The sequence below is a fragment of the Strix uralensis genome, chromosome 5, assembly GCF_047716275.1.
Source record: "Strix uralensis isolate ZFMK-TIS-50842 chromosome 5, bStrUra1, whole genome shotgun sequence".
Classification (NCBI taxonomy): domain Eukaryota; kingdom Metazoa; phylum Chordata; class Aves; order Strigiformes; family Strigidae; genus Strix; species Strix uralensis.
In genome coordinates, this window is record NC_133976.1 from 77,192,733 (window position 1) to 77,308,071 (window position 115,339).

The window sequence follows — 115,339 nt, forward strand, 5'->3', positions numbered from 1 at the left end:
CCGGAGATCTACATCCTCATTCTTTTTCCTGTTTGTCAGGTGGGACCAGTTTCTAGAAACTCACTCATCTGCTCTGGGGTGCATGGCAGAGAAAAGCAACATTGGGCTGACAAAAACTGGTGTTTGCCTGCAGCGAGTGCCAAAGATGACAAAGCAATTGGGTAGTAGCTGACTGTGCTATTCAGCCGGAAGGATAGGAGTATCCGAGAGACAGTTTCATTGGGACTGGCTCCACTATCCATTCACCTCTTCTTCAGCCTCCTTGCCCTCTGCTGTAACTCTTGCATCCTTCTGGGAATATTAATGTCTCATTCCTTCCAGTCAGAAGCAGGTTCATCCCAGGACTGCTTATCAAGGCACGGCACCGAGTAGGACAGACTGCAACAGGCGGCTGCGGTTCCTGCTGCTGAATGCAAAGGAGCTGTTACGCGAGGAGAGACGCAAAGGTGGGAGCCCTGCCTGCAATAGCGGGCATGCGCCGGCGTTGCGCCAGCACAAGTGATTTCTGAATTAGTGCACACCTCTGAAACGTCAGGGGAGCACGTGTGCAGGGCTCGTAGGGTCTATCCAGGAGGTGGCTTTTCGCTGCTTAGCGTTGTTTCTGTGTGCATCTGCGATGCTCTTCAGGGCTACTGGAGCTCACAGGTCTGTTTTGAAACACTGTCTTGGCCCGGTGTGCTCGGTGGCATCAGTGCTGATTTCCCTGAGGGAAGGAGGAAGGTGCTGGGGGGACATGGAGCCATGGGCCCAGCAGCTGGGTGCCTGCCGCTTGGTTCTGCTGCACCTTGCCACTTGCTGTGGCTGCTGCTTTGCTATCAGTTGGACAAGGATCTCTGACTGCCTTTTGTGACTTTGTTGACTGCAGTTTTCTGAAGTGCCTTCACTTCTTATACAGGAAGGGAGCAGGGAGTTCTTTTGGAGGGGTTGTCATAAGACAAGGACTCAGTTTGCCTGACTTGCTCTTTTCTTCCAACTTCCACTGTTTCACCTCAGTTTACCTGTTCAGCCTCAAATGTGCAGGGCCAGATTCCTCCCTCTTCTGTTCCCAGTCCATTTTCTTCGCTCCAGCCTTTGTGGTAGCTTGTCTCCAGGACTAGAAAAGGAGCCAGTATTTTCTGTGCTAACAAAGTGAACATTGTAATGCAGTTGCAGAGTGGGTGGATGTGATTGCCGACAGACGTATTCCTTCTGCTAGGGTGTGGATTAAAGCTCAAGGTGACTTTGTTCCTGCATAAATTCACTAACTTTCCCCAGGGAACTGAAGGGGCAGGGTTGGGAGGGGAGAACTATGATAAATGAAAGTGTCAGAAGGAAATGCACTTACATAGCACGCACTACCAAACCATAAATGTGTGCTCTGTGAGGAGCTTTCAACATAGCTTAAGGTAGCACTCCATGGATTAAAAAAACCCCAGACGATGTTTAGCTGAGAAGTTGAGGGTAGCTCTCTGCAGGCTGCGATCCCAGTGTAATTGCCTGGGTAAGTGGATTAGCGAGCAGCAGCGTGGCTTGTTTGGGGTTAGGCAGGCTCTGAGGGGAGCGAGGAGGGCACTGTTCCTCAGAAGAGGATGAGACACAGGCAGCATTTGCTACCGGGAAACAGCGTTGCTCTCTACCAGTCAGACCTGTTTGACACCGAAAGCTGTGGCTGACGGTTGGGTTGTCATTGCGTGGGCTCGCTGGGAAGGGTCCCATGGAAACAGTTCCTTTCAGAGCTATCACTTGTCCTTATCTGCCGCGAGGTGGGTATGGTGACAGCAAATCACATCTTGGGACACTTCTTCTCTGCCTTTGTTGCCATGGGAATCAGTGCCTTCCACAGCTTTGTCTTCTGTGAAAAAGGAGAAGTATTGTTACCTCCCCTGGCTCGCCCACCAAAACGTGCTGAGGATGAGGGGGTTTGTGGTCAGCCACGTAGCACCTGGAGCAATCGTTTGTGTTGGGGACAGGGCTGTGAGGTCTTTCATCTTAAAACCTCATCTGGCTGTGCACACCCCTCTGCAGCGGCTGCCAGGTCTATGTTAGGGGGTGGTGATGCAGAGCACAACACGGTGGGGCACGCTGGCCCAGGTAGCCCAGCTCCACCTGCTGTGGGTGTCAGGCATGGAGCTCTCTGAACTCGCCAGAGTAACAGGGCTGGGACCTGCCCTCGCACCCACTTCACAGTTAGGTGGAAGAATCCGGGTCATGCAGATGTCTGATGTGCCAAAACATGATGTCATTTCGAAAGTCTGACATGGCCCAGGGGTTCAAACACCTGTCCAGTGGGGACTCAGGTGGGGTGTCCTGCCTTTGGGGGGCTGCAGGGGAGGCAGAGGTGCACCAGATTCGTGAGGAGAGGTGCTGTGTTTCGGTTCCCTCCCCGGGTGACTGAGCAGGGATGTGGGAGCTGCACGGCAGGTCCTTCACAACCAGGAGGCAAAGGCACTGTGGAGCCTCTGAGGGGACCCAGGGAGTTCCCAGGGAGCGGGAGCCCAGTCGGGATCCTAACCCAGGATCTGCATCTCTCCTGTGCTTCAGCTCATGGCCGAGCCCTGCTGAGTGTGGCAGGGAGAGAAGGGAAACTGCGTTTACAAAGTGAGCCTTAACTCTTAGGGGAAACCATGAAGTCCCTGGAATTTTCCATTCTGAATGGGGAGCTAAGGCTCTCGCTCTGAACTATCCTGAGGTGATACGAGAAATCAGCTCGGTTTGGAGAGCTCCCCGCCTTTGTACTGTACGTCTCGTTCCTTCCTCCCAGCCCTCGCTGGTGTCATTTCTTTAGATTGTCACTGATCTCTATTTTAGTTATGCTTCTCAAGCAGGTTCTGATACCAAATTAAAAGATACTTATCTGCCCAAAACTCCTATGAAATAAAGAAGTGGTGTTATTTCCACAGCACGAATGAGGAACTGAGTCAGCGGGAGGTTAAATGACACATCTGAGGTTACGCAAGAGCGCCGAGTGCTGCTGGGAACTGAATCTGTCAGTTCCTCTCCCCGCTGCCAGAGCCCAAGCCCTCCGTGGTGCTGGATGTGGGGCATCGCCCTGCTCTGCCCCCGACCTTTCATCTCGGCCTGGACCCTTGGACGCTGAAATGAGCCATAAATGCGGTCAGCATCCTTCAAGAGGAAGAGTGATTTATCTTGAGCCCTAAACTTTTGGCACTGGAATTAAAAGTAGAATTTGAATTGGTCTGTGTAAATAACCTCACAATTACGGTCCAGCACTTTTACCTAGACCTTGGTGTTTGTGGTGCCACCTTCTCCTGGGGAAGTGGCTCTTATGCCTCCAGTTGACAAAAGGTTCATATTTGTGCTGAAGTTGATGTGGGTTTTGCAACTAAAAATACTGCACGCTTTCAAACTGTGCTGCTTCATGCTATGCAAAGAGTCTTCTTATGATCTGTCAGTCAAGTTAGAAGCGGTTAAATGTAGAAATATAGATGAGAAATGTGGAATTCTGGAGCAGCGGGAGAAAAAGGGTCGTAGCAGTTTAACCTGAGATGGAAATAAAACATACGATTCCGTCTCAAAAATGTGTGCAAGTGCTGTATTTCTAAATATAAAAAATATGTTTGGAATAAGCTGTTTTAAATGAGCCATTCAAAAATGCAGGAAGTTTCACTTTCTTGTCTAATAGATGCATGTTTCTGTGTTTACCCTTTTGCATATGTATGAGTGTGTACACATGTATAAATACATGAAACGCTCACACTGTTGTAGCTAGAACAGTTTTTCCATATTTCTCCCTCTTCAAGAGGCATTGTTTAGTCTTCAAGGATATTCATCACAAAATCCACTTTAACTCGTGCACTGCTAATATAACAGAAAAGGGCTTCAGTTACAGCTTGAAGCTGGTTTTGTTGCCCTTGACCTCTGTCTGTGAAAGGGCCTTCTTGGAAGTTGTGAAGAATATTGAAATAAAGTGACGGGATAAAAACAATGAGTAATAGAGGGCGTGCAACTAATGAGTCACCACGAAATACCATCGATGGAATATGCTGAGCTCCAGCTCCGCTCGGTCTGGCTACCTGTGCATTGTTGCTGAGTTCTTCGAAATGCGCCGCTACAAACGGCTGATGCAGTCAGCTAACCGCAGTGAAATGGTACAACTTCAAAGCTCGGGGAATAGCAAAAGTCATGTCTGCCACTGTCTGCTTACTCACCCTTGAAACAAGCCGGTATGAAAGCAGCAGAGAGCAATTTAGGCTCACAAAATGACTCGCAGGCTGTGATGTGTTAGAAATTAGTCATGTTTCGGTCTGTGCTTCTGATTTTGCTCAGCAGCCGTCTGCAGCGCATCGGCCGCTGCCTGCCGTCCTGGAAGTCGGGCAAAACAGGGGAAGCAGGGACTGATGGGGACAGAGGAGCTCCTCCAGAAGGGAAAACTGAGCCCTCCGAGCTGCCCCACCACGCGTGGGAAGCACATGGTCCGGTGCTGGCAGGCAGCCCTCCGCGCCGGGATGGCCGTGCCGCTGCCTCTGGTTGGGGATTTGCCTGGTGACCTGCTGCTGTGAGGGCTGAGATTCGCCAGTGCTGCCATCAGGCAGGAGCAATGGAGGCTGGGGAGCGATGGAGGTTGGGAAGTGCCTCGGACATGGCGTTTGAAGGCACAAAGGGATGCTTTATTGGCCTGGGGCTTCTCATTCAGCAGCTTCCCAGGCGCGGACACCTCCGCAGGGAGGGCTTTTACCTTTGCCAGAAGAAAGGAGGGAAAGGTCACCCCATTGTTCTCAGGCTTCAAAACTGCTTCCCCTCCCCAAAACTGTGGGGCCGGTGGGGGGCTGCTTTGGTGGTGTTTTTCTTTCATGAGTCTGGGGGTGGGTTAGCCTGATTTTCAAACACCTTCCTCCAGCCGTTCCCTTATTGTACAGCCCTATACTTCTGCCAGCAGGCAGTAAACTAGCAGTTAAAACCAAATCCCTTTCTGGTGGGCTCTGTGAGCCCCCTGTCCCTCCTCCTCACTGCTGCGGGGCTCAGTCCTGCCATGCTGCTTTTGAGGACGGGCTTACAGAGGTGTCCACAGGGTTTGCTGGAGGTGGGCTCTCGCTGGCTGCCCTGTCCGCAGCCCTGCCCGCGGGGTGCATCTTCCTTACCCCAGCGAGCCACAGACACCATGGGCCAAAGCCAGGCCCTTTCCTCCGCTTGTTCTGTCCTGGGAGCCCATGAGGGCTGCTGGCATTTCCACTTGTTGCCCATGAGAGTGGAGCCCTCATCTATGGCAGTGTGGGCATCTGTCCATCATGTGAGGGATACCAACGCTGGGGTGAGCTGCAGTAGGAAACAGATGAGAGAAATGAGCCTGGGGGTGCAACGCCATGCAAAGGTGGCATCTCGCTGTCCTTGCCCTCTAAAACAAGGTGCCCAGGGCACAGGGACGCAATGACAATGCACTGGTGCCACACTGGGAATGTAAAGGGCCCGAGCAGCGGGTGGGTTGATTTGTGGGATGTGCAGCGATATGCTTTCCCTTACGCTGTGGGTGTCCTGGGTTGTAAAGTGTACTGAGACTGCCAAGTGCTCTGCTGGAGCCCGGTTCTTATCAATCGCTTTTTCTTTCTGCCCAGTACCGGGTCACAGGGGACACAACCCGAGTGGTGGCATGTCAGAGCACAGGGGATGCCGGGGATGCCCACCCACCTGGCGCGTGCCCCCCGGCACAGGCACGGCACTGCACGGATCCCACCTACAGCTCACAGCTGTCAGGGCACGGAAACCTGTGCTGGCTGCCGTCTTTCAAATAAGAGCTAGGCCAGGTTGATAAATCTGAGCAGAAGGGCTGCTTTTAATCAATGAGAGGACATCTCGCAGGTGAGGCCAGCTCCCTGCCGTGGGGGCCTGCAAAGGGACCCCCCTCCGAGGGGGTTACCCAGTGCTGCTGGCAAAGCCCCAGACACCCATGTTGAGTTTGGGCTGCTTTAATGTTTAACAGGTGCAGGTGCTCCTCCGCAACGCAGGCAGTGGAGCAGGAGGCTGGTGGCAGTCAAAAGGAAGGGGTTTTACAGCGCGTGCTGCAGGCGCTTTTTGAAATGTTAATATCACATCAGCTTGCTTCTACTTTTCTGAAGCAGTAAAGCCCAACTCGAGCAAAAATCTTCCGTTGGAGCTAATGAGAATCATACATATCAGTCTTTTCAGCAGCTAGGAATTAATACAGAATATTTTATTCTTTAAAATGCTGGGCAAACATTAACTAATCCTCTCAACACCCTTCTGGGGTAGGTAAATATTACTCTCTCCCAGGTGCAGAAACTAAAGAGGAAAAGTTATGTGATTTGCTTAAAGCCACAGAGGGAATCGGGTGGGGGGAGGTTTTTTATAGCTTGTGCCTGTGCTTGGGCTGATTCCAGGTGCTGCCTCTCAGCCAGTGTTGTTTTATAAAGTCAACTGTGGTGGTGGGGAAACAGGCTGGTGTCTGCTTAGTGCAAGGAGCAGAGCAGCCGATGCACGAGCACGCCTGCTGCTGTACGAACCAGCGATGCTCCGGGGTCTGCCCGCAGCGTGGACAAGAGGAAGGGCTTTTGGGGACAGGGTTTTCAGGGAGCACACGGCTCTGCCAAAGCACTCTCGCTTTGAAGTCAGTAAAGTTTCGACAGGTCGGTTTCAAGGCAGGACTTAATGCTTTGAAAAGATTGTCACTTCCAGGCTGAGCTTGCACTGGGTGGGGGGTGCTTCTCAGGGGGCTTAGTCCCAAACCGTCTGCCTTTAAAGCGGGTGATAAATGTTGTCTGCAGAGCTGGACTTGTTTATCTTCGGGATTTAGATCACAGATACAGTGGCGGGACAGCCCTGTGTTTGCAGACCTGGAGGGAAAGCTGAGCGCCAGTGCAGCCCGAGGAGGGGGCTGCTGCTGTGGGTGTCGGGGTGCTGCCCCTGCCCAGACTCAGCCTTCCCGCAGCGCCCGCCGGGCTGGGGTGAGGGTGGCTCTTGGGAAGCCAGCGCCCGATGCTCCTCGGGACGCTTGCCCCCTCTTCTTCATGGCTGGGGTTTTAAATGCCTTCGTAGTGAGGGGTTTCTTTCGTTGTGCTTAATTGCACCACACTAACCTCTCCCTGCTCCCGTTCCCACAGCGTGTTGGCTCATCTCCTTGCTTGCTTTCTTATCTCTGACCTGGCCAGGGCTTCAGTTCACAGACGATCAGATAAAATTCAATGGAAACGTTTGTGTGTGAAGCTGCTCTTGCCTGTGAAGATAAAGGTCACCTCTGTACCTCCAAGGTAGCACTGGGGTTTACCAAGTGTTTACACAGTAGGCTGCAACCATGGCCACTTCAGGGCGGTCATCATCCATTGGAAAGCCTTTGTTTGTCATCTCCTGATCTTGTTTCATATCAGGTCCGAGGTAGGGCCATGTACTTGGGGTCTGTTCCCATGTGACGGGCTGCTGGGGAAGGTTCCTGTCTCTGCTGCTTAGTGCCTGGGCTCTTTTAATTAGAGACACATGGTTTATTATTTAAAAGAATATGCTTTCCTGGTCATTTGTTAGGATCTTGTATCTAGAGTGCTGCAGCTTGTAAGCCTTAAATTAAGCCATATGAAGGACATTGAGCACCTCAGGAAGGGGTTGCTGCAGAACCAGAGCCTATTGTTCTCACCCTGAATTGTGGGGAAGCTCTTTTCCCCACGCTGGCTCTTTTACTTGGTAGCCAACTAATACACATGGCGGTTTGTTTCTGTCTCCATCTGTTCCAACTTCAGTTTATTCACGGCTCTGTAGGTATTGTACACTCTGCTGGGTTTTGGTTTTTTTTTTGGATGGGAGAGCCTCCCCTTTTCATGGTTCACTTATTCATTTTGTAGGTCTCTGGCTTCCTTGTCAAGTTTTCTCTTTTGTTGTATTAATTGGTCTTAAATCTATAGTCAGGTGCTGCGTGCGTGCTTCCCGTGTACACCTTAACCATCTGCTGTGTTTCATCTCCATGGCACCCAGGCCAAATTCCAGCTCTGGTAATGACATCCTGCTTCCCTGCATTTTCCCTGGGATTTTAATTGGCTTTAGTTCACTTTTTTTTTTTTTTTCCCCTGTCCTAATGTGCCCCTCCACTCAGTGGCAGGGAGAGGTGGACTTGGGTGGTGAGGGGATCCAAGCTGCTGGCACCCACCTGGTGGCAAGACATCTGGCAGCAGACAGCTCTCCTGCCTGTGAGGAGCAGCCACTGCACAACTTGATGACTGGAGAGCAAAGTGGGGAAAGCATTGGAAACAAGATGCATATTTTCAGCATTGAAAGCAGTTGCATGACTTAAAGGTCAATCACATCCTGGGCTGCATTAAAAGAAGCGTGACCAGCAGGCTGAGGGAGGTGATTGCCCCCCTCTACTCTTTTCTGGTGAGAGGCCACCTGCAGTGCTGTGTCCAGCTCTGGGGCCCCCAACATAAGAAAAACATGGACCTGTTGAAGTGGGTCCAGAGGAGGCCATGAAGATGATCAGGGGGTTGGAGCACCTCCCCTGTGAGGACAGGCTGAGAGAGTTGGCGTTGTTCAACCTGGAGAAGAGAAGGCTCTGGGGAGACCTTAGAGTGGCCTTGCAGTACTTAAAGGGGGCTACAGGAAAGATGGAGACGGACTCTTGATCAGGGAGTGCAGGGATAGGAGGAGGAGTAACAGTTTTAAACTAAAAGCGGGTAGATTTAGATTAGAACTAAGTGAGAAATTCTTTACTGCGAGGGTGGTGAGGCCCTGGCACAGGTGGCCCAGAGAAGCTGTGGCTGCCCCCTCCCTGGAAGGGTTCAAGGCCAGGTTGGACGGGGCTTTGAGCAACCTGGGCTAGTGGAAGGTGTCCCTGCCCATGGCAGGGGTGTTGGAGCTAGATGATTTTTAAGGTCTCTTCCAACACAAACTGTTCTATGATTCTGTGACTTTCGGAGGCATGCAGTGAATTTGCATTTCCCCAAAGTCTTTTGCAGGAGAGAGTAAGTGGCTTTCTGAAACAGGTGCCACTGCCTCCTGCCTGTCCTTCTGTTCAAACAGATCAGCTGCAGTTCCTGGAGGAGGGCAGAGCAACTCCTGATACCTCTGGCCTTAACACTCCTCGATCTTGATATCTTCAGAGTAAAACCTGATGTGTCCAAGTGATCCCAGAGTGTATTGAAGCTCCAGGAATCTTTCTTTTGCCTGGCTTATCTGACACTTTAATAGTGCAGCAGTTGTTAACTTTACAGCTGGGTTTTGGGGGGACGAGACTGGTGTCTGTGTTTGGGAATTGCTCTGGGCAGCACACATTTTCCTGGGGGAGAGAGCAGGTTCTTGTTACTCTTTTTTTCTCTCTTTTTTTTTGGTGTTTTTTTAATGCTGGATTCTCATTATTGTTGAAGAGGTTCTCTAATGGTCAAAATCACTTAAAAACACGGCCTGAACTTCTTATACACTTTGTCTATTCCTTGCCAGCCTGGAAGCTTTCTCTTCTCCCTGCTAATCCTGTTACTTCCAGTGATAGCCCCAGCCAGGGGGGTGAGCCACTGGCAGGCCTCCATGTCGCCTGTGCTCTCCGACTGGGAGTCCTAAATGTCACAGCTTGGCTAAATGTCACGACTTGTCATGCCGATTCCTGTACCGATGACTGGTGGGCACCCAGACTATGGATGGATGGATGCCTGCCTGCCTGCTGCTTATCACCTTATCTCAGTTTTATTGGAACAACTTGTGTGGTTTAATGTCAACAGTCAGACCTCTGCTACCTTGGTGTGGTTAGCTGCTTGTTTATATTGTTTTACATGGGGCAACCTGTCAGAGGGTTTCTCCCTGGCTATTGCCAGGGTGGTAGTTCAGGACAGGAACCTGGTCCCAGGACCCCACTGCTGCTTGTGGAGGGCCCTCTGCATTGTGTTTCCCAAGGGCATCTGCATGTCCTGCTTTCAAACATTGCCATGCAGGAGAAACAGCGACCATGTCCTTCCTGAAGGCACTGGCCAAGAGCCCCAGGAAGGAGCTGTGGTCTTTGAGACAACCCTCACCCCCAAGCCTGCCTCCCCTCCTTCCCTTTCCCAATTGGAAGCCCAACGTGCTCTGCAGATCACTCTGAACTCTTGGAAGGGACCGAAATCGCTGTTTTCCCCGTCCTCCCCAAATCCAGTGTGCTCTTTGTGTGGATCAGAGGTTCCCAGGCGCTTTCTGAGGCTGTGCACAAGGGCTGCGCTTGGTCCATATTCCCCTCCATCTCCTTGGCGTCAGGTGGAAGCTGGATCATTTCCCTCATCGCAGTGGGACTAAATTGGATGGCAGGGCCAGGAGCCCAATGGGGGGCTGGGGCCAAGGCGCATGCCTCAGACTCTGGCCAGGGTGACCACCAGGCTCTTGACAGCTCCATTATTAGGTGAATTTATCCACACTCCATTTACTTCATCCTTTTACCTTTCATACAGTCCTGTGTTCAGGTTAACGGATGGGCTGGGACTCCCACATGCATTTAAGTGTTGGTAAAATGTGTACAAAACAAAATACGCCCATGCTTTTGTGCTTCTTGGCACTTGGCTATCCAGTCAGTAGCACTCTTACAGCTTCACAGCAGTCTGAGTGCATAGCCCAGAGCTGTCGGTGCTCATCAAGAAAGTGGGTGCCTGCTGAGGATGGCAGCAACACCTGCCTCTTATACAGCTTTTCGTAGCAGGTAAAATCTTCCTGGACAAATGCAGGACAAGTGGTGGAGGCTGGGCTGCAGGCAGCCACTCAAAATCAGGGCAACAATTGGCACCATTTTTTGCCTCGGTAGACAAAATGTCTGTGGGACTTCAAATGCCTAATGGTGGTTTCAACTGCTTTGGAAATGCCAAAGGAAAGATTGGAACTGTGGGAGTATTCAAGAGAGGGTTGCCACATGAAGTTATGTCACCTCCTGGGCTTATCTGAACCAGCGGAAGGAATGTCAGGCCTTGTCCTTGCAGAGGTCCTCTTGCCCTGTTCTGCACAGACCTTCCCTTGAAACAGCAGTAAGCCACCTGTGCTCCCGTCCTCCTAGCAGTGGAGGATAAAGTACTTGTACTTGTGTCCCCTAGCAAACCAGCACTGAATGCACAGGGAGAAAGACCAGTTCTTATCAATGAACAAAGCAATACAGCTAGCAATAAAACCACCGTCAGTGAATAACCCTGCAAGCCCAGATCCAACAAAGTCAATGCAATATTATATATTACTTGTCTTTTGAGCCTTAAGGTCTCTGTGAAGATAGTGGCCTGCTCAGAAAAGTGTTAAGCATGCACACATGTGCACGTAGGAAAGTGTCTGCCCTGAAGTATTTGGAGTCCAGGTGGCAAGGGTCAGGGGAAAGGAAGGGTTGTGGATCCCATTTCCCTGACAGGGGGTAGGCTGACTACAGGACAGATTTTTTTAATAGTATTTGGAAGCACAGAGATGTAGGGAGGAGGTTTCCCTGATGAGTCGCTTGCTGGGATGCTTCACAGCATGCCTTTGGTGCATCTTTGAGTGATTAAATGTCCTTGAAAATGTAGTCTTTGCTTGCAAGACTTGGGAGTTCAGCACCAAGTTAAGTTTCTGGCTCTGAAGTAGTCTTAACCATGGCAGCGTCCTTCATCTGCTACAAGATAAGACTTCTGAATCAGCAATATGTTGGGTCAGATTTGATTGTTTCAAGTGCATGGGTTGGTTTACCAGTGTAGTGGGTCAGTACTTTGCTTGTGTCAATCCTCCCCTGTAGCTCTAACTTCTGCACGGATGGAACAGTTTGTGAATGTTAATGGATTTATCACTGCTCTTGCTCCTGTGAGAGAAGTGATTTTTCACATTTTACAAGTAAATGGTGTGGCGTGGAAGAAATAAGTTTTTTTAACTCAGTGTCAGAGAAGAAAATGTTGGCATGGCGTTAGCATTGCCTCAGGTGGGCACCATACCCATGGGGATGCTTTCAGCAGGGAGCAGAGGTTCCCGGGTTAAGGACTCAGTCGATGCTCCCTTCTTCTGCCCCTTTCCTTGTTCCTACAGATCAGATCAGCCCTCTGTGCCACAGCCTGTCACCTGATTTATGGGAGCCATAAACGGCAAAGCAGAAAGAAATAAAAATACTAAACACTTAGTTTTTTAAAAGGCCAACAGCGCATTGAAGTCTCAGTGATAATTTGCTCATAAAGAAATATTATGCTTCAGATCATAATCCCAGGCTGCAGATGGAGGCTGAGATCTGGCCTGAGTCTCTCCCACTTAGGCTGTAAAAAGGAGAGAATGGGTTGAAAACAACTCCACATAGCATGTGGGGATTAGGCTTGGTTATCTTGCTGTCCATCACCTCCAGTGTCTGGGAGGTCTTGTGCAGAAGTGCTGATATTCTCCAGAAAAAAACCTTGTCCTCTACTGGACAAGGGCTCATGGAGGGATGGGAGGTGAGAAGAGTGGGGAGGATAAAAATCCATGAGCAGCAGTCAAACGACTGAGATTTGTAGGCTGTGTGGAAGTGCCCAAATGGTTGAATTGAGGGGTATTCCCCTTGGACAAAGCAGGGGGTCTTGCCTACTTTAACTGTAATATTGTCAGCCTGGCCAGGTCAAAACCTTGTTGGTGCTGCTTGGGCTGCAGCTGCCTTTAATAATTGTTGCTGAACACTGATTTTTGATCAATGCAGATGGGTCTCTTTCTCCAGTGGTGAAAACCAGCCCCCAGCCAGCACAGCACCTGTAAGAGCAGAGAAGCAGTAGGTATGTGAGCAGGTTAGACCGTAAGTGGTGTTAGTGTTTGGTTGCTGGAGAGGTTGCCCGGCTGCCCCAGGCAGGGGCCTGCTCTGGGTGGATAAAATTCCTTTCTGGTTAAGCTTCCTGCTGCAAACACTGCCTGTGCCTATTTACCTACTGGGCTTGCACTGGTGGCTGGCACCTGGTGGCTAAAAGCAAGGCATTTAGCCAAAGGAGATCAAGGATCTCATGGCCAGTTCAGTGCAGCTGTATTTTCTCCTATCTGATCTTCACCTTACCCTGTCAAAACCACCTATTAATCCACTGCCATCTCAAATGAATCTTGCTGTGACACTCTAGGGTTGCAGGAGGGCAGGAAGGTTGTCAGCAATTTGTTTGATTTCTTTTTTCCTTCTGTCCTTTCCTTACATCCCGCTGGCAGGGAGGCTTGCCAGCAGCACTGCCTTGCACCCTCAGCAGCACAGAGCCTGGTTCTCTTTTTCAAGTCTTCTTCCTACACGAAACTTTTATTTAAAAGAGAACCTTGCTTTATCAGATAGATACAGATCTTAAATGTAGTGATGTAGGGCCATTTATAAAGACATGGGAACGGGGAGGAAATTGCCACTTCTGGGTTTTTTGGATTTTTTCCTTTTTTTTCCTCTCCTCTAATAATCACAATGAACAGATTTTCTGGAAAGCCCTAACTCTGCTCTGGGACTCATAATATTCATGAAGTGCACTATTCCAGCTCTGCTCTAGGAGCAGCCTTAGCAGTGTTGAATTATCACCTCCCCTTGGCCTTCTGGCCACGCTGCCCCTGACATTGCCCACTGTGCAGTTCTTGGTGTTTGCGAAGACAGCACACTGCTAACTCACACACAGCTTGCCATGCCTGTAACTCCCAGCTCCTTTTCAGTCGCGCAACTACTTGGCCAGTCTGTTCTCAGCCTGTGCTGATGCCTGGTGTTATTCTTCCCTGGGGCAGAGCTTTGCACTTCCCTTCCTGTGCTTCATGAGGTTGCTGTTGGCCCCAAACTTGAGTTTCTCAGGGTTGTTTTGGATCCTCAATTTGCTGAGAGTAACATCTTTCTTCCATGGTACATTTAAAGGGGTTTTATCACTCCTTGAGAACTGCCGAGTTCAGCCTTGCTGCATCTTGAAGGCTCGCTGGCGATCTCAGCAGACACGTGTTAATGGTAACTGAAAGGGCAGGGTACTGCATTTCAGCAAGGACTTTCTTAATTAAAATAAGAAGGCTTTAACAAAAACAGATTCAAAGCTTAAGTAGCCTAGTTGAAAAGGAAATCTGAAGTATTTTAACTTCTCCAGCAAAGACACCACTTGGGCAATTCCCCAGTTGCTGGGGTGGTCCTGGGCTCAGCAGTGCCTGTGCTCCTGGGGCAGGAGATGCTCCTGCCCTCCTCATGCAAACAGGAGAGTTTCAAACACACTTTATCAACCCCAGAGAAGAAAGGGCATGAGTTTAGTTTAACTCCCTCTAGGAAAAAAAATCACTTCTACCTTGTAAATTAATCCAGTCGAGAGAGTTCTCTCCTCTACAGCCCTTCAGAGTGTTGAACGCTGTAGGAGAAACCTCTCCAGGAGAGAGGGCTCACAAGCTATTTCTCCTCTGGTTAGAACAGGCAGTTCATTATCTTGGAGAAATCAAAACTTTCAAAGCTTCTAGCTGCCCCATCTTTCCCTTAGTGTTTCCTGAAATGTTTAACAGCATCCTCTTTGACTGTTTCCCAAAGACTGCATTCCTCTTTGTGGTCAAGGTTTCTCTTTCCCTTCTCCTCAGTCACTGAGAAGCAAGGACCTTGTTAGTATGTCTTTGCAGTGAAAACAAAATTATCATGATGGCCAAAATGCACCATTTCTTCTGGGAAGTGGCTGCAGAAGTGGAAATTTTTTCCTCTCTCCAATTGTATTTGCTTCTGCAAATGTGAGGGAGAAGGGTTTCTTTCTCCCACCAAAGTACACTTGGAAGTGTGGTGAATTTTTAGTGATGGCTTTTAATAATACCCAGAAGGAAATCACCTCTGAACTTCATTCTCCCCAGACCCAGCCTTTGATTAAAAGGCTGCAGGTGATGTGTCCTTGAAGGTTTGGCAATAGGCACTGGCATCATCTGAATAGCAATGAACATCTTGCTTCTAACAGGGCTAAAATAGTGTCCCTTTGTGGGTCAGGGTAAGCAATAGTTGCATGTTCACAACTGGTGCCAGAAGTGGTTGATAAATCACTGATCGCTTCAATAAAATGCTCAGAAATGAGGAACACTTCCAGTAACCTTACTTGGATGTTCTTAACTCTGACCTTCAGGGAGCGCAGATACTTACAAAGAATAATACACAGATACCGTTTGTTATAAAGTATGGAAATAAAAACACTTTAAACAACAGAACTGTACACTCTCTGGACAGCTGCAGGTTTGGATAAGCAAGCAAGCACGCCTGTGCATCGTCCTCCAAGTTGGTGTAGGCTTGTCTCTGGGGTATCAGGTCCAACACTGTTTTCTACACTGGTTTGGGCAGTAGCTGCAAAGTGAATGAAATCTGTTTGGCTCTTTTCCTTGTGAGCCTGCAGGGAATCTGTGGGTAGCAGAGGATGTTCGGCTGCTCCACTGGTGGGGAGTTAGTTATAATTGCTGTGAAACCCCTTCTAGCCGGGTAACTTGATCTCTGCAACAGGTGTACACTGGGGTAAGCAGTGCTGATCTCAGGCCAGCCAGGATTCAAAGCATGTCACCTGCTCAGTGACTCTTTCGCTTTGATTTTCTTTCTGGTGTTGTCCTGCCCAGTGATACCTTTGAAAGACTATATTCATAGTTCCATCCATCAGTGTTTCTCTCCCAGGTTTGATCAGTGATGGGCTCTTGCCTTCCTCTGCTTTGGTTCACAAGAACCTCCTTTCCTCTGTGCCTTTCCTGCAGCTCCTCTGCCTGTACCCTCGCTGCCTCCAGTGCAGGGGGTTTTCTGCCCACCAGTGGGGTGACCACACTCCATGTCTGCCAGGGCCACTCTCCCTCCCTCTGCCTCCAAAGGAATGGCTCCTTGGGAGCAGCGGTCAGCACAGCAGGCAGCGGATAGAAAATCACCCCTGGGATCTCGGAGTCTCTCCTGGAGGTGACCTGGCTTGTGTGGGCTTAATGGCCCGACAAGAGACTGGCTGTGGGACCTGCAGCAGTCCCCTTGCACGTGGCTCCCACTCCAGGGAGAAACAGCCCTGCTTCTCTCATCTGATGCTGAGGTGCAACGCTGACTCCGTTACCCATCCCCACTTGTCCAGCGGCAAAGCGATTAATTTTCCAAGTGACATAGTCTATTGAACACTTTTAAATTAGAGCACTGGAGGCATAATTTAGATCAGGGTTAAGTTCCAGCTGCAGGGGAGACCCTTAAAACATGCAGTGCATGTGCCAACAGACCCACTCATCTCAGCAGAAAGCAAATAAATCTGCCTTCTCAACCCGGGGACCCTTTCAAGCTTCACTGGGGTGTAAAGCTGTTTTGTCGCAAGAGGAAGAAGGAGCGTGGCCTGATGGAGACGGGTGCAGTAGCTGAGCGGAGCTGGCTCCTCGGACACCGGGTGGTGAATGAACACTGTCTCACGACCCAAATACACAGCGGTACAGTGGAGGTCTCTGGGCAGATGGGGTAGGGGATGCTTTCTCTGGACATCCCTTTTATTCCTAGGAAACCTGCGCAATGTGCTTTTCAAGTCCACTGTTCCAGAAGAGCAACTAAACACGTGCTGAACTTTGATCGTGTGAGTGTTGGCGTTAATAAGTTACAAACTGACCCGAGTGCTCTGCAGGAGCTGAAGGCAGCCTGGGGGAAGTTCTCTGCTTTTCAGTAAGAGGCACCTCGTTACACCCCACGTTCCCATCAGCTTCATTAACACAGGCAGCCTCTCCAGCTTGGATGCCAAAACAGCTCTTGTAGTCACGTTAGTTCAGCTCTGGCTGATGCAACGGCCCTCCAGCTGCTGAAATGCCGCTGTGCCGGAACGCCAGCTTGGTGCAGGCCTGGGAGCCCAGGGAGCAGAGCTGCCATGTCCCCATTTTCCCAGGGAAGCAGGGAGCTCTCATAGGAGGGGCACGGAGAAGAGAGGCTAGGAGCTCTGCTCAACTCCGGTCTTTCCCCTTTCTCTGACTTTTTACACTCTTTACCTGCCTCACAAAATCTCCTCTTAGTTGGAGGCTTTGGGAATGACTGCCTTGCTTCTGCAACTTAAATGTTATTGGGAATCTTCTGTCTGCTGAACTCAGTGCGATTCCTGCTTATAAAGCATGAGTATACTTCACAAGAGCTGCCGAAGCTTCACTGTGAAGTGCAAAACTTCAGAAGTAATTCTGTTTGGATATCATGGTTTCTAGTCCTTGTCTTTTTTAAAGTAGGAATTTACAGTTTTCTCTAGCAAAAACTTATTTCTGAACAAAGCTTGTTTGGAGACCTCCTTGTTGATGGCCATAGGAGCTTTTTTGCAACAACTACTTCAAATTTATTTTAAATACACCAAATATAATAAAAAATAGGAAGAGAAACTGAACTTTGGAGAGAGTCTTCCTCTTTAATGTGCACTCCTTAGTACCAGAAAATGTCAGAAACTGTTTTCCCAGCATAAAACTGAGAAATGGGCTCTTTAGTTGTATGTATACAGCTGTCTCCTTACCATCCCTGTTCCCTATAGACACCCTTCAGGCTCCATCAGCAGCCTTGGTACCTGGTGCTCGTTCCCAGACCCTGTTGTTCTCTGCACTGGAGTGCCCAGCCCTGCTGTCCCAGCAGAGGAGCAGGCACGTGCTGGGGCTCCTTCATGTTCCCAGGTGCCATCCCTCAGGAGCAAGCTTTTCCCTTGGGTTTGGACCTTATCTTTCTTTCTTTGCTTACATCTCCTTGGCTGTATTGTCCAAACAAGAGCCACCTTGCAGTTGTTTCCATGTGTGGCTAAGGTTGCTTGTGCAAGCAGTGCTGGCAGGGACATGCGAGACAGCTGAGGGCGGCCAGGGCAGGGACTGCACAAGCCAGCGTGCCACGTCTGGATGAATGGTACCGCTCCGTGGGTCGCTTGCCGGAGCTGGCCCAGTGCTGCGGCTGCTGTGGGGCCAGCAGCGCTGTAGTCCCTTGGGCAGTGGCACAGGCATTGTAGGGTCACCCTGCTCCCCACACTGGAGGGACCTGGCTTTCCCCTTGTCTTTGTCCTGGTCCCTCCGGTGCCAGTGTGCAGTGGCAGTGGGAGGAGAGCCCAGCAGCGTGCTGCAGCTGGGGACTGACCCCTCGGGAGGGCTTGGCAATTAGAGCTCTGCCCTGAGACAAGTGAATCTAGGTCCTGGCACCAGCCCTGCAGGACCTGGAGGGCTGTAATGCTGCAGCCGCAGATGTGGCTCGCACAGAGGGGGCCATGGCCACCCTTGAGGAAGCAGCAGAGGTTTGGCAGAGGCGTCTGTGCCACTGTGGAGGCCAGGAGGGAGGTGGGGGGCTTGGTGGGTGCACACTGAAGTCTGTGCTGCCAGATCTGCTCCCTAACGTAGCCTAGCAGGGCTTGCTGGCCCTACATCAGCGGCATGGGGCGAGGGCAGCCCTTCCTGTCCCCTCCACAGGACCAGGTGACCATTCCCCGCCTCCCAAAGGTGTCGCAGGGTCAACTCCCTGGAGGGAGCAGGAGGCGCTCAGGAGGGGGCTGCTGGCTTCCCTGTGGGTGTGGAGAAGCAAACCCGCCCGAGTCTGTCTGTCCTCATTGCTCTGCAGCCCCCTGCTCCCTACCTGCCCTCTGGGGCAGAAGGAGTGTGGCCCGTGAGCCAGACGGGCATGTATGGCGGGGCGAGAGAAGGAAGCTTTTCGCACACGAGGGCTTCCTTCAACAAAGCTGTTTCTGTCCTGCTCCCAATATTTCTGCCTGTGTGGTTGGGGACTGGGGGGGTGGAGGAGCACAAAGGACCCCAGACAATAGGGCGAGCGGGAGCATTCCTCACACCCATGGCGGCTGGCGAATGAGCTTTGTCTCCAGCCGCTGCCTCCCTCCGTTTTCGGGGGCAGTCGCTGCGTCCTCCCCTGCTCCTTTGTTCCGGCGCTGCCTGCCAGGGGTGAGACAGGCAGGTGAGCGGCGTGCGAGGCAGGGGGCTGGCGACGTGCTGCGGCGGGCGCATATTAATAGATTTCTCTAGCCTGTCGCTGGGTGTTTGACTTGATTCATGAGACTCCTCCGTCTTGGAGACGACGGATGCGACGGTAAGGGAGAGAGAGAGCAGGGAGGGAGCTATTGTCTGCCAGGCCTGTGGCCCTGCTGGTGCCGCTCTGGCGGCTGCCACCATCGCCCCAAGCCACAAAAGCACTTTGCACCTTTGCCCCGATGTCCTTCCCACCCCGGGTGTCCGTCTGTCCAGGGCGATGCAAGGTGGGACTGGCTGATACCTGCACACCACGCGTGTCCCTGCGGCGTGAAGCTGCGCAGGGGAGAAGGCAGGCAGGCAGGCAGGCAGGCAGGCAGGCAGGCAGGCAGCTTCCCAAACACACCACCTAGAAGTGCAAGAGCAATCGTGCCCCAGTCACAACGGGCTGCAGCCAAGCTTGTGCAACTGAAAACGCTTCCACCCAGTGCCTTAGTGGCATCAGACATCAAACACGGAAAAGCCTCTTGGAGCGCTTTTTTTTTTTTTTTTAAATGGCAGCTGTAGATTTTACACTAGATTTTATGATTGGCTATAATTTTTGAATAAAATAAATATGCAGCTGGTAGACAGATATTAGCCAGGCAGCAGTCAGCTTCTGTCTTGAAAAGGCCAATTCAGGTACAGCGTTTGATAATGCTCATATGGAAAGGGTGTGTATGGTAATACCGGGGAAGGAAAACAAACAGGACGGAGCGTACTCCATCATGCTGACAAAGACCCGGATTGTACATGCTGGGGTGCAAATGGGATTGTTTGCATATTCAGCCGACTCTATCTTCCCTTTTCCCCATCCTCGAGTACCGGCGGTGCCTGAGCTCCTTGGGGAGCTGTTTGAGTTGGGGGGACAAATGTGCATGGGGGAGGGGGCGAAGGAGCACATGGAAGAGGTCTGCGAGCAGAGAGGGTGCTGCTTTTGGGGGCTACAGTGGAAAGGGGCTAGCTGGTGGGATAAAGCTCGGGGGTAGGGTTTATTGGACTGAATGTAGGAAGTTACAAATGAGCTTGTCTGACAGCTTTCCTTTTATATCCCTCACATGCAGCTCATCCCATCCCAAACTAGACAGCGAACAACACATCTGAATCATGCTCCAGTGCAAAGTAAAGGTCCTGGATTTGATTTTTTTTTTTTTCTTTTTTTTCTCTTTCCTTTTCTCAGCTGTCAAGGAATAAAGCTGAACTGAGGAGGAAAGGAGCCTTTATCCCCAGTGGGTAAATAGAGGAAGGCTGAAATGAAGGATTTTCTCCAGCGATAGCGCTCCCCAGGCGACAAACCCCACCTCTGAGTTTCCAATAAACGTATTGGGACTACAAAGCAAACAAATCAAGAAACGTCAAGGTGTATTTACTTTCCTGTTAACCTGCTGCTCTGCACCCTCTCTGGCACACGTTGGCAGCACGCAAGGGTGCACCCCGATGCTGTGTCCCGGGGAGGGGGCACAGCTGTGAGCCCGGCTGGGGAGCGGTGACCGAATGAGGACGTGGCTCACATCCCCCACTCTCCAGCCATCGCAGCATGGAAAAGGGGTGATGGAGGGGATCCCACGTTGGGAATAGTGGTACTTGGGGGCTGTGCCAGCCCTTTGCACTGTCTGCTCTCAGTGAGGCAGAAAATTGGTTGTAAAGGGGAACTCACACACACCTGTTTGCTGCTGAAGCCAGAAGAGCTTGTTAGAGGTCACTGGGACTCGATGGCTGTTCAATATTGACTACGAGTGAGATGAGTTTCCTGAATGCCATGTTTTACTTGGTGACATATCCAGAACCTCTGGGAAAAGCTTTTTCAAATAAGCTTGTGCTCAAGCTTTTCGCAGGTCTTTTTTTCTTTTTTTTTCCTTCTTCCTTCTTATAAAGAGAATTAGGCAATCACAGCATTTTGATGAAGTTGCCTCTTTTAGCCTCTTGCTTCATAGCACTTGGCCTTCCTGAAGAATCAAGGAACACTGATAAATTGGGCGTAGGAGACTTGCCTGCTGTTCCTTTCCCTGTCTAGTGTTCCTCCATGTGCTGCCCCTGGAGTGTGTCCTGCCCCTAGTTGCTCTGTTAACTTGTCTCTACTTATAACACTGTATAGAAAACACAACCAGGCGCTTTTTGCTCTGGTTAAAATCATGCTGTGTAAAAGAAAATATGAATTAGCTCTGGCCTTTGGGCTCCTGACAAGTTTCCAGGGCCACTTTCAGCACCACAGAGATTGTGTAACTCTCTGTCCTCCGTGCTGTGACGTCCCCCCTCTGTCATGAGCTGGGCTGGCTGCCGCACATCCAGGTTCAGCTGTTAATACTTCAAGCAGCTTTTAGCACTGAAGGAGGAAGAGAGGTTGCCAGCAGCCGGGTGAAATGCAGGAACTTGATTTTTCTTGCTAGAGGACAATGATGTGGGAAGGGATAAAAGGAGGAGGATTTCCTGGGTAATTCCCCAAATCCTGATGCTTGTGCCAATACCTCTGGGTGAGCCCAGCACAGAGAGAACTAATGTTTCAGTACAGGATTAACCCTTGAAGGAAAGGAAGAGTACGGTAACATCTTACATAAACTATGGCTTAAGTTTGCCAGATCTTTAATGCAATGAAGCACAGGGCACTTCCCTGCCTCCTCCAGGGATTCAAGCCGGGTACGCTACGTTACACCATTTCGGAGTTGCTAACAGAAGGGCTGAGGCTGCAGCTATTGCGTCGAGTTTTCAGCAGAAACCTTTAAGTCTCAGCAACTTCCTCCAAGGACTCTGAATCAAACACTGTCCAGACCCGCAAGTGAACAAGTTGCAAATGACATCGCTGGTTCGAAACGGTGCGTGGGCATGACGTGGGCGACTGTTCCCTGCACTGGGTGTTTTCTAAAGGTCTCTGAAGCATGAGGCATGACTGAATGACTTGTGTTTTCTTTAAATGACGAGTGGGTGAATCCTGAATCGTTGGGCTGCTTTTATTTTTGTTAGATGCGTGTGGGCTGACAACATGACTCAGTATTTTCTCCGCAGATGCAAAGATCATATTGCCAATTCTGGGTATGCTTTGGGCAGTTTCATGCAGAGAACTGGAATGCTTTTTTAGTCTGGAGCTTTGCTTTTTGGCAGCCTTAAGTCTCTAGATGTGAAAATAAATAAGTAATTTTAAAAATGAGTGCTTTTCCAAAATGTACAAAAATACACTGAAGAAATGACCAAACATGGGGAAATTACCTCTACCCCCATGCTTTCCACACAATTTATCTGATTATTTTCATGTTATTCTGGAAATGTCCAATAATGTCTGATTGTTTTTTTCTGATTCTCCCTAGTCTCGATTGCTCCTGGGCCATCTCTTTGTCTGCTGAGTATCATCTCTGATATTTCTTTAACCAGCTGTGCCCTGCCAGGTGAGAGCCACTGTCCTCTGACTGATGGGTGTGAGTTCTCCCCCTGTTCCCAAGAGACAAGTAGACATATTTGTGTGTACACGTATGTGGTTCCACCAGTACCCAGAAGTGACAAAAGTCCCAGAAAATTTCCCTTTCTTCCTTCTGGCAACCTCCCTGCCCTCCTCCCCCTTCTTTATTCTCCCTGAATGCCGCCTACAGTGTATGGCATGTGCTTTGGGAGATGCACGAAGCCAGGCGTGGACGGTGGATGCTTTTATTATGCAACGATGAGTGCTCTCTTCTCCCATCCCCTCCTCCCTGCTGCTGAGCAGAGTGCTGCTAGTCATGTCCTTGATAAGAACAGGATGCTTGCCAAGGCCCTTACCTCTAGGGTAAGCCCAGCATCCTAGAGCCACCAATAAACCGTTTTTCTCTGCGGATACCAGCCCTCAGCCCACCATGAACCTTGCTGAAGATCTAGGAATGGCTAGAAAATACTAGACTTCTGGGTACAGGATGTTGTATGGCAAAGGTTATCTTTTGGGAGATCAAAAGATGATGTGCCTATAGATGTATTCTGTAGAGCGTGCAGGGTGAAATTAATTCCATAGACCCTGCTTTTTTGATCTCTAACAGTAACTTTAACCACAGAAAAATTCCCACACTCAACCCCTGGCAATGGCCTTGGCTAATGTGACCTGTACTTAGCACCATGACCCAAATCCCACTACGATCCTGACTCTATACTGGCCCGTACAACAGTGAGCCATACCTGACCGATAGCTGATTATAAGCCATATGCACAAGCATGTACTGTAGTCCTAGCGGACTGCATCATCTTCCTATCATTCTAGTTCTTCATTTCTAAGGCCTAGTCCCCATTCCTGACATTCTCTCTAGCCTCCACTGCCAGTAATTCACCCCAAACTTTAGGTTGAGGGCATCCATCATCCCCCCAGACCTAGTGGGAAGCTACTTCATTTGGTTAGCTCTAGTGCCTTTGTAGCCCTATACCAAAAAGACAAGAACTGGGTACCAGTCCTTATCATATCTCTTCAATCCTCATGTTATTCATGAATAAGCCTAGACTTTCAGCCCTTGCTACCCCAAAGCCTGATTCCAGCCTTAACCATAAACTATCAGCCAACACTCCTCCAAACATAACCCGAAGCCTTCTGCCTTGCTGGGTACCAGCACTTGGGCTTGCCCAGAGGGGGAAAGAAGGAGGTGGTGCTCTTTAGTCCTGGGTGTCCCACTCCCAAACACCGACTTTAGTGTCTACAGACCTGATGCTCTTTACATACTGGTCCGTACTTTTGAGCACCAGAACCATTCACCACGCTAGCCTCAGCCCTCATGACTGTGTTTCTAAGGCCTTTGCTGGAGTCCGGGCTGGGGACAGCCAGTGGGGCTTGTGCAGGCCATGTTCTGGTGGAGTATACGGTTGAAAGATTTTGGGGGGGGGCATGGCTTGAGGTATAAACTGGCTTGCTCCAGCTGCTGAGGGGATGGTAGGCTGGGTGCAACCTAGACCGTGGGGCAAGGTCAAGTGTGGCAGTGTCTGTACATCAGTGAGGGAGCAGGGAGGCACACTGCCACAGAGGAGAAGCAGGGGGTTAGGGATGATTAGAAAAGCCTGAGAATAGCTGATGTGTTACAGCAACGCCACTCCTTTCTTAAAACAAGCCTTGTTGCTCCTGCCTGCTTACTTTGCACTGCCCTTCCACTGGCTCTTTGTCACCAACCCCACCCCTTGTCCTCTGGATCTCCAGAGCTACTTGCTCCTCTAGAGCTGGTTCTTCAGCCCTCCCCAGCCCTGTGGCACTGTTGCTTTGCTTGCTTTTGGCAGTCATCTCTCACCCGGGGCCCAAGCAAATAAACCTTATGCTGCTTATTACAAGGCGCTCTGGACCCTGTATTTCATTTGGCATGTCTTGCAGGTTGGGAGCCGAGGACGGGGAGGGCTATGGCCTGGGTCTCCTCAGGTGTAATGTGTTGCTGTGAATAGTGAGCTTGCTTCTGAAGTTTTGGGGGGATTGGGCACTAAACTGGCTTAATTTATTTGCTTACATTCAAGGTTGGTATTGCAATTTTAATTTCTAAACTGCATTTAATAAGATGGTCATATAAAAGCTCTCCAAGTTTCAGGGAAGAATACTTATTAAAAGTGGTTTTGTAATTCTCTTACAGTGTGTGGTCTTTGGCTTTTCTGAATGTCTGCTGTGTTACATTCAAGTATAGTTTAGTGTAGCTGGGAAGAAAGCTGGGGAAGAGAAAAGCTGACAGGGAGCAGATCAGACTGAGAGGGAGATGGAGCTGCTTTATGCTTCTTTTTTTGCCACAGATGAAGTCGGTATTCCCCACTTGCTCAAGGAATGCCCACAGCAGCCTGAATCACCAACACACCTTGTTCTAAAATAAATCACAACAGTAAAAGGTTGTTGTTTGTGGCAGTAGAGAAAGTGCTTATTCAATGGCAAGCTTTGCTTTGCATGCTTATGGTCACAACTTCTTTTTTTTCCCCAAAAAACCTGCATTTGTTGCAGTAATCAAGGGAAGGTCCCTGCAGCATGCCGAGACCAGTCTGCTTTCTCATTCTTTGCACTCGCATCGTTGGGCAACTTTCTTCTATGTGAAATGAAAACTTCCTCATCCAGTCCAGTAACACTGGACTCACCCTGAACAAAACAAGGTCTCCTCCCCACGTAACGCAGGGTAGGCAGCGTTACTCACCCCCATCTCTTACAGGAATACCCAACGGTGTGCTTTACCGTGGTGATTAAGGGCTTTGTCGTTTGCAGACACCTCCTGAAATGCAACATATGTGTATTTTTATGGCCACTTTGGATAAAGTTACAACTGCAGCTGGTAACTGTAACTTCAAGATAAAACTCCCTATGTGACAACCTGAGAAACGGCAAACTAAGGAGCAAGGAATTGTTCATTTTCAGACTCCAGCATGGCTACACATACTGACGCTTTGTTGCGCAAACACAGAGTAACAACTTTAACTTGAACAGTTTCTCTTAGCCGTTGCAATATTACCTGTAACTGTTTCTGCAAGAGCTTGCAGGCCCTACCATTAATATGCATCTCCCCGGGTGTGCTGTTGAATCAGACTGATAAAGGGAAACAATATTTTTCATGAGAAAGCCTCTTGGTATGTATTATTTCCAGAAACCCTGAAACCATCATTTGTTACCTCACTGGTGGTTTTTACCCCTCTTAAGCATAACATCAACTTTTTAGAGGACTGATGTGTCTGTGGCCCCATGCTGAGCTGCTGAAATACCGGGATGTGTTGGAAAACAAGGGTACCAAAACACCCACGAACAACATCCTGCAGGCCAGAACTGCATGCACTTTCCAAATAGGTCAGGCTTTGCTCTGGTATTTCTTGAAGATGTCCTTTGGATTTCCTATATTTCTCTATTTCATTCTTCATTCAGTCACATAGCCTGCATGCTGGATTTATTTGTTTTACGTTTCTTTTCTGTCCAATTTACTGCCAAATCATCATCTCGTGTTGCTGTGTTATATAAATGTTAACATTAGCTGGCTTCACAATAACAGCCTGGAAAGGAAACATTTACTTCTGAGCTTCCCCCTGCCAAACAAACGTACAGTGTATGCTTTTTTTGTGGCTACTGGTAGTTAAGGACATGGGATGTAAAATAGTAATGCTGTATGCACGGCTAGTCTATTACAGTTATGATCACCATAACATGTACTTCAACGTATTTATTGTTTCACTTTTAAATTGGTACATTTGGCGCATAAGACACAACTCCCCATTCCAACATAATCTCCATAGGTCCTTGAGACTCTGCCTGCCAGCAGGAAAAAACCCTCCATTTTAAACTTTTTTGTCCTTGATGACATATAACGAATGCATCAGTGTTACTTTTGTGTCCTGAAAGAAAGGGTGATGGCATGGAACGAACAGTGATGCAAACATATGCAGAGAGCTTGACAAGAAATAAGCCGATTGCAAACCCCAGTTCAACAGCACGGGAACACTGGCCTGCCTAGACTTCATAAAATCAGATGTGCCTCAGCCCTGAGGTCTCTCCACGGCAAAGTGCCACTGCATGTCCACTGTGGCATTCCAGGTATGGAACTGAGTTTGGGCACTGGTGAGTTGGGAAAAACGTTCTTCAAAAAACGCGGTAAACAAGTGCTATTTCATCGACTTTCTGTGACCCTTGGTTGGGTCTTCAGCTGCCTGCATTGAATCCACATGGTAAGAATTAAGTTAAAACCACAGCAGACCTCCCTGAGCAGGCCTGCGCGGGTCCCAAGGTCAGAACTGCAGGGCCCGGCGGCTCCCGCCACGCTCAGGACGGAGCTGGCAGCCCAGGCCCAGGGGGGCCGGAGGCGGCGGCACCGGCGCTCCACACCTGCTCCAGCCAACCTCTGCGGCTCCTCCGCGGTGCCAGCCGCGGCGGGGTCTCTGCCCGACATCGGAGCTGGGCTCCCCGGCAGGACGAGCCCTCCCGCTCCCTGACAGCGGCCCCCCGCTGCGGCTGGCGCTGCCCGCGGGAGCTGCCCCCTCAGGAGGGGCCAGGCCAGACTAACCGCCGCCGCACGCAGGGCCGAGGCCGGGCCGGGCCCCTGCCCCGTCCCCCGGGCGCGGCCGCCCATGTCCCCAGCGCCCCGGCGGGGGAAGCGGGGGCCGCGCCTGCGTCTGCGCGGGCGGCCGCGGCCTGACAACACCGTCCGTCCTTCGGGCGCTCCGGCGCTGTTCGGCCGCTTCCGCCGCCGCCGCCGCGGTTGCATAAGGGGGAGCCGCGCGCGCCGCGGCCCGCCCCCGCCCTGCCCGTGTCCTCGCGGCACCCTGCCCCTCCCCCTCCCCGCGTGACACGGCAGGGGGAGGGGGGGAGGGGGGGGGGGGGGGCAGGGCCAGCGCGTGCCTCCCCGCGCCCCGCCTCCCGCACGTGCGCTCCCCTCCCCGCGCCCAATGGCGGCCCCGCTCCCCCCGCGCACGCTCCGTTCCAGCCGCTCGGCGAGACGGCCCGGGGCGGGGGGGGCGGTGCGGGGGTTCCGCGGGGCGCAGGCGCGGGGAGACGGCCGGGGGGGGGGGGGAGTGGGGGGGTGGGGGCGGTGCCCCCCTACTCCTCCTCCCGCCTCCGCGGGGGCCGGGTGACGCACGTGCGCGCGCCCCCGCGCGCTGTTGTCCGCTCGCTCCCGCGCCGCCCGCCCGTGCCTGGCTGCCTGGCCGGCGGCGGGGCGCGCGCGGCGTGCGGGGCTGGCACGCGCGCTGTTGTTATTGGTGCCGCCGGCCGCGGCGGAGGGAGGCGGAGGGAGGGGGAGGCGGAGCGGGCGGGCGCCTCAGTCAGGGAGTTCTTTAAAGATGGCCGGAGCGGCGGCGGCCGCCGCGACCCCCGTGTACTGCGTGTGCCGGGAGCCCTACGACGTGAGCCGCTTCATGATCGAGTGCGACATCTGCAAGGACTGGTTCCACGGCAGGTAGGCGGCAGGGACCGCGCGGCGCGGCGGGGGGAACCGCGGGGTCGGGCTGGCCACCGGGTACAGGCGGTGGCAGTCACCCGCCCCCCCCATCCCCACCCCCCCGCCACCTCCGGTAACGGCTGGGGGGGACAATGGCTACGCGGCGGCAGCACGGGGGCCGGGGGGGGGGGGGGGGGAACGGAGGACGGGCTCCTGTCCGCTCCGGCTCCCCCCCGCGGCGGTGGCAGTGGCCGGTGCCGGCGAGGGCTGCCGTCCTTGGGCACATGGGTCCTCGCTTGCGAGGGGGCGGCCGGGCCGGGCGAGGCGAGGCCGGTTATGAAAGAGCAACAGATGCGGGGCTCCCGGGCCGGCGGCTTCGCTGGCGGGGCCGGCCCCCCCCTAAAGTTGAGCCGGCTTTGGGGAGGCGTCGTGTGTCGTCTTCACCCCCCCACCCCCCGCCGCCCTCCCTCGCCCCGTTCCCCCGGGGGGTCTCTCCCGGGACAGGGCGGTCTCTTCGCGGAGAAGTGCGGAGGGGGCACCGCGCCGGGTGCCGGGGCTCTCCCCCGGCCGGGCCGGGGCTCCTGCCTCGCCGCGCGTTTTGTTTGGGGCGGGCGGGGGGCGGAGGAGGGTCCTCGCCTGGCTTTGACGTTTCCAGCCCGGTCCCGAGCGGCCGCCGCCGATTCGCGTGTGTTTTGCGAGACGCGCGTGTGAATAATAAAGGCCCGGCGGCAGCCTGCCGGCTGCGAGCAGGAGGAGGAGGAGGAGGAGGTGGCGGTGGGGATTCACGGGCAGTTAAACAAAGGAGCAAGTTGGGGCCCGCGGCTCAAGCGGCTCGGCCGGGCGTGGGGCTGCGGGGCTCCGAGTTGCCGCCCCCATTATGTGGGGAGCCCCGGCGCCGGCGTGCGGGCCGGGACCGGCGGCGGTGTAGGAAGTGCCTGGTGATTGACAGCAGGACATTTAAATACCCCCCGTAACAAAAACAGGCTCCCGGCGCGGCGACCGCCTCGCCCTCTGCCGGCGCGGGGCGGCAGAGACCCGCCGGGCCCGGCCGGGCCGCCCCGCGCAGCCGGGCAGAGCCGAGCGGCCGCTGCCCGGGCCCCGCGCTCCGGCGGGACCCGAAGTTGCCGGGAAAGCCGTGGCCGCCCCGGGGCTGTGCCCCTCGGCGGCGCAACCGGCCGCGGAACAAAGCGGAGCGCCGCGCCGGGCTGCCCGTCGGGGAGAGGGGCCGGGCGGCAGCGCGCCGGCCGCCTTCGCCTTTCATCTCTTGCCCTCGGCGCTGGCGAGCGGAGAAGCGATGTCTGTGTGGGGTTTTGGTTTGGTTTTGTTCTTTATTTTTTCTTTCTTCCCCTCAACGGCAAAAGAAAAACGCCGCCTAAAAGTAGGTTGCGTATCTAGGTGTTACTTAACAGCAATTATTACACATGGGTGTTTCCTTGCCACCTTTTAGGATGAAAGGAAGGCTTTCAGTGTTTCAGATGTTGACTTGTACACATGTTGAGTTGATTTGTTCTTTGTGTATGGGTTTACCTCGACTCAAACCACAGTATAATAGAAACTATGAAAAGGGCTTTGTAAACTGTAAAAACGGGCAAAGCATAACTGTCATACATTTAAAAGCAACCCCTCATTAATATTTTTAACTAGACTGCTACTATTCTTGCCCGTACTGTTTGAAGCTAGATGCACCGCAGCTTTTCTGATTACAGTAGCTTAATAGAAGTTCATCAAAACTTGGTCACTGCTTGCAGTAAAGGTGCAGACATCGTCTGAAGCTTTGGTCTAAGAGTATCTGAAGACTGTTACATAGCTTGTGAAAGAAAACATGCACTCTCAAATCTTGAAGTTTTTGGTGAAATTCTTGGTTTCCTGCTATCTTGATTTTCTTTTTTTTTTTTTTATTCCTCCAGCCTGTGAAATGGGATTGATGTAACTTCATGTTAAGAAACGTATAAACCCATGCTTACTTAAGGCTGTGGTGCACTAGTGTGATACCTAGCACATATTATTGGATTACGGACTCTTTGCTGCCTTCCTGTGTATAGTCAAGAGAGTGCCTTAGCAATATGCTGGAGGCAGTACAAAATCTGTTCTGACAGATTGGTACTAGTCCCTTTAAATTTAGTGTGATATTTTTTCTGGGTGTTCTTCTTGCACTATCTGTCTTCCAATGACTGTATATTGGTTTACTGTTATCAATATATGAATATTCTCAAATATGCATTTTATCGCTTCTGGTAAATATTTGTGTCAAAACAAGTATTTTGACGTGTCTTACAAAGTCGTGAACCTACATTCTGGGTTTTAGTTACCCTATGACTGGGCCTAACATCCGGCCACAGTCTTGTGTAATTACCTCTTGCTGAACAAAAGAGCGTAACGTGTGTCTCTGTGGTGTTCTAGGCTTCATCCCTTGAATGGCTTGCAGGAGTGGAGAGACTAGAGACTTAGATGTGACAAACTGTCAGATCTTTCAGATGGGCAAATCTATTTGTATTTCAGACAATTTTTGTGTTTTCCCGGTCTTTTTATCTTCTTTAAATGAAAACGTCACATTAAGCTGCTTCCTCCTTTCTGGCTTTGTCTAAGACACACTCCAGCTAGGATGCAGCAGAAAAACTCCTTTATGCTGCTCTAAACGTTCAACTTCTTCTTGAATCTGTTCAGTAGCTCTTGACACCTATTTAAGTTCTTGGTTTCATCTTCAAATGATGTGTATTGTAGCATGATACTTCTCACTCCGTCTCCCTGCACGTTTTGATGCTCTACCTCAGTTATTAGGGTAACTAACTGTCATCTTTTCTCGCTTGTGTTTTTTACCGTGGTATGTGTAACCTATGCACAGAATATCTGTTTTTAAACCAATCTTGCAGTCAGCTCTGTTCTTGGAATATGTTTGTGGAGTTTGCAGAAATCCGGTCTATTGTCAGCTTTGAAATTTTTGTCCCTTTATCTGTCCGTGAAACCTGTACTCGACTAGATTTATGTGCATTGCACAGATGTCACTTAGTCTTGTGGGCTAGATTTCAGACAGGTCGGAACAAACTTAAGTTTAAGCACATAATTCAGTTTTTGTCTGCACAACGTAATGTCTGTAATGCTTCGGAAGTAAATGATTGTAGAGTTAGCTTTTTAAGGCTGTTTGCTTTGTAAAGCTGCACTGGTACTGTACTGGTTGTAAAGGAGCATGGAGAAATCAGTCAGGCAAACTGAGAATTAAAAATGCAGGTCCCCCTATAAAGTTTTCTCTGTAGCACTTTTCCAAGGGATGTTTTATTTGTCAACAAACATGCAGTGAACTTCTAGTGTGTCTCAATGACAAATAGGGTAAGAAGTTACCAAATGTGTGAATGTCAATTACAGTAATGGTCCCTGCCTTTTAAAATGCCTGTAACACTTCTAATGTGGTTCTTTTACATTAAAAAAATATTTTTTTGAAGCAAAAGTAATGTTTTATTCTTCAGAGCCAGAGCAGTGGGGAATAGGAAGGGAAAACATCCTTTCTTGGTTCAAAACTGCTAATTTTTCCTCGAATTTCATAATGGTGTCAACTTTGGCATCTCCCCCTAAAGACTAAGAAAGAAAAATGGCCAATCCAGCTTTGCTCAGCTCGCATCTTTGGTGTTTTGTGTAAATGAAACTTAAATTTAGAAGCCATAAATCCTTTTTCTTTTATGAACTTTTAAGTTTACGGAAATCAGCATTTCATTTGAGCAGGTTAGAGGACAATAAAGGAAATACAGCACTAATCTGTATGTAGCATATGTATGTATGTACTTCTGTGCAAATCAAAATCAAATGGATTAAATTTATATGGAATTGTTTTTAAATTGATAGCTGCTGCTCTCAGGATTAATTCTGTATTCTGTTTAGCCTTGAAAGAATTAACTTGTTTTTTTCTTTTCCTAGAGCAACTCATTGATGGTATGTAGAACTTTGCCATTAAGTGTTTCATGTTTTTAACAGCTTTGTCATTATTGAAAAACATTTACTAACATCATTTGAAAATAAAGGTGATTCATGTACCTTTGGAGGATGATTATTTAAATTGCAGATGCCTTGAGGCTTTTTTTCAAATGGAAAAAAAATTCAGGGCCAAAATTACATCTGAGCTAAGTTCATGCAGAACATAGTTTTTCTGATACTGTGTGTATTTGAGCATGTCTTCATTTGGTCTCTGAAGAAAAGTAAAATTTCTCCACCACTCCTCAATCTGATCTCAATTTCAAAATCAAGGTTCCCTCTTGCAGCTGTTAGGTTACATGGTACAGGTCCCTCTTAATGAATTCGTTTGTACTCTGAAGGCAGGCTTTCTCCTTAAGAAAAGAAGGAAATGCACATGCTAGAGTGACTACTTTTCCTGAATTGGTTCTTTGTTTTGGAGCTTTATACATGAGGTTCTGCACGATGGACTTAGCCAACTCTTTGCTGCTGAAAGAGGCTGTCCCACTCCTGGCTGCATGCTACTATAATTTCTCTTTTGCTGGGTCGGTGCTTGTCTGATTGTTTGGTAAATCAACTCTGCTCAGAAAACTGACAAAACCCATTCTTTTGTTTGGTTAGCTTTTCGTTGGGTTACTGAGCTGAACAGGCTCATCAAGGGCTAGGATGAGCCCCAGACTGTTGCAAAACACTGGTGAGGACTGTGTTGTAGAAGATGTTAGTGGGTGGGAAGAGACAGGGGGTTTGCTCATTTTTCTTCCTCTCTGCCCACTTTGGGATCAGTGGCTCAGCCAGTTTTGTGGAACCTTGTTTTTGTCTCAGTCACCGTATGTGATTCTGCTTTGAATCTGGTGGCCTCGGCCCAGACCAATCTGCCTGTCTAGTGGGGTCTGTAGCTAGCAGGGCATTTCCAGGGCAGCTGCAGTAGTGCCACCCCAGAGCATCATCTGTTTGCAGAGGTGGGTGAAGCTCCTGCGTCTGTCTTAATGGGTCTTAGAGGACAGGGTATAGTGATGCTCATGTCAAGAAAAGTGCAGACTGCAAAGAGAAACTGTTAAATGCCTTCTGGTGCAGACCTCCTGTTTACAGAAAATTAAGGCCTTGTAATTATAAACGTTCAGGGGCCTGAACTGAATCAACAGATCCTTGTCTGGTCACTAGAGCTTTGGACTGGCACCAGAGACTCTTGAGCTGACTTCATGGCTTTTATAATGTATAAGCCTTAAATTCTTACTGTGGCAACTGGATGTATGTCAGGGAATTGTTTTAGACCTCAAGGGAAAGTTAATGTGTTCGTTAACCTTACTTTTCTTTGGTTTAGCCTTGTTTCCTCAGAGGTAAGGTGGAAGCCTCAGCTTAAGTCCAATGAGCTGTGTGTCCTCTGTGGAAGAATCAAGTGATTTGAAGTGGCTTCAGCTTTTCTAACAGTACAAAAGCTGAAACAGTTTTGGTTAAACTAAGAAGAAACTAATAATAATAAAGATGCCAGACTAGCACTTGTGTAATTGTGTGTCTGTTTCCAATCCTTTTATATTCTTCATTTGGGAAAGCCTTTTTTCCCCCCCTCTCGGTTCCCATCTGTGAAGTGGGAAGACTTGTTAATACATATTAAAGTAGATGTATTCTACCATAATAAGCACTACAGAGTAGTAAGTATTCAAATTTCTTCACTTTTTGAAACTGTGTAATAGCATGTAGAACTACATGTACAAGGTTTGTTCTTTACAGTTTTCTTGAAAAACTGGCTTTATTTGAAGTATGTGTACTTTGAAAGTTAACACTTCTTTCCTTTAGATCTGTAATTTGGTAAATTTTTTCATTTGATGTTCTGGAATAAAACATAGTAGATGTTTTAGAGTATGCATTCTGACATAATAACTAGGACAAGGGGGGGAAAAAAAAAGTATTGTCCAGCAGAGATCTGTAAGAGCACCGAAGGGTACATAATTCAGTTTGTTTAATTAGAAGTGCAACAAGATTCTAGTGAGTTTCTAAACATTTGTTAAATGCTAATAGTTCTAATTTCTAAAGTACAAATTAATTATTGCCTATTCAGTGTTACTTAAGAGACAAAGGTTCAGAATTAGTGAATTTTTTTTTAATGTTACAGTTGATCTATATCAACATTTTCGGTATCATTGGGGTTTTTTGGCCATTCTTGACTGTGCAAATGAAGGTGCTGTAAGTACTTACATGTAGTTTAACTGACTAATAATTAATTTTTTATTAGCTAGTTAATTTATGATGATTTTGTATTCCAAAATATGATTTGTTGATGCTTACGTAGCACTTCAGTGTCTTATTTTCCTTTTGTTGTATTTAATACATGCTTGATTTGACTGAAGAATTAAATGTTTTCAGAAGGCTCTGTTTTGTGACTTTTATAGCTACAAACTTCAGAGGTAAGAGAAGTCGGGGCGGGGGCTGCTGCTTGGTGCACTTAATTTCTGTATATATCTGCTAGGTGCTACAGTGTAGAGGGTGAAATATATTCCTTTTACTTTAAACTTATCTTGATCTGTTTATAATTCTGAGTTCTCTTATGGCAACACAATGGCAATAAAATGATTAAGCCTTACAGTGGAATATCACTGTTAACTGCCAGTGGATAAAATCACTTTAATTTTGTTTTCATTCTTCATTTGTGGTTTCTATCTTCTTTTTGTGGACAGTTTTCATATTCATTAGCAGATTTCTTATGCTCTCTGTGCTTTCTGTATCCTCTTTTGAAAGATCCTGTGATACAGTGTCTCCATTCTGTTTACATGACAGTTTGCATGAGTTGAAGATGAACTCATACTCTCCATGTAAATATTTGTACTTTCCCTACATCATCTTAAAATAAAATACCATTGTCTCAAAACAACTCTTGAGTAATCAGTGGAGACTTTCATAGGTACAGTGTGCGTGCTTAAAAACAGACGCATCCTCAAGTTTTACATTTGTCTCGTTGCTGAAGTATGAAAATTCAATTAAGAACATTGCTATTGCTTTATTAGCAATGTAGGAGAGATATTTTAATGAAATATACAGCTTTTAAAATAGCTAAGCTATTTTTCATTTGTCAGTCCTTTCTAATGTATTATAACATTAGCTCATGAATACACAGAACTAACAATGTATGGAGTATGAATAGTCTTGAGATGTCTGCTGTATGGTGGTAATGTGGATTTATGTGGCTAGTTACATCTCCTCAGGTCAATTCTGCTTTTGAATGGAATTAATATTTAATACTGTTTTCTCCATTACTTCAGCATTAACTAAAGCAGACTTTAAAACTGGTCTTTCTTTTTGGAAATACTGAGTTCATTGTTGCTCAGGCAGGCATAAATGCTGATGTTTGCCACAAAAGCAAGAAAGCTTTTTTTAAAAACCCTCCCACATCATTCCGTCTTAAAAGCCAACTGGAGTGAGGATGACTGTTCTAAATTTTTAATATATTGTGGTATGAAGTCTATTTATTTTCATTTGAAACTGTCAGCTGACATTGCAGCTAGCCTGGGAAATTTGTTTCATAAATTTAATTGTGTTTGTTCCATTTACATTAATGCTTTATTCACTTAAAGGCTCTTAAAGCACTATTCATGAAAATGAGTGCAAGGAAAGGTGGCTTTCTGAAAAATGAACTCTTTGTTATTGTGGATATAGGATTGATCTGTCATTCTTACCACTTATCAGGCAGTATTTTCTGAACAGACTGACATTTTCCTTTTGGGATACTGATGTTTGAGGGCCAGTTATCACAGACCAAATTGGGTAAATGAAGAGCAACCAAAGAAATTGCTATGTCTCACTACCCATTAGTACTTATAAAACTTCTAGCTGGCTTGCTCGAGATACCGATTTTTAGTTTTGTTTCAATAACAGAAGTATTTGTATCTTTTTGCTAAAGGATTAAATCATGCTGTTGACTTACAAAACCCAGTGTCAAGAACAAGCGGAAGTGAAATGAGGCACTGCAACTTAACTTACTGCTTTCAGGGGTACTGATGGGCAGATCTGTGAGCTGCAAAGTGCCGTATGGAGCAGGTTTGGAACAGTACCAAAAGCAAGATAGCTGTGCTAATGTGATGTTGTGCCCAGGCAAATGTTGCCAGTCTGTCTATCAGGATAGTGTGTTTTCCCTTTTTATTTCATGATGGTGTGCTTTGTTGATATACCACAGCCTCAAGCCTAAACATGCTGTCTAGGTATTTCTCAGTGCCCTGTTGCTTATCTAAGATAGGACCAAGAAGCATGTTATCAGAAATGGTGTTCACACATAGTCTCTTAAATCTCAAGTTAAGTTCTGACCACAGTGTTTGTCTGCCAGGAGGACACATCAATGTGATGCAAAGGTGAGCAGCAACTTGTTGCCTCTGATACTGTGCCCTCCTGTGTGAATTGCTAGGACCTCCGGGGGCATCACTTTGAATCTCTTAATGCTGCAGTAAAATGTGCTGCTCTGATGTAATGACGTATATGGGAGAAGTAGTTCAGAATGCTGTTTTTATTCTTGTGAAGAATGAACGGGGCAGCTGTAGTATTGAGTGCTTGGACTAGCATCCTTGCTGAAAAGTGTCTTAACTGAGTGAAAGCAGGCTGTAGCTTATACTTCCAGACTGGTCAGCTATCTTGTGCTTGAAGCATCATGAAACTCCAGTAAGAAGCGTTTAGGTAGGAACCAGAGTTGGGAGTATCGTTTGAGTAGATCAGAATTTTCTGAAGTGAAGCTGTAACTCTTTAGTGCTTCTGCCAGTGTTACCTCTTGGCTTTTATATTTTACCAGTAAGGGCAAATTCTAATTTTGTTTTTGGAATTGGTGTCTCGGCTGTCACTGCCAATAAGAACGTACTGTGCATTCTATTTCCTGGCCCTTATTTGAGGGTGGAAATAGCTTTATTGGCTAATGAAAAAAAACCACAAACCCTGCACTTTATAGAAGAATAAAACTTTTTACTCCTAGTTAGTTCTGTTACTGGATGCTGAATAGACTTATTACTATAAGAGAGATCAAAGTCTTGTATATTGGTGAAAGGAAGGTATCCCTGTTGGTGCCAGTGCTTGACCTGTTAATGTGAGGTGCTGTTAACTCTTTCTTACAAAGATGCCTCACATAGAAGTGGTCTTTTCCCAAAAGTGGATTCCCTACATTAAGGGATAGGTTTGAGATATCTCTACAATCCTGTTTGTTTATTGCATATTAGTGCTCTTGTGCTTTTTTTCTTTCCCCCCAGCATGTGAATGCCAATGCACATCTCTACCTTAATTGGCTGAATCTTTGTCTTTCATAGAGAAGCACTGCATCTAATTCTCTTTTTTTTTCTTTGATGCTACACACAGTCTTAAACAGTGATGTTATGTGGGGAGGGGGACAAGGAAATGAGACAAAATCATGAAAAAGTAATAAACCATGGGAAAATAAAGCTTTAGCCTTCAAGTATGGTTGGATGACCAGTGAAATTATTTTGAGCAAACATCTTGTTTGTCTGGACTAAATTTACATGAAACAGGCACTGGTTCATTTACATCATGTAATTAAGAGTGAATTGCAGTGCGTTCCTTACTGCTCTTGGCACATGTGTGCTGAGAATGGAAGTGAATGCATCCCTGCAGGATGTGATGTCAGTTCCCACTGCAAACTCCGTGGAAAATTCCCAGGCAGTTGCTTGTGGACCGTATAGCAGCTTGAAGCAGTTTTCCCTACACCATCCCAGAGCAACACTAGTAAAATGTAATATGCTTTTTATAACGTGTTAGTAAATGTTTTGAATAGTCTGTTTTTCTGTTGTATTATTTTTTGTACAGCTAATGGGGAATTTGGAGACAGAAGTAACAGGTAAATGTGTTTTATGTACTTGATTGTTGGTTAACACAGTATAGTAAAATTGTCTTTCTTATAATTCCAACCTGAGGAAGCTGGATAAGTCTCTTTCCAGGGCGAATGAATGCATTGCTCTGAGCCTCTGAGAGGTTCATCAGCTTTCTATGAATTTTGTGCACCATGATACTTTGGAACAACGCAGCTGTTAGGAAATATTCTCTATCCCTTAATATGCTTGCTAGCATCATGTATACCCTCATACGTGTTTGGAAGAAAACTGTAAATCTCTTAAATGATCATTATTGAAAAACTTACTGACTATATTGGAAACTTACTGACTGTATGCTAAGAGGCTGGGAGTGAAGCAGATAGTTCCTTTTCAAAACTCTGTACCAGACACAAAGTAACTGAATGGGACTCCTAGTTTTCAAGTGTGTGAAAAATCAGAACTGAGATTAGGAGGTTTTTGTGTTTTCATGGGGTCTCTACAAAGGGAGTAAGCAGCATAGTGAAGAAGAGACAGTCCTCTAGGTGAAAAGCTGGATGGAGAGAGGACAGGAAGACAACGCAGAAGGAAACGGCTATCAGAACAAAGAATACTTGGAGAATATTAGCTTGTACTGCAAGAGTCTGGAGTTTTAAATTTGAACATTAATTTGTGAGTGAAAAAAGCCTCTGTGCTAAAATATCCGCTGCAATGACCAATCAGTCTGAAGTGTGGAAGATCCAAGTTCTAATGCAGCCAGTAGGCTTGCTGGTGCTGATACAGATGTATGGTTGAGTGTTTGATTTGATGGAACCTACTTTATGGTGTGCAGAAAGTAAGGAGTGATGATCAACATTAATTTAAATTTAAAATGTAACTTTCTGTATCTTTCTCTGAATGGAATCTAACCTAAATCAGCTGCATCAAGTCCAATGTTAATTCTTGAATTTTCTGAAGATAAATACGCAGTTTGAATTCTATGGTTTGAATTGCTAAAACTGCCTTTTTAAAGAAAGCTGACTCTGGGTGTATTTAAATTGATGTACTACAAATTATATTGTAAGGTACGGGAATTCTAACTCTTCAGATAGCTTGATTATTTTATCTTAGTATTTTTAGTTAGTTTCATAGCCAGTGCTATGTAATACAAACAAACTGATAAATAAACTTTTCTTCTGTAAGTGAATTGTAAGAAAATGGCTTAATACTTCTCATTCAGTGAATTATTGAACTCATTAAAGACTCTTTAGAGATCATTGACCTCTAAATCTTTATCTAGGAAACATTTGTGGAGAACAGTCCTTTATGTGTGAAGTATTTATAACTTTTTGCTAATTATTAAAGAAAAACCTTTCTGGCACTTTTGAATTATGTTAGTAGAGGTTGTAAGGAAAAGCAAAACATTGCTATTGCTTTCAAACCAGAAAAGCAACAACTGTTAAGTGTTACTTGTACTCTGAAAGACTGGCAGGTATGAGTCAGTTTTTAGGCAAATTTAAAGTCCTCACCAGTTCCTGAAATATTAGAGAAATGGACAGTTCTGCCTTTTTTTTTTTTTAAAGAGAAACAGGTGCATTCATAGTCAGGTGATAGACTGTTGTGTTCTGGTAGGAAGCACTATTAAATCAGAAGACTAAAAAAAAAAAAAAGGTATTAGTATGTATTAAGACCTGCAAAAGGTTGTGCTGTTATGCATGCTTACTGTATGTATTTATTCACTAATGTCAGGAGCAGGGACCAGAACTCAAGATAATCTTGTTGATGTGTGAGTGCCCTACCAGAAGATTATGTTTGGGTCATGTTACATTCTGTTCTGGGCCTGTAGTTCTTGGATTCTTTTCTGCAGAGTAAGAGGCCGTAAGTGGGGGAGATAAAGATTATCTTTACATAAAAAGTAATCTGGAGGTGAATGTTCCCTTGAGATGTGTGGGCTTGAACTCCCACAACCTGAATAAGCACTGCTGCCATCTCACTTGGAAAAACAAAATAACTTCTCCCTTCATGACTGTTTTTTAGTGCTGGTACTTTGAAAATATAGCAGCTGTGCTTGCCTTCTGGCTTAGATGCCAGGGAGTGTGGTGCATGCTGTCCGGGTGCACAGGATGAGCAGATTAGATGGTGCTTTTGGAATTTTCAGGTCAAGTGATGAGGTGCCAGAGGAGTGTAGGTACCTCTATGGTTAGCTGTCTGTCTCCTGAGTTTTAGGTAGGCTTTAGGGGCCAGCAGTCTTCTTTGGATATTGTCCTAATACCCTTATATAGATGTATCATTTTTTTTCTCTTGTGTTCTTGCAGTTTCTCCCTCATTCTTCTCTACTCTGGATTTGAAAGGAGTCGTTCCTTACAACTGTTCATTCCAAGGCTGCATCCTGTTGTACTTGCTATTTTAACTAATCCACTTAGTATCAACTGATGTGGAACAAAAAGTCCTCTGGTAGTCTTTTGGTTTAAACTAGATTTATAACAGTGTAGTGGTAGACCCAAATTAATCTAGAAAATTTTGATTTAATAAATAAATTTCACAGAACCAGAGAACTACTGAGGTTGGAAGGGATCTCTTAAGATCATCTGATCCACCCTTCCTGCTCAAGCACGGTCAGGTAGAGCAGGCTGCTCAGAACTGTGTCCAGTTGGGTTCTGAATATCTCCACAGCTGGAGACCCTCTAACCTTTCTGGGCAGCCTCTTCCAATGTTTGACCACTGTAGCAGCTAAAAAATAAATATGTGCTTTTTTTCCCCCGTTGTATTCAGATAGATTTCATATGCTGTGGCTACTGCTTTTTGTTCTGTCACTGGGCACTACTGAGCAAAGTCTGTCACCTTTCCCCTCCCATCAGGGGAATATATGCACATTGATAATTACACACACTGATAAGATCCCCCTTATCTCCAGGCTGAAGGGTCACAGTGCTCAGCCTCCCCTCATCTGAAGGATGCTCGAGTCCCTTAATAATCTCAGTGGTGCTAAGATGGACTTGCTCCAGTATGTCCATGTTTCTACTGCTGGGGAACCCAGAACTGGACCCAGCACTCCAGGTGTGGCCTCACCCATGCTGAGTAGGGGGGATGGATCACTTCCCTTGTCAGTGCTTTTTCCTAAGTCAGTCCAGAAGGCTGTTGGCTGCCTTTGCCATGAGGTTGCACTGCTGGGTAATGGTCAGCTGCTTGTCTACCAGGGCTATGAGGTCCTTCTCTTGCAGAGCTGCATTCTAGCCAGTTGGCCTCCAGCATGTAATGGTGCAGATTACCCTTGCAGACAAAGCATAAGACCTGTAATAATGTGTACTTTCACTCTTGAATTGCAAAGACATAATTTACGTAGCTTATATCAAAACATTTTCATATAATCACTTCTTGTAGTATTGACACACAAAATAAAACACTTGGACGTGTTGCTCTTTGGCAAACTTCCTGTCTTCTCTCATAGAAGCATTTAGGCAAAATTTGAGTCAGAATTTTTCTCTGGAATAATTAATTTTGTTTTTCACAATAAGTGAACCATAATGTCTCCTGTAATTTTTACAGGAATGGTAAATATCTGTACTCGGTTCCGGGGGACCTTTTGCAGTAGGTCCTCTGCTTCCTGCATCATACTTTCCTTGTGCATTTCTTTGAGCATTCTTGTTCGAATGTTATTGGTCTTTTGCCCACCCTGAAGCAGAAGGCACTGTAAGAGCTATATATATAGATATATATATACACTAGAGTGATACATGGATAAAATATTTTTTTTTTCCCCCATCTAAAAGCTGTGGAGTTGAGTAGCACAGACTGTGAAATAAAGATTATCTCTAAGAGTGTTTGTGTGTAAAATCTAGAATAAAAGATGGGGCTTTGTGCTTTTGCGTATGATTTAGATGACTCTAGATAGCTTACAATAGAGCAAAACTGGTTTTGGTAACCTGGATCTGAACTTTTTAGAGTTTTAGATTAAAATCAGTATGTCAAATTATATCCAGAGTAAAAATAGTTGATGCAGATAAAATTCAATCTTAGTGCTGATGTAACTCAACCCCCAAACTCTATTTAGCTTTGTTCTGCACTATTTGAAGGTTCCACGTGGTCTGAAAATTACTGCGCTTCATTAATTCCATCTGAAGAGGATTGAACAGTTAGATCTCTGTAGATGGAATAATGTGTAAAAGTAACTTCTTGGTATGTCATGGTCTGCATGGATGCAGTTTTGGTAGTATGCCCCTGCGGACCTCTATAAGCAGCTGAGAATCCAATAAAGATCTCTAAATTATGGGCATTATCTAGTTGATTGAAGGAGCTTATTCTACTTAGTGCTCTGCCAGCCAGCCAATGTAACATCTGATATTTAAACTCATTATCTGTGTATCTGAAACAGTTTGTTTATATCATAGCTTAAATAGAAGTTAATGTAATCAGCTACTCCATCTGCGTTTGAAATGAAGATGGTGAGCTCGAGATGATGAGCCAGTTTGCTCTCAGATTTCTTCAAAAATGAAGCATCTGTCTCTACTTGCTATTGACTGCAAGTCTATTTGCCTTATAAATGTAAGGTATTTCAAAGCTACAGGAGCCATCATGTATTATTTTTATGTTGTAGTTAAAAGATGCAGAAATTATTCTGCTTACTGAAAAGTTCTTAGCAATGTCTGAAAAATATTGTAGGCAGGAGGAGGAATTACACAGTTGAGAAGCAGAGGAGTTTAAAAATGTCTTTTTTTTTTCTTTTCCTTAAAGGAGAACTATTTAATGAGTCGAATTTTGAAGGCAGTAAAAGATCCATTTCAGGTACAGCTACAGAGACTCTGAATGCTACTGTGAGTGTTAAGGCTACTTAGTAGGAGGCTCCAGGTCTTTAAAACCAATCTGGTTCAGAAATTTTTAAACCAGTTAAGTGATAAACTGTATTTGGTGTAAGGAGCCAATTCAAAGGTGTGTAAAGCCTTGGCTGAAGCCAAGTTTGCTGTTGCTGCAGTCTGTAAAAGCAGCAAATCAGTCATATACTAACCCAGCAATAAGGGATTTGCAGCAGTGGAGTCTTAAGGTTGTGCTAATACTGGTTACTGGTGCTAGACCATGGGAGACAGAAAGGGTATTGTGTAATGTTGTTAGCAGAAAGTCATATTTTCAAATCATGCCCGACATCATTTTCCAATGAAGGGGCACAGTTTAAAAACAATCATTAGATTCCTAATCAATCCCCTCAGGCTAGGAAGCCGTTGTGGGTTCATTACTGTTCACCTCCAAACCTTTTTTTATCACTGTGCTTGAGAACAAGACAGATCTAATGGTGTCTACTGACAATATTACTCAGGATGTTGAAAGCTTTACAGACTGTGCATTGCATAAAATAACACAGTACTGATAGTACTTGTCATGCTTCATGGTCTTTTTAAACAGCTCATCTTTATTAGGCAACCTGATCTTTCTAAACAGCTCATCTTGATTAGGCAACCGGAATAACCAGCTAGCACTCTCTCTGTAGGACGCTGCAGTCTATGCCCTTCGCTGATGAGCACCAGTCAACACTTCTAGCTGTTGGGAAGGAAATGGAACTGCTGAAGACATACCAACAAATTCCCAAATGAATTAAAACCTGCTTTTAATATACAGTGCAGATCGCCTAAAAGAGGTGGTTGGCCTAATATCTAATATTAAAGAGATGCTTGTTACATAAGAGTATTATAATAGTTTTTTTGTGAGACTTGGGCGTAGGTAATTCTGGAATTCAGAAACTGCTGTGAGTGAGCATGCAAGAACCATTAGTGAGTTTTTTCTCTTCAGTCTCTAAAAAATAACCCCCAAACATTGTCTTGTTTCCCTAAAAGCTGGCATAAAGTGATACTTCTTTTATTAAGAGCACTTCAGGATGGTTATCATGTTTCTTTCAAACTAGGAGGTAAAAACCTACCTGAAAATTTGTCGTTCTGATCTTGTCCTGCTTTATGGAAGCTGTGTTTGATGTGGTTTAGAAATGCAGCTTTCAAACTGTTTGGGTTACTTGTTTGTTTTTTCTGATCTGTTATAGTTACTGCTGTATTTCAGTGAATTACTGGAAAGAATGTTTTGTAGGCAAATAACATATTGGTAGTGGCATGAAGCCATACATCTGCCTGGTACTTGCCTCAGCTACTCTTGCAGCTGGAGCAAGGAAGTCTCAAGGAACTGATAAAACTCAACATTTCATCAAAGGAGGATAGGGATACCTAAAGGCAGTCGGACTAAGACCATCTTTAATGCTGTGCCATATAAAACACCTTGGTTCACTTACAGCATCCTAGTGCCAGTGTATGCATCTCTTGGATTTAGGAAGGTCTTTTTTGATGTTGTGCAGGGTATATGATTAAATTCTAACAAGTTTTCCAGATGCAGGGAGCGATGTTCCCTGCAATCTAATTGGTAAGCTATTGGCAGTTTATCTGTTAGATCAGAGTAGTTCTGAGTATTAGTGAATAATGAAGGGTGAAGTTCAACACTAGGCCTGACTGGATCCACGGACTTGCGTTGCCAGAAGGGGCAGTCCTACTTCTTGTATCCCTCTCTCCAGGTTACATAGTCCCACTCCCTCATGGATTGGCTCTGATAGGTGTCCGACTGTGCTGTAAGATAACTTGGTAAACAGGCAAAAAACTGGCTAGGTTAGTTTCTGTCAGATAAGTGAGTGAAAACAGGTTGCCTTGTAACCAGACAGGTACCAGGGCCATTGCAGGGAAGGGGAATGGGAGTGCTTGCTTGGGAGGGAATGAGTAACCTGCCTCTTCCAGTGGCTGCAAGCTGTTAGATCAACGCGAGCTGTATCATGTCATTGCTTCCTAAGATTTGTCTGTCATTTTGAGTTAAACCTCAGTTTCTCTTCATAGGCTGTTTGTGTGTTTGACTCAGTTGATTTCTCTCTTCTTTCCTCCCCTTCCAATGCTCTCTCTCTTAGAAACAAGTAACTAGTATGTCTATTCTATGTACAAAAGGTCCTTGCTACCTAATAGGAAACTGAACTGGAACTGAAATTCATGTTGATTGTGGTCAGAGGACTTGGGACACCAATAATTCTTAAAACCACATCATATGCAATGCTTCATTAAGATGGCTAGAGACAGAGTGGTAATTAACAGGAGTCTGTGTGCAAGCTGGCACTGAGAAAGATTAAGAAAAAAACTAAGAACGTAAAACTTGAGGCAAGCAAATGTGCATAGGCAATATATAACAAAAAAAAGCTTATTTAAATTTAATTTTTTATATCTTCATTCAGGAAGAGGGGTGGCCTTCATTTGTATTACAGTTGTCACAGTTTTATTCCTGAATGTGTGAAGGTTTAATTAAGCTGTATACTGACTTCCCTTTTCCACCCTCTTGTAATCACTGTAGTAGAGCTTAGCCTATTTCTTCCTCTTTTTCTGCTGTGGAAATAATGGTAGTAATTTTGGATAGTAGTTTATTCATGGGTAGAATACAACCACACACAGGCACTCAGTTAAGATGTCTCTTTCAAGATAGCTATGGCAGCTGGTTTAAATGGGTTGAAGATTTTGTGGTTTGGTTTTGTTGGGGTTTTTTGTTTGTTTTTCTTTTCATAAATTCAGACAGATTGTTGGTTCTGCCTTTAAAACCTCTGTAGTTTGAACGTATTGTTTTAAAATACTTTTTTTTTTGCTTGGTTGTAAGTTATGGATTCTTTTTTTTTCCTTTTCTCATTTGTAAGCACAATTATAACAGAATAACCCTGACTGGGAATTGAAATAAGGCAAATTACGTAAATAAGATGCAGTTACATGTCTTTTACTAGGCTCTGGAATATCTTAGAGGGGAAGAGGTGAGCTTTTGTTGGCTTGGAGTCTTGAGGAGATAAAAATACATCACTGAAAAGCTTTCTTAAAGACTTAGAAAACCTTTGTCATCAGTGTATAGGGAGACAGTTAATTTCTGTCTTCTTTCTTCTCCTTCCAATGCCCTCTCTCTTTGAACCAAATAACTAAATACTTGTATTCTTCTGTGTATGTATGGCCCATGCTACCTAATAGGAAAACAGAGCTGTTACAGACTTTGCATTGTAATGAGAACTAAAATTCATGTTGGCTGTGGTCAGATAAATTGAGACTCTGGTATTCCTAGAATTACTAGAAATCCAATGTTAATTCTTTTTCCTGCATCAGTTGTGGGAAGGACAGGATAGCTCTCATTTATTTCAACATGCTTCCAGCATTTGCAACTCTAAGATACAGTGCCTGAAGTAAGATTGGGCTATTGTTTCTCCTTTCCTTTGGTGTGTCAGTCTGGGCACACTGGGAAACTGAGTGGAGAAAGATGGGAGTCTGAACTGCTACAGAGAGTCTTTCTGAATTCCCGAGCAGAGTTCTTCATATGTGAAGGGTTACACTGATTAGTGGTTTTAAAGTCCTACAAAAATTTTCTTTGGGTCAGATTGATGTACATTTTTTTCTTTCTTGCCTATAAATCTTATGTCTTGATTCAGTTGCTGGTATCATCCTGGTTTATCTCATCAGTTTCACACTGAAATAAGGCCTTCAGCTATCACTGTTGCCTTTTAAAATGCCTTCTCTGCTCTCACTGACATGCTCTTTAGTTTTGAGGTCTGCTGTAGTTTTCTTAAATGTTGTTTTGCTGATATTCTCGAGGCAGCTTATTTTGCTAAAATCTATGCTGAAAGATCTAGACTCCTTCAGACATTCATTTCTGTAAAACAATGATTTTAAAAGGACAGGGACAAAAATTAATTGTAAATACTCTTTTAAAGCAGCTTGATGCAATTAGTCTGGTTGGGAAGAATTAAGTAGGAATCTCAGCTGGCATAGGGAAGTGGGAGGAATTGGGTATGTGCTTAATAGATGATACTAAACGGAAGGAATATGTCAGAAATACTTTGGTGATGTTAACTTGGCCTTGTCAGGAAATCATCATTAGGAAAAGTACTTCTCGTAAAACTGCTACACGTAATCCATTATGGTCGATGCTGTAATGGATTACGCTGGACTCTGTGTCTCTTCCTAACAGTCTTACCTTGTAGTGACAAAAGGTTGTTTGACTTCAATGTGTATTTTTGTACATAAAGCTCTTCTGATTTCCTGAGCATGTACTACTTTTGACTGCAGTTTGAACAGTCATTTTACATTTTGCTTAAATTCCTAATAGTTGCATGAAATAATTGTATAGAAAATCAGCTCCGCACACAATCTTTTCATAGATGTAGATGATTAGAAGATAATGCTGATTATACCAAATAGTCATTTGTCAAAATATTTTGTAAAAGTAATGGCCCTTTCGCTCTTAATTTCATTGTAGCAATTTCAATAAAATGAACGATAACTATACTTAAAATCCAGATCTTGCAAAAAGGCATGTGTTCAGTTTCAAAAACGTATCAACTCATTTTCAGACTGGACTGGAATTACAGAATGGAAGAATCAGAGTCCAAATAATGTATGTCAATGTTGTTTCCCTGGGATTTTGGGTACCATGGTGATTATGTTGAATACACGGCCACATCTCTAAATGTAGGTAGAAGGTTTTGTTGTATCTGTAACTGAACCTATATCATTATGTAACTCAATAGCTTTGTTCCATTGATCATAATTTTCCTCTTAGATTTCTATTTTTGAGAATTCATTCTGTGGAGTTGAGCTTTCTTTGACAAGATGTCACATACTGGTTTTATTTATTTTATCCTCTCTGCTTTGAGGCAGTGAAAAGCACTGTTACTTGAGAGAGAAATTACATGTACTGATATTCTTTCTCAATGGAAAAATGTGCATGAGTATTGCCGTTAAAGGTGTCTTCTGCAAGAACAGCACTAGTATAGCTATCAAACTTTGCATTTTATTTCTGGAGGTCCAGGAAGTCTGAGCCTTTGGAAATTAAAATAGGTCATATACCTGTCTGCGTGTTTGTGTTATTACAATACCTAATTTCGGAGAAATATTACATAATTTAGAAGCAATAGGGATCAATTACATTATGGAAATCTAAACTTATGTAATAAACATTTATGTCTTTAGTGTGAGATGTGATGGGTAATCTAAAGTGGACTCAGATCTCTTAGGACTTTGGAAGTGTCAGAACAGATGCCTCTGAGCAATCGAAGGTCAGAGTTTTATGTGTATTATGGCATGCAGCATTGTTATTCTTGGGATTCTTATGTGTGTTGTAGGATGATGCAATATTGAATAAGTTAGTGTACTTTGAGAGTTGGCCTTATATGTAAATTTTCTGTCCTTAAGAACTTGCTTGGTGGAATGTGTGTGAGTGAATATCTACTAAAAGGCTTGGTTTTTTTTTTTCTGGAGAAAATTGGTAGCTTTGAGAGAGGGGACTATTTGCTACAGATAAACATTTTGTTTTGTTTTTCTATTTTTAATTTTTTTTTTAAAAAAAGTGTATTTGTGCATGCCATTTCAGTTGTGTTTATACCAGTCATTGCTTTTTACAAGGTATTTTGTTTTGGAAAGTGAATATGGCAAAAACAAAAGCTGAAATATTTTTGTTGGGTATTCTGTAATTTATCTTAAGGCAGTATGGTTCTATATCTAGTGTATAGAAGCTTGTTACTTCTTTATTTATTTGCCAAAGTAAATCCTTGTAAGCCTAAAATTACTAGTATTATGATTCCAGAATTGTTACCATGCTTAATCACAATAAGACTAAGAGATAGCTGGTGGTTCCTTGCACTTTCCCATGTTGCTTTGGTTTTTTTGGTCAGTTTTATTCCTTTGGTATAACTGCATGCATTTTGAAGAGAGGGGGGAAAAAAAAATTCTAGCTGGCACTTGAAGTTCAGATTTTTAAAGCTCACTGCATTTATTTTAAGTTTTAGACTCTCCTTCAAATAAATTTCATTTTTTAGCTGTTTCTGCACTTGGGATGGTATATAGTCTGTCAACAGTATTGTCACACTATGACTTTGTGTTTCTATTCCTAATTAAGTATTTTAATATTGTTCCTGAATGAGTGGCAGATGTGACTATTTGGTTGTGGCAGTGACCTCTTTAGTACTTCCATTGTTTTAACCTGTAAATATTGCCTACTTGGCATCCTTTTCCCACTTGGAAAGAACAGGCGTGAATTAAATGACTAACCAGAATTCCTTAGAATTTGCCAAATTGACTTCCTAGCCCAAGCTTTTCTTTGCATTCTGTGGATGGAGTAGGAGAAGCTGTTCTTTGCATAACTTGCAAGCTTGGTAGTTAATTTGACAATAAATGCAATGGTATTTTGGGCTTTGTTACACTCGGGACTGAAAGTAGCAATTGCAGGCCTTGTTACAGGTAAACTGAAAAGTTTGCTATAATACTTGCTTACCACTTACAGAGTTCTTTGCTCAGTATATTAGTAGAAATATCTCTCATCTCTGATGATTTGGAATTCAGTAATAAGACCTGATGCTAAAAAGGCAAATGTCAGTCTCTCATATTGTGTATATTGTTGGCATAAGATTGCTAAACAGGCATCGCTTTCCTGTTGTTTAGCAATCAGTTTTGGAAAGACAAAATAGTGTAGAGATAACAGAATATTTTCAAACATCATGTCTTGAAAATAACATTAAGTTATATATTTGGTAAATAACTGCATATAATGGTAACATGTACCATTTTATTTATTTTTTATTTCTAGGAATCTTACTGTTAGGGTTTCTGAAGCTTATGTGAAAAAGTGAGCGGTGGTAGTTCATTTTTTTTTCCTTTGGATTGGCTTGTCATGTGGCTGCCTGATGATTTAGATCTGGTGAGAGAAGCAATGGAAGTCCATGGTCAGACAGTTGGAGCAAAGAGGGTGGGAACGTTTTTCAGCAGCAACACCTACACTCAGTTTAATATTATTTGAAACTGTACCCTGTGATAGTGCCTTCAGGTTTTGGACAATTAAGGCTGTCCTGTTACTAATAAATCTTTGCTACCTCTAGAATTTACTTATTCCTTTCCTCATCCTTGTTAAGACACAGTAGGGACTCACTATCTATATATCTTCTCAGCTGTTCTGTGGATAACTGGAAATTTAAAAAGGATTTGGGGGATCTGCGCTATCTGATAGTAGGAAACATGCCTATACCCCTAGTAATTGCCTATAGCCCTGCATTCCTAGTAACAGGGAACATGCTCTAATACCCCTAGTACTTTTCCACTGTTCCAGGACTTTCGTTGATTTTTTTTTTTTTTTTTTTTTTTTCCCTACTGGATGTCAAGACGTGCTTTTTTCTCCTTTTATGGATAAACCCTGCAGTACTCTGAGGCACATCAAGGAAAGGTTGTGGGTGCCTGATGCAAGGGTAAACTTGAAGAAGAGGATGTACTGAGTTCTTGTTCAGATATAGGATAGTAGAGAAAGAAAAAGAACTTTACCCATGGTGTTTATTCAGGGAGAACATAGGGGGATCTTGGAAAATGTAATTTTCAGTAATTTTATAGCTTGGAAAAGATGCATGGTATTGTGCCTAATTAAACATGCTAGCATGAGTCCTGAACCTCTATTTTTGCTGCACAATGAGAGCAAAAAATGCCAACTGTTCAGGTCAGACTGTGGAAAACCAAGAGGTCTTTGGGCCTGAACTTTGTTTTCAAGAAGAAAGTAAGTGGCTGAAAAAAAACTTTGGCTGAATTTTGAGCTGTAAATCAATATCTGATTGTAAAACAATATCTATCTAACAATATCTGTTGAAGCAGTAGACGTTCCTGTGATGGCCTGTCACGTTTCATCATCTGCTAGGTGAAGCTTATAGGTACAAAGTGTCATGCTGGTGTTGAGAGAAGTGGAAGCTACTGTGGGAAACTTCATAAGAAGTGCAGTTACATCTAGGAAGGAGAGTCTTATTAGATTGTTTTTCACATGCTACTGAAAGAGGTGAAAAAGGAGCTTATGGAATTGAAGCGATGGGGGAAAGGAACAGGAGACGCAGTCCAAGAGGATGGTCTCCTGTGTACGACCCAGCTTCTCAACAAATTAACTTGTTCTTGTATGTTGAGAATGATCCATCTGTTTTCTGCAGTCCTTTTATTACATCATCGAGAATTGCTTACATCTCTCACTTTTCAAGATTTATATTTTCAGTATGCCTTATATACAGGAAATCTCAGAAATTTCCTAGTAGGAGTATCTTGCTGACAGTTGATAATCTGGCCTGTTAGTCTCTTCAGCTGTGACAATTATATTTGGAAAATGAACATCCAAACTTTGCTCATACCTTGACTTTTGTAGTGCTACGTGTGTAATCGTTCCCTTTTATACTTGGAATTTTATATAATGGCAAAGTATATACACTGCTTGATTTAATAAGATAAAATAGCTTTTCAAGTAGTCATGTCCCTTTAAGGACACCAAAAATAAGGCTTTGAATTAAGAGTGCTTTGGATTTTTTTTCTTAAACCAGAATTCTTTCAGTCATACCAACAGAGGCAGTTAAATGATTTCTAAGATGTTGTGGTCGTGCTTGATAACATCAGAAGTAGGGAAGAGAAAAGCCAGACTGGATGGAGATGAAGCAGGTATTAGATTTGGCAGGTGCAGCAGCCTGTGTGGTGACTGACATGAATCCAATACTTGTTCACAATGTTGCTCTGTTGTAGGACAGAAGAGATGCCAGGTGCCTTAGGTAGCTTACTATGTACAGCTGTGCAGTCTTCAGGAATAATGCTTCCTGTAAATGTTTTGGACTTCTGCGAACTCCTTGTACAAGGCATTCCAACATAATTGTGAAGTAGTTGTTGAATCCGTCATACTGAGTTATCCGTATTCACCTTATCTCTTAAATTCTAAAATAATAGCAATGCTGCAATAGAGAACAGCCTCTGCAGGACTTTTTTTTTTCCCCTATGAAAGAAGACTTATTTTCTCTCTACAGGAAAAGCAGAGATCCATTGGTATCTATCAGATATGTTAGTTGTCTTCTGATTCTTTTTGATTTATACTTGCTCCTTTTACATAGCTACAAATATAATAATCAAATGGAAAGTTGAGACTAAATCAGAAACATTCACCTGCTAGTGAGATTTAAGTCTGAAGCATTGGTTGCTCGAACTTTGAGTGGCAAGGGATTTCTTGCCCAGGGATGGGCTTGTTCTTGTATGTGAAAAAGCTTAGCACTTCCCTGATTCTTCTACTACCTCTTCCTGACCTCACCTTGATACTAGACACCTCAGGGAAGTTATGAAAGTTTGACCACTCAGAGGCTGATATCATGGAGGCTATTTTAACTAAATTTTTCTACACTGCTACAGCATCTAGAACCCTTTCAAGTAAAATTGGGCCTGTTCAAGCCTTCAAACTTCATGAGCAGAATTAGAAATGTATTTTTGCATAGTCTCCTACAGTTGTGGCATTTTTTTTTTACTATTATTGTATTGTATTTTATTTTTTATTTTGTAATACTGTGAACTTTTCACCATTCCTGAGGATAAGTCTACAGCCTCCCTGCAGGAGATGAGCAATTCAGAAACTAGGTAATATATACTAAAGACATGTCAGCCCAAATGGATGGTGAGGTGAAGGGTAATAATGATATTTCATTCGGAAAGACATCAGTGGATTGAGAGTGTTACTGTGTTTGAGTATGTTAATGCTTTTCAGGGTTTCTGCTACCTCTTGGTGACCTTGCTTTGATGCTTGAGGTCTGAAGTTGCACTTACCTCAGTGATTGATTGCTTACTAGTAGCCAGAATGATTAATGTCAGATTCATCTGTGTACGTTGGAGGAAGGGATTCAGGAAAAGTGACTTGTAATGGTGCTGTATGTGATTGATATGCTCTGTGGCATTCCTTGGCAACGCTTGTTCTTGCAGATGTTGGCACCTCATTTGCCTTTTGCATCAGTCAGGTGTCTGCTACTAGGTTCACTTCCAGTATCTCCCAGTTAGTGTTTTGCCTTTCCAGTCCTGAGTTTAGAGCATAAATAGTAGACTGAAAATGTTTGCTTTCTTTATTGAATGGCTATTCTAGCTATTCTAATACCGTTCCAGTGTTGCCTGCTGCCTCTGTACACACAGCCCCATGAAAGGTTATGGAATTAATCAAGTCAGAGAAAGTGTTTAGTACTTAACAGAATTTTTGCTTTTTTTCAGGCTATCTGTAACATTCTGTAAGAGACAATAAAATTAACATTCTTAACCAGAATATGACAGTTGTCAAAACTTGATTGTGTGTTTACCTTGATGCCAAGTTCTTCCTGTTAGTCAGCAAGATAATCTGGGATTATGGCAATGAATGTATCGGGTAAATGCCAAGAAAAAGGAAAGGGAGTAAGTGAAGTTTTCCCATGGAGTACTGTGTTTCACTGAGTAATTGTGCAAAATTGATCAAGATAGTCCAACATAAATATCTTTAGCTGTTCAAAATTCAGAAATTTAGCTAAAATAATAGGATGGATTCCTGAGGATGTATAAAACCAGCCTTCTCATTTGGGGCTTTTAGAGTGTACATTTTAAAACAGTTTTCTTATAATACATAGGATTATGAGTCACTCATCTATTCTATAAAAAGAGAGAGAACACAAGCAGAAGGAAATGGGACATGCATTTTTAAAGACTGCTTCTGCCTTCCTTTTTGTTTATATGTCAGCTGAATTTTCATGTAATAACAATTCCTGTAGTTGTGGTCTTAAAACAGATACTAAATATTGCAAGAATTGTGATGAACTGTGGCAGCTGAGTTTTGTGTTTAGATTTTAAAATAGTATGTATATAAAAAAGCTATACAGTTTCTAAATTTCATGTGGTATGTAGCGAATGGAGAAGTAGAAGAACCAGCTGAATCTGCTTACAGAGAATTCAGAATGGTGTATTTATTGGTAGTGACACGGGAGATGCTCTTCAGTTTCAGATTTGATTTGTTTTTTGGTGTGCTTTGAATGCTAGACTGCTTAGTGTATTGTTTTGGCAGCATGTACTGACACTTACTGGAGCATGTCAGCAGTTTTGGCACTAGATTGCTAGGGAAAAGACTTCGTGTAGCTGGATCATTTCAAAGCGTCAGTGTTTGAACTGTCATTAGACTTTTGATATGAAATGGATTACCTGAATCCATCACTGCTCAAGTTCTCCTGTTACTAGAATGCATTGAGTATAAATACCTAATTTTGGTGTAAAGGTTCAATTTTGTAGTATTGCTTCTGTGTTATAAAGTCAGCAATTTTGTAAGTGTCAATGAACTTCTGAAAGAACTCTGCCAGAATTCAGATTCTACCAGCAAGTAGGGATTTTTTTTTCCTTGAAAACTTTGTGCGAAAGCACATCATCTCCAATTAACCTCTAGTGTTTCAACCTCTGAGAAAATGTACTTAATTTTGACTAAAAATTGTGTTATTTAGATATACACCATTGTAGATGCTTTGTCATGACTATTATAAAGATCTTAAACTTTAATCCCACTTTGACTGTTTTATCTGGGAAAAAATGTGCACAGGGAAAACATTACATCTCTCAAGTGCTCTTTGAAATACTTGTTGCTATTTTGAAACAAAAACACTGGTTGCTTGTGTAACTTACATAGCTAGTACTAGTAGTGTAAAGATTTCAGGAAGGATATGAAAGCATTCTTCATTGATTTGTCTTGGGGAGTGGGAGTCAGTTATGTGCTTTTTGCAGGAAAAAAACAGACACACACCCCCCCCCCCCCGCCCCCATCTGTGATCTTCTATAAATCAGCAGCACACAGACCAGAATTTTTTTGAAATCGTAACTTCTATAATGAAAATTGCTTGAATGATTTTGCATAAACTGTTTTCTATAATTAGGATCAAAGCCTCTTGGGGTGTTGACGGGTAACGGTATATATTGTGGAATCATTTTTAAAGAAATTTGATTCTGTTTACTTTTTTTTTTTAAATGGCATTCTCTGTTCAGTGATAAATTATTACTCAGAATTTATGTGGCAACCCAGTAGTTGAGATAATTTGCTATCTCATTACAATTTTGTAGATTAAGCATGTTCTTGTAGAAATTTAAGATTTAATTATATTTTAGCTTGAAAAATAAATCTTGCATGTATCCTCATTAACATTTAAAAAATATTATTCCAGCTGTGTTGGGGTAGAGGAGCACCATGCTGTTGACATTGATCTATACCATTGTCCCAACTGTGCAATTCTCCATGGACCTTCTTTAAGTAAGTATGGGTTATTCAAACTTTATTTTACACTTCCAGTCTCTCTTCTCTCCATGTACAATTGAAAAAGACTGTTCAGAAGAACATTCAAGATGAGTTTGATTATTTAGAAGGTACTGGTTCTACATGACTAACTCTGAGATGATAAAAAACCCCCCCCACAAAACAAACAAACCATCCTGAAAGGTTCCTTGATCTGCAGATGTAGATAGAATAAAATATAAGCCACTGCTATAGATTAGAGAAATCAAAGTGCACAGAGTTAGAAGAAAAAAATCTGGAGTTAACAGAGAGTGGGAGATTGAAAATCAGGGAATCATGGTATGCGTTTTTATTTTTTTAAAAAAAAGGGAAAATCCAAAAGATAGCTTAAGGTTCCTATATTTTAATCGTTAAAATTCTAATAGCTGGGAAGGCAACTTTGAGAAAATGTAGGAGTTAGCAGTTTTACCTTTCTTGGTGTTTGTAGGCTATATGCCACAACAGTCCAGTGAAATCTGAGAATATGAACTTCCGGTGGGTGTTTGTTTTGTTTTGTTTTTTTCCTATTTATATCCTTGAGAGTTACACAGCTCCAAATTTCAGGTTTCTGATTTATAAACAAGTTTCCACCAAGGTCCTCATGCAGGTTTTTTTTGCCAGAAGTCTGTGGAACAGAGCAGCAAGAGACACCTCTTCTTTGGTTCTTCTTTCAGTAGATAAATTTGCTGTAGAGATCTGCAGTGGAAAACAGAACAGTTTTTGTCTTTCTGTAACTACTGACAGGATCCTGCTTTATCCGACTCCCTAGATTTTTGCCTATGACTTCTGTTCTCAAAAGGAAACAGTGTAAAAATGAATTTCACCTCTCCATCAGTGAATTAAGTTTCCATGTTTAAACCTGGAAAATGTTTATATACATGGTGTATCTTTAACCTCCAAGCAGTAAGTCATGGTCATTTGTGTTTTCTAGTGCATGTTTTGTTTTTTTTTTTTTCTTGAAGACCACATAGTGATTTATAGTCAGCAACAACTTAAGATCTAGAATCTTTTCAAAGCTGAATTTACTTTACCATTTAGAAATTAGTTTAAAATCACTGCAGCCTCCTCTTGTGGAGTATGAACAAAGTGATAAAGCGTCACTTATTGATGTAATTAATGTATATTGCATGATATGTATCTTGTATAGTATGTGAGTTCAGGGTTAGCTACTCTTAGGTTAGGGACTAAAAGGTAAGGTAAATGACGTTTTACATGCTTGTAGTTTTTAGTATTCAGGTTGTTATCTTCAGTTAAAAATCTTGTCTCTCCTGTAAATCAGAATACAAATAACAGCCATTTCTTTCCCTACTTTTCTCCCTGTTGTTTCTGTGGAATGGAGGGACTAGGAGGAGGAGAAGTAGGGGATCATATTGGACTTCCAAAATAATAAACTACTAAATTTGGAACTTTTTTCTTTTCTTGATTTGAGAGAAGTAGTATGCGTCACTGTGATGCCTGTGGATAACCTTTCTTTTAATGCAGTCTGCTAGCTCTAATGCAAACTCTGTCTCACCTGCAGCAATTTGACAGTAAGATAGTGATTTTTGTGTTGAAAGTCTTTTCAAAATACAAAAATCTGCGGTAAAAATTATCCTTATTACTTCATATTGCCTCAAGTAAGTAGATCATCTAGATTTAGAAGAAGCTTCAGACATGTCACTTATCAACCCAAGCAGAGGTGATATATTGAAATATGTCTTCACCTGGAATTTTATTAATTGTTCTCAGCTAAACTGTCAGTGGTTTGCGCTCCTCTTACTTTAGCGTTTAGAGAGACTGATAATGTCTCATGACTTCAGGTGTTGCAGCAGTGCTCCAGAGTGCTTCAGTCATATGAAATTATGTAAGTAAAAAAAGCATTTTTATTTACAGCTTTGTATTCTAAAATCCCTTTGTCTAAATGAGTTTTGAAAGAGACAAAAATTCAGCTGTTTAAGAGGGCACGTATATCTGTGATTTCAGCAGACACGTGTGTATAATCCCATCTAATCAAAAGATGTAGTGCAAAAAATGTACTAAAAATATGCAAGAAACACATACTTCATGCTACCAAATGGATGGTTACTTTCAGTATCCTACAAAATTATTTATGTAAAAGTTCCAATAATGAAAAGAAAGCTACTGCATAGTTAGATGTGAAGATCAAATTAACCAATCAATTTCTTCTTGTATTTAAAAAAAAAAAAAAATCCTCTTGATTTGGAAGAGCAACAGTTTTACGAGACCTTTAGTAAGTGGTCATGTGTATGACATGCTAAATAATCCTAAAATGCTAAATAATTTAAAAAAAAGAGAGCATTTTAAAAAACCAGTAATACACTATGAAGTTTTATTAGCTTATTTGGTTTAGAGTCGACATACTATATTTTGTTATTTTCAAAGTTTTCTCAGTGATCCTTAAGTCTGAAAATGCTCTCTTTGCATGAGTGTTGGGAGTCAGGTCTGTCACCAGACTCTAGAATCCAGAGCTTTAAGAGAACACGAGGTGCAGTAAATGTTAACAGGACTGTGGTTGTCAGGGCATTACTTTCTTAATCTGGTTTTACCTTCTCAAATTCTGTAAATACCCTCCCACCTATTTTTTTGACTGTGTTAGTAATGCCAGTGTTTGGTCTGAGTTGACAATATGAGATGATGTGCCAGACCTTAGAAGTGGTGATTTACTGTATGCTCCTTAAAATTTTTCAATCTTCCTATGCTAACATTTCTCTTGCTGTTTTGGTCACTGGGAATCACCTAGAGGACCACTTCCAAGACTTGGGGCCTCATTGTACAGATGTACAGTCCGCATTTGAAGTCCAGCATGTGCCCTCTGAGACAGACTAGTAGTGTGAGAAGACAGGGAATAGTCTTTGCCTAAAGTAGGTACAGTTACTGGGCCATTGTTTTTAGTGTGTAAGGAATGTAATTTGAAAATAGCTTTCTGCTTACTTTTCACAAAAACTGCCAGCATACTCCTTCCCTTTTCTCAACCCCCCTGCAACTGTCTAGTATACTTTTAGTGTGTGTATTTTTAGGGTTGTCACAGCGGGTTGTGCCTCAGCTTTCAGGAACAGCAAGGGTGAACGCTAGTTCCTTCCACTAGTTTGGAGTGATTGGGAAGGGAAGGTGTTATATATGTGCATTGCAACTTATGTAGGGTTTTTTCTTTAATTTGAGCGTGAGGATCCTTTCAGTTAAATTATTTTTCTTGCAACTGTTATTGTAATGTTTTAAGGGGTTATAGAAGCTATAGAATTAAGAGATACGTAAGTGGAAAAAGTTTTCGTTACTGTTTTCTGTTCTTTGGTGTTCTCTTACTTATTGGAAGGATGATGTACATTGCCAAGTACTAAGTAAAAGAATTACTTTGATTTCTGATTTTTAAGTATTGGAAAGACAGATTTTTAAAAGTTGGTTCTGTGCTATAAAATCTCTTAAGCGGTTGTATCATCTTACAATTTTAATGACCTGTTATAACAGCAGTGAATTTATGAGAAACTACTCTGTTGCAAATTAGTATTAGCCACTAATTTCTTATATTATTATTTATGACTGTGAAAATAGCTTTGAAAACTTAATAAACCTGGCTTCATTATTTATGAAGTTTTACTGTATTTGGATAGTTGTCTCATTAAGCAGGCTCTTCAGCACTGGTTTTCAGGTTAGCAAATAGCTATAAATGTCAGTTTATTCTCTTAAATGTCTTCTAAAGGGTACGTTTTGTCACGCCTGTAGGAAACAGCTTATCAGTAGGAATAATTACCTCTTACGTGTAATGACTGTAAGATATCAGTTATTCCTATATAACCAACTGTTCTTTCTGGATAAGCAGCATTTATTTTTTCTTTTTAGAAACTACTTTTTTTCCCCTCTCTGAAATCCTTAGCTTCCTGTTACTGTTAGCTGTGTTTTCAGTAGCACTTTTTTAGATTTTGAGTGCATCATGACTTTGGTAAACTTAAGGATGATCTCTTCCATAAAGTTCAAATTTGTATTAATATAGTTGTTTAGCTGGGTGTTGTATTTGCATTACTGTTTTGTATATGCCTGTAAAACGTCATTTGTGTTGACAAGTAACAGTAGCTTTTCCCTCTTCTGGGTTTCCTTAGCAGATGTAACTAAATTTCTGCCTTTGTATTAGTGGTTAAATTATAGATCTGCTCTCAGTATATCTTTCTGGGGCAGTCATCCAGCAGCGACTATCTAATGCTGTGGACCAGAGTTCGGCTCTTTTAGGAAAAACTGAAACGCAACCTAAAAATTACTGTAGCCGTAGTATGTTTCTTAGCGTGGTAAATGATGTACTGGTAAGTCAATAGAAAGGTATGAAGTTCAGCACTGTTGGAGTTTCTTTCCCAGATGAGGTGGCGGTCCTTTTTGCTGAGGCACCTGTTGGGAATTTAAGAGCTTCTCAGCCTGTTGAATGTTTGAGGACAAGAGATGCAGGTTTATTTGTATAGAGAGAAAGTGCTGCAAAGTTCATTTTGCTAACAAATAGGTGACACAATCAAGGGCTTCCTTTCAAAGCAGTAAGCTTGTGTTCTTTATAAATGAAGATACAAAACGAGTGGTAAATGAAGATGAATTAATTAAATATCTATTATGAAATAATTTGTCATGAAATAATGAAAATTTGAAGACAGGTGGTAAGTTTACCATATCATAAGTCACTTTGTCCTCTGCTTCACTTATGAACAAAAAATTCAAATGGGGAAGCTGCATACAGCTTACAACATTCTAAAATACAGCCTTTCAATATATAGAGGGGGCTTATAAGAAAGACGACTTTTTACCAAGGCTTGTAGTGACAGGACGAGGGGTAACAGTTTTAAAGTGAAAGAGGCTAGGTTTAGATTGGATATAAGGAAGAAGTATTTTACAATGAGGGTGGTGAGACACCGGAACCGGTTGCCCAGAGAAGTTGTAGATGTCCCGTCGCCAGAAGTGTTCAAACTCAGGTTGGACGGGGCTTTGAGCAACCTGATCTAGTGGAAGGTGTCCCTGCCTATGGCATGGAGGTTGGACTAGTGATCTTTAAAGGTCCATTCCAACCCAAATCATTCTATGATTCTATAAAAATAGTTTTTTCCTCATTTGCATATTTGTCATTTGTCATGGGGAGACCAACACAACAGTTTTTGTGAGAATGTCTAGTTTTTCGTTTTCCTTGGCCCTTTAAGTATAGGGAACTTGTAAAAATGCAGTTTAGTTGCTATTGAGTTATCAGTTTCAGATTCCCAAAATTGTAATAGAACATTAATTTATCCTTTGTTCTTTATTAATATGCTGTAACGGTGCATTAAAGCTTCAAGCCACTCAGAAGTTGATTGTTTTGGGGTGCAATGCTTGCGTTGTATGTATTGTGCTTGTGCAGTAAAGATGAGACCTGCCCAAACCAGTTTGTGCCCAGAATTGTTATGGAGACATAAGCAATGCATAAAAGAAAGGTGGTTTGGTTTCAAACAGCAAATGATAGTGAATAGTATCAGACTGGATATGGGTATGCTCATATGGTGAGATAGCACGATGGGGGGATCAGGTCCTGTTAATTCTGTGTTGATACATAAAATGAAATCTATGGATCTTGAAGAGGTTTGATTCTTCTGTTTATTAAAAAAGAAAAAAAGTCTGAGCTTTAGGAAATTAAATTTCTATTTCTAGTTTTGTTGCTGACTTTTTAGATTTGGACAGCTTTCAGGCTGCTGCACTGGATATGGAGTCTTAAATAGTGTATAATGTGCACTGAGGTACTCACACAGAAGGAGCTATAGAAGTATAGAGGATTACTGTCGGGTGTCCTGAAGATTTCGTTACTGATAGGTAGCATGTCACCTGCATAAACAATAAGGTTTGTTAATCATAGTAATGTGATTGAGGCATGTCTGACTCACTGATGGGATGACTGCTAATCTGAGCCATTTGATTCAACTAATTCAAAGTTTAATCCTCCTGAAATTTGTAGTGAAGAAGAGGAGGAACTGGCACAGACATGACTACACAGAGTTGGATGATGGTTCCAAACCGGTGCAGGCTGGAACACGGACCTTTGTTAAACAGCTGCGGGCTCGCCCTTTCCCAAGGTACTGAAGCTTACTTAGACGTTTTGGTGAAAAAAATAGAGAAAACATTATCAGCTGAGTGTGTCTTGGGGGGGGCACAACTAACATTTTTCTGCTTCAGAAATTAAGGTCGAGGATGACTTCCTCCTCTAGAATTCCCTCGCTGCTGCCCCATCCCTGTTTCAGATGGATACATTTGCCTTTTCATGGGATAGCTTCCCCTGTTCAGTTTTGCAGGGGGCTATGTTGTCTGTTGGGAGTGCTGCAGGATGGTGTGGGGAGTTTGGGGGTTTTATTTGTTAATTTTTGTGGGGGTGTGGGGACAGTAGCATGAGTGGTTGGGTTTTGTTTTGATTTTTTTTTTGTGCCTGAACTGTCAGAATATTGTCTGTCTATTCCTCTAGTCCAGGAATAGTCCTCAGTTTCATTCCAAATAACATAAAACATTTATATGAGCTATCTATCCTCACTTCCTTTAGAGGAAAGTGTAGAAACGTGGTTGTACTTTCATCCTGAGCTGTCTGTGATTGGCTTACCGAAACAGTGACTTACAATTCTTTAAAGGAGTTTGTTGTTGTTACCAAAATGTACTTTAATGCCTTCTCTGAGAATTCCTTTTCCCCATCCTTTTCAATTACTGTGTTCAGTCATATCGAAAGACTATGAGTTCCCAGGTTATGCATGACAGTAAATGTTTCCTTGCTGCTTTAGGTTGTTTTCTTTGTCTTTTAGTTAAATGCTTAGTATATTAGTAGTGTGTCCACTTCTTTTGGATTCAGATGTAGCTATTTCCATCTGTCTTCTCCCAAACTATGACATAATTTTTTTTTCAGTAGTACTTGCGGGATGCTTTTCTGTTAATACTCCATTCTTTCTTTCCACCAGTGCTGATGAAGTCATTTTGAAAATGCATGGAAGCCAGTTGACACAAAGATACCTGGAGAAACATGGGTTTGATGTTCCCATTATGGTTCCTAAATTAGATGGTCTGGGGCTCAGACTTCCTCCGCCAACTTTCTCCGTTTTAGATGTGGAACGCTATGTAGGTAAGAGTCACTCTGAGTACTTGCTGTCTGTAAATTAAAATAAATATTTGCATGATTGTAAGAGCTTCCAGCATGCTAAATATATATTCTAAATTGAAGACTACCAGAGAGTAAAATTAAAGCTACGGTTTTTGTTTTGGTTTTTTTTTTCCCTTTCTCTTTTTTTGTGTGTGTGTGTGGTAGATATGTGATAGGAGTACAGCCTTACTTTTTAACTTTCAAACATGTTAATTTTGGTGCAAGTGAAACATGGAATGCTGGGGTTCTTTTCTGCTACATGTTGTAAACCAGTAAAATGTAGTGACTTTTAAGATTGTTCTCTGTGGGAATTAAATGAATCACTCTATGATCAATAAAATTTAATCATTGGTTAGGATATAGCAAGACAATGTTTTGGGCTCAATAAATTGGCGTTTCTGAATTAAAACTTTCTTCCTGGAAGATTTCCTACCTTGGCTTCCTTCGGCAGGAGAGCTAGAGCTTCCCGAGGACCATTTCTTTCTTATCAGATCTCTTGTTAGTCTGTAATTGTTTCAACCTCATGTAAGTGTGCAGTACAGAAAAATAGAGATCGAGCCAATGGCAGCATGGCATTTCCTGCAACATGTAGTACAGTTGAGATGTCTGTATATGGCCTTGTCTGTCTTCTTGTGATAACCTAATATACTGATGTGTGCTGAAAGCAGGTTTTCTGTCCATCATTTTACAATGGCACCAGCATATAGGAAAGACGTGGTATATGGAATGTTGTTAACATTATGATGATTATAAACAGTAATGTGTTCTGCTTTAAAGTGTAATTATAATTTTGGTACTTCTGAATCTTTTATTTTGGAATACTGCCTCTTCAGATTCAGAGAGAAAATTGATCTTCTCATTCTCATACATATATTTTAACGTGCCAGGTTCTCCAGTTTAGAGAAAAAATTGGAATGCCATAGATTTACCTTTCTATTATTGAAATTAAAAATAGGAAGACTTAATAAATACTATTCCAACTGGAATTTATCAATATGATATGAACTTGTGTGTTATAAACATAATTACTTTAAAATTGCATCTAGATACACTCCAGCATTCCAAAATTAATTGTCAAATTTGGCCATTGTATAACTAAATGGACATAAACCAATGACTATTATAACATTGTCATTAGTCCTGTCTCTTGGCTAAAGGTTGCTTCTTGCTTGTCAAGTTCTACAGATGTATTGCTTTAAAATACGTGATATGTAAACCAATCCTTGTTGTCTTCAGAAATTAGGTACAGTCATGACAATTACTCAATGAAATTACTGTGTGCTTAGAAGTTGTGTATGTATATAAGGAGGGTTCAAGTTTGGTTCCAATTTGCTAAGAATTACAAGCTGTGAGCGATAGGATTTATTTGTAAAGAATTCCCGGTGGCCCTTGTGTTAAATATTCAAGTGCTATGGTGGTGATTAATAGGAAGAGTGAGGAATAGATCTGCCTTGATAACTTTCTCAATCTAGTCTTCCCAATTGCAGCCACAAACTCAATTTTTTTAAAACCAGTTGCAGTCATTCCGTACTGCTCTTTTTCTTTTTGGTTAACCACAGAAAAGAGGATTTATTTTTAGAGCGTTTTCAGTTCTGTCCTTTGCTGATTATAGCAATTAAAGTTAGACCTGATAAAAAGTTGGTTTATACTGATCTGTCTCTGTTCCAAGAGAATACTGACAGTAATGGAGTTTTTGTGCAGAAATGCTTTGATAAAGGCTGGGAAAAAGTAAAATTTCTCTTAAACACCTTACTTGGCTGTTTTTATCTGTGGTAGGTTTAAGAAAGTCATCCTATTTTTCACAGGTGGCGACAAAGTGATAGATGTAATAGATGTAGCAAGACAAGCAGACAGTAAAATGAAGCTCCATAATTATATTAAATATTTCACAAATCCTGACCGACCAAAAGTATTGAATGTGATCAGCCTGGAATTCTCAGACACAAAGTGAGTATTGACTTCAATTCCTTGAACATAGGAAGTGGTTTTCACTAAGCTGAACAGTATGTGTAGGAATATGTCTGTAGCGGGAAAGATAGGAGGCTGCATATTTTATGTAGACGACTACTGTGATGTAATGTGGGTATAAAACATTTTTATTAATTCGTAAGTAATAACTTCATAGGAAACAAAAATGTAAAGCTGTCATTTAAAAAGAGGTGTGCTTACTCTTGATTATATTTATGGTTCTTGTTTGTTTGTTTTAAAAGGATGTCTGAATTAGTGGAAGTACCAGATATTGCCAGAAAGCTTTCCTGGGTGGAAAACTATTGGCCAGATGATTCTGTCTTCCCTAAGCCTTTTGTTCAGAAGTATTGCTTGATGGGTGTCCAGGACAGCTATACTGATTTTCATATCGATTTTGGAGGAACATCAGTTTGGTACCATGTTCTCTGGGTATGAAGGCTTCTTGATTTATGACTATGCAAAACAAAGTTTATTCAGTGTGGAGCCACCTTCTATGGCATTATCACCTGTATGAAATTTTGTGCTTAAAAAGCTGGGGGAGGAGTTTGAAAGTGAATTATTGATTGTTGATGTTGCATTTTTATGCTTTTATTTTAGCATGTTGTTGGTGACTTCTAGACTGTAATTGGTTGACTGATCGTTTTAGTAGGTTGGTAGGTGGCATAGTGAGGTTTTAGTATGAAAAAATTAATTGAAAATCGTTGACATATTCAACTTCTTATTCTGCTCACAAACTTTGACCATGTATGCATCATAGAAGAGGCAACGTGGTTTCATCTTATGTTTTCTCATTTGGCATGTGTGCACATATCCATGAATTGTTTATAAAAGCTGGGATTTTTTTATACTCCAATGAATAGTTTTCGTTGGTTTGTTTGCTTCTTTTACATCAGAAGACACCAACTAGTCAGTGTGCTATTGACTAAGCTTTTGGTGGATTATGGTTGTGAAACACTGGGGCTAGGAAGCTCTAACATTCCATAGCAGAAATATGGAATAGTTACCATTTAGGTCAATCTGTTACTTCATTAGGAATGACTCAGAGGTTGCAGTATGCCTCTGGGAGGACATTATTTATTTAATATTTTTGTTTAATAGGGTGAGAAGATATTCTATTTGATCAAGCCCACTGATGAAAATTTGGCTCTGTATGAGTCTTGGAGTTCATCTGTCACCCAGAGTGAAGTATATTTTGGGGACAAGGTTGACAAATGCTACAAATGTGTTGTGAAGCAAGGACACACTTTATTTGTTCCAACAGGTAAGATTTTACCCTTGTTACTAGGACTTAGCATGTTTAGTCACCAGGAATTAAGACTATCCTAAAATGATTGTGTTATCAACATTTGGTTTCTCCTAAAATTTTGGATAAGAGAGAATAATAAAAAATTCTGAAATTTAGCTTTTCAAAACAATTAATTAGCTTTTTAGATTGCCTGACAGTAATAACAGTTACTAGGGAAAGAAAGGGTGTTTACTACCCAATTATAAGACAACAAATTAAAGCTTAATATTGATATCAGGGAAATAGTTCCAATTCATAGAACACACTTTGTTCACCATTTGATAGATATCCAGGCTGAATTCTTACCTTAGTTTTATAATGCAATTTTGTTTTTACAGCTTTTCAATATTGTAAGACTTACTAGGCAAAATTATTACAAAAACATAACATAAAATTCTTACGCTGTAGGCTAGAGGATTAAAAATAAAAGTTGAGTGGGGTTTTTGTTGGGATATTTTTTAATTTTTTGTTTTCTCTCAGCAGGAAATCTAAACTGTGGTGGAGCCTGTAGAGAGTCTCTGAATTAAAATGAAAGTGCCCCTAAATAAAAGTGAATAATATATAACTGAATTCATATGTTAACCTTTTATTTTTAATAAAAGGAATTATTTGTAGATATAGTTTATGAAACTGAAGATTTCATAAATTCGTTTTAGCAGCTTCCTTTAAAAATGATGCAGAGGCATGGTCTTTTCTGATTTTCTTTAACGTTTCTTGTAGACGTCACCTAATAGCATCTGGTAAATTACAGGACATTTTTAAGAAAAGAGAAACACCAAAACAATTAAACTTCTTTATTTAAACACAGAAAAATCCTCCAAACAAAACACACCACCCCAATCCCCCCCCAACTCCCAAATACCATAAATATAGAAGTCTTTAAGAGATCAAACCATATTTTGCTAGTAAAGTGAGTGCCAGTTAATTTCTGTATTTTCACTTTTCCAGTCCATCCATATAAATACTTTTTATGACTTTGTTTGTAAGATTTGTACTGGGTGCTATCTTCCCTTTTGTTGGGGGAGGAAGCTTTAAATACATGGAGAAGGAAAATGGTGCACAATTCTGCTTCTGGAATAAGCCTTAAAGATTATCTTCAGCACCTTATTCGGTCATGGACTTTCTAGACAGACTACGACATTTTTCTCACAGCTCAGTTCTCTACCTGTGAGGTTTAGTATTTAGTGTTCTAGTTCATGGCTTGTGCAGAATAAATACTACATGGTGAGGAGCTATATATGCACTTAATATTCCTGAACACCCAGAGCTTTTTAAAATCATATATTTTTGGCAAGAGGTGACATTAATTTTCTGTTTATCTAAGTGCAAGGTCATGCATCTATGAACAAAGAATGCAGAATTACAGAATAAAGAACTTTTATTGTGACCCATAGATTTTGAAAATAGTTTCTGCTTCCCGAGTAATCAGCTGAATCTGAGCTCTCACTGTAATGTGGCCAAAAAGAAAAGTATCATAAAATGATAATTTCTGATGTATACGTGTATTTGTGTGTGTATACACATAAAATTATACTTTTTAATGTAAATGCATGTATACACATATGTGTGTATACACACATGCGTATTCCCATACATATGATGGAATATAGTGTAAGAACCAATAAATTAAACTAGGTTCCAGGACAGGTGTTTAAACATTGGGAAATTCTGTAAGACTGATTAAAGTCTTTAAAAAAACCCTGATCTCTATTGAAAACCACTTCTGCTGTTTCTGCTTGCACTGATGCTAGTGAATGTCTTAATTGTTTTAATAATCTCTGAAATATATTCAGAGTAGACTTCTGATTTAAAATTAATTTTGCACGTAGATGAATAACACCTACTGGGAGGCTCTTGAGAGTTATTTAAATATTATTCAAGCTATTCTATGTGTGGTCTACACCAAATTTTCTTGCCTTGTTATGTAGATCTTGATCAAAACTACAGCATAAAAATAGAAAGTAGGAATGTAAAAAAAAAATCCTTTAGTTCATACAGGTATGCCATAAAAATCCTTGGTGTTGATGCAACAGTGATGAGGCTTTGTTGTCAGTTTTGTCAGTGTCAGGGGAGGTGTGTGTTTAAAGGATTGAAGTACACATATTTCTTGGAGTCAGAGGTATTAATCTACTGTGATGATGATAAGAGTGAAAAATTGAAACCATATTACCAAGGGCAAAATGCAGCTGATAATACAAGGCAATCTTCTTTGTCCTGCACTTCTCAAAGAGCAGAAGTAAAACTGAACAATATTAATTAAAAAAACCCTTCAGGTTGCATGTGCCATTGTGTTCTACATTCTCGCATATACCATTCTGTAACTTGCTTCCTTCCCAGACTACATAGTAGGCATGTTGCTTAGCGTAGTTGCTAGGTTTCAGGTCTTTTTACATGTAGTACCACAACAACTAGATCTGGTTGTTCGTAACTGAATTAGGGCGTGGTTTTAATGGTAGTTTGCAATATATAGTTGCAAGTGATTTGGTCTGATCTTGCCTCAAGTTGGGGAGCTTCCTGTGTTTGGACATACTCAGTCAAACCACAAAGTAATCTTCAGACGTATGGCCAACTCATCTTTTGTCAAAAGATCATCTGTATGCACGCAAAATCAGAAAAATCTTGAAAGAAGAAACTCTGTTTGTAGTTTATTTACATTAAAGCTGCATAGTATAAATTTTAAAGGTAACTGTTTTTAATCAGGAAGCTATATCATATGTTCTTTTGTGTACTCACTTGAAGTGATCCAGTACTAATCAGCTAGATTGATAGTATAATGTTGGCTGTGCTTTGCCATGTTGAATAGTGGAGTTCACAAGGACAATATTTCAATTATGTGACAAATTTATATAGTCAGAGTGCCTAGGCTGGCTTTTAAACTGATCGTAATTTCACTGGAATTAGCATGACTGTATTTAGAATAATTAATGGAACTACTTCTGAATTCTTATTTAAGAAACTTCAGTATCACTATATGACTTTTTTATGCTGTGCAAACAGCTCAGTTACTTTAAGCAACATATAACTATTGACACAAATATAATTTCTATTTTATTTTTATGACTTTATCTTTTGTTCAGTATATTTTTCCTCTCCCAACTTGCTTATTTGTGTTGATTAGAGGGAAAACTTTTGGGAATTTTTGCTTGAAAACTCACTGGTGGTCTTGCATTCCTCCTCCCTCAGTGAAAAATTAATCTTAACTCCTTCAGAAAACTACAGTTCGACTAGATTTCTGAAACACTGTAATTTACATGTTAAAATTTAATTACTTGTTCCTAGCACAGAATACAAATTTGTTTGCTTTTTTTGTTTTCAGATACAGCATTTTTACTTATATGTGTATTTAAAAACAGTCTTAGAGTAATTTATATGTATGTATTAAGTTTTAGAATCTGTCATTTTAGGCTGGATTCATGCTGTGCTCACGTCTCAGGATTGTATGGCTTTTGGAGGAAACTTTTTGCACAACCTCAATATTGGCATGCAGCTCAGGTTAGTTTCAGATCTTCCTATACCTTTTCTTCAGTTAGCAGGATAATCTTTTAATAGATATTTTTCTTCATGCTCTTAACCAGGATCAAATCGGTACAGGCTCTCAAACAGACAATAGTGGCATTTTCAGTTAGAATGTATCAAGCACATACTCTTATTTCACTTCTGCAAAGTTTGTTTCAAAAGCAAAATGAAGGGTACGCAAAAATTTAAATGAATAAAAGAAAAAAAAAAAAGAAAGAAAAACTCTACTTTGGAGATTAGTGTAAGTGAATAAAACGAAACTGAGCAAGCCCAGGTGTGCGACACTGAGTTGAAATGAGCGTCCTCAAGTCAGCATTGCTCTATGGGCAGCTGTATTTAGTTTTTGTCCAAGATGTGGAGCTGTCTTCTAAACATTTTGTTTTTATTTATTACAGTGGAATCCTGATAAAATTCCATCTGTTAAAAGATCACACATTGGGTTTGTATCCTAGTTTTATGAAGTCCAACTTTATTCTTAGAAGTGCCGCAGTCAAACTTGATAAGGTCAGAACCTGGATGAGACCAGAGTTCAATCTTGTCTGTGGTCTTGTTGGGATTTAACTATGTGGTACTTGACTTCTTTTATTTATCATGGCCATGGTTTTTTTTTTTTTGGGTTTTATTTTTAACATTGTGTCAATTTGAATGATTGCATAATTGAATAATGAATTTGGTAATTAAAATATTCATGTTCTGTAATATTTCTATGTATTCAGGTGTTATGAAATGGAGAAGAGGCTAAAAACTCCGGATCTTTTCAAATTTCCTTTCTTTGAAGCCATCTGTTGGTTTGTGGCCAAAAACTTACTGGAAACATTGAAAGGTAATCCTTGTTTTGTTTTAAAAGATATACATGTATCTGCTTTTATTTTTATTTTTGTCTCTCTTCGTTGATAATGGAGAAAATTATACCGCTGTTGTGTGAACAAAGGAAACTTTCTAAGCTGAAAAACTAGATTTGGCTATTTTTAATTTTTTTTAAAGCCACGTTGTTTTTTAACCAGATTTTAGTGAATGCTGCATTGTGACAGTTCTAGATCCAGCAGCTCTTGGTTTAGTGCACTCAGTTCTTGGTTCTTAGCGCACTTGGTGATGCATATAACTAACATTTTCTAGCATGCTACTGGAACCTTTGAACTGTTTAATTAGTGATTTTTATCCAGTGCTGATGATGTATCTGGTCAATGAAAATATTCTAGCTTATCAAGACAGAGTATCTGAGATACTGACACAGTGCAGTTATACTACCAGCCAAATAAAATTAATTTGCCATTATCTGAAAAGACCTTGTTAAGAACGATAGAAGACTTACTTCAGTGGCATCAGTTTCTCACTCGGGCTTCTTCTATATCATTTAAGATGTTTGAGTACCCTTTGATAGCCTTTCTCTCCTTTTTTCAGCAAATGACTCTCCAAATGATCCCACTAACATATCTGTGGGTTACTTCTTAGTGGCTTCACAGCTAAATGAAGAGGTTTTCTTACCCTTCTACCATTTTCTTTGACCTTTTCAGTCAAACTACCTCTTACCTTCTGCTCTTTGTTGTGAAGGGAAAGGTGTCTGTGAGGGCTTTTGTAGGAAAGATGCATCAGTTCCTATGAGCTGTGTTAAATCATTTATATCAGTGCTTATCAATAGACATCTTGACAGCTTCTTGTTTTTGACAGTTGCCGGTCCTTTCCAGACTTCGTCAACTAGTCCTGTAATTCCTATATCTGTACCCATGTGTAATTGAGCTTGAGAGAGTGTCTGTCTGACTTCACCTTCCTTTCCTCAAATATCTTGTCTTCTGCCTGCTCTATTTCATCCTGATAATAAATGTCATATTCCAAATGATGCATTTCAAAGGAGAGAAATCAACCTTCAGAGGAGGCTGCTGAATTCAGTTTCTGCTTTGGAAGAGATCAAAATCTCATATAACTTTTTTCTAATATGAAAACAGTCATAGCTATTGAAAATTATCTATCTGCTTTCAACAATGGAAGGCATTGAACAACCCTTGTTTTCTAAATGAGCATTTAAAGCTTCTGGATGAACCTAAAGCAACTCAGAATTCTTAACAAATAGAACAAACTTGCAGAAAATTTTTCCTTCCAAGAAAAGAGTATTTTTTCTTGAAAGCTTGCTTTGGTTGGTCTCAGTCCTGCATATTTAAAATTTGCAAACTTGTCAGAAGACATAGGATCATTCCTGCTGGAAGAGCTACAGTATATGTTTCTGTATCATCTGGCTAACTATGAGTTGTGTCTCATGTTCGTTCCCCCCTTCTTCCCACTCCTCTTTTTATCCCATGACTCCTTGAGTACATAGACTAGGAGCCTCTTGTGACTTGTGTCTTAGGGGAGGGATATGAAACTTATTCTCATGTTATTTTTAATCTATGGCTTAGCAGATACTTTGTTGCAGAACAATGCTGTGATCCCATCATAAAAAATAAAAATTGAGGTTTCTATGGCTAGAGTGAAGATTATATTGCACTTTGGCATCAAGACTCGTGTGAATTAGGTGTTTACTGGTCAGAATCTGTTGTTTTATAACTAAGGGTTGATAGTAATTCGGTTGTGAAAGGTAATGATGATGATCATCTTTTAAAATGTTGAGTGCAGTAAGCACTCAAGTGTTACCCAGGTCAGTAAGCAAAATCAGCACAAATGTATCTTCCTGGTGGTTCTTACGAAATTCTATCAGGGTCGTAAACATTTTGATTTTGTCTCTTCATTGGTAAGAAGTGTTTTATGATATTATAAGTGTTGTGGCATTCACCTAAACTATTTTTCTTTGTAGTTCTTGGGGTTTCAGAATAGGTAACTTGTTCATCTATCGGATACTCATTAATTTTGATTACTCTTGTGTCATGGAGTCTTTTCTATTGCAGCTAAAAATCCAGCCTGTGATGCTGCATTGTATTCTCAAAATTTTATCAGCTGAGTCAGCTAGTGGGCAGGAAGACTTCTGCTGCAACTCAAAGGCCTGTCACTCCTTCTTGTACCCTTTAACAAGTGGGAGGCATCTTTGAGGGAAGAACAGCTGTTTAGTAACAGAGCTTCCCTTTTTCTGCCAGCAGACTAATATATTATCCATAAGAACAGTGTTTTATTAGTGTATTCTTTTAAGGGAATAAAATGACCCAAATAGTTCTAGTGTTGGTCCATTTGCTACTGACAAGTGGAAGTACTGTCAGGAACATGGGAAGAGGTTACAATCTACTTTTGACTGTTTATGGAGGATTTGTCTTTTCCCTTCTTTTTTTTTATGCCATGAAGGAAAAGAGAAAATTGAAAAGAAATTGCAATCACTTGGGAGCACCAGCTTTCCTAAGAAGAGCAGCTTCTGTATCTGAGTGATTTCCAGCCCTCGCCCCCTTTGATTTTGGGAGGAAAAATGATGTAAACTGTGTGAGGGAGAACTGTGATACTTGGAAGTGTGACAGAAAATGTTTGGGGAGTGAAAGTGTGCTAGTGTGAACCATTTGCTGTATGGATGGGAATAAGCAATAGGAATTCTAATTTAGAGATACATCCCACATCCTTCTGGTCCCCTTTGAATAAAGTATTTCTGAATGAAATAAAAGTGATCTATTTCTTCAAATATGCTTTTTCTTGTTCTGTATTTTAGATCTGTTTTGTTCTAATTGACCTTTAGTATGTTGTAAACTATCCCTAATTCACACAAGAATAAGTCAAAAAAAGAAGATTTTTATGGAGAATCACTTTAGGGTTCAGTTGTTTGTTTTGTTTTGCTTTTGTATGTACACAAATACAGGATGTCATGTTTCATTTGCTTGCACAATTTTTCCTTTTTTGTGTTGTTGCATAATGGCAATGCATAATGGGCTGCGGGGTAGGTATCATTGTATTGTTTTCACTGTTAGTCTGTTACTAAATTGGTATCTGTATCCTTTCTAGAACTGAGGGAAGATGGTTTCCAGCCTCCAAGCTATTTAGTGCAAGGAGTGAAGGCTTTACTTACTGCTTTAAAATTATGGATGAAAAAAGAAGTAAGTATACGTGATTTTGTTTGCTATTTTGGTGAGCTTTGTTTTGATTTAGAAGTAAATAAAGGTCTGTGTCCTTTTAAAGTTTAAGATTATTTTTATCTGTTAATGAATACCGAACGACTCAATTGAGAGAATGTGCTGCTGATGTGGGGAAGAATCATCATGACAATTTTATATTCCATTATGCTAATAAAATCTTTTTAGACCAGTTAAGCTCTTGTGTTGTAGCTGATGGAGGTAGAATCTTGCTTCACCATAAGAATGCTAGAGGATAAGCTGATACAGTAGGGCTTTTTTTTTTAGCAGATGTGTTTATATAGTTGATTCATCCTAGTCTGAGGCAATGGAAGGATGGAAAGTCCTGATATTTAGCATTTTCCATTAATGTCAGTGCTTTGGAGAGCACATTTCATGTACACCTGTATTGCTGAAGAGTCGGTTTAGATTCAGATGAGGATATTAACTTCAGTTGAATACTGTCCGTGCTGACCATTGGCTGACTCTTGTAAAATCATTAATATGTTGTCTGTGCTGGCTTTTCTGGTGCTCTGCTCTCCAGGAAAGCTTATTTGTTTTGGCACAGCACTGGATCTGTCCTAACTCCATGTGTTTTTTCATGTGCCTGAGCTAATAAGCCCTCTTGGAACCTGTGCTTCTGGAAGTGCTGTTCACTGACAGGCAGTTTCGTTCTGACTGATCTTATTAATTCTAGTTTGTTTCTGGACATGCTGACTTGAACTGTCTCTTGGAGATCTGTTTGGTCTTTCTGCCCACAAGTTCTCCTTGTAAGAGAACTTACTGTGCAACAGGTACGATATTTGCACAGTGCTGCATCCAACATAATGGGCTTCATGGAACTGACCATGAGTTGTAGATGCAGAGGTGGTTGCTCTGTGTGGAATCCTCTAGGATCCAGCCTGTGTAGCATTACTGATTCCAGGTGAACCTTTGCTGCCATTCTGTAACACCTCTGAGTTGATCCTCCAGTGTCTCTTCATCTGGATCAAAAGTAGTTAGTAAGCAGTGTAGCAGTATTTACAGGATGTTTTGCCCAAGCTGTTAAACCGTTTGTGAATCCAAGCGCTCTGTGTATCTGTGGTATGGATAATAAGCCAAGTAATCAGACTGCTGATAAATAAGATCAAACATAGCCTGTATAAATCCTTATTTTAATTTGAAATTGGATTGGAATTCGTCTTTTCTCGATTGCTGTAGTATAGTATTGTAGCATTTGTGTACAGTCTAGTAGCTCATTAAGTAGTTTGATTAACACTTCATCTAGAATGTGATATGTTTCCTACTTTTCTGTGGGGAAAAAAAAATTAATTGCACATGTTGCATTCTGAATGCTTATTAATGAGACCTGTGAGTATTCCTAAACCACTGGCTGAACAGGTACTTCAGTTGTGAGGAAACTGCACGGCATCAGTGATCTAGTCCCAATGTTGTCTGCTGTCCACCAGCTATCATGTTTTGTACCTTATGTTCATCTTTTGTAGCTACTGCTTCATAAGTGAGCTGATCTCTTCTTTGCAGCAAGCCATGTGCGTGATAGGATTGTAGTTGTATGCAGCTGAAGACAGGAGGAGCTTTGTACATTGCTGTATGATCTGCTCATGCTGGGGATTTCAGACAGATTCTAAAAATAAAAAAAGAAAGACAAGTGAATACTCCTCAGATGAGAAGCTACTCATGAGGTTTCACATTTGTATCATGGAGTATGTCTTTTGAAGACATGTAAATTATCTTAATGAATTGTTTTAAATTATTTGCTGGATAATTTTAAACTGATCTTCAGCAGGACAATGGTATCTTCATTTCTGCAGTATTTAAAAACTGCCAAAAATGACAAGATGCTGAGAATAGAGATTGAGTGCTGCTAAAATTATTTTAGTTTTCATGTCTTGATTTGAATTCAGTTTGTGCAAGGCTTTATCAGTATGTGTATCCTCAGATTACTTTGGTGCAGATCATCAGTCTGCATGTTAGGTGATAGACAAAATAATGGTGGTGACCTACCCAGTTGTCTGAGCTCTTGGATTTTAGCTCTGGCCTCCTTCCAGCTTGCATAACCAACAGGTCTCAGATTCAATTTTTCAGATGTTTGATTCATGTACCAGTAAGATTATTTTGGGCACCTGTTCTGTGTTTTTAAAAAATGTATTAATAATTGTTGTAAAAGAAAAAAATCGGGGGTTTTTGTAAGGAGGGAGGGATGTGGGGTTTACTATTTTTATTTTATGTTAATTTTTTTTGTGTGCGTTTTTAAGTATTGATATACTTCTTTGTGATGCTAGTCCCCAAAGATAGGTGGATTAATTTGCCTACCAGGACATTTTTTTATCTGTATCTCTTGATTTAAAACAAGTTTCTTTTTCCTCTGTGTATCTCCAACATTTACAAAACCATTTCTTGAAGCTCTTGAATGAATCATAGCTTTTTTCCATTATTTTCTTTACTAGCAATTTACATCTGACATACTTAGGCCATTTTGTTGCTACTGTTCTCCCTAGTACAAGAGAATTCCTCAGTCCCAAAGGCTGCTCGTTCCTTTTCCAAGAACCAGTATGCAGAGACAACTTAAAAACAAGCTATTTAATAATGATAATAATTTTTCAGACATAGCATCTGTAGGTATTCATATTTTCTGCCCATCCTTTCCTTCTATCAGACTGTTAGGCTATATATTCATTTGAATTTGTTAGCATATTTAAGTTGCTTGGGTGGATTTTTTTTCCCTTTTTTTTCTTTAATAGTTACTCTGCCACAGCATAATTGAGAAAGCTTTGGTGTAAACAGATACCTTTTATAGTGGCAAACAAGTGCACTTGCCAGTGGTACTTAATTTGCTCAAAGTTACTATAAATAATACTGGCAAAATAATGTGCTTCTATAAACTATGTTTGTATTAGGAAGGTTTTTCAGTATTTTTAAAGCAGAGAAACTTCGAAATTGGTGTTTTGGAGGATTGCATCAGTCGCTTCTTGAAGTCTTCATGGGCAGGAAGGCTTTTGGGAGAGTGAAGTTGTTAAATAGAAAGGACTGAATGGTCCTAAAATGACCAGTAATTTGCTGGAAAAATGATAACATATTTAGTGACAGAAGTGGTGTGTTCCCAAGTGTGAATGTGTAGAGGTGATGCATTCAAAGAATGAGGATGAACAATGGTAAATAATAGCAGCTGATTTACGCTTTCCTATAGAATTAATGGCACTGAAATGAATGATTGTACTGTGGTATACATCCATGTTGGTTGTTTTTTGGGGATAGAGGGCATTCATTTTAATGACTGAGGGGAAGCCAGGTTCAATGAAATGCACATACGGTATCAAATTGCTTCTAGCAATAATTTTGCTGCTGAATCTCATTTTTGAAGTGTGGGTAGCTGAAAATGTTTGTGGGGTGGTTTTCCATTTAAATAGTCGATTAAAGTGGTAGCAGAATTCATGTCAGTCATTCTGGTCTATGTGTGAGTGCTCTTTTGTCTGTTTAATTCTAATAAATGTGTTTTGAGGCACATTTAAACTATACATAAAAAATATTAAACATTTTTTACTAGATCTAACTGTAGAGTGGATTTACTCATATTTGGATATATATATATATATAAAAAATCTCTCTATATATGAAGTCTGTCTCTGATACTGTTTCAGAGGATTAAAGGGAACATAAACTGTTATGGCTTCCTAAATTTTTTTTATAGGGAATGATTTTTTGAATTGCTTTTTCCAACCTACTGGATTCTAAGTAAGCTAAGAGGGTAATTTTTAAAAGTGAAATGTGAGGTAGATGTCTAAAAATCTACATGTTGCTTACTGATTGTTATTCTTGATTTGCTCTTCAGAATAAATTTTTGCCATAGTGAAATTCCCTTAGTCTTAAGCTGTTTTTAAGGTCATGGCTCTAATGAGTTTCTGAAGTGTGGCTCTACACTGCTAAAGCCAAAAAAAGAAGCTGATTATGGTATGAGGGGGAAAAATAATTAAGTGGTTGTCCGTATGGCTTTGTATTACCCCTTGTTTTGATTCTTAGAGACATTAAGGGATGTCTGCTGCCTTCTAAGGCTTGGACTGGAAGCTTCAGTGTGTGTGCGTGTATCTGCTCTGGCAGTTTGCAGTCGTTATTACAGAAATTAATATGGTTTTTTACTTTTAATTTTTTTTTCCCTGTAGATTTGTTTATTTTGTATTACTTCCACTTTTATCTGAAAAATGAATTAAGTATCTTTTCTTCTCCCTTTGCATACAGCTTGTAACAGAACATGCCTTTGAAATTCCAGACAACATTAGGCCTGGGCATCTCATAAAAGAGCTCTCAAAAGTGATTCGTTCTGTAGAGGTAAGAACAGAGGCAATTCTATATAAGCCTGCAGGAAGAAAACCTTTGAATCAGGGAATTCCATAGTAGTTATGCTTCTGATTGACTGTATTCACCTTTTAATTTATTTAACATTCTTTTAATAATGGAAGATCAAGAGGAAGACTTTTGGGAATACTAAGCTCTGGGCATTTCAGATAAAGAAAACATACAGTGAGGGTGTTTTATGTTTTTTTTTAAAAATATTTTTAATGGTAAAACTAGTTGTAGGTCAGTATTTCTAAAATGTTCTCACTTATAAGTACTTAGAATAATTACTGTGAATATGTTGTTAAAGAGTTTCATTTGAAATTCTGTGCATATTCCATTCTCCTACCCTCTTGTTTGTTAGTTTTAGTCCAGTTGTCATCTCTTTTGCTCTTTTTTCTTACATGTTGTCACTATTTATTATATAGTCAGTGGTTCTTCAGTTTCTTTTTCCCCCTCCTATACCAGTGTTTTGCTCCTTTATCCCTTAATGAATATTGATTCTTGAAAAATTCTCACATTTGCATGTGGAGAGAACAGTTCTGAGAACTGAAGAGAGATGTGCTCTGCTGGGTATAATACATGTCTACCTTATGCTGCCTTCATGAATAAAACCTTATGTTTTGGTGGTGACTTTTGGTGTTAAGCACTACTGTTATGGGAGAGTATAAAAGCCCCAAATAGGAAAGAGGTGCAGTAGAACTAAGCTTTGCACATCAAATTCATAGGAAATATGTAGTACTTCTCTAAAAGGTCTAGCAATTTTATTTATATTATTTACATTTAACTAAATGAATAAGAAGCAGCACTTAAATATGTGAATTTACTCCTCTGAGACTATTCTGAAATATGTGTTTTTAATTAAAGGAGGAAAACAGCAAACTAGTTAAAACTCAGGGAATTCTTGGTGTGTGTCCAACTTCACGGTCTTCACATGAAACAACTTCCCCTCACCACTCCAGACGAAGGGTGAGGAAACTGCGAGACCATGCTACCAAAACTCCTTCTAATCTGGACATCCTGGAACTCCACACTAGGGAAGTACTGAAAAGGCTGGAGATGTCACCGTGGGAGGAGGCAAGTATTAAGTTATGTGCAAGAAAAACAAAACCAGAGTAGATTTCTAATCTCTGTTGAAAGGGAAAAGCTTTTAACATGCATAAGAATACAGGCTACTACGCTTCGTCATATGAAATATGGATAAATTTGTTTTCAGTTTCTTTCTTTTGAGTTTTTCTGATAGGAATTTCTCTTTTCCTTGATAATTTTTCTGTGGAGGTTCCTTCAGCGTTTTGGTTCAGAAGGGGTGGTGAATTTGCTTCCTACTTCAAGTATAGTTTTTGAATTAGGACATCTGCAGGTTTGAAATGCTGCTTTGAATCAGCTCTGTGAAGAAAAGGGAGCCTGCAAAGCCTTCTTTTGGTGAGGCTGAGCCAGCCTGCTATGTGTTTTTAGATAGCTGCTTCTTACAATTGAGTTACTGTAATTTGATTAGCCTTGTTTTTCAGTCGTGTTCCTATTTACTGTATGATTGTGCCTCCCTACCAGTAAGCCTATGGCTGCCTTTGGTCTCCGTTGTGGGGCTGTGGTTGTATTACAAAGGTACAATAGAGTGAATGAGCAAAATGTAGTCTCTTGAAAAATTCTTTTTTTCAGGTTTGATGACCTTATTTCAAAAAACAGCAACAGAAATGGAAGGAGAGAATGGAAATAAGTAGCTTTATGAAAGGAAATGAGTAGCTTTCTGAGAATAAGAAACACTGACAAATTTAGTTGGGTCAAGATGGACTATCATAGTGGAGAAATACTGATTTGGATCCTTATATTGATCTTCATAAGGCATGAACAAGAGACATACATTTAGCTCCAAAGGCAGGAAGCTGAACTTAAAATTTACCTCAAATAGTTAACCTGTGCAGTTCATTGCTACAAACAAATGTTTAGGAGTGTTAGTCATTGTCATTTAATGTAGAAATATGTTGTTCACTATCAGTATTGACTTGTAAGAAAGATAAAATTATTTTACGTGTTTGGCACATAAGCATATTGCCGATTGCTTTAGAGTATATGTCAAATGTAAATTGCTTTGAGCTAAGAAAATTCTGCTTATGGCAGGTTACTTTCCATTATTGATGTTTTACTGTCCTATAAATCAGTTCTGGAATACTAATTCCAGGGACCAGATAAGCAACTCCTGGATTGGGTATCAGCTCCCAGCCCAGCTTTTGACTTGTCTGTCTCTATTGGTATTTCCTTGTTCTGAATACAGTGATAATTCTCCAAAAGAAACATAAAAGGAGTATTATAGTGAAGTTGTAGTTGGTTTAGATGCTTCAGGAGACTATAGATGATTCAAGGAAGGAGATGATGCAGTCTGCTGTTTCTTACATCCAAACATGTTTTGTCTGAGCTTTCTTCAGTTGATTATCAGGAAGGAAACCATCCTGGTGCTGAGTTTATGCTTTTGTGGAGCACAAAAAAACAATTGAGTTTATAAAAATAAATAATAAGCAACATTGCTTTTACTTCTTTAGGATACCACAAGCTCGAAACTGAACGGGAGGTTTAACAAGCCCTTTCAGCCATCTTCTACAGTACCCGAGTGGCGAGCAAAAGACAATGATCTTCGCCTTCTGCTGTCAAATGGAAGAATAATTAGGTACAAAGGGTTGATTGTAGATCATTTCTTCCTAGTCATTATGGTCTGGAGCGTGCAAATTATTAATAACACTTCTTTTCTGTTTGTGGAGATCTAAGTTCCCTTTTACCAGTAAGATTCATGTTAGGAATATAGAAGGAATGTGTTGTCTGTTGTGTCTGCTGTCCCCTAGTGGAGCCATGGGTATGGAGTGAAGAGGAGATTCTTCACATGTTCCTTTGTTACAGCATTTCATTCAGTTGCTCAGTTAGATTTGTACCGAAGGGAATTCTTCAAAGTAGAAACGGTTGTTTTGTATCCATCTATTGGAGTGATGGTCATTAAAAATATTCTGGTGTTAAACTTTGCATTTTTGTGGAAATGACAGTTGTACAGGGAGTAAAATGGGAATATGTACAATTTGTAATGAAGAGATAAGAGTATGTTACTGTTGTATATGCAGGGTGTGTTGTAACTAATGAAAGGAAAACAATTGCTTCAGGTTTGTAAGTATAACGTGATTTTTTTTTCTTGTGAGACAGAGATGAGAGACGCCCGTTTACAGATCGAAGTCTTTACACAGCAGATAGTGAAGATGAAGATGACAGGACAAGGTCGAAAAAGACAACTGTTAAGGTAGAAGACCAGCCCTCAGGATTTGAAGGAGAAGGGAATGCAGATACCCAGAAACCACTGAACAGTAAGCTTATCTCTGAGTCCTACCAGTTGAACATTTTGATGATCTTGAAGAGGGTCTAACTACTGTGAAGTCAGACTGAATAGAGAGGATAAACTAGTAGATCAGAGAAGTAATATTAGAAGTTATAAAAAAAACCCTTATCAAATATTATCTTCTACAGAAGAAACGAACAGGACAGAGTTGAAAAGTAAAATTCACCTTTTTATGTTAGTGCCATCTTGAATACTATATACAGCATTTTTCAGAGTGGAGGTCTGATTGATGTTCTAGGATGTGTATTTGTTCCTTTTCGTCTGTTTCATAATGTAAGAATGCTGATTTTTCTTGACCAGGATATGCTTCAGTATGAAAAGTTCATCACATCATTCACTGTAAAGAATCACAGAATCATAGAATACCAGGTTGGAAAGGATCATCTGGTCCAACCTTTCTTGGCAAAAGCACAGTCTAGGCAAGATGGACCAGCACCCTGTACAACTGAATCTTAAAAGTGTCCAATGTGGGGGAGTCCATCACTTCCCTGGGGAGATTATTCCAGTGGCTGATTGTTCTCACTGTGAAAGATTTTCCTCTTCTGTTCAATCAGAATCTCCCCAGAAGTAACTTGTACCCACTACCCCTCATCTTTTTCCACGTGACTGCTTGTAAAAAGGGAGTCTCTATCTTCTTTGTAGCCATCCTTTAAATACTTGAACATGGTGATAAGGTCTCTCCTAAGCTTTCTCTTCTCAAGGCTGAACAGACCCAGTTCTCTCAGCCTTTCCTCATGTGCGAGGCTTCCCAGTCCCTTGATCATCTTTGTGGCCCTTCTCTGGACCCTCTCCAGCCTGGCCACATCTTTTTTGTATAGCAGGGACCAAAACTGAACACAAAAGATCATAACATGCAGCTAATATTAAATCTATTTTATATTTCCCTTTTCTGTTCCATTTGGTGATTACATACTTGACCATACAGTCTTGTATGTTTTGCTAATTAATAGGTTTATTCCATACGAGTGATCAAACATAATGTAGCATTAATAAAATCTTATACTTTCAACCTTTGCGGTAGCCTGTAAGGCTGGGTAAGAATTTACGTTATCTGTAAAACACTTTAACCCCACTTTCCAATACTTCAAACCAACCTTCACTAGGAGTTATTCTTTTTCAGTCTTTCTGTAGCCTCAAACCTTCCTGCCAAGTGTTCAGCAGTGCTGATCACACAGTGTATTAGTAAAGTATCAATACTGAATGCCTGTTTTCTGTGCCTATTATTAGTAGCACTATCTGTGTGCAGTGACAAGTTGGTCCTTGACATAACTGTTCAACTCTCTGTTTAATTATAAGTCACATCCTTTCACAGTAGAGCTTACGAGGGTATGTCTTAGGAAACTGAGGTCAACACTTGGAAGATAACAGGACTCCTCTAGAGATGTACAGTTCCCTTCATTTCCTGCACAACAATCCGTACAGTATTTGAGTCCATTGTCAGCCTGGATAAAATATTTAATGATTTTTGTTAACACAGCAATTCGTAACCACTGTTTACTGTGCTTCCAAAGGTCACAGAGGACAGTATTAAAAAATTCGCACAGGGAGGAAGTCCCTCTTGGGTACTTATGAACCAACAAGGCAAACGACCTGTTGAGTGAAGGCTTAGGCATATATGGTGTTTTTCCAGTTTCAAAATTAAACTAAGTAAACTAAACTTAAGTTTTACACTTGAATCAAAGATTAAATCATATAGAGAAATAGTAGATTTTCTTCAAAATTGTTGCTCTTATTTGATAAAGAATGAATATGGCAGTGTGTATCTAAATGTAAGAAATGTACTTAGAACTAGAACTGAATGTTGAGATTGTTCTTCCAAAAATTGAGTACTCAGGGCTATTGCTATATTTTTAGTTGAATAGTGAGAGTCTTCAAACTTCGCTATTAAAAGTCACCTGCATTTGATAGTTTTGCCTCAACTGAAGGTCTGCAGAGAGAGAGAGAGAGAAGATATTCTTCTGCAGAGAATTTCGTAAAAGGAACTACCTGTTCCTGTAACAGCTGCCACCTTCCATTGTTCTTACCGGAACTTAGGCCAAGAGGCAATGCCCACAGAGAGATGCCTTTAAACAGATCAAGCTCTATATAGCTGTGTGTGTCATGCCAGGATCCTGGTTCTAAATGCTGACCCAGTGTTATCAGAGAGACAAAGATCGAGTGCTGTGCTCAATAGAGCAAGATACTTTATGTGGATGAAGGGAATGTGATTTATGAAATTTTTTGAGTTCACCGTAGCTTAGTCTGATTTTAGAGGTGTAATGACTGCTTTCATTCACCCAGTTTCTTGAGTATTCCCAGTCTCTGGAAGCACGCAGAGCCATAACTTTATCTGAGGGTAGACCAGTTCATTTTAAAGTAACGATAGTAATTACCAAGGTAATTCACAAAAAAAACAAACAAGAAAAAGCAAAACCCAACTTTAGACTGAATTTTTTTAAAGCTCAGTTACAAGTCGCAGTAATGGATGAAGAGATGAGGCGTCCTAATAATACATGATGTGTTGTGAAGATCAGTAAATGTATCTCAAACTTGTTTGTGAAAGAGGAGGGTGAGAAAACTACAGTAATCTTTTGTAGAGGAGTGTAGAAAGTGGTGGGGACATGGGGGAAAGCAATTGGGATTTAAATTTTTTTTATTTTTAATTTTTTGTTAAGAGTAGTATAAAGGAATGCAGCTTCCTTGGCTTTTTGAATAGTATAAGGCAGAAGGAAAGCTGGGGAGATATTCTGACTGCTTTGCACAGAGCTTGCAAAATAAAGAAGTAGTAAAAATGGACAGTGGTTTGGCTGCATATAGGAATATTGGCATAGTCAAACTGATTCAGAGCTGAGGCTCATACAGTGTGTTATGTCATATATGCTAGTACCCAGCCCCAAATGAATAAGGAATGTATCGATAATGTTAGGTGGCTTTAGCCGTTCAGTCTAGATCATATTACCAGATAGTAGGCAGATAACAAATAATTTGTCCCTCTTAGCAGGGTATCATCAGTTAACCTATATGAGAAGGCAAGAGGGCTTCTGAAGTATGAGACTCTAATCTTAATGTTATCTGTATACAGTTAATTATGTACATGTCCAGTTTCTTTTCTGTCTTGCTGAATCTTTTGCCTTCTTATGGGAAGACTTATGTTTCCTCTTAATAGTTTTGTCATTGTAATAATTAGGATTTTCCAGTTTCTTAAGACAGAAGGAATAAAAGTTCCTGAGGGGCTTTCATGAAGTTCATTTGTTTTTAAATTGAGGTTCATTATTTACACATTAATTTTTGCCCGAGATCTGAAGCTCCACATGTGAGCATACTTAGATATCCTTAATTGTACTTGCCTCTTCCTTTAAACTGTCTCTAAGTTTGGAGCAGTTTTTTTCTTTGAAACATTTAGTAGTCCAAAGAAAAATTCATTTGAGCTATACGACAGTATTATTTTCTGTATTGTGCAAGCTGTTGCTTATTCTAGAATCTTGTTTGCCTTTTTGAAATGAGCTGAGGCTTGAGTTATCATCAGAAATCTCTTGGGGGTTTTTTTTGAGCTACGCTAATTCAGAATATCTATCTTATTGTCGTATGTTGAACATTATGTAGCTTAACTCATACACAGTGTTGTTGCTCAAATACTGTGTTTAGATACTCCTCACCGTTCTTTCTAATACTACCTTAAGTTTAGTTAACCTTCTCTAGATTTTGGTTCCAGCTGTTTATTTTATTCACTTTTTGAAAATCTGTCTCATTCTTAGCTTTCTTCTGACTCTAAAAATAATTTCCACTTACGCAGTGTTTAGAAGTTAATGATATCCCTTGAAATATATTTGATGCCTATTTGTGAGCTTTGCCAGAGTCTACAATAGGAACAAAATCCTACTAGAATTGCAGTGTCTATAGGGTTACAGGTACATCTTTTATGCTTGCATAATTAATGAGTTATGAAGAACAGCATTCTGTTTTTGTAGTTTCATATAAAACTATGCCAAAAGCAAGTGAACACAGATCAGAAATTAGTTCTGGAATGAAGACAAGAAAAGTTAAAATGTTGGTTTGCTTTCAGTGTAGTTTTATATGAAATTAAGTACTTGAAAACTTGAGAAAGATGTGTTGCTTTCTCTATCCACTACCTTCTTGACACACATTCATAAATTTTTTTATTCTATTTGGCTTTTCTCAAAAAAAACTTCTGCATATTGTAGAATTTCACAAATCTGTATTTAATCAAGATTTCTCTCAGCAGCCTTGACACAGGTATACATACAGCCCACTGACCTTGAGCCTTGGACTCCAAACAGTTCAAATGTGTTTCCTACTCGTGGTTGTTTGGGACATATGATGTCTTTCAAGAGTACATACTCCAGAGAGCTGCTCAGCTACTTTATATTTGAGTTCTTTCAGCACTTAAAGTAAATCATGTGGACTAGGTGGCTGATTTGATTGATTGCTTTGTCATATGCCAGTGTTTTTGATGTCATATGCCAGCCTATTATGACACCTCATTCTCTGATTAGTACTTTACCAGCAAAAAGCTTGTCTAAGGTTGGTATTTCCTCTCCTCCTCTTCCTTTTCAGGTCTTTCTGTGATAAAAACTGATGCAAATATATTGTATATCACCACAGTAATATTTTAATCTTCTTGAACAGATCAGCATTTTAACCCTGATTGGCAGCTCTGTAGTAGTACAAAACAGGCAGAATATGCCAGTAAATTGTGATGTAAAAGTAAAATTGCAAGTAGTGCAATGATTTTTTTTTTACCTTTAAGTCACTTCATATCCTCTGACTTTCATGTTTAGTGTTTCTGTATAACTGCTTTTATTTTTAAACAAATTCCAGGTTCAAAGAGTCTAAGACAAAGTAATATTGATGATTATGTCTAACTTTTTCTGAGAGCCACTTCTTTGACTCCAGCCTATACGCAAAAGCAGAAATTGCCCAAGGTGCCATCTGTGGAGTATGTGCTCTATAGGAGAGAAAAAAATACATGTTCCTGCTGCACCTGATTTCTCTTCCTCTGGCTTCATCCAGTCGGTCACTTCAGAAGTCAACAGCAGGCAACTCACTAGAGTTTTAAGCAAACTTGACTTGTGAACCAGATTGTTGTGTGGATGTGCTTTTGTTTACAGACTATTAAAAACTAAATATATGTTTCTTGTTCTTTACTTCCAAAATAATTGTCTAAATATTATATGTAATAAATGTTGGGTCTTATATTTTAATTCTTCTCTCCACAGTGTTCTTTGAAAGTGTGAAATCAGAACTCAGGAACGGATCCTCAGAGTACTCTGATATTTCTGATTCAGAAGAATCTGAGCCTGATTGCACTACACAGGTATAGCTAGAAAAAGTCACAAAAGTTAATGAAGCAATTAAGTGTAATTTTGCTCACTCACTTCAAATTTATCTGGTCAAAGTTTGTGCTAAAAGAGCAATAACAAAGTGTGTAATTCTTGTTCAAGTTAGTATCTCCTACTTGTGGTTGTCTCATTCTTCATTTATTCTGGTTTTGAGAAAAATTTTATGATCTTTGTCATTAAAGTGGGACTGGCAGAGGATGAACCGTGTTCTGCAACATGCAAAGTCTGAGAAAAGTTAGAACATAGTTGCTTTGTTAATTTCTTCTGTAACAAGTCTAAATTTTATCATTAGAATTTTGAGTATCTACCACACAGTTTCATTTTAGAGGATCTTTAAATGGAAACAATCTTATAGGCCTTCAGTTTTTTAAATAAGCTGAAGTGGATTAATCCTACTGAGGTGTTTTAGACTATTTGAAATAAATGGGAATGCTCTATTTGAGGGTCTAGATTGTAGTGATTTCTTTACAACTAAATGAAATACAAATGCACACACACACGTACATCTATATTTACACACGTGTTTTACTACAAGTTTTAGTGTTTAGAAATGTGTATATGTATATACAAATATTTTTATGATTTTTTTTTTTTTCCCTTGCAAAATTGTGCTCTGACTTACTAATTTCAGTTTTAATTGGATAGCAGCAAAATGCTAGTAGGGTGGAATGATTCCATCACATTTTTGTTTTGTGCTTCTGGAAAGCTAATGCTTTGGTCATACTTTCAGTCGTCAGCCTAGTATAAGACTTTACCAGAAGTCTTCAAGTTCCTACTTTTTCCATGGTGGTCAAGATCTATTTTTAACATTTGTTGTCTTCCATCATTACCTTATCTAGATGTTGGAATAAGTGATAGCCTTCATGGTGTGGCTTCTCCTGGTTTCCTAAACTGTGTTGTCAGCAACTTTGGCTCAGCAGGTTTCCTTTCTTAAGACACACAATCAATAGTTATTCAGAAGTGATATAGTGCTTCTTCACAGGAGAATATAGCCAGTTTTGGATGACTTTGTCATTGAGTGAAATGTTTTATATTAATGCCATTTACTCTCTTAGTTCCTTCTATATTCTTCTGCTTCTTAAATCTAATAGTATCTAATGGAATAATTTTTCTGTGTGTTTAAGTTTATCATTTTGTAATGATACATTCACAATGAACTATCTCAGTAGCTCCTGTAAATCCTTTTTATGTTTTTATATTGCACCAGAGAAGATCTTAACAAAACAAGATAATAGCTTTATTACTAACATTGAGTCACAGTTCTAATTTAGTTGCCCATTTGTGTCACTTTCCAAGTGTCAAAGATCAACAAGCTGCTCTTGTGAATGAAGCTGTTGTATAAAAACATCCTTTGGTGATATGATGCACTTCATTCATTCCAGTTTCGTTTTTGATGATAGGAATAGTGGTGTCAGTCTTGATGGATTATGATTCTTCCATGTTCTGATCTTCCACTTTCAACACCTTTTATTGAATGTCATGTATATTCCTTGGCTTGGAAAAAAATTGTGGCATTCTCTGTACTTGTTGAAAATAGATTAGTCTGAATTACCAAGATGGATCATGTCTGTTATAGCCCTTGCTTCACGTAAGGGCATATTGAGTCACATATGGTTGTTCCACCTTTGAGAAGCTCTTGCCCATACAAGCTGTAATCTCAGCAAGAGCTGAATAGCCCTTTCATTCATGAAATGAGGCTGTGGCACTGTAAGAGGCAACGGCTGTTGTGTTTCTTTTCCTGCTGTGTTCTGGATTTACCTGAGAGCTTCTGTCACTCATCACAGAGATGCTGTTGCTGAAAGTTATCTTTTGTGAGAGCAGGAACCCGAAACAGTTACTTGGGGCAGGATGTGTCCCATTATATGTAATAGGCATCAGTTCTGGCTGCTGCTTGGAACCATACTTCCATATTTTTTCCTCTACTTTGAATATCGAAGATGAGAATAATCAATGCTCTCTTTAAAGAGAATACAATGATTTGTGCATGGTTTAATGTGTGTAGTGTTTTCCGTAAGAAAATGGATTTCGGAGGTGCTTTCTGTATTGCTGGAGCATGTAACATTAGTGTAACAAAATTTGGATGTATAGCATCTCAGTTGCTATATTCATACTACTGCATTCCGAGTACTATAAATACAAAAAAGTTGGACCTGGAAGCTTTTGAATTTTTAGCGTAAATTAAGGTAGTGTCTCTATTTAGGAGGCATGGTGACCGTTCTGCATATTGTTTCCTCTCATTTCAGCAGAAGGATTCCTCCACAGAGGAGTCAGAAAGCTCAGGTGATGAAGAGAAACAGGAAGTAACATCAAATTTCAAAGAGGAATCTAAGGTCACGAGAGACCTTTATCAAAATACCCAGAAGCCATCCAGAAATGAAACTCCCAGTAAAAAGTAAGCACATTGAGCATTTGTTTATAAACTGTTAGACCTTATCATACATAATTATGGTTCTGCTTTATGCCAACGTAAAAATCATTCCTTCAGAGAAATTTAGGGTTCTCTTTTGAACTGCTTAATACTCCTTTATTTTTCTAGGGAATGTCCTACCTCGACAAGTACAGAAGAAGAAGCTATTCAGGGCATGCTTTCTATGGCAGGATTGCACTATACTACATGTTTACCAGGTCATACTCAAAGCACAGACTGCACAGATAAAAGAACCTCTCTTCAGGAACACAGAAGCTACCCCAGGAGTCGGCATAAAGACAGACAGCCATCTCAGAGCCACAAAACAATAGAATGTGGTAGGTATCTGAACTAATGACACTGCTGCTCTCTGCTCTTGGACAAACTGCTTGGAACAAGCACTTAAAGTTACGTTATTAGATTTGTAGTCAAGCTCTTAGGTAAATCAGACTGACATTTAAAAAGGTGTGTTCTTTGATTTTGTTTTGTTATTTGGTTTAGTTTTTTTTTCCTATAAAAAGTAAATGTTACTTCTGAAAACTGGGACAAACTTAGCTTGAGAGGTCCTCAGAATATGTCTTCTAAATACTGCCATCTGAAAGTTTTATGGCATCCTTAGAAGAGTGGCAAAGTTATGGCTAGATTGAAAGTGTAGTCTCCCTACTGAAAGTGTAATTTCCTTCAGAAATGATTGACAGAACCTTCATGGTTGCAGCTTTCATGGCATGTGTGTTACATACCCATAGGAATCTGCTTGGTGATTTTTCATGTGTCTTTGGAAGACGTATTTGGCTTTACTCCTGAAATTCTGCTATGAATGCAGTGTATTAAAGGAGATTCTAATCTTGAAGAGGAGAATTCAGAGGCAATTTTTTCGTCAGTGGCATTTTGATGTCTGTGGAAAACAGACATCTGTTAAATGCATTTTGGGAATGACAGACAGAACATTAACACTAATCCCCTCAAAGGAATCAAAATCACTTCTTGGAACAGAGAGAAAGAGAGTCATTATGTTTGAAAATTCTTTGCTTGAGAAGGAAATGGAAGAGGATTATAGCTTTGCTGATGTGAAGCAAATAGAACCCTACCAACAAATAGGGTGCTAATTCAGAGAACTAATAGTGTGTTGATTTTTGTTTACATGGATAACAGGAAAGCCTAATGTGATGTCATGGACTGTGTTCTGGTAATTGAAGCTGTATGTCCTTAAACCCCACCAAATAAATTAAATAAATAAACCCAACAACAAAAACCCTAACCAGCACACCACACAGACATGTACAGTGCCTTTCCATCTTCATAACTTTATAAAAAACATAATATCTAGGTTTCTAAATTGTGGTGGGTTGACTCAGGGCAGCAGCTAAGCACCCACACAGCCACTTGTTCTCTCCCCAAACCCTGTGGGATGGGGGAGAGAACAGAAAGAGCAAAAGTGAGAAGATTCATGGGTTGACGTGAAGACAGTTTAGTAAGTGAAGGAAATAAGAAAAGAAACAGGTGGTGCAAAGGCACTCACTTGCCACCTTCTGCAAGCAGATGATGGCCAGCCAGTCTCTGAGCAATGACTTACCTTGGAAGACTGCCTTTCCCTCCAGCCCCCAGTTTTTATGGCCAAGCGTGACATTATATGGTATGATTATACCATTATATGGTATTGGCTTCAGCAATCAAAGACAACAAGAAATGTTTCTATAAGTATGTGAGCAGCAAAAGAAAGACCAAAGAGAGCCTCCATCCCCTGCTAGATGCAGGAGGAAACATGGTAACAAGTGATGAGGAAAAGGCTCAGGTGCTTAATGCCTTCTTTGCCTCACTCTTTAATGACAAGACTAGTTGTACTGAGGGAATCCAGCCTCCTCAGCCAGAAGACAGACACTGGGAGAATGACCCCCCCACAATCCAGGAGGAGATAGTCAGTGACCTACTGCATCACATAGACATACACAAGTCTATGGGACCGGATGGGATACACCCGAGGGTGCTGAAGGAGCTGGCTGGGGTGCTCGCCAAGCCGCTTTCCATCATTTACCAGCAGTCCTGGCTGACCGGGGAGGTCCCGACAGATTGGAAATCGGCCAATGTGACACCCATATATAAGAAGGGTCAGAAGGATGATCCGGGAAATTACAGGCCTGTCAGCTTGACATCAGTGCCCGGGAAGCTGCTGGAGCAGCTCATCCTGAGTACCATCACACAACACATGCGGGACAACCAGATGATCAGGCCCAGTCAGCATGGGTTTATGAAAGGCGGGTCCTGCTTGACAAACCTGATCTCCTTCTACGACAGGGCGACCTGCTTGTTGGATGAGGGAAAGGCTGTGGATGTTGTCTACCTTGACTTTAGTAAGGCCTTTGACACCATTTCCCACAGCATTCTCCTGGCGAAACTGGCTGCTCATGGCTTGGATGGGCACACGCTTCGCTGGGTAAAAAACTGTCTGGATGGCCGGGCCCAAAGAGTTGTGGTGAACGGAGTTAAATCCGGTTGGCGGCCGGTCACGAGTGGTGTCCCTCGGGGCTCGGTTTTGGGGCCAGTCCTGTTTAACATCTTTATTGATGATCTAGACGAGGGGATCGAGTGCACCCTCAGTAAGTTTGCAGATGACACCAAGTTGGGTGGGAGTGTTGATCTGCTCGAGGGTAGGGAGGCTCTGCAGAGAGATCTGGACAGGCTGGAGCGATGGGCTGAGGCCAACTGTAGGAGCTTCAATAAGGCCAAATGCCGGGTGCTGCACTTGGGCCACAACAACCCCCAGCAGCACTACAGGCTTGGGGAGGAGTGGCTGGAGAGCTGCCAGTCAGAGAGGGACCTGGGGGTGTTGATTGACAGCCGGCTGAACATGAGCCAGCAGTGTGCCCAGGGGGCCAAGAAGGCCAGTGATATCCTGGCTTGTATCAGCAATAGCGTGGCCAGCAGGGACAGGGAAGGGATCTTACCCCTGTACTTGGCCCTGCTGAGGCCACACCTCGATTACTGTGTTCAGTTTTGGGCCCCTCACTACAAAAAGGACATTGAATGACTCGAGCGTGTCCAGAGAAGGGCAACGAAGCTGGTGCAGGGTCTGGAGCACATGTCGTACGAGGAGCGGCTGAGGGAGCTGGGGTTGTTTAGTCTGGAGAAGAGGAGGCTGAGGGGAGACCTCATCACCCTCTACAGCTACCTGAAAGGAGGTTGCAGAGAGCTGGGGATGAGTCTCTTTAACCAAGTAACAAGTGATAGGACAAGAGGGAATGGCCTCAAATTGCACCAGGGAAGGTTTAGACTGGATATTAGGAAGCATTTCTTTCCAGAAGGGGTTGTTAGGCGTTGGAATGGGCTGCCCAGGGAGGTGGTGGAGTCCCCATCCCTGGAGGGGTTTAGGAGTAGGGTCAACTTAGCGCTTAGTGATATGGTGTCGTTGGGAACTGTTAATGTTGGGTTGATGGTTGGACTAGATGATCTTCAAGGTCTTTTCCAACCTAGACAATTCTGTGAATATTCTTTTGGCTAATTCAGGTCAACTGTCCTGGCTATGTGCCCTCCCAGTATGTGTTTTCGATGTGGACACTTCTTCTGTAGGCCTATCAGCATAGACCTGCCATATGTTGTACCTGAATAGCACATCAGTGCTTAGAAACAATACAGTCAATAATACCTGAAAATTAAGGGTCCACCTTTCTATCAACTCCTCATGATACAAAGCCATTGTAGACGACTGTAGCGTAACAAAAAAGTAAGCTGTCTTCAACGTCAGTACTTTCAAAGTTTGAATGATTATATTTGTCTGACCTTCTTACTGTGGCATATGGATCTTTAATTAGGTGTATTTATACTGTGAGATTGTTTTCCCAATTTGGTGTGTAGAACCAGGCAGCTCTGATGACTTTTATTTCATATCTAGGAAATATTTTCTATAGTGTTTTTTTTCTTGTTTTAATATTAAAGTCATTCAAATGTATAATTAACTTTGTATTACTAGTTAGTGATTTTAAAACTTAAGCTTGTTGAACTCCTCTTTAGGTAGGTCTGTGAAGGAAGAGGAAGGAGACTTGGGGACTTCAGCATGGGCTAGACACCTGAATGAAGCTTCGAGGATTACCCCTCAGGTAAAAGAATACTTTAAACAGTTTGAACACATTTTTGTAGGAAAAACAGATCATGAAGTTGTAAGTACAGAAAGCATGGTGGACAAGTCTTTCCACACTGCATATCTGATAATAGATACTTGTGGTTCTGGTAACTCTGTATTACACTTACATTTTTTCATTGTTGGTGTTTTGGTTTTTTTCCTTTCAAACTCTATTCTGTTGTAGTGGCTAGTATTAAGATGCTCAGGGCAGTATCTTGAAAAATAAAAAATACTTTATTAAAAAGGTGTGAATTTACGTTCAGTCTAACTAGGAAAGCACTGTATTATTTATTCATTGTTATTCCCAACTAGAGCATCAGAACATGTTGGTAGTATTTATAGTAAAGCTACTTGCTTAGGAAATTGGTACTGCCAAACTGATACAACCTTTCAGCAGCCAGCAGGTAGGAATATTTTTGCTTTCTGATGTCCAGGTGGAATCCAGCAAGGTATATATAAAATGAAAGGTTGTGTGTCTTACACTCTGAACTTCAGTATTTTGAAACTTGTCTATACTGGAAGTATTAGAACAATTAAACAGTTAAATAGAACAATTAAAGTTGCAAAATAACAGTGCTATTTAATAGCTGTATTTTAACTGCATGCTTTGATGGTTTTTTTGGTAAGAATATCTAACTAAATAATTCCCAATTTAGCGTTTGTTCTCTCATCAGCTGAATATTGAAAACAAACTGCCTGTTTAAGTAGTCAATGGCTGTGGTATGGCTTGCTGTATAGATGGAAGTATCTATACTAAAAGAAATCATGGAATCGTAAAGTGGTCAGACGCTGGTGGAACTCAAATACCTTTTTCAAAGATACAGTAGTATAATTAAAAAAACTGGAGTGAACTTGTAGCCAGGAGGTATTAACTTACACTTCTTTTCTTCTCCTCATTTCCATACTAGGATACAAGTAAAACTCAAAAATATAACAAGAAAGAGGGTGCATCAGAAGCCAATCATAAGGTTCAGGAAAACAGAAGTATAGTCCACAACAACAGCTTGAGTTTTCAGCATGGCAAGTATACACGAGACTCCAGTCTAATTCAAGGAGAATGTCGGCTGAGTGATGGCAGCCTTAGCCCTGACAGGCTGTATGGTGAAACATCCTTGTCTGTACCACTTCATCCAACAAAGAGGCCAGCATCAAATCCACCCCCTATCAGCAACCAGGCAACAAAAGGTAATGTTTATCTCTGTCCTCTTGCCAGAGTGGGGGGAAGAAAAAAAAAAAAAAGACTAGGATAGGAAAAGGAGCTTGTAAACATCAAAAAGAACTGTTAGATGCAAAAACTGAAAAAAGGGACAGACTTAGAGCTTGAGGAAAAATAAGTATGAGTTGGACAGTCAGATTTTGGCACAGAATGTGTGGAGGCAGAATTAAGAGAGATCTTCTAACTGGGTGTGTGGCCAGATGAAACTTTCAGTTACCATTACACCTCTTCAGGCATATCTGTTACACATTGATTACAGGGAACAGAACCACAACTATGCTCTGAAACACTGGCCTGAATCAGATTTTTTTGTCAAAGTGAGGATTTAAAAGCTGTGACACTTCAAAAAATAGTCTGATCATACTATTTAGTTTTTAGTTTCTAGTTTATTTTCTGTAATTTACTCAAGTGAATAGCTTGAGCAAAATTCAGGAAGTTCAGTATAGGTTCTTCCCTACCACACCCACTGCACTTCCCTAGACTGGAGACATTGGTAAATAATATAATCACTTTATGATAATTCTAGCCAGAGTTTAGGAAAAACAATTCTTGGTTTTTTGCAGTTCTGATCCCCTGTTTGTTTGCTCTCAAGCAGATAAATGAAAAGTTTGGGGGTTTTTGGGGTTTTTTTGAAATGGATTCAGGTGAAAATTTTGCCTGCTCCAGCTTGAAAGCTGGGTTTCATCTTTGTTCTGTGATGATAAAAATTTATTCTGAAATTCCCGACTGAAGTACTTGATTTCATTTTTCAGGCAAACGTCCAAAGAAAGGAATGGCAACTGCTAAACAGCGACTTGGGAAGATCTTGAAGCTGAATCGGAATGGCCATGCACGCTTCTTTGTTTAATGTAGCTGCTACTTCTACTACTGCTGTCTTTCCTACACAGACCAGTATTGAGGTCAACAGAGCCTGGAGCTGCTGTTATTCCTCTGCTTGAAGCAGACTTGCATGTACCATATAAAACACTGCCTGATGAACAAAAACGAGAAAGAAAAGAAAAAAAAAAAAAGATAAAAAAAAAAAACAACCCAATGCTGCATTTTCACTGTGCCACACCTGCTCAGCAATAACCATACGGGAATGGGGAAATCTTCAGAGAGACATGGACTGTGAGAAATAGTCTCTCATCAGGGCTTGAATATCATTTGTTGCTGGTAGTTTCTGAGCTAATTAATGAGGGGAAGATGATGAAGGTGGTTTATCAATAATTTATTTCTGATAGATTTTGACAAGTTTTAAATTCATTTAAAAAACCTATTTATTTGGAAGACTTTTTTGTGGGGGTTATTAATTTAGATTTAAGAATGTGAAAGTTTTTAATTGTTTTGATAATGTATGTTTGGTGCAGTGGAGAGCCACATTAATTGTGATTAGTCTGGACTCTTAAATTTGATATTCAGGTTATAGTCTTAAATAGGGGTGAGATGCATTATTAATTATTTTTTAAATTAAGGCATATGGAATCTTATTTTTTTTTTCCTGCTTTTTGTAAGCTATTGGCTGGGCTTCTGTTGACTTGCAAGTTGCATATTCTCTGCCAGCTTGATTATTTTTTTGACCTGTCCTCTTTAATACAGTTTTATTTATTTGATGGACTAGAAGAGACTTGTAAAGACAGAAGAATCTTCTTGTGTCAGTCCAGTAGCTAACTTGTTTTAAACTGCACCCCTTTCCTCCAAATTGGACTGCATACTTTTCCTCCTGATGATCTGTCTGTGATGATTTTCTTCTGTAAAAAGGCTCCCTGTAATTGTATTTGTACAGGTTATTTAAGAGTTGGTACAAAGGAGGGAAACGTAATATATCTTTCTGGAGGAACGGGGACATCAGTTAAGATAAATGTTTCGTCAGAACAATTACTCTGAAATAACTCATAAGATATACATTGCCGTTTTAAGATTTGGCGTATTACTTAACGTAGCATGGAAGAAGCATTAAAATATTACTGTTGTACTTAAACACATTTTACTGAGGAGTCAGGAAGGCAGTAGAATGTATGTTGCTTTCAAAGCTGGGTGAGACAGCCAATTAAAAGTCTTAACTGGTGCATATATAAGCATTAAGTAGCTTACTGGTATCAGAATGATCATTTGTGTCAGGCTTCCTACAGAGCTGGTAGCAAATGCTGATTCTGAATTATTGTAAATAATTTTGATTTTAAATGTGTATTTTTCTGTAATATAAAATTAAATATTTAACTTCTGAGGGGTGGGGACGAAGGCGGAAAGGGGAATACTTTTACTTGATTCTGGAAAAAGGGCATTTTGCAGGGTCCAGCCAAACTGCAAACATTAATATGCTAGTGACAACAATATTGTTTGTTGTTTGAGGGTTTTTTTGGTTGCTAAGAGTAAAAATACTCAGGCATAGCTGTCCAAGTAATTGAATTGATTTAACTTTCCATACCAGTTTTTCCTTTCTCCATATTCTATACTGGAACTATCTCTTGTTATGATTTAAAAACAAATTCAGTTGAACTTTCCAGAATATTTGTGCAGAGTTATTTTTATCTAGGCTAGATTATGAATGCCTTTACAAATTTATGGAAAGAGTTCTGATGTCAGGTGTTTTTGACTGTTGCAGGGTCAAGACTATTTAGTGCTATGTTACTCTTTTTCTGAATTGAGAAACATCAAAACATAATGCAACTGCAAATAAGTCAGGTAGCTTTCATGGCTTTACTTCCTCTGGAGCTTGAAAATTACAACTTGGGAGTGTTTTTTTCAGCCCTGCTTTTATATTATATTGACTTAACTTTATAGTTTTGTGTGTGTGCGTATGGGTGAATTTTTTTATCCTTTGTTTGCTAAATATGGTTTCACAGAAGCATGTTTTCAGTCTTTTTAATTTTTTTTTTAATTTAATGCAAGCTATCAACCTTGTGTATTGGGAATGGAGGTAACAAAGGATTTCTAAAAAGCAGAAGATAAGCTAAGAGGTACTCTACAGGTGCTGAAAGTGACTCTAAGTACTTGCTGTTCTCAGGTGCTATGTTTTCCAGATGGAAATAGTTAAAAGAGAATATTTTATCTATCTTCTAATATGTTCTCACCAAAGTAAGTCAAAGAAATAAACTATGTTGTCAATATTAGTTAAAATTATATACCCATATAAGTATTCTCTGTGCTTAAGTTTGAGCAAATGGATTAATGCATGCCAGGCTTTGGAAACTCTTTTAGCTTTAGCATATTGAACCAAACTGTTTTCTTCTTTAATTTTTTAAGAATAGAAAATTCGAGTTTAGAGCAGCAATTGGATTCAGAGCAGAATGAAGAATGAGCTTTCCCTCCTTAAAGGCAGATTTTTGAGAACACTTATCTGAAATAGAAGTATGCCAGAATAGAATCTGGAGTAAGGAATTTTAAAATAGGAAGTATGCTGTCTTGTACATGTGACTGGCTTATACAAAGTCTCTTTTCTGACCATCTGCATTATTTATCTGTATATTACTATTGGAACACAGATGTGGCTGGACCCATATATATTATTTCTTCTTGGTTTTATTCTTTCTTTACTCTACTTTCTACCTTTATTTTCAAAGTGGCTCTCCACTGTCATGAATTTATGTAATAGTTTCTTCACAGGCTGTCAACAGGCAGAGGTTCATTCCCATTTTCTTCAGATATCCATGCTTCCAGCAGAAGTTAGTTCTGATGTTCCACCTCAGAACAAGTAATTTAAAAAAAAAAATGCCATAATGAGCAGTATTTTAAAAAAAAAAAAAAAAAAAAGGAAAAAAAAAAAAGAAAAAAAGGGGGAAAAGTCTTCTGGTAGCTCATGAAGAGGATGTGATGACCTCACTTGTTTTGTGTACTTGTATGTAGGGATATTTTTGTTGTGTTCTAGATGAAAACACTGCTGCACCAATCTTTCTGTAGATGGCCTGAACCTCGTGTTGTTGTAGTGGAGAGAAAAAGCCCTATTTTTTTCCTTGCTGTCTCACTTTGGGTGGAAGAGGGAGGGAGTAGGGAACACTGACTGGACAACAAAGAGAATTAAGCCTGCTATGGTAACTCGTTTTCAAGGATAATCTTTTCTGAAAAGTCAGAGAACTTGGATTTGGCATAAAACTTTTTTTTTTTGTAGACGGAAAAATAGGAAATGAAATATTGTAGGGGTTTTCCCATTCTCTAAGTTCTCACATTCCTGCAATTGAAACAAAAGAAACGAACATGAAAATGGAAAGACCACCTAGAAACTATATCAAAGACTCTTCCAGCAACTTTCCCTTTTCTTCTCCTACTATACTTGCTAATAAACCCTGGCTACAAGGTAGCCTTTGTTGACCTCTGAGGTAGATTACCTATGCAACCTATAATACTCTACATGAATCCATTCTTAAAGACAATTTTGAAAGGGTTAGATGTTGAGAGTTAAAATTGTTGCTTTCTGATTACATGGGGGTTTTGGGGGGGTTTGGTTTTTTAGTGGTTGAAGTGCTTGTGTTACCTTTAATAGAGATATAAGAGAGCACAGTGTCATGATCACATTTTAGAAGCTTCAGCTTTCCCTAGGCTTTGCTGTATGGCATAAGCTATCTTCATTCACAAGGCCATGAACTTGTAAATGTTGAAAATTTTTGCAGGGTTTCAGAGTCAGAGCTGATGTGGATCTTGTTACCCCCTTTTTGGTAATTGTGGAGACTTAAGCAGAACCGAAGCTAGAATGACCTGGTACTACAAGCCTATAACTAGTGCCCTGTTTAGGCTCCACATGCCCACCCATCCCTTCACACTCCCACCATGACCCCCAAATCTAGTGTCTTTCCAGAGTTTCATTCATGTAATACTTCCAGACCATTAAAAGCTGTTTGTAGCTCTGGGGTTGAATGAGCCCAGAGCTACTCTTTCACAGAAGAAATATAAATGGAACCAAGGGCCTTACTGTTTGTGGTTAAACAAGATTAAAAGCTGCAACATCCATTTTTCCAAAAAAAAAAACAAAAAACCCAACAAAAAACACCCTAGTAACCCTTTTTGTGGGAGTGTATGAGTGGTAAAACATGCAGTGGATGGGAAATATAAGTAGCACTGATAAGGAAATGCATGTTCTTCATAGGCTGCATTTCTGTTTGGGAAAAAAAGTCTTTTTCTACTTTTAATATAAATTAAGCCATAAGAGTTTCGTGCTGTGGGAAGGGAATGAAAGGGATCACTTTAAGAGATTATATTGATATGTATTGTCACTTCTGCTGGGAAATGTCTATTGCTGCCAATGCTTTGGTGAATCTTTTTTAAAAAAACCATGGAATTTGAAAAAGAAAAAAAAGAAAAAAAAGGGGCTAGTTCTTGGCTATATTTACTAGTTTTGTAGTAACGTTTTGCTGGCCCGTTTGTCTTTTCCTCTCCTTTTTCTACTCTCATAGTCTAATTTCTATCTTTCCTTCTAAAGTCTCTGAAAATATTAGCTTGTCTGCTCAGTAGGGGTCGGTGTATGTGTGTCTTCCTTTTTACAGAAACGCACTACTGTGTTAAGTATTTGGCTGGGAAATGGGATGCTGCAGCTTTAAGAGCATTTTTTCAATTCATAACAGTATTTCCCATCCTCTTTTGCCTGCAGGCAGGGAAAGTGTATGTACAGTATTTATTTTGTTTCGATTTTACTTTAAATTTGTAAGTTTCTATAAGTAGTTCACATTGATTATTCTAGGGGAGGACAAGTGGCTTTGTTTAAATTTGTATTTGATATTCATAGTTTCCACTTTCTGTACTTTAAAATACTGAAATTAAAAAAATGTATTGCTTATGTTTTGATTTTAGCACTCTAAAGCGTTTAATTTCTTTAGACTTCTGTTCATTTGCTTCAGTGTAAATACAGAAAACTGTACAGAATATCCTGAGGAGAAGAATGCTTTTCTAGGTCCCATCTCTGTGCCCTTTAGTTGTCACATTTTGAAGAAGAAATCTTCTGGAGAAATGTGAGAGGAAATATTCTCATACTGGGTTTTTTATTTTTTCAAAGTGCAAACCTCATTTTAATCCAAGCATATTATATGGCAACTAAATGCTTTTTGTGAACATGTATATATTCTTTTTGAATCCTAATATAAAAGGGATGTGGAAGTGTTTGTGATCCATTATATTAGCAGATCTAGAACTGCAAGAAGGGTGTCAAATGGTATCTTCATGTTCTTGCTCTTGGTTTTTGGGGTTTTCTTCAGGTTTGTCTCATGCTACTGATGACTGACTCATCTCTTGATTTTGTTTTTTCTTTTTTCCCCATTTAAGTATGTGCAGTTTCTGGAATAAGAGATTTCTCTGTCACACTTCCATGTACTTTGTTATACTTGCTTTTATCCTGGATGACTTCTCTGCTGATTTCTCCCACCACATGTCATCTTCTGGTTTACAGTTGTCCGTGCTCCCTATTTTGACTCCATGTGGTAGTACAGTGTTTGCATGTGGGTACTCTACTTGGGGGTAATGGAAGCATTACTGTATTACACTCCAACTTCATGTAATGCTTTTTCTTCTGTAAGTAGCGCTCCTTGCTACTGAACTGCTTCAGTGCTGTGATAGGCAGATGCTTAGATTCCAGTGATGGTCATTTTATGAGAGCCTTAGGTAAACGATGCAGCAATGGCATTTGAGGAATCAGGTCGCAAAAGATGTTTGATCCGAGCATCCTCTGCTCAAGGTTACTACTTAGCCTGGCTTTTTGTTTATAGAGAATTTATGGTTGACTGTAATGACTAGGAGAGCTGTTCATGGATGAGGACTTCCTTGCGCCAGGTACTTTACAAAGAACAAGAATGCTGACCTCATCAAACCATGTACTGCTTAAGTATAAGATTGAAATAGTTTAAAAAAAACCCCAGCAGACTAGTAAGTTATGTGGCCTAAAGTTTAAAACATGGTAGTGTTGTAGATTTTGGGGACAGAAACTGTTCTGTTTCAGAAACTCTGCTGTTTCAAAACCAAATTTAAGTGGAGTAAGAAGTCATGAGGAAAAATCATTATTTAAGTACAGGGGATGAAGATTAAATATATGTATCTGTCCAGAAATCGGTTCCGGCTGTATTTTGACATGCATTTAGATCTTTTCAATTAGTGTGTTAAAATTGATTTTAAATCTGGTTAGCCAGAGATTTGCCAAATATCTGAAAGAGCTGCTTGTCTATCAGAGCAACCATGTATTTCGAAAAAGTCTTGATCGCTGAGATTGAAAAACAATGCTACAACCTACACATTTCCTTCAGACAGACTCATCTGGATTGGGCACATTGAACTTGCTTCTCATACTAATGTTTTGGTCTTAAAGTGATTGACTTAAGAGAGTGCTTCAGTGGGCCACAAATACAAGTTTCATAGCCATATAACAACATATATAAGCACCTTTACTTTTACTGTCCTTTTGTTTGTGCTGCCTTTGCTCCAGAGCTTTTCTCTGTGACTGCTGTTTGGTGGATAATAGGTCGGATAATACACTGGAAAATATGTGAAATATCTCGAAGTGCTGCTTTAAATGCTGCTGGGTAGTCTTCAGCAGCTGGAGCCATATTTCCATTAAAAGTCAAAGTTTCTGTTTTTCTGCTTTTCTATTTGGGGAGGATGGGGAAATGGGTTTTAAAGATTTCAAGGCTAGCAAATACAGCAAAATAATTGACTTTCTAAAGTCAGGGAATGGGCATGGTACCCTTCTTGATATCTGAAGACTGAAGTTGGTTTTGTTTTTTTAAAAATCAACAATATTCTATTGCATTTGCAGTAGAGTACCCCCTTGTAAAGTGCCTACAAACTTGGGTTTGTGTACATTTAGTGAAGTTCAATTCTTTCTCCAGAGGGTTTGTCATGACCTGCTTAAGTTGTGAAGCTATTGTGGTGGTGGCTCATTAGTTAACACATTCAACCAAACCTTTTCTTGTTTGTTTTGTTTAGATGTAACTTTGGATTGATGATGGAAATCTGAGTAGTAGAATGAGTACGGTGAAGTCGGTCATGCTGAGTGTTGGTTTCTATAGAAACTTTTTTTTTTGTATAGAAGTATTTCTCCTGGGAGCCCTTGAAATTACGCTTTTACTGCTGGTAAGTAATGTTAGCTGTGTCAAGCCAAAAGTTAATGAGGACGGAAACTGTAAAACCTGAATGTTATTGTTACTCATTCTGATACAACCAGGAATTTTAAATGCCTTTGTTTCTACAGCGGTCAATGACTAAAGTCTTTACCTGCAGAAGAAATAGCTGGTGATCAAGACAGTGAATAAAGTCTGTCATTGCCAGAGCTTACAGTATTCCACCTAACAGCCAGCTAATAGGACAGTTTGCTCTGTCTAGACTGAGGTCTGATTTCTCTGAAGCCAATTATATTCAGTCATTAGAATAAGTACTGCAAATTTTTGAAGAATTGTGTTTGGCGTAATAGATCTATTTATCTGTACTGCTCCTGTTGTATTTGCTTTGGTCTTGGAAAAAATACTCTACTTTGGAACATGTAAGTCAACTAAAAGAACAGTATAAAAAGAGCCTGCTTGTTTGTGATGCTTTGCCCCAAAGTTTCTTTCTCATAAGAAATGTTTTATTGCAATGAGTGTGAGTAAAGTTTCCACCCATACTTGGAGAACATGATATTTATTTGGAAGAAACATTTACCCTTGAATCATACACCTTGGTGGTAAGTCATAAAGATGCAAGTCGGCTTTTTGTTCCAGTAAAACAAAAAGCCAACAAAACTCAAGAAATTGCCACTCTAGTCTCCTAAAATAGGATCTGGGCTGTGGAAATGTGGTTTAACTAGGCAGCTTTTTCAGGCTAGTATTAATTTGAAAAAGATACTAAATCATGCGCTTAATTCTTAGGTTATTAATTGATAGTTACAGAGGTTTTGCTTTTTTACAAAAGATCTTTGAATAGATCCATTACAGGTCTGGCCCAGTAAGGGTTTTCCTGTGCTCGACCAGCACTCATAGAAATTGTTTTGAATTCCATCATGTGATGGTTACTGAGCAGAGCTCTTCCCATGGGGTTAAAGTGCTTCTCCTGGAGAGGCAGCTAACCTCTGTGTTCCCACCAAGTTATGCCTATGGAAGGAGAGCATTCAAAGAATGTATTTATCATGCCAACTGTCCTGAAAGTGATGTCAGAACTGGGTGGCTCAGATGAGGTTAGCATTTTGCTTCTAAGTCTGGCATGTTCAGCCCAGGTCCGCTGGGAGGGGGAGAAGAAAAACCTGTGAGCTGTGCAGTGTGCTACTCCAAAATGAGGTGATCGTGTTCCGAAGGCTGCTGGACAGCTGTGCCTGTCATAAAACTAAGCACCACAAGTGATGCTGAATTGCCCTAGCCTTAGGAGGGAAACCAAGCATTAAATGGGACATGGTACCTGAATGATCTTTCTCCCCAGGCTTTTGCAGCAGCTCAGAGAAGAGGTAGTAGTGAGATACTTTGGGAAAATGCTAAAACATTGTATAACATACCTCTGCTGTAACTACATGAAATTATTTTAGGCACTGGTTCTGTTGATCCATTTTCTTCAGAAGATTTCACTTGAAGTTCAGTTTGTACAGAAAGCAGAAAGACATTTCATGTTATACATCCCACAGTTACTCTGTGAGTGAGGCTTGTAAGAAGTGATAGATACTAGACCAACTGACATATTTGGAGAGTGGGTTCAGATGTAAGGCATTTCCTTTCCACACAAACCTTGCCTTGCTTATGTACTCACAACACAGGGCCACTGCTATGAACTGGTAGCTTATAGACTGTTCTCAGTAATGTTGCTATTAGTAGCTTTCTTATTTTAAAGTACATTTTAAGTAACACTTACTTTAGTAATTGAGGAGAAAAATGATGTTGTTTGGATGGTTTGAATGCATAATATATGTAGTGTCTAGGAGGAGATGTAGGAATGAGGCAGAACTCCCTGAGGTTAATGTGTTCAGTGCATCAAAAAAACACAACTACTTCGAAAAGAGCACCATTCACAGGATTACAGAACCAAGGAAGTCAGAAATGCTTTAGCAGGCAACAGGATCTATATATGTATTTTTTTTACTGTACTCAAACTGTCTTTAACCATGGCAGGTACAATATCAAGTGTGTGTGTGTGTGTGTATGTGTACACACATAAATATATTTATTATGTCCCATGTTTTCTGTTGCCTCTAATTTCAAAGAATTTTAAACAATATAGAATGTCAGCTACCAAGCTGCAGTAATATTAGTATTTTTAACATAACTATGATTAAAGGAATGTCTTCACTAATCTTTTTAGTACACGTTTTAATTGACAACAAAATAGTGCTGTCAATACTCTTAAAATACTGTATTTAAATTATTTTCTACTTGGTTGGGACATTCAGAGATTTTTTTTTCTGCACTGGTGCTAACTCTCACTATATTTTACAGTTGATGGCTTGAAGTAAAAACAGTATCGTTCTGTGCTGGACTGTTGTGGTTCACTGAAAAGGAATCTGAAAGACTGGGAACAACACAAAAAGGAATTTCTGGTCTATTAAATTTCTGTGGAGCCTGTATCTCCAGTCATTAGCCGAAGCACTAAAGCACAGTATCTTAAAGATGCTATGTTGACTAACCAAATTGAAATGTACATAGTGGTAGAGAATAGAACGGAAACCATATGTATATAATGAGGTAATTTTTTCTTAATTAGTTGCAGAAATGCTAGATTTTTCACTGGTTTCACCTGTCTGGAAGAGTTGTACTGAATGATGAATAATAATGAATATCTGAAATACTTAGACTGCCAGGTGATAAGAGATGGATGCAAGTAATAGGGCCAAAATAAGGTTGATTTCTGGCTAGAAGCACCATGGTTTTCTTTTTCTAGGCAAGAAGCTGCTTAAATTTGCACACCTTGGCTACAGTCCTACCCTTAATTTCTAACCAGTTCAGCTGCTGAAAGTGCATACACTCATTTTAATGATGTCTAAATGCCTCAGCTGATGTAGTGTTAAGTAGCTGTGCTTCTAAGGGTTTTCAGGTGATGCTGCAGTTTGTTCTTTTGGGATCCTCGATCAAGACTTCTGATGATTCAGAACTCCTGTGCTCTCCTGGCAAAAAGTTGTCGCGGTGCTTCCCAGCCCAGCCTGCTGGGGGAAGGAGGCAGGGTGATCCTCTCTTCGGCCTGAGAGTTGTTTTCTCCTATGCAGGAATTCATTTAATGAGAAGACTTTGGATTGTGCTGCTGTATATCTTAACCTTTGTTTTGCTGATGGATGAGGTGTACTGGTGAGGGGAGGGAGCAGCGAGGGTCAGTCAGGAGGGGAATGTGATCCCTTTAGGAGGCTGAAGCAGCAGTCTGCAGACATCACTGAGGCACCTGCAAAAAGCAGAAGGCGTTTCTCCCATCCCGACAGGTTGACATGCCAGCTCCTGTGGGGTTCTTATTTCCACCTCTTTCCTCACATGTTCAAACCCTGCTAGCCTGTGTGGTGAAGAGCATGGAAGTGGTGGGACCCCAAAAGATGGACATCACTGCTTTTCCCCGTGCCGGGGGAGAAGCAGTAGCAGACTGAGATCTGACCAGTCTCACCAGGGTCTTCTTACAGGAAGGCCCCCCAGCCACTGCCACAGGGAGGGTTCTGTGCCTCCCTGGATCGGTCACTGCCCTGTTCTTTGCACGGATGTCAGATTTGGAGAGGTTAAGCATGTTTCTGTGATAAGCAGGACAGAAAATAACATGGAGGTATCCAAGCTGATACCTGGAATGGTGTGAACTTTCTTATAAATGCAACCCCTGGGGTCAGCTTGAGCATGAGTGTTTTGAAGTAGTATTTAAATCTTACTTTTGCAAATTGTATTTCAGTCCCACTACTGGCATCATATGAAGTGAACCTCTCCATTTTGCAATTTTGGAAAAGCTTTTTCTAAACCATTGTTGTGTTGCTATATGTCATTCTTCAGTTGTTACTTTGAGTGAACTTGAGTGGAATCTAACTTTGTCCAATGTTTCAGTCACCTAATAATGTAGCAGCTTAGCCTGGAAAGCCGTGTTACCACTGCAGCACTGAAGCATCAGTGTTTCAGTCACTGTAGTAACAGGACCGCAGGAGGTTGAACAGACACATTTCCTTTTCTATAAAAACATCTAAACCAAACATCTAAAGCATGTGACCTCTTTGAGAATTATTTAAGATCTCTGGATCTCTCTACTTGGATTTATTTATCAACTGCCAGAAAGATTGGACTATAATGGATCCAGATTCTGGCCTTGCAAATACCGTATATTAATGGCCAGCTAGAAGGGGAGTGGAGACCATTGCTAGTGACAGTTTTTGCAAAAACTCTTGTAATGTTTTCTTTCCCACCTTTTATTTCACTGAGGTGCTACTGCTTGTTCTTTGTGATGTAACCTTTCTGGGACAGCAGCTGATGGGTGCTAGATGCTTATGCAGTGCCTAACAAACGGATTAGGTTAATGCCTTGAGCCAGGATTATTTACAGTTTAGCTTTCTGTAATATTTTTAGCTATGCTATTTGAGTAGAATAAAATTTCCCATTCAATCCATTCCATCCCAATCTCAGAAAATGGTATGGGTAACTCTTCCTCTTTCCCTCTTCCTGCCCTGCAGACTCAGCATGGAGAAGGCTGTCTTCAGCAGACATAAATAGTTAGGAAGGATGTATTTCTTTGGCTTTGGGTCATACAAAAGAGTGGAATCTTCAGGAAACAATTATTTCTTCTGCTTGGAAGAAAATGTGAAACTTGATTTTTTTTTTTATTGAAAAAAATCAGTGTGAAGGGTAAGGATGTGTTCATTCCCTTTAGCCACATCTGCAAGTAGTGGGGAATGAAAGCCTTTACATCATCCTCAGAATATATAGTTTATTTTCTGTTTCCATTTTCAAATGTGTTTCTTGAGTATAGAAGAAGAGAAAAATGTCCAAAAGCTGTTTTTATTTTTGAGCTCAAACACAGGGGAAGTTAATACAATATTAGCGACCACCAGGAGGAGCTCACGATACAGCCTGCAGCTTTAGCTTGCTGCCTCAAAGCTTGTCGGCATTTCACCAGAAGAGCAACTTCGACACAAAGCACGGTGTGGGCAGCCATCCTCTTAAAGCAGTCAGTGCTGGCATTTGTCACAGGATTACACAAAATAAAACTACATCTGGAGAAGGCAAAGCGACCCAAAACAGAGGGCAGGTGGGACAACTTGCTATGGGCAGGTGCCATGGGAGGTTAGAGAACGTGATGATCCATCGTGCTGCACTAATGGCCGCGTTTCTACAAGGAATCCCAGCCTCAAACTTTACTTCCAAAATCTTTATTTTTCCCTTGGTAAAAAAAGTAAGCCGAGGTGCCATAAAGACCAGCTGGCAGCCAGAAGTGGAGAGTGTTCACATGATACAGTGCTTTTTAAAGTTTTAGTGAAGTTCTTTATAGGCAGGTCAGTAACTCCGCTCCGCTTGCTAATGTGAGTGTTCCCAGCTATCCAAGGGCGGCAGAACAAATTTGTAAGTAAAAGGTTGGTAGTTTTTATTTAGAAGAGGTTCTTGATTTCAGAAAGCACAGATTTTCACCTTGCAGATGCTAAGTTTTCTCTGTTCGGGATAAAGCAGGAGCTGTCAGCACTGAAATTGCTGAGGAAATGAAAAGAACCCAGTGTCCGTCACATCTGTTGTGCGCTCTGCCTGTTTCTGTACTCATTTTAAAATCCAGTACTTAACATTGCCTCAAGACTAACCAGTTCCCATTTCACTGAGGCAAGAGACTAACGTCTGTAACCCAGTGACTGTGGGCACCTTTCTTCTTGCTAAAATAAATTAATACTGAACAGACTCTTTTTATCATGGCCACGTTCTTATCAGACCGTCTCCCTTTATATTCCTTCCTTCCCCAGCCATTGTGGAAACAGACATCCTGCCCAAGGCATCGAAATCCACAATCTGCTGCTTCTTCTATGGAGCCTCTGGATTTTTGCCAACGGCCTCTTGAGATGGTCCCAGATGTGATGGCTTTTTCTGTGCTACCCTGAAAATATCCGGTAAAAACAAAGGACTGTACTCACCACAGTTACCGCTTTGGAGGCCAGCACTTCCTCTGCTCTCAGGGATGTACAGTGGGAGATGTTAGTCATGATGTACCCCAGAGAAACCATGACTAAAATGGCAGGGTCATAGTCAAAGGGATATTCCTACAATAGAATAAAGCCAATCTTTTTATTGCATCTCTCAGCTGGTCCTTGAGTTTACCTCCAGTTCCCATGAACCCAGGAGATGTGTATGGGGTGTCTTTCCCACAGCACTCTTCTGTGGGGGAAATGCAGATTCCCTTCACCTATGTTGTGTGTGAAAGGAGATTAGGTTTTGATCTGCTTTTCTTCAGGGGAAAAAAATGCAAACAATTCTATTTTTGTTTCAAAGTAACTTGGACTTAAACAGTAAAACAGCCAATGCCTTAAAATAAAACCAAAATGTTTTTTGACTGACTCAATAACTTTTCTGGGAGAAGGCTGGGGGAGAGAGGAGGGAGGTGGAAATACCAACTCATGACAGTTTGGTGGCTTGGATTTGTGGGGGTTTTGTGCTACTTTGGTACACTTGGATGGGACTACTAAAAATTTCCATCAGAAAAACAACGCTGTATTCCTGGCTGTTACCGTAAGTTGGTGCAGGTACCCATGAGGAATCATGGGGATGAAGGTATACAAATGCACCTTGCTGCTGAGTTTCCTTGTGTAACATCTTGTAACCTTTTTCTTTTTTCTTGTTGCTTAGATCTTCCCTGCAGCTTCCATGCTCTGATGTAAGTTGCCTAACTACCAGAATTCCCATAGTCTAAGAGTGCACTTGTCTCAAGAAGCCTTTGTGCATGCAATAAAACGTTCAGAAGGGTTTTATCCTGTTGATCAATTTTTAGGCATTCACTCATTGAGGAAGGACAGGTGAGAATCCAATGTGATCTCTTGTGTGAGTCTGTACTTATTGATTAAAGGCTTTACTTCAGTGTCACAGCAAAGAAAAACTTCAAATGTCTCTTTATTGGGATCCATCTTGCAATCTGTCTGCCACTAAAATGAAGAGACTGGAGGAAAGTGAAAAGAAGAGAAGAAAAAAAGATGGATCCCAATGAAATCCACACAGATCATGCCTCAACTGCTCTAGGAAGCCCCATGTTGTTCAGTTGGGCTGAGGAATTGTTACCATTGAAGGCACTTTATTGCTGAGTTAAATTAGTAAAAACCTCTGCTCTGCAACTTACTTTCCTAACAAAGTAATTCGATAAAGTTGATGTTGCCCTTGTGCCTTGGAGTTTGCAGTGTCTTTTGGAAGAACAGTTATGTAGAGCCTGAAATGAACACAGCTTTTCAGGACTGCAGCTAATTAGGTTATTCTCCCCCATGCCTCGTCACCAGTCTGCATATAAATCCAGACAGCTTTCTGAGATCAAGCTCATGACTGTCCTCACAATCTGTAAGTTTGTGTCATGTTGGGGATGTGTGGGCATGTTCAATATGGCCTTCATGTTTATTTCCAGAAACAGAAGTGTATCTCTGTGGCATCTGTTCTGTTAAATATTGACTTTCTATCAGCAGTGTTAGAGGTGAGGAACCTCCCTGGAAAAATCAGCTCATGGGGATTTGCATGGCATTTCTATGGCTGAACCACATTGTTTTTTTAGTTTGTTTTTTGTTTTAAGTAAATTGGGACAGAGATACCTTTTGAAGCATCTCTTTGTACAAGGCAGGAACATTGCTTTGGCAAAGCATGAGGGCTGATACTCAGTCCTTTGTATTCAAGACTGATAAAGCAGAGTACCTCAGTGACCAGTGATCTGAGATCCGTTTTAAATGGTGTCTGCTTTTTTGTTGTTACTCTTTAGAAATATCCTGACCTTGCAGACTTACAGACAAGCTTTTCTTAACAGTATGTGCAATGTCAGCACCAGCCAGAAACATATCACCCTCTGTAGGCAAACGTCCTGAAATAAAAGGCCACAGTTGGCTTGTAAAGAGTCAGTGAGCTTGAGTCCAAAACATGATGAAAACTTTAATAGGAGAGGAAAATACAAGAACTAAATATGAAAAACTGGTGATAACACCTAAATGGATATGCAACAAAGAAGGATGTAAGTATATTCATGCCTTTTGCAAGCACAGTGGTACACAAAACCCATCTACGCTGGTTCCATGTAGCAGAGGCTCGACTTTTTTTCTGTCTGAAGGAAGACTGCCTAGCCTGGTGTTTCAAGTAACACACTGTAAAATGCTGTTAGGCAAGCCCTGTAGCAGTCTATCACCTATCACGTGAGCCTACAGCGTATCTCCTAAGGGGGCATCTTCATTTGAAGCCATTTACTGCTGAGGATGTCCTGTATCAGTTGGTCATCTTCCTGACCGCTAACTGCTCTCACTGATTCAGCACTGGTGTGAAGCGTGGGGTTTTGATCTACCAGCCTGGGTCTGTGTAGCTGTAAGTGAGCATAGGTGCTTACTGGTGCAAATACTTAAGACGAGGAAAGGCAGCTGGAGCTGGTTACAGAGATTTTCTATGTAAAGTAGGAAAAATCATGCTGATAATTTTGGCAAATTTGAGTAATTAGACTGTAAGAGGGACAAAAATAGGGGTATTTGTTCGTTAACTGCTCTACAGAAATTCTGTCTTCCCAATAGCAGGGAGAACATTGCAAGGAATGGATGTGCATATAAAAAGCAGTGTATTGTAGTGCCATGCCAGAGAATCTATATTTTAAAAAACAGGACCTGGAGTAACCTTGTCTTTAGACTTCTGGCTGCAGGTGGCTGCTGCCCTGCTGCTGGTGATCTGGTCCGTGTACTGACGCTATGCTGTTTGCTGTGCTTCCAGAGTAAAAGTAAGCTCTGGTGACGTTTGTTTCTGGCTGTGAGCTAAGTTTGTGGACAGGTAGAGGAGGGCTCGTGTCAGCTGATGGGAAGGGTGGATCTTGAAGAGCTTGACCCATCACTTGATGAATTCCTCCTTAGCCAGGCTCCTCTCATCAGCTTGTCTTCTTCGTGGAGGTCTCAGGTCTGGGATTGCTGCCGACTGCACGAGGGGTAGCAGTACACATGTTAGCATGAAGCAGGGAGATGGCTCGGGGGCCTGGCAGTCCCTACCTTCTGGGGTGCAAGTGTGTATGTGACTTGGTCCAAGCAAACCAAGTCTTTGCATTGGGTTGTACCCAGATATTGCAAGGGGTGCTTCATGTCTCTGTGCTCTTCCTCCCTTCAAATGGTGAGCGAGAGGACATCTCCCAGTGAACGTTAGTGATGGTTTGTATCTTCATAGAGCTGAACTCTGTGTGAGCCATCAGGTGCACTATGCCCACAGAGATATTGATGATGCTGAATTTCTCTTTGTTCTTTTGGTTTGGAGACTATAATACTGAAGGAACGTATCAGTCCGATAACTCTGAGAACTGTAATCTCTTTGTCCCAAAGGAAAGAAAACAAATGGGCCCCCTCTGCCCCTTTATTCCTGAGTACTTCTGCCAAGGCTTCAATGAGGAAACGAAATGTGTGGGTGGGAGCTCTTGCCCCATCTTTCATGCACTTATGTTCCCCAAACCACAGCAAAAGAGAGACGTGCTCTTGCCTAGTGTCATAGAAGTAATGCTGTGCTAAAGACACCAAAAGCAGCTGACTGCAGAGCAGAGACCTCTGCCTGCATCCTTGGGTCCCCAGCTTGGCAACCTGATAGTTGGCTGTGGTTATTTCATTTCTAGGAAAGAGGCTGATGCTATTGACCCTGAGCTATTATTTGCCTAATGAAATACAGGGAACTGAGGGGTGGGAGCTAGATGTGAGGATCTGTGGCTTGCTGTCTTTCCTCCCTCTCCTTCCCCGGAAGAGTTTTGCAAGAATGCCTCAGCACTGCCAGAACACCATTCCCAATGGCTGGTAGCAATGTCCCTGCTCCAAGGGTGTCATATCCTGAAATGCTCTGCATTGCTGTCTGCAGCCCTTACAGACTGAAACCATGTAGCTGGAGCCTTCCTGCCTGACAGAAGTGCTACGACCTTAATAATCCCAGGACCCTTGCAGCAAGACAGTGTTTTGCCAGATGCCCTCAGCCATCCTTTAATGGTCCTAGGCAGCCCCTTGTGTCTGGGGCACTGCCTGTGATGCTGAGCCTGGCTGTCACCTTGGCTTTGTGGCCCAAGCAGAACATCCTGCCCATTTTGACAGGCCTGTGCCACTCAGAGCATTGCACTTCAGCAGGCACCAGGAAGGTATGGCCCTGCCGATGTCCTGCCTGCCTTCTCCCCAGGGCGCTGCAAGGGCTCAGCGTGCCTGCTGGGCCAGGTGGGCTCTGCCAGACCCACCTGCTCCAGCAGCTATTGCCGCTGAAGGCGGAGGGAGGCAGGTCATGTATCATGCAGATTTCTGGATAGCATGGGATCTTTTTCTGTCAGAAAGCCCAAATGAATTTGCAGATCACAAAGAAAATGCCGTCTGCCTCATTACTGAGCCGCAATCTGTTCCTTCTCTACCTCCCCAGTTATATTCCTCACCAGGGATTTACCAGTCCTTTTCAATCTGATGTTTTAATCTCCCATTCCCCCATTTTTGCCCCTCTCATTTCCCTTTCCAGAGCTGCTGCTCTTACTCTTACCTCTCCTGCCCTTGCCCGCTGGAGTGAGACACTTGCACAGTGTTGAACTCTGAAGTGCCTTTAACTGCCCACCACTGCTAGCTGCCAAAAGAGAGGAGATGCCCTGTAAACACAGCAAATGAAAATACTGCCACAAGGCTGCACAGGTCCTGCCCTTTCCACAGCACTCCTGTGGACAGGCATTAAAAATACAAGCTGGCAGGCACAGGCTCTGGGATCTTCAGGAGGCATCAAAACCTGGGGGAACATTGTATCTGTGCTTGCCCCGAGATCTGTGTAAGACAACTCACATCAAAGAGAAGCAAGGAAGGAGAATGTATATATTTACATCGCTGTTGCATGCACAGAGCTTGGCCAAGGTCCGTGCTATCCTCATGCTCAACAAGCTCTTGCTCTGAAGAACCTACGGCAAAGCAGGAAGAAAAATGGCCCTGGCTGCTTGCTTTGCAGAGATGGTGGCAGCTGAAAACAAAGCCTTTAGTGACAAGGCCATCTTTCCCTGAAGGGGGAAGCAGTCTGGGAGAAAGGACTGAGACATACTGCACTTGAAAAACTCTCAGAAAAGCCTGACAATTACATATTTCAGGACACGCACCCTTATACCAATAACCTAAATATTTATGCCTAAGAAGTCCAGTGACGTGGTATGGCAGGGACATACTGTTTGCGCTCGTGTGCCAAATCTACACCCCTCCTCTGTGCTCCAATGTCTTTGGCGTGTGCTGTACAAGTCGTCCTTTCTCTCCCAGATAGGGACGCGTTTCCTGTGGTTTGTTCTCCAGTGCCTATTTTTCAGCTTTTCCTGCTGAACGGACACAAGCCTCCAGTGATGCCATCAGCTGGAAGCGAGCGAGTGGCCGCGGCGAGCCCGTGTCGCCCCAAGCTTGTCTGTGTTGGCTCCGTGGCCCCGGCAGCGCGTGCCAGGCGTTGTGCAGCTGCAGGGCTCGGCGCCAGTGGTGAGGTCTCTGCCTGCGCCGCAGAATGCCTGATTCAGCAGCAAAATCCCCGAGCTGCCTCCAAGCCCTCCTGGAAAAACCATCTGCAGGCATCCCGCTTGGGTGGGAACATCCAGTGCTGGATGTGCCTGCCAGATCGCCCGTCGGCTGCACGGCATGCGGCTCCCTCGGGACGGGGAAGCCCCCAAAGGCTTCACCTCGGTGCAAGGGTGTTTGTTGTTTTTTCCTTCCTTGCCCTGAAGGTCTAACCCAAAGCCTCCTGAAACCCATGGAAAGATTCACGTTGGCTTTCCTGTGTCTTGGGACTGAAGTTGCTGCTTGCTTCTCCATCAGCTGCGCATCTGTAGCATTCTGCTAGTGCCTTTTAAAGTTAAATTTCCTAGGATCAAACAAAAAGAATATCGGGGAGGAGGGGGAAAAGAACACAATAAACCTTTTCCTTCATCTGAAGCACCAGTAGTTGGCTGAGGAGGGATGTGAGATAGTAACAGGAATTGAACACAGTGGCCTGGTATCCTCTGTACCTGCCGCTGAGTAGCCACATGTTAAGTAGAACCAGTTAAACGCATCTGGGATAATCTCTTAATACTGCTCCTACTGTCTTCTTTCTGTTGATATGCAGGATATGTTGCATCTTCTTTCTGGATGTGCTTTATAGAAGTACAGCAAGAAGCTAGATGTGATTTGTATGTTCACGTGGTCACACAATGTATGGCACATTGGTCTGGGGCTGAATGATGTGCACCGTTTGATCTGGAACAGAAGCTTTTCCCCAGCTTTTTGCACCAAACTTTTTATACCAAACTGTTAGGGTATCAGGCAGGTGGCAGCCAAAGTGACACCAGGAAAGGAGAGGGTGGCTGCTTGACAATCTTGGCCATGATGGGTGAGTCCAGCGAGCAGCACTGACCATCACCTCCCTCTTTGTTTATCCCCATGCCTCTCCAGGGCTCAGCACCAATGGGCCAGGTCAGCTGTAAGCAGGGGCTGCGTCTGGGTGGAAAGCCTCCGGCAGGGACTGGCAGCTTGTGCTGGTTGTGGTGAGGTCTAGGGATGCTCAGCATCACCGCTGGCTGAAAACAGGCACCCTTGGTGGCTCAGAGGTCCAATTCTGAACTGGGATGAGGAGTATTCCTGATATCTATTTAGCTCACCCCAGCCGATCATGCTTCAGTTTCAAGGTTTGACAAGCACAGAAGCCCAAACTGTGGCCAGAGGCCTTGTGTCCCTGAGAACCCATCTTTGCGTGGCAGGGGAGGCCCACAGAGTTCACCAGCACTGTGTCAGGGAACAAGGGCTTGGCCTCAGCTGCACAGTCGCTCCCCTTGGAAGTGTTTTTCTGTCTCTGGAAGCAGTGCCTCAGCTGGTGCAGATCGTGCTGGTCCCAGTGACATGTGGAGGCTGTTACATGCTTACATCAATCACAGCATGCCAGTTTATTTTCTTTCTCCTTAGCTGTTTTGCAATGCCTTCCCAATTCAATTGCTAATATTTTTCATAATTACATTTGAGCAGCTGCATCAGTCTGGAATTTGCACAGATGTCCTGAATTTTGCAATGTTCTCACTTGCACGGGGCACCTCACACAAACTACTGGCTCCACGGAGAGGATCCTGCAAGCCAGCCAGCGTTGCTGATAGTACCACAGCCCCTACCAGAGCAGTGATCTTGCCCAGGTAAACAGCCGCCTGCTGCCTCCTACCTCTGCCAGGTGAGTGGTAGTCACCCTGCACAGTCCCCCTCTACTCCTTGTTTTATGTGGCAAGTGTGCTGGGAACAGAAATGAGCAGAAGTTTGAATTGCTGGTGCCTACACAGCAAATACCCCCAAGACATTGCTGTGTGGAGAGGATGGGGCTACGGATATTCTGGTCGGTATCATTTTAAGGCACCCAGGAGAGGAGCTGAATTCAGGTCTTTCATGTTCAGAACAGTGGCTCCTTGGTGCTGGCCACAGTGACCCCAAATTCCAGTGCCTCATGTGGCTACACCACCATCCTGCAACAGAAGGTCCTCCCTTCCTCTCTTCACACATATGCTGTGTCCGTGCAAAACCACAACAAGGAAAAAAACCACACGGTGTTTCTTTCTTTGAGTGGCTGGCAGTAGAGCCTTGCTGGGCTGCCCTGGCCCAGTGCTCAGTGCTGTGCACAAAGGAAACCTTCTGAGATGCCCCGCAGTGCTCAGATTTGCCCCTGAAGCAGGAGATGCAGTGACCTCTGTTTCAACATGAATAATTGCAACTGTAGTTCCTGCCCTTCCAGTGATGCAAGTCTTTATTAGACCTGACTGGGGTCTGTAACCTCTGCTGGCTGCAGGTTCTCCCAGCTGCCGGCGTGCTGTGTGAAGTGCTGTTTGTATTTCCTTCTATTCATGCTAACGTTACCTGCCATGAGTGATGCAATTATGTGCACAAGAAGAGATCACAGGGAGGTTCGAAGTCCAGGATGTAAAAAAAAGAGAGAGAAAGGGAAAAAAAAAAAAAAAAAGAGTGCCAAAAATAGAGTTTCCAAGGCTGGAGGTCGTTTGGGTGTGGGGCTTGGGACATCAGAGACATGGTGAGGCTCATGCTGGAACCTCAGGTTGGAGGGGAATATCCACTTGGTGCCTTTCACTTGCCCGTAGTTATCTGCATTTAACCATCACCACCCGCAGCTGTGTTGAGTCCAGTAACTTCAGGGAAACCTGAAGTGAGCCTCTGGGGACTGGTTGCTGCAGAGGGGACGGGTGGCAAGGACCATCACCAAAGGCGAGTACAGGGAGACATGAGGCTGAGCTCCTGCAGGTCTCGGGAGTGGTAGATGATATGG

General features: G+C 41.7%; 1 protein-coding gene across 2 annotated transcripts; it reads left to right on the forward strand.

Moving 5' to 3' along the window:
- The first annotated feature begins 27,402 nt into the window (after positions 1-27,402).
- On the forward strand, positions 27,403-101,503 carry KDM7A (lysine demethylase 7A). Of its 2 annotated transcripts, none has more exons than XM_074871818.1 (20): positions 27,403-27,578; positions 54,273-54,358; positions 60,324-60,441; positions 61,306-61,466; positions 63,290-63,431; positions 63,695-63,881; positions 64,551-64,713; positions 68,142-68,229; positions 68,970-69,076; positions 72,160-72,251; positions 76,500-76,589; positions 77,463-77,672; positions 79,130-79,254; positions 79,776-79,933; positions 85,182-85,279; positions 87,548-87,696; positions 87,841-88,049; positions 91,717-91,802; positions 92,734-93,010; positions 93,794-101,503. In XM_074871818.1, exons 1-20 carry the CDS (start codon positions 27,463-27,465, stop codon positions 93,886-93,888), a joined length of 2,757 nt encoding a protein of 918 aa, XP_074727919.1. In that variant the 5' UTR covers positions 27,403-27,462; the 3' UTR covers positions 93,889-101,503. The 2 variants fall into 2 exon arrangements, with proteins under 2 accessions (XP_074727919.1, XP_074727920.1); XM_074871819.1 differs by having other exon boundaries at positions 87,551-87,696.
- The last annotated feature ends 13,836 nt before the right edge of the window (positions 101,504-115,339 follow it).

Excerpts from the sequence above, each read along its gene's own strand:
- KDM7A (XM_074871818.1), top strand. The coding sequence starts at position 27,463 with ATGGCCGGAGCGGCGGCGGCCGCCGCGACCCCCGTGTACTGCGTGTGC. Across the intron at positions 76,590-77,462 it reads AAGTGATTCGTTCTGTAGAG|GAGGAAAACAGCAAACTAGT; the intron begins GTAAGAACAGAG and ends TTTTAATTAAAG. Across the intron at positions 93,011-93,793 it reads CAGCAACCAGGCAACAAAAG|GCAAACGTCCAAAGAAAGGA; the intron begins GTAATGTTTATC and ends TTCATTTTTCAG.